The 144,179-nt window shown below is 44.4% G+C and overlaps 1 protein-coding gene across 1 annotated transcript; it reads left to right on the top strand.

The window, feature by feature from the left end:
• The first annotated feature begins 4,561 nt into the window (after positions 1 to 4,561).
• On the top strand, positions 4,562 to 118,155 carry LOC146830708 (extracellular calcium-sensing receptor-like). The gene is made up of 5 exons (XM_085603776.1): positions 4,562 to 4,633; positions 10,370 to 11,200; positions 78,971 to 79,054; positions 79,587 to 79,814; positions 118,105 to 118,155. Exons 1-5 carry the CDS (start codon positions 4,562 to 4,564, stop codon positions 118,153 to 118,155), a joined length of 1,266 nt encoding a protein of 421 aa, XP_085459902.1.
• Positions 118,156 to 144,179: the final 26,024 nt, after the last annotated feature.

Consider the following 144,179-nt stretch of genomic DNA (forward strand, 5'->3'; position numbering starts at 1 on the left):
GGTTCTTATTAAGAAACCAAAGTGTGTGAGAAAGGGTGAGTCTATCTATTATGAACCAGTTCAAGTTATGAAAGTTAGTAGAGGGGCTGCGTTTATTGATGGAAAAGGCTGGTGGAATAAAAGACATTTGGTAAAGGTGTCCACACGCCAAGTTGGGATTATGCAGGACAGGCGTGGAAGAGATGAGGAGGATCTGCATCGGAGTCACTGGTTGGAACCTTCTGGTAGGGGTGTGGAACCTCCTGGTAGGGTCTTTAACTACTCTTCATCGTCTACATCCTGTGCTCCCACGACTGTTATCCAGAATCCTTCTAGGGTTTATCCGCGCTCTTCTCGTGGGCGTACGATTAAAGCACCAGCAAGATTTAATTCATTCATCAGATACTAAAAAAAAAAAAAAAAAAAAAAATGTGTGTTTTCATGTTTTGTTTTGTTCATTTTTATAAGGGGGAAGGTGATGTAGTGGTTACTGGAGCTTGCGCTCGGTACCGACATGGTGTGAAGGGTTATGCATCGCGCGGCTAGCGCCCGATGCATCGTTCACATGATGCAGTCCTCGCGCACCCGACTGTGTTTAGTTCTTTTGTATATGTTTGAATAGGTGTTCTGAGAGACTCGGATGATACGAGTCAGTTGCGGTTAGGATCTACATTGAAAGGGATACTCCGTGTCTTGGGTGGAGTGCAATCAAATAAACTTCTCTGCACAAGTTATCGTGACTCGTCTGGATTACTCACCACTTCACCTAACTAATGAACTAACCAAATATGGCCAACAAACCACGCTGGAAGTGAAATGTCTTATCCTTACCTGTTGTGGTCACTTCGAGGCCACCACACTAAGAGCTTTATTCAGAGCGCTCTGGTGCAGGGAGTGTTAATTCCCTAAGCCTAGTTTTAATGATGCTGAAGGTCCCATTAATTCAAACAGTGTGAAATTAACAGGGATTACAGACTGAACCGTGAGCATCCCTTGTGTAATGAATAACTACCAAAGGTATCTTTACTACCGTGTCCGAATCCTACTGCATTTCCTTAATTTCCTCGCTGCTTTCAGCAGCCGAAGCCACCGAGGGAAACTTGACAGGTCAGTGATGTTTCAACAGAACTTTTAGAAATTCCTAAAACTTGTAATGACACGCTAAGTAGAAATCTGCTCATGGGCTTACTTCCGTTTCACTGCCCACTTCATCTGAGCAATCAGATAGTGTTCAAGAGTCATGAATCTACACTGAGATGTGCACAAAGCGTCTATCATTGTAGAGACCATTCTTCCAGGCCCCAGGTGGGGTGACCGGCTGCTGACCACAGTACTATCTAAGAAGTGTGATGTGAGGCCCTGTTAGAACTTAATTTGTGCCAGTGGTTGCAGGTAATGGCCACTAGCCATAATCTTTTGAGGACCAAGAATTATTTCATTCATATAATTTGACCCAGAGCAAGAAGGAGAAAAGGCAGACAAGGCAGAATGAAGGCATTATGCCTGCCGCAATACAAGTGAAGTGGACAATGTGGATGTAATTGCTTAATATCATTATGCCATATTCCAGCTGGAGCAAGTGTAAACGCTTTCACAATTAGACCCCTAGTGACAATCTAACATAGTGCCAATGACCATAAATATCAGTCATTCACTTAAATTTCCTTCTGAAGGAAATAAAACCTTCCATGGATCCATCTAATGTAGAGCGGATGAACATTTTGTATCAGTGAGTTCATGAGTGTACCATTCATACCATTCAGTGGTAATGATTGTAGAAATAATTGATTTCAATTTTTTCTTCTGTGGGAGCAAAACTGTACCCTAATATTTAGGACATCCCAGAATTCGAATTTCCAAAAAAGTATCTCAGACCGCAAGTAGAGCATGCACGAAAAGGCAACCTCCACAACATCAATGTGGCAGAGTAACAATTATAAGTGACTGGGACCACTCAGTAATTGAGTTCCGGAGCAGAGGAAAGTTCAAAGATTTTATTACAAAAATCTCAAAATTAAGTGGTACTGAATAAATGTTGTGAAGACTCAAATGCAAAGTTATACAGAGTAGTTAAAAAACAGAAATCATTATAAGTCCCAATTGAGCAGCAAAATCAGAAAAGAGTCAAATAGCATCCCTAATAGGAAAGAAAAGTCTTCTTCTGTCTCACCCCCAAATTCATACACAGTTCTTGGATAAAAAATTAGAGAAATAGCAGACTCAGCATGGTATGATCTAAAGAACAACTCTCTTGGAAATTCAGAATAAAATACGTCATTCCTTAAGTACATAAGTGCTATCCCATTTTAAAAAAGAATCCAGCATCTACCATGCTACTACCATCCAGAGATGTTCAAACTATATGACATATTAAAACAGTGACGCTTCACACAAATAAACAAGACTATGCCCATTAATGGAACAACAAAAGGGCCTTGAAAACTACAATGGTTAGAAACACTAGAAATCTCATTGAAAGCACATCAGTAAAAACGGATTACATCAGCTTATATCCTCTGCAGAATTTGTGAGGAGAGAAGATGCGCAATGGACCAGAATGGGAGGGAGTGAATAAAAAACTGTCCTACCTATCGTAAAAGAAGGTTTCAATTCTAATAAGGACTCAGTGGCAAGGATTATGCTTTACTTTCTTCACTTTATTTTACCAGCAGCCATTTAGGAATGCCAAAAAAATCCACAACAAACTACATTTCCCATAAGTCCTCGGAAAATGGAAGACAATTTCAACATTATAGTGTCTAAGCAGGGTGCCAGCCCTCCAGTGCCTTCCCTCAAGGACGTTCTATCCTCCTCGTTCTTCCTGAGAACACAGCCGGTGAATTTCCAACTCACTCCTGTTTACTTGATTCTGTTCCTGCAACGTAAACACAGCCATTGTAACATCTAACCAAGTCTAGCGTCAACAATAACCTCAGAGCACAGTAGAGCACCATCAAAATCAGCAGATATTGCCAAACAATCAATTAAGCCATTAAAGAGCCCAAACGTTTTACTTACATCTCTATGCAGATATATTGGGCGGGAATTCAAACAAAGGTGGGCTAATCATTGCCTCCGAGTCCTTAATAGAATGAAAGCTTTCCTTTACGATAGCTAGGACATTTTTCATTCTATGTCAGGACTGGAGGCTCAGATTAGGCTAGTTTAAAGCTTGTCCACTATCAAGGATGCCAGGCTTGCCACCGGCCTAAAGTAGAATCTCTTAAATGTGGAGTCCGAAGACCAGTCCACGGCATTTAGAAGATCTTCCAGCCACACCCCTAGACATAATGCCTTAGAGGCCATCGCCCCCGTACTGAGTGGACTCCGAAATGGGAAGTATCTAACCCTGCCTCCTGCTTGACCCAGCAGACCCATCTGGCTATAGTCAGGGATTAAGCCTCCGTGTGTGGCTTAGTGAGAGCAATAAATAACTGTCTGTGGGCATAGTTCTTCAGTCATAACTTCATAAACTTTAAGCACACATAACAGACACAGCTTAGGAATATCCGCGAAAGCTGGATACGACAATGATCTAGAATTACACTTTGCCCTTCTTGAAATATGAAAAGTAACACCCTCAGGAGTAAATAGCCTACCTCTCAGGTCCAGAGCTGTCACATCCAAGACCCTGTGGCATGAAATCAAGCATATCAGAGTTGCCAATTTTGCTGACATCTGTTTCTGAGATAGATACCTATGAGAAGGCCATGAATGAAATAGGTTGAGGACCTTGTTCACATCCCAAAGGATGGGGTATCTGGGCTCAGGGGGAGCAGACAGCCTAATACCCGCAAGAGCTTTCACACCAGCAGATGTTCTCCCACTGGGTGACCATCTACCGGAACATGTCCCATCGAAAATCCTGAAAGAGGGGTAGGCGGATTGGAAAATCCCAAGAAAGTTCCATCAGAACTGGAAACCAAGCTTGAGATCTCCAAACTGGGGTAATCACCACCAGATCCGCCTGCTGCCTCCGCATCTGAGTAGAGAGCCTCATAATCATCGCAAGGGGGGAATGCGTAACCCTTCTCTATGCTCCAGTCCTGGAGAAACGCATCAGCATCCCAGGTCTGGCCGCCAGCTGCAGTACCTCTCCAGTTGGTTGTCCAGCCATGAGGCAAAGAGGTCTATCGAGAATGGGCCCCAACGGACCTTAAGCTCCTGAAAAACCATCAGATGTAATTTCCACAGACTGGCATCTTGCCAGTGGCGAGAGTTCCAATCTGCCACCTGATTAGAGGTACCCAGAAGGTGTTCCTCCAATAGGGAGATCTGATTGTCCAAGCAGTGCTCCCAAAGATCTTGGGCTAGATCTGACAAGGCCTTCAAACTCGTACCGCCTAAGTGATTGACATAGCGGACCGCTGCCACATTGTCTACTTTGAGAAGGACACACTGCACCTTGTCCTTGGTCCAGCATTTCACTGCAAAGGACCCTGTCATCAATTTCAGGCAGTTCATTTGAAGCATTCGTTCGTCTGAGGACAATTTTCCTCCTGTGGATACATCTCCACATTGAGCCCCACAGCCTGCGCACCTGGCATCGAACTCGATTACCATATCTGCAGGAGACTCAAAAATGGCGTGGTCATTCCATGCCTCCATATGGGAGATCCACCACTGCAGCTCAGTCTTTGCTTCCCCACACAGGGTAACAACCTGGGAGTACGATAGACAGATCCATGCGCAGATGCATGCACTTTAGGCGCTGCAACGCTCGATAGTGCAGAGGACCCAGAAAGATGGCTTGTACTGAAGAGGAGAGAAGGCCTACCACTCTGCCCAGATGGCGAAGAGAGATCGTGGTCCTGGCTAAAGTTGGCTTGAGCTCATGTCTGATCTTGGAGAGCTTGCAAGAGGGAAGGATTAAGGAAGCTTCAACGGAGTCCACAACGAACTCCTGAAACTGGACCTTCTGAGATGGAATAAGCATAGACTTTGTCTCATTGATCACAAAACCTAGAGCCTCCAGCTGACCAATTGTCAATTGCAGGTGAGATCTCAGACTATGAGGGCACTGATTTATAAGGAGAATGTTGTCCAAATACACAATTAGCCTGAATCCCACCAATCTCAGGTGCTGCACCATAGGTTCCATCAACTTGGTGAAACACCACGGAGCGGACAATAGATCGAGAGGGAGGGAGGTAAATTTGAATATCTAAGAGCTCCATTAAAATTGTGGAAACCGCCTGTGAGGGGAAATTGTCGAGATTGTGAGATAAACATCCTTTAGGTCCAGGTAGGCCATCCAATCGTGACTCTGTAGAAGATCAATAAGGAGATCAATTCTCTTCATTTTGAACTCTCTGAGGTTTATTACAGGTTGATGGCCCCCGCTTTTCCACCAGGAAAATGTTGCTGAGGAATCCCCAGAGATGAAAGGTGGATGACACAATCGCCCTCTTCGCCTAGAGATATAAAATCTCCCATCTATAAGCTCCATCTACCCTTGGGAAAAAATAATTGGACTGTGGTAGGAGGTTTGGACGTGGCAGTCATAGAACTCTATTCGGAAACCTCCTATTGTCTGCAGGACCCAAAAATTTGTGGTCAGGGCTGCCCAGTTGTGTGAGAAGTGTTGCAGCCTGCCCCCAATGCTGATGCTCGCTGAGTTCCGAACACTCACCTTTTTGATTACTGTAGGAGCCATAGCCCCTTCCTCTACCGTCTCGCCGCCTCAGGAATGATCTTGTGGGATAAAAGTTCCCAAACTTGGTCGGGTCCTGCCGCTGTCCTCTGCGGGATTCTGCACCCCTATAGGGAGCCTGTTGTAAGCGCAGCCGGTCGAGCCCCCCCTGCCACATCCGTCTCCGCCCAAAACACAAGATTTAAAGATAGGTTTGATGGAAGACTGAGCCAGGGAGAGAAGAGCGCCAGAAGCTTTGGTGTCTCCTGCCATATCTAGAATTTTTGCTAATGGGCTAACAACATCTGAAAGCTTATCTTGGTAGACGCGCCAAGAACGGTCAATTCCCTTCTTGGATTGCGTACAAATTTAGTCAAAAAGGTGGCCATCTTAGCGTCTATCTCTGGCATCAGTGATACTTTCCCCTCCAATGCTGGCCTAGGGCATTCTGTGCTGAGGGAGCGCCTCACCTCCTTGTCCAGTGGTTTCCACAGCCTAGCGGCAATGTAGGACGCTACCTTAGGGCCACAGGTCCATACCGCTGACCTCGGATGAAACAGGTCACCGGGATTCAGCATACCAATTAAAGCATTATTAAAACAGTATTAAATGTGAGCCACTGCAAGCTTCATACCATGCCAGAATACACAGTTTACCCGCATATAATACACCAAATATAGTGCGAATAAGGGGCATCAGAAAACACTTGTCTTAAGCTGCTGGAGCAGCGAAGAAAGAGGAGGATAGAATGTCCTCGGCGGAAGTCGTTGGAGGGCTCGCACCCTGATTGGACACTATAATGTTGAACTTTTCTTCCACTTCCCGAGGACTTATGGGAAATGTAGTTTGTTATGTTTTTTGGGGGAATTACTAAATGGCTGCTGGTAAAATACAGTGAAGAACGTATAACCTAATCTGAGCCTCTGATCCTGACATAGAATTCAGGAGTGAATGATAGAACTACATAAGAACAACATCCATTTTATCAAAGATGACGTTTTCATTTAAATGTGACACAGCTAATTTGCATTTATAAACACTCTTCTATATATCATATTAAACTTGTTTCAACTGTGATAATGTTAGTTTATCATTTGCATATTGGATCCAGCATAACAATCATTATTCATTATTATTATTTTTCACAAAAATATAAACCCAGAAAAAACTACCTCTGTTTCATTTGTAAATACATTAAATGATGACGTTCTTGATCAAGAGAAATATGCTGATTAAATGTGATGAATTGACTGTATCATGGTGTCTTGCACAATACATTTCAATACATTTAGCTACTGCATAATTTGTTTCTTTGTTTGCCTTTGCTCTCGGATGCTAATTAGTTTAAAGAAAATTGTGGATATGTGTTCTATGTATATTTGGCAGAGGCCTTTTCTTTACTCCAATTGTGAATTTCTTTAGCTGTAGGAGAACATAACATGTTTTTACTTTTGTCTAGTTCTTTGGCAAATAACATAAGGAAACACATCCTATTAACTACATTCCACTTTGGTTTGCTTGGCCCATGCAACTCTAGGAATCATCATGCAGTACCGAAGCGACAGGCTACATTTTCTTAGTGAGGAAGACCAGGCTTTTGTCAGTGGTGTAACACCAAACAAGCACTGCCGCCTTTCAAATTCATGCTATGCTGGCTCATCTCAGATATGTTAAAGTCTCAGGGTGAGTGGGGTGCCTAGAGAAGTGGAGCCCTTTTGTGTACCCTTGCTGCTATCACAGAACGCTGGGATGTTATAGATCTTAGATAGAGACAGGATCAATGATGTCTTGCATTATGTGGGCAGCTAGCCCAGACAGAATGTGGATTTCAATAAGCAAAAGCATGAAGAGCTGCACTGGGCGTTTGTTTTTTGCTTTTCATGTGTCTAACATGAATACATAAAACTCTGAATTTTTTCAAATAAATGAATGAAATGCAGACTGGACATATCGGAAGCAGTGAGCAGGGATTGCTTCTCAGTGTGGTCTTGGGATGGAGCCTGGCTCAGGCTTTTGCTCTCTGGGCATTGCATCAAGAGTGGATAGTGCACATGATGGCTACACAGGGGGCACGTGGCCCTATTACATATAGGGCCCATGTCCTACTCTGCACTGAAGAACACCCTGAACTGGGAGTGCAGGGTGCAGACCAGACACTTTGCACTATTACAGTAAATTTGTTGTTCAGAGTGGAGGTGCAAACTCATACCTGCACTATATTAGCTCCTAGTGAAAGGTGAATATCTTGTAGAACAGTGGTTCCCAAACTTTTCACTCCTGAGACCCCCCATTGAGTCACCACTGGAACCGGGGGACCCCCAAGCAATTTGGATGAAATACATTTCAAACATTAAAACAGTAATTAAAAAAAAAAAACACAGATGTGCACACAAAACAAATACTCAAATTACTAAGAATATTAGTATTTTACATTGAAAGAATTTAAAAAAATGAAAAGTTTTAATGGGAAGGTTGGTGCTGCATCTCCATGACTAACTTTTAAATGGTTGATTTTATTTCGCAGTACAAGGCTCCTGCTCCTGCCAGGGCCAGACTGGAAACCCAAAGCAGCCGTGGCAAATGTTTTCTGACCAGTCCCGATACAGTGCACACCAAGTGCAGTGACTGAGCCTGATCACTATCAATTGGGCTTTGGGAAGCTCTCCCCCCAAGAATATTTAGGAAACAATGGTGCATTCTACAACACATTTATCATTATATACTGAATTGTATTAGTTTTGAAAGAATAGTAAATGATGACCTTACTATGCACCAGGATACGACAATCTTTGTTGGGGTTCTTCAATGATTCCCTTATTATCACCCTCCAACAGTGCCTCTCATCTCTCCATAGCCCCTCTGTCACAATGTATTTCATTTGTTTTTATAGCATCTCTCATACCATTGTAGAATGTCAGAGCACTTTACATCACACACATATAGAGACAATGAATCATACATGTAAACCAGTGTATAGAAAATGTTACATAAGGCAAAGGGGACTACAAGGTGTAGGATTCACATGTCATTCATACTGTTAGGCATTTGTGAAGAGTGCTTGGTCTGGAGAAGCACAAACCCAGGTTTCAGAACACAACACAGTGGTTAGCATTGACTTTAACAAGAAAAATGTATTTCCACCCAAATAAACCTTTTTAGGAGCATCAGGATAATGAAAGACTGGGAAACACTTAAGTTACTAACTTGTACCATGCAGTTTGCAAGCATCTCTTTGATGATAGTTTATGGGACACTGCTAGATTACGGTTGTCACTTATGAACTGCACAGTAACAAAAGCATCTATGTGACAAAAGCAGTAGCCCACTGACCTAGGCACATAAAATACTGTTTTTCAAAATGCATAGTACACGTTTTTTGCATTAGGCATATTAGCCCCTTGTGCTACATTAGATAAGTCAAAGCTGCCTCTGGACAAAACTCTCATCTCTCTCCAGCAGGTACATTAATAATCTTGACACTTTTATTGTTGCTCGAAACTGCTAATTATACAAGGAACTTTGCAGTGCTTTTAAAACTGCTGCCTGAGGACCCCCTAGGAATGTGTCAGGGACCCCTGGGGGTCCGTGGACCACAGTTTGGTGGGTGCTGGGTGTTGCTGCCCCACTCTGAAGATGGATGCCTGGGGGTGGGGCTCTTCTAATCCCTGCAAGGCCCTCTGTGAAGAAACCTTCAGGTGGCTTACTAACTGTCTGCAACATCTATGTGCTTCACAGTTATTGCACTTTCTAACTACTCCTTTGCCTCTGCTCCCACATCTCTAATGTGGTGCACATACAAAGGCAAAGTGATCCCTTGTCCCTTGTCCCTCATTTGCCTGGAGACATGCCCCCAGGTGAATAAGAGAACATTCCCTATGATCGTGCTAGCACAATATGTGTGCTGGCATGATCCATATTATGAACCCCTTCTATAATGCTAAAGTGCTGCGTGGGTGCAAGTGTTCGTTGCACCTCCGGGTAATTTTTAGTAATACAGCCTGCAGGTGGCAGAAGACCCAGGGATGCCTGTGCTACCATCTTACTCTGGCTATCACATTAATCGGTGAGGCCTGTGTCCTGGCATGGCAATTTTCCATTTGCCACCAAGGGCCACCTACATAAAAGTCACTCTCCTTCAGTGTGAACTTGGGCAGCTGTGGCTCCAAACTGACTATAATCTCTCAAGGGACACCTTTCTTTTACTGGTCTGAGCTTAGCTCAACTGGCATTGTACCAACAGATGATGACTACTTCATTGTTAATCATAGTAATAAAAACAATGTTATCAATGGTATACCTGTTTGCCTAATTCTTCATGGAAAAAGGCACTTGTTAGCACCTGCTATATATTATATTGCATATTTGAACATTTATTTCATTCAAGGTCCTGAATGAAAGTGTTTATTTGTAAGGGATAGCATTGTTATATCTCAGCCTTCACTGCCTTATGTGACCACAAACACATTTCTGTAATGGATTACATTTCACAAAATGGAGGGACTCTGGAAAAGACCTAAATCTATGATAAATGTACTGCATGTGAGTACAGGCAGCATCATCGTCCAATTCTGTATTTATTCCTGATATATTTAGAGATTCCTTGCTGCTGATATTTAAATACATGAATTATTTGAAGGTCAAATACACTGATATATGAATTTCTGCAAGCAGCAGTTGATATCTAATCAGCAGTAACTCCGACCCATTGAGCACTTATCTTAAACTTATCTTACTACTTTACTATTTTGTTTTTTTAAGATCAGTTATGGAGCCACCGTACCGCTGTTGAAAGACAAAAACAATTTCCCATCCTTCTTTCGTACAGTGTCTAATGACGAAGTCCAGTCCAGGGTCATAGCCTTGCTGGTGGCTCGCTACAAATGGAACTGGGTGGGAATCCTGGCAGAGGAGAATGACTACGGCCTACAGGGCAGCCAGATCCTGAAAGAAGAGCTTGAGAGAGCGGGCATCTGCACTGCGTTCTACGACACTCTACCTACCGTGTATTCCAGCCGGAAAAGTGAAAGCATCATGAACACCATCCAAACCACCACGGCCAAGGTGATTATCATATTTTCTTCTGATGATAGCCTCTTTCCATTTATAGAGGATTTTTCAAAACAAAGCATTACTAGGAAGATTTGGATTGCTAGTGACGGGTGGTCTGTTTCTCCCATATTTGGCCGACAAGACTTATGGCGAACCATTGAAGGTACCATTGGTTTAGTAGCTTCAAGAGGAGATATGCCTGGCTTCAGAGAACATGTGTATGCCATGCACCCTGACACTGTGGCAAGTGATGTCTTCATCCATGAGTTCTGGGAGGATATCTTTGCGTGCAGGTGGCCAGAAGTGAATCTTGCAACTGATAAGTCAAGCAAGGGAGCCATTGCTTGCACAGGATCAGAAGACCTCCACAATGCATCTAGCTCTTTCTTTGATTTTCTAAATCTTAGAACTACATATGCCACCTACAATGCAGTGTATGCTATTGCTCATGCCCTACAGGACCTGGACACTTGTCAGGATGGAAAAGGACCTTTTCTCAATGGAACATGTGCCAGTCTTACTAAGTTTGAGCCATGGCAGGTAAAGGTCTATAGAATCAACTCTAATAATTTAAGCCTCACAATAAAAGTTCACACTCAAACCATGTTGTGAGCCTACAATATCTCTATAATATTGCACAAAATTAATTTACTTTATTTTAATTTACTGTATTAGAAACACTTGCAATATTCTAGGAAACAGTTATTCTAATGCTTATGTATATGTATGCGATTACTACTGGTGTCATAGTGCACATGCTACAAACATACAATTTTGCCAATGATAATAGGAATTTGTTGATATTGCTTTTCTTTTTTTAAATAATACATAATTGTCAATAGCTCACAAAGGACATGCTCTAACGGGCAATCTATGACCATGAAATTAAGAATTCACTGGCATAATTCCTGGTCAAATCAGATGGTAGAACCTCCTGACGTGATGCTGTATGATTGACCACGGCCTGTTTGTAGCTAAAGAGAAGGTAAGAGCTTGCACTGATGAACAGCCTCTTCGTAGGTCCCAGTGATTTGTCCAGGTTGTAGAGTTACTTGGAACTGATTCTGAAACCATAACCATGCTGATACAGATTATGACTGTGCAGAAAAGTATGATCCAGAGGCCGACAGACTGCTTCTTCCTTTTAACTCTAATACTGACTGTTATTTTGACCTGCAAAATGCTAGTGCTTTGGATACCTTACCAGAAGGGGATATCTCATACCTGTCTTGCTCTGCCATAGAGGAAGTGTCCTCAATTACCACACTGGCGAGCAAAGCTACAGAAGCATTAGAGTTCACCTTTCCCTATGAGGACAAAGTTCAAGATTCTGACAGTAATTTTGCATCCTTCCTCATATGCTGTTGAGCCCTTGCTTCCTTAACAACCTACGTTTGGATCCTGTCCTGGCTGCCTGGGTGAAGCATTACTTGGGAACAAGCAGTCCACAGACAAATTGCCAGACACCAAAGGTCTGTATGATCCAAAGTGTTTGCCCTCACACTTATCGCTAGAGAGTTTTTTGGTTCAGGCTTCATCTTCCAAGATGAACACTAATGCCTTCCTTATGGCCCCTCCAGACACAAGGTCTATGTTCCTGGATGCCATTAGACAAAAGGTTTTAACTTCAAGGAGCCTTATGCTCTAACCAGCAAATTCCACATGTCTACTGAGGGTTATGTCCATGTTTTGTTTTCAATAGCAAAGCTGCCAGTGGTAAGTCTACTGTAACACATGAAGAAGCACTTTTCGTATTTGGTCAGTGACAGCTTTTATGTTTCAAAGCAGATCCTGAAGTATGACGTGGACTTGATGGATAGGGTAGTCCATCTATTCCCACCATACCACCATGGCATACCTAAATGTATTCCACTGACATTTGGGGAGACATTCAAGCCACTCTCATGCACATGGCATTCGATGGAGAGCGTCTTTGTAGTGAGATTGTTGACTCCTCTCTGGAAACTTCAAGAATAGCAGAGCTACAGCGCACTCTCTTGATCTTGCATTTTAGGTCTTCCTGTAAATATATCATTCTTTTTGGGGCAAGGGGCGGTCTAGGGATCATTTTCTCCAGGAGTAGGTTTTAATGTGAGGCAATCTTCTCCATATGGGGGTGTCCTTTGTGGATCTCTTCACCATAGCCCACAATAGGAAGTGTCCTCAGTTTTCTGCCATATACCTCCCTCTGAATGGTTTTGCAATGCCTTCACGTTTAACTTTCCTCAGGGCCTTCTGTATGCATTGCACCAATTCAGCTCCTGTCAAATGTACTGCATAAGATGGAGGAAGATGGAGCACAGCTGATTCTGATTGCCTCAGACTGGGTGCAGAGTATCTAGTTCACTGATCTTTTGGCAGTCAGCCTCCTCTACCTCTACCATACAGTCTGGACCTACTCTCGAAACAGGATGGTCAGGTCTTTCACCACAGTCTCCATGCACTGAGGCTGCACACATGGAGATTAAGTGGTGCTAGTTAGAGTCCCTTTGCCATATGTAATCTTGGTGGCAGGAACCCTGCCACCAAAATAAGTCTTTGCAAGTTTCTAGATCATGTTTGTTCGGTGGTGTGATTCAGAAGACCTCACCCCTCTTAGATCTTACCTTTCAAACATCTTGCAATTTGCTGTGTCCCTTGCTCAGGTGGGGCTGGCAGGGACTACTGCTAGCTGGTAACCTAGATAAATTCACCTGTCTACCTGATCAACCTTCCCAGTTTATAGATCCATTCTGTTTATTCACCCTTTCCAGTTTGGATTACATAATGTGGCATGTTTTCTAAAATGTCTACTTCACTTGTTTGATCTGACTCTCACTTGTTTCTCTCACTCCTTTGATTAGCATCTGTATTTTTTTAATTGCATACCCATTCAAGCCGATGCACAATTGACCCGGTTACCTTCTTACATTGAATACAGTTTTGTTGTGCCAATATCTTCAATGCATTGGGCTTTAGAATTTCAAGCTCTCTCAGTTGGCCCACCTATAACAGTTTTCATCCCGGATATGTTGTTCATTTGCACCTACCCATACTTCATACCCAAGGGGTTTCTGCGTTTCATATGGTCCAGTCCATTACCGTTTCATCTTTCTTTACTCCTCCAAATCCAACCAAGAATAGAATGGACTCGAGTCATGCAGTGTCTGACTCTATCAACCACACTCTTCATGATAGAGTGGATGATCACCTCTTTGTGGACTTCACCTGCGCTAAGAAGAAGACAGTGACCAAATACATTATTCCAAGCTGTGTCATTCTGGGTGGCATTCATATCCATTCCACTAAAGCCATATCTGCCACCAGGGCTTCTTCTACAGGCCTCCGGGATGCAAACATCTACCGGGTAGCAACATAGTCATCACTGCATACGTTTACCAAGTCTCAAGTCTCAGACACACAGAGGTGGGCCCTTTGCCTGAGATATGCTACATAGCTTCCTTGGTTTACTGGCACTGCTTTGAGGAAATGAGGAATTTGCAGGAAGATGTTTCGATCAGAAGAAAGTGTTACTTAGTCCCTTGTTCTGTGTAGTTAGTGCTGTGAATATTCAGATCTCAAGGTATGCAAACATGCTATGTGATGTTTTTTGCTGTCCTTGCTTTGTCGGTTCCTCTCTGCATGCCTCTTGGGGAGCACAGAAAACATCCAGGAACTGACATCAGTTTACCGGATAATGCCTACTATACATAAATGTGGTCATTTTTGGAGACAGAGTGGAGGCTGGTGTTACATGGAACTACAAGACAGCACTGGAGAGCTATTGCTAGATAAAAACCTTTTCTGGACCAACCTCAGACCTGATAGGATAATTCAGAAAGCGAAGAACCTGCAAAAAGATTACGTATCCACCGGAAATATTGTTAACAGTGGTAACAATTCATATTTTTAGGTCGAGCCTAGAGTCAGCGTGCAAGCACTGCTCTAGGGAAGATCTGTGGTAGTTCAGTACGTGAGGGAAACCCCGCCCACTCTCCCGCCCATATTTTTCATTGGCTTGTGTCTTTGTCCTTCGTAAATGCCGCCTTCTGATTGGTTTATAGGCTTGTTAGTCCCTCCATATGACTGCCATGTCGTCATTTTTATCCTCCCATGGTTACTGGCCCCTTTACTTCGAGAATTACATGGTATGTGTTCTTTAGATTGTGAGCACTACTTTCTTTAATGAGGTTCTCTTACTGCCCATGCCTTCTCCCTCACCCGCACACCCATTGCCCATGCCTTCTCCCCCACACTCTCGTTGTCTGTCCCTCATCGCCCCTATCCCCCACACCCCTGTTGTCTGTGCCTTCCCCCCCCCCCGCCCGCACTCCCGTTTGCAATGCAAAAGGTCTTGCGCAAATTCTTGTTTAGGACTTCGCATGATGCCAATACTCGTGTGCCTAGCCCCTAAACATTCCTGGCTACGGCCCTGAAGCCGGGTACCAGGATATGGCGAGCGCTGGGCCCAGAAGGCCTGGTGCGAACATGGAAGGGCGGAAACGCTGTATCTGTGAGGCAACCTGGAGTGAGGAGCAGTGAGGGAATCAATGACAGCCAGTAGGAGAAGTGGTTTTTATAGCAATGGGCAGCAGCTGGCATTCTGCAGATGAAAACACATGATTCGCATTTAGTAGAGATGACAAGACATTAACAACTTCGTGCCAAAACTCCCCAGGCGCAGTGGCGCTTCCAGCAGTTCTGTAGATGTTTGCAGGAACCAGCTGCGGGCTCTGGTCTCACATTTCTTTACTATGAACCTGGAGCCAGCAACACCAGATCAATCCTTAAAACACGGCCACTTCACTACACCGACGGGTCGTAAACACCAGAGAGAAATATGTCTGTTATTGTCGAGCATTTTTGAGTGTTGTACAACAGCACACGTTTAACACCACAGTTTGTTTAGATTATGGAATCGCAGAGAGTGTTATCTCACTCTTTCTGTTAGACAAAATGAATGCTTCTCCTTTAGAAATATGCATGCCTGCAGCGCTTAGAGACTTCAGAGGTGCGGTATAAAGAGCTATAAAAAACGCATCTGATGTTTTTCGTCATGTGGTGCTGAGACAGGAAGGGGGGAGATCTCTCCTACAAGGGAACCCGGGTCTTTCAAACTGAAGACCTTGAGAATGACTGCACGGGGCTTGAATTGAATAGGAACTGATCGAGGCAGTCAGTGGAGCTGCCCTGCGCTTCATGTGATGTCATCACTTTCTGTCGGTTGAGGGGCAGCTGCCCAGTTCAGAGGTTGGGCAGCCGCATACATGCTGTGATGGGTATGTGCCCTCTCTGTGACAATGGTACGTCTTTGATGCTATTCAATTAGTTGGTGAGATGCTGTGGTGCATGGTGCCGACACCGATGCATGCCAAGAACCGTGATGACAATATGAAAAGTGGTCACGTGACGATGCTTCACCAGGGGTAACAGGCTCACAAGTGTGTGCACACCTTTCAGCCAAGTGTGCACGGCCTGGTGATAATAACAAGAGAGTATAAAAAAATGCACCAAAGGAAGCGGAAGTGACGAAGATGCTCGCACGAGGCGCTGAATCACTCTATATAGTATAGAAGAGGGTGAGGCCTCTTTTATTTAAATATACAACAGCTGCTGAAATAATACGGATGAATTAGTCACATTTTCAGTCGATAAATTCCTTCAGTCTGATCTTAATTTTCACCAGTCATTTCGTCCTTCTGTTCTGTTCTCTTAGGACAACATTTCTCTGCCCATACAGGTAAACAAGGGCCCCTTTATCCTCCTGCACTCAGTTTAGAAATGATACTACACAGTTCATGCAATCAGCTCTTATTTAAAGACCAGCAGCCATAAACACACACTGCTTCTGAAAATAATGTAATTTCAAAACGGCTCCTTAAAAAAGCATGGGGCATATTATCAAGCACGGCGTTAAAATTATCACCGCTTGCGGCTTGATAATATGCTGCAGAGAATTCCAATAGAAGCCCACATTGACACCAGAACATGGGCTTCTATGGGAATTCTCTGCAGCATATTATCAAGCCCATTATCGCCGCTTTAGCGGCAGTTTTCTGCTGCTAAAGCAGCGATAATTGTAACTCAGTTTCTTGATAATATGCCCCCATGTACGCATCTTTACTATCACTGCACAAGTTAACTACAATTTTCCATTTTTTTTAAAGGATTGGGCTCTTGCCCTGATTTACAATATACAATAGAGGAAAGCAAAGGATACAAATGTTTTCCTCCTCTTAAAGAAAAGCCTGCAAGATATTAATCAGTGTTGGATATTAACTGATCCTGCTGACCAGTAACATGGGGAGGGTCACGCAGTTTGGTTCACCCTGTATGGCCATACAAGGGGAGCCATGGTGCATAATCATGCAAGGTTGGACTGGCCTATAGGGCAATCAGGCAGTGCCCGACGGACTGGTATAACAGGTCAATGGGTGGGCCAGTTTTTGGCTGTTTGTGGGCCTGTTTTATGATCAGATAGGCTGGTGTTTACTGTTGATTTCCCTGATATTAAAATAAACATTGGCTACAGCAAGGTCAAATCCATACAGCCTTCCATACATTGCAAAACACTTATACAACGTGTCTTTACAAGTTCAAAACGGCCCTAATTTGCAACATGAGCAAATGGGGTCACTTTTATTTTGGTGCCATGCCTATTTTCTGGTTCAGTATGACACTGTAATAATGTTCAAACCCAGGAAAGGGAAACAGAAAGGAACAATTCAGAAAATGAGTAAAATTCGTGCATATGTTAACTGACGTTGGAGAGTAAAAAAGATGTCTTGCAAGGTTCAAGGTTTATGTATATCTAGTAAAGCTAACTAAACTTCATATATAACTTTGGAGTAAGCAGAAGTCCTGATTACGAGTGGTCTGTTAATTCCAATGTGTCCGATAACAGGAGTTATTCACTATTAGTCTAATAAACAAGCAATGCAATAGGTCTCGCATTTGCGAGCGTTTGAGCGATTGGCATTGCAAATGACAATGCCTTTTATTTATGTGTTGGTTTTTAAAACAGACAAATAAAAGGCATTGTCATTTACAATGTCAATAGCTTAAACCCTCGCAAATGCGAGACCTCTTGAATTGTAAATGCTTGTTTCTGTTGTTGTTACAGGTCTGAGCAGGCTTTTTCAGTCTATTCAGTCAGAAATTATTAGTCACACGTGTAGGACGTGGACAAAACGTGCAACGTGCGGGGCTGGCCTACTTGCGCTGAGCCTCCAATCTGGAGGCATACCATTGTGCCTAGTTGCGAGGTCAAACGCTTTAGAATCCAAGCATAGCTATAAACTTGCTAAGAGAGAATTCAATTCCCTATGCAAAGTAGCTTGTGCTGAATACGTGAACAAGACTATTGTATCAGCACATAATAATGCTAAAGTGCTGTTTAAATTAGTTGGGGAGGTCTCGGGAGCAACCTGTCAACCGACGCCCCGGTACTTGATGAAGCACACTGTGAAGTTGTGGCTAAATTGTTTATCGAGAAAGTAGAGAAGATCTATATAGAACTCGAGACGGTATCTATTAATGCTGAAATAAAGAACTTATCCCCCACTCTAGGCTGTAACAAGCCAGTCGGGGCCCTCTGATTCTGTGTTTACTCACAAAATAACAACTTGGCAACCATTAGGCTTTTTGTCTTTTACTGGTATTGAAATAGCCTTAAATCAGGCTCACCCAACGACCCACTCCCAGTCCATATTCTCCAAAAATTAAAATCCACCTCATTGGATATCATTATGGAGCTACTCAATGCTTCATTGAGGGAAGCTGTCTTACCAGCAGAGTGGAAACACACAATGGTTCTTCCCCTTCTGAGAAAACCAAATGCTGACCCGGCCGAACCTTCAAACTTCCGCCCGATTTCCCTACTCCCTGTTTTCTTAAAGATCTTGGATAAACACGTGAATCAACAGCTTACGCAGTTTGTGGAATCTAATAACATCCTGCATGTGTCCCAATCAGGCTTCAGAGCTGGGTACTCCTCAGAGACTACACTGTTGGGAGTCACAGAAACACTACGTGAGCATCTGGATAATGGGGAGACGGTGGCACTCATTCTATTAGACCTGAGTGCCGCCTTTGACACTGTGTCTCATCTAACCATTTTAAAGGCACTCCAGTCCCTGGGGATTGTTGGCTCAGCCCTAGATTGGATTAAAAGCTTCCTCACCGGAAGGACTTTTCATGTTTTCTCCCCATCGGCTAGCTCTAAGACCTATGCATCTCCATATCGAGTACCACAGGGCTCAATCCTCAGCCCTATGTTATTCAATCTCTATGTCAGCCCTTTAGCCACCATTGTGGAAGAAGCTGGGTTGTCTATCTTCTCTTATGCTGATGACACCCAGCTTCTTTTTTCATCCCTACAGGTAGGGCTGCATAAAATAGCCAGTTGGATGCACACTAACTGGCGAAAGTTAAATGGTGGAAAGATGGAGGCCTTGATCATGGGGAAAGATAAAGATCTCTTGGTCCCTCACCATTGGCCACCCGAAATGGGTGAACTTCCCCAACCGGTGCAAACTCCACGCAATCTGGGCATAGTGATTGATGATCAGCTGTCCAAGAGGCAGCAAGTAGCTAAGACCGCATCTATTTGATTTACCATTCTTAAATGGCTCCGTAAGATACTTTGGATGTTGCCTGGGTCCACTCAAAGAACTGTGATCCAAGCCTTAATTATGTTGAGACTGGACTATGGCAACATCCTATATTTAGGAGCTGTTAGACCTGTCAGCCCTAAGGTGGTATTTCCCTGTGTTTTTGCCCTTGCCTCATTTTTTCCCACCCTCTTTTTCGTTGGCCTTAGGTCTCCGAGCGCCTTTCCATTGCTAATCAGTGTTAAGATGCAGGTGCTCTCTTCCTCCAATATGGCTGCCACAGGCCCCTGCTATGGCGGAGTGGCCTTTTTAGTAGCACCCTAGTTGCCAGGAGCTGGCTGGGACCCTACAACATTGTTGCGACACCAGCCCGCCTTTTTGTCCTATAGCTAGAGTGGGGAAGCTCCTGGAACTTGCTGGAACCTTCTAGAAGAAGGGTGGGGTTTACTTTCGCCGCATTAGAGGGTGGTCACCTGACCTAGGGATACTTAAGGAAAGGGGGGAACATTTTTAGTCAGTTGGGGCGACGCAGACCTGGGGGAACCTACGCAGGAGTTTTAGGTGGTAGGGCCTAGTCAGGGACCTATGCCACTGAAAGTGACAGGGCTTAGGTGCTGCCTTTTAAGTTGAGTGAGGGATCCTGAGCTAGCCCACTGATCTGGCCCAGCGGGAGGGGAACCCAGGGGCAACCTACCAAGCCTGACTGAGAACTCCCTTCAGTCACCAACTCAATCTACCTTCCCCCCAAGGAACCAAACTACTAAGGGCGCCAGAACCAACAAGCGCCAAGAGGACCTTAAAACTTACCACAGAAACTTACCACAGAACTGCTGGGGGATCAACCAGGTATCTGCGCTGTGCCACTCCTGCGCTCCCTGACTTAACCTGGACTCCCTCCCTAGATTGTTCTGCCACGGGCGCGTGGCCTGCCACCTCTCCACCTACCTGCCCCGAGCTGGGGCGTCGCTGTGAGAGAAAGGGGGCGCTGGGCGCTGAACGAATCGCTCCCCCCCCAGCTACAAGCCATGCCCTTAATTTCTTCCACCCCCGTCGGGGAACCCCAAAAAGAAATAGCTCACTGCCGTGAGATTGCCCCCTGCCATCACCGGGGCCCGCGGAGAAGCCCGGGGCACCGTCGCTGCCGTCGCAGCTGAGGTAACGCGGCCCCCAGGGCGGAGAAGGCCGCCGGAAAGCAGCGAAGGCCTCGTTAGGCCGAAGTCATCCAGCCCGGGCCGCGCTAGGCCCTGAAGCCAGGCACTCTCATCACCTGACAGGGGCGCCCCCGCCGCTTCCTCATTGGTTCCCGCAAACGCGTCCCCGCAGGCCGCGCTGCTATTGGCGGCTGCGGGCGCGCCCCCGCGAGGCCTGCAGAGCTCCGCCGCTGTCTACTGAAGCCCCTCGGCCCGGACATTGCTGGGAGACCTACGCGGCCGGCGGGAGGGACTCCGGGGAGAGTGAGCCCCCGCCCGGCCGCGGAGCTGCACCAGGGCCCGGTGAGGCCGAAGACCGAGGTAACCCCTGGGGAGGAGGGCGGAAGGCCGGGGAGAAGCCTGAGACCCGCCCCTCCCCCGGGGTTGGTACCTATTTAGCCCGGGGGGCCCCCATCGCCCAAAAAGGAGGGGGAAAGTAAAGCAGCCTTGGGCCCCCCTCGACCTTCGCCCGGTGAAGGGCCCCGCGAGCACCTGAGAGGAGAGGGTGACTCGAGACAGAAGGAGAGCCTGGGGAACCCCTCACCCTACCGAAGGCCGGTGACTTGAGACATAAGGAGAGCCTCGAGTAACGGTCTCCACGGCCCCGATAGGTCCCTTAAGGAGGGGACCCGTCAAGGCCCTCCTGGAACGCCCTGATCGAATGCCATGTGTCAGGCTCCAATTAAGTGCCATGAGTAGCGCTTGGAGTTCGTGCTCAATGTTATGCAAATGTCTAATGCTCAAAGGAATTGCCCAGTTTCGCGCTAGGGAATTGCTATGTGCAGCGCTATGTTTAAATGCCATGTGTTGCAGCGCTATTGATTGGCTATGTGCAGCGCTATGCTTAAGCGCCATGTTTTGAAGTGCTATTGATTGGCTATGTGCAGCGCTATGTGTAAATGCCATGTTTTGCAACGCTATTGATTGGCTATGTGCAGCGCTATGCTTAAGTGCCATGTTTTGGAGCGCTATTGATTTGCTATGTGTAGCGCTATGCTTAAATGCCATGTTTTGAAGCGCTAATGAATTGCTAGGTGCCGCGCGTGGCGTAAACGCTGTGTTTGACGCTCCCCAGGATCACCAGGTGTCGCGCTTTGATTCAATGCCAGGTTTTGGTGTTTTAATGAACTGCCAATCTATTCCTAATGAAATGCTTTTGATCCTAATGTTGATCTAGATAAAACTGATAGGTTTTATTCAACCTATGGTGTGGTGTCAATTATTGCGTGCGTTTCCTGTCTCAGTGGATGTGTGTGCTGTATGGTCACTTTACAGGTGAGCCCTTGGATGCCTACCTGCTCGCGCCACGCTACCCCCATAGGGCCTGGTGACCCCCGGTCCTACAGGAGCCAATAGGAAGGTAGTACGCAAATTGCAAGTGGTCCAAAACTCTGCGGCTAGTTTACTCTGTCATGTATCCAAAACATCCTCCATCACAGGTACTCTCCGTGACCTCCACTGGCTCAGGATTGAGAACCGGACTAAATTTAAGGCCTTATGCTATATGCATAAGATTAAACTAGGCACAGCACTCCACTATCTATGCTCTTTAGTCCAGACATATCTTCCGACACGTCTGCTCTGATCCTCATCTCAAGCCAAATTCTTAGTCCCCAGATTCAAACTATCACGTGTGTGGACGGTCCTTTTCCTATCTGGCCCAGTGTTGTGGAATTCACTACCTTCATCACTTCGTCATGAAGTCAGCCATAAGATTTTCCGCAAAGGCCTTAAGACCTGGCTATTTAATCAGTAAATGCTGTCCTCTCCGTTGCGATTTGTCCTTTGGTGCCGGGAAACCTCCGGGTAGCTGTGCGCCTTACAAATTCAATTTAATAATAATTTAATAAAAGATGAGGGCAACATTATTATAAAAGAAAATAAACAATACTTAAAATCAATTAGCTCAGACACATCCATGGAATCTGTAGATATATTACTTTATATCCTTAATTTGCATGCTCTTTTGTACTCTTGTTGTGAGAAATGCACGCTGTAAAGGCACGTCCATGCAGGGTATAGTCATGCTCTCAGTAGTGGGTAAGAAGACATAATCTTTTCATCACAGGCATTCACACCAGTGCTAATACAGTGAAAACACAAAAATAGATACATATAAACACACACTTGTTTAGGTTCCACACCACTGCTTTTTGTGTCTCATAAAACATCATGTACATTTTAAGTAATGGTTGTTACCCTCAATTATGACTTCAATCACCTTATATGGGGTGGTGGGACACGTCCCTGTAGTCACGCTCTAAGATGTAAATTGGAATCAATCCGCATAGCCCATTTCCGGCTACCGGTATATTTCTCGAGAACACCGAAATCAGACAGGATTAAAAAGAGGGAGCAGTCCTTCTCACCACGCCAATGGTTGCATGTCACTGGTAACCTATCCTTCCACCAAATGTGCCCATGCCGGTAGCTCGTGAGAGTAACGCTGTTGTTTTTAAACCTTGGCCTTCTAATCTCTATTGCTGGTTTTGCGGGGGGATTTTTGTCCTTGCTGGGTGCGTGATGACACGCACAAGTCATTCCGCCCCTCAGAATGCCAGGAATTGTAGATGCCGATTATTGGAAATGGCCCTTTTTGCTGGGTTATCCCCAAACATTTTGCTTCTTCTTCCTGACATGTTTTTGTTCGCTTTAGGACTCTGGGCACTTTAGCACTGCTAATCAGTGCTAAAGTGCATATGCTCTCTGTGTAAATTGTGTTTATGGATTGGTGTTTCCATAATTGGCTTATTTGATTTACTACCAAGTCCCTAGTAGAGTGCACTGTGTGTGCTCAGGGCCTGTACATCAAATGCTACTAGTGGGCCTGCAGCACTGGTTGTGCCACCAACACAAGCAGCTTTTCAAAGGTGTCTCAGACCTGCCACTACAGTGTCTGCATGCAGTTCTAACTGCCATGTGACCTGGCAAGTGCACCCACTTGCCAGGCCCTTCCCTTTTCTTTTCTTACATCTATGTCACCCATAAGGAAGGCCCAAGGTAGCCCCATGGTCAGGGTGCAGTGTATGTAAAAGGTAGGGTATGTACTGCTGTATTTTACAAGTCCTGATAGTGAAATACTGCCAATTTCGTTTTTTACTATTGAAAGACTAACTGTCCAGTAGGAGTTACTTTGTAACATCTTACAAGTATAACTTTCCATTGGGACAAGATAGAGAGATGTTTAGGCTCTCTGAACTCAGAATTTAATAACACATCTTTTTGGGGAGATGGTTTTTAAATTGTGTGTTTAAAAATGGCACTTTTAGAAAGTAGGCATTTTCTTATTTAATCATTCTGTGTGACTCTGATGGTTTGTGTGTTGACTGTCTTCTTTTGGAGTGACAGAGGCTGGGGATCTGCATTCACTGTAGACAGCCACTGTGGCTTGAGGTGTGTCCTGCCTTTGCTGGGTGACTCAGAGCTGAGCATAATAGACCTTGCCTGCGTTTAGAGTGGTAGGACGAGGTTCACCAGAATAGGCAGTGTCTCCTCTGCACAATCCTGTCACCACCTCCTCTAGTGATACTGCCCAACATGTTTATTTTTAAAATATTTGTTTAAATAAAAAATATATTTTAGTGAAAGGATGTTGAGTTTATAGGGAATAAGGGTGGGGAGATTTTTAAATATTATTTAATTAAATTTCTTTTGAAAAAAATGTATTGATGACAGCGAACCTCCTGACATCTCTGCAATTCAAGATCAATAAATCAAAGTTCACCTGACTCCTTCGCAGAGGTTTTCATTAATTTGAACTGTGTGGGAAACGGTGCAATTAAAGGCCTTCCCACTGCCACAGTGGATGGACCACTAACTGCGCAGACAAGCTCGCCCCCTCCGCAACCCCAACAGACAGTGCCTTAGGAGGGACACCTGGTTCACCGCCGACCTCCAAGAATCCAGACACACCTGCAGATGTCTCAAGAAGCTATGGAGAAACAGCAAAACCTCAGAAGACCTTACCACCTACAAGAATGCCATAACGGAACACCACAAACTCATCAGATCCACCAAAAGGACCTTCATCCGAAACAAAATCCACGCCAACGCCAGCTACTCCCAGAAACTCTTCAGCATCATTCAGGAATTCACCAAGCCCCCCAGCAAAGCCACAGACATCACACCCTCCCAGGACCTCTGCAACAAACTCGGCTCCTACTTCCACCTGAAAATAAGATTCCTCTATGACAACTTCAATGAACAGACTCCGGACACCGAACCCATTTCTCCCCCCAGCAACGACAGCCAGCCTACCATCTCCTCCTGGACCCTAGTCACCACCGAAGACGCAGCATCAACCATGAAAGGCATTAACTTAGGAGCCCCCATGGACCCCTGCGCTCCGCACATCTTCCACAGAGCCACCGCCATAGCACCTGAGCTACGACACACCATCAACACCACCTTCGAAGCAGGCACATTCCCCAATGTCAAGCCCATCCTCAAGAACCCCCTCAGCAGATCCGACGGATCTCAAAATCTACTGACCCATCTCTCTCCTCCCTTTCATGGCCAAAGTCACAGAGAAGATCGTCAACGCACAACTAACGAACTTCATCGAAGAGAACTCCATCCTCAACCCCTCCCAATCCAGATTCCGCAGCAACCACAGCACCAAGACCGCCCTCCTCGACCAAGGCCACACCGCAGCCCTGATCCTGCTTGACCTCTCTGCAGCCTTCAACACCGTTTCCCATCGCCATCTGTCCGCCAGACTCCATGATGCTGTCATACAGGGAGCCCCTCTCGACTGGCTCCGCTCCATCTTCTCAGCAGAACCCAAAGAATCAGACACACGCCCTTCCTCTCCAAACCCACAGAGATCAACTGCGGTGTACCCCAACATCTACATGGCACCCCACTCCGCCATCGTCAGAAAGCATGGACTCAGAATAGTATCCTACGCCGATGACACCCAGCTCATCCTCTCCCTCACCAAGCACCCCCACACCACCAGACTCAGCTTCCAGGAAGTAATGAAGGACGTCGCATCCTGGATAAGCAGCAGCTGCCTGTAGCTCAACTTGGAGAAGACAGAAGTCCTCATCCTCGGACCCTCCCCCTCTGTATGGGACAACACCTGGTGGCCCACCAACCTCTGTAGCACCCCCACCGACCACACCCGGAACCTGATACTCAACTCCTCCCTCACCATGACCCGACAGATCAACGCCGTCGCCTCCACCAGCTTCAACACCCTCCGCATCCTTCGCAAGACCTTCAAATGGACCCCCCCCCGAATCCAGAAACACCATTACCCATGCACTCATAACCAGCAGACTGGATAATGGAAACACCCTCTACCGCGGAATCAACAAACCCCTGCTCCACAAGCTCCAGACCATACAGAACACCTCAGCCAGACTCGTCCTTGGCATCCCTCGACATGAACACATCACCCAACACCTACGAGACCTCTACTGGCTCCCTGTCGAGGAGAGAGTAACCTTCAAGATACTCACCCACGTCTACAAATGCCTCCACAACACTGGACTCCAATATTTCAACTAAAGAATCTCCTTCCACATACCCAAGCGAAACATCTGATCCACCGACCTCGCCGAAACCCCGCAGAGCCAGAACAGGTGGAAGAGCATTCTCCTACATCGTGGCAAAGACCTGGAACCAGCTCCCTATCAACATCAGACATGCCCCCACTCTGCACACCTTCAGGAAGAGCCTCAAGACCTGGCTCTTTGGCTAACCCGGAGTTGCACCCCCCCAGCGCATTGAGACCCTCACAGGTGAGTAGCGCGCTTCAGATTTCCCTGATTGATTGATTGATTGATTGACAGTGAGTCTTGGAAATTTGGGTTATAATCCTGATGTTTCAGCCTCTGTCCTGTATCTTGGTGAGAGCAGCTCTGAAACTTCTTGGTATCTTAGTCTCCTGCATCTTCCTGGTCGACTACGCTAGGTGGCATACGCAGGCTGTGCGATGGAATTTGAAGTGGGTCCAGCACCAAGAAAATATAACAGGTGCCATCCAGATTTAGCAAACACAATTTATCCAGTGGCAGTCCCCTCTTCCTTCCCCACCCAGAGCTGATGGTGGTGACAGATGCATCCCTACTGGGTTGGTAAGGCTGTCTTGGAAAGGTTGAGATCAGAGGACTCTGGGCTCCAGCAGAAGCCCAGCTTGATATCAATCTATTGGAGTTGTAGGCCATCATCTGGTGTTGAAAGCCTTTCTGCCATTTATTAAGTGGAGGCTGGTGCAGGTTCTCATGGACAACACCACTGCTAAATGGTAGTGCAACAACCAGAGGGGGGTCCTGGGTCCTGTGCCAGGAGGCTCTGCACCAGTTGGTTGCAGCATCAGGGCATTTCCCGGATTGCGAATCACCTGGCAGGAACCTTGAATGCCAGGGATGACAAACTCTGCCAGGGGCATCTGGCAGATCACAAATGAAGTCTATATCTAGCAGTGGAAATAAATAGAACGGTTCTGTGGGACTCTTTGTGATTCAGTGAATATAACTCTCTCTCTTGACACAAAAAACTCAATTTATTCTCCAAAATAGGTATAGTTTATCATATATAAACCAAACTTTTGAGTATTATTATTGTCAATACAGTGGCATTGCCACTGTATTGACAAAAATTGCCAATCAAAGATTTCCTAGTTTTCGAGGCAGATGCACTGAACATACTGAACATACTGCGTGCATGGTGACGACCGTTTAGGAACATGATAGGCAATTATTGTCTATTCAGCAGCAAGTTGAGATCCAGAGGCCATCTAGTATTGGCTACACCAGCACACAAACAATATACACTGCGTGGAGGTGTTGTGCCAAGCGGCATGTTTGTGTCCTGAAAAGACCCATGTAAATTGTGTGTAGGGTCGAAACTTTGACAATTTTAAAAGGGAATGTCTGTTATTCAATCATTTGGAAACAGTAATCAGCAAATACATTCTGAACTGGTGTTTACTTTGAAGTATCCCGCTTGTACATATGTATCATTGTAAATGTTTTTAGCATGTTCACCGTCTGCACTAAGTTTGATTTATATATAATAAACAATACCTATTTTGGAGACTAAATGGAGTAAATAGTTTTTTGTGTCAAGAGTGAAAGTTATACTGACTGAATAACAAAAGAGTACCACTGAACCGTACTGTTCATTATCAATTTCTACCCTGGTTCCTCTATATTGTTATATATATATATATATCCAGAGGTGGGGCAAGGTATCTTCTGACAGTGGGGAGAGGCCTTTCTACATCTTTTCACCACTGTTGAGAATGTGCACTAGAGTTTCCATGAAGACACTCACTATGAGATACATTACAGCAGAATGGAACCAGGATTCCTGTACAACTAGCCGCTCCTACGTCTTCTGCCCCAATTTCTGTAAAAAGACCATGATCAACTAGGCTCAAGTATTCCTGGTGGCTCTCAATTGGCCCAGCAAAGTAGGGTAACTGGATCTTCTGGGTCTGAGCATATGTCTCTACTTCAATAAAATCTCCAAGCAGCAGGTCAAGGTCCTTCGCCCGAAACCTGCACAATCTACACCTCCATGCATGTAGATTGAGAAGCAGCGGTAAATTACATTTGATCTCCCACTCAAAGTGATGGGCGTCATCCTCGCTGCCACATTTCCATCCAGGAAGTCAACTTACACTGGGTGCTGGGACAAATTGGTGGCCTGGTGTGGAGTTTACAAGAAAGGCCTTTGCAACATAAACTGCCAGATGTTTTCTTGTTCGTTTTGTCTTTGGCCCAGCAATGCTTTTCAGAGCACTATTAAAGGTTATTTTATCAGCCCTTTTAGCTGTTTTATGTCTGCCGGACCAACCATTCATGTTTAAATCAACTTTTGTGATGTTGTTTATTAAAGGATTTACCCAGATGTTCCCTTCCAAACCATTTTTGATGTCATAGTGGGACCATAATTTAGTCTTGATGTTTCTTGTGTACCTCCTTCGAGGTGATCCACAGCTTCTTTTTGCGTTGTCTGACTCTGAAGACAGTCTTCCTCATTGCAGTTACTTCACATCACGTGGTTGAACTTCAGGCACTGTCGGTGCAACTACCTTATACCACCATTTTCTGTATAAACTGGTGCTAAGGACTCAGGTGGTCCTGTTGCCCAAAGGTGTGACTCTCTTTCACATTGGGATACCATCAGCCTGCCTGGGTCCTTCGAAAGAGGAGAGACTTCAACGGCCGGACCCCAAAAGGGATTTAAGCTTTTACATTGATCGATCCATGGTCCATCTTTTTGTTGGGTTCTCCAGGGTGTAGAAAGGGAAGATGGTGTAGAAAAGGACCTGTCGAGGTGAATAGCCCTCTGCATTAAGAGCTGCTATACACTGGCCAAAAAGCTGCCTCCAGAAGATCTGAGACCTCATTCCACCAGGGCCAAGGCTCTATCACTGTGTTGGCAGGCAAGCTGGGACATAGGAGATGCTGCTTTGGTATTTATTGCAAAAAGTGAGGAATCAAGGGTTAGAAGGATCCATCAGAGGAGCGCGTTACTTTCTTATGGTTTTAATGTTTCTGGTGTATAGTCTAATCTCAGATATCTCACCTCCCTCCCACGGTTTTTGGAGTTGTCTCTTTGGAAACGAAAAAAGGTCCCAAGTTATCAATTGGCACACGGTTACCAGCAAGTGTTTCATGCTCCACATTAGAGAGTGCAGAAAGAGCCAAGCAAGTATCTGTGTCACCCTCACTGATCAGTATAATGCACTTTCATTCTTTCTTTTCCTACTTTCCCTTGAAGGCACCTTCTCCTTCCTCATTGGACTAGGGCATACCATGTGACAAGGGGTGTTACTATATTGGAAACACCTGAAGCAACCTCGAGTTGCTTGGCTTTATCGAACTTCATGTCATGGATCCTTACTGAGTGAGAACGCCGTTCCAACTTCCTCTCCTTTCTTTCGAGTATCTACGGTGCAGGGCCGCAGGCACCGCATCACCAAGGACTTTTTAAAATATATTTTTTTTAAATCTTATTTATCACGTTTTTTAAACATAGAAACAAACCATAGCTTCAGCAATAAACGGACATTGCCAGGTACATGAAGTTATCGAAGTGAAATGACATGCATTGAGATCTTGTGCTCGAATCTGCCTTGTACATTATCATCTATATGACTCAGTGGATCGTCTCTCACCCCCTCCATAGCTCTCGGGTCACTCACGGAGCCTCAGGACCCCTCTTACATAGATGTGCAGTGGCTTGTGCAACCAGAGTGTTACCCAGATATATATAATGCTCTCTGTGGGTAAGTTACATACATCATGTTGCTATGTTACACTTCAAAGATACCCCCTGCTCAACCAGCAGGGGAGGCACACAGTTTCACTCACTATGTTCCCGTAGGTATGATACCAGTGGTTCCCAAATGTCTTTGGGGCGAGATGTAGCTGGCAGTAGTTCTGCATAAGTCGTGAGCTGGTCTTTACCATAGACAAAGTCGTTGAGCCAGTCCTTGAATTTGGGGGCCCTCCCTCTACCCCATCTGCGGGCCATCTTGCGCTTGGCCAGCAGCAAGCCCATGGCAGTGAACTTTCTGTGCGTTTTAGGAATACCTGCTGTATACCCTAGCAGCGCAAGTAGGGGGGAATACGGGAGGGGGGTTGCGATCATCTCAGATAGTGCATCTAGTACCTCCCGCCAGTAACCCTGGACCTTGTTGCAACCCCATGCCAGGTGTAAGAAGTCAGCACCCTCCCGGTGACATCTCATGCAGCGGTCGTCCTCTTGCAGCTTGTATTTGCGTAACAATGTGGGTGTATAGTCGGTTCTGTGTAAAAACTTTAAGTATATTATTCTCAGCCTGCTGCTATCCTTGATGTCTGCAGTCTGCACGCAGCAATAATTCCACTGTTCGTCTGTCAAAGTAGACTCCAGGTCCTTATCCCATGCAATTCTGGCCCCTGGTGGTATGTGCGGTCTTTCTAGCAACGCAGCCCAGTATATACAAGACACAGCGTGTGAAGGACCAGACATTTTTACCGTGATGTGTAAAACCTCCAGTGGGGTAGGTTCCTGCAGAAAACTCTGTGTGTTGGCCCAAATTTCATGCTTTAGCCTTATATAAAGGAACATCTCCAGGAGGGTAACGCCTTCCCCGGTCAATAGCTCCTTTTGAGCTTTGAACCTTCCCCCATGATACAGATCACCCCTCGTGTGCAGATTCCTTTTGCGTAACATTTACCGACATACTGCTTCCTGTGTAACGGGGGCGTACGAAAGGTGTGATAGTGGCACAAGAGGGGAGTAGAGTAAGATCTTACCCATTTCTTTAGCCAGGCGCTTCCATGCATTGTTGGTGCAGGAAACTGTATGACGTGACACCCTCTCAGCTGGGACTCACGCCCCAGGCAGGTAGTTTGGGGTGTGGGTGACATATAGCCTTGTTCAATGGCTAGGTGTGGCATGAAGGGTGGCGGGTGAAGCCTATATATTTGTAGTTGGCCTGAGCACTAAGACAGTATAATTCCATGTCCGGTGCTTCAAAACACCCCGGAAAACGGCTTGGTCATAAGTTTCCAACCTATCGGGGGTTTCCTCCCGTCCTAGGCAAGTTTCATAAGTAAGGATCGGAGAGTGTTAAAAAAAAGTGCGCCATGGGTAATAAGGTGTATTAAATAATAGGTAGAGGGGCTTGGGCAGAATATTCATCTTCATTAGGGCCACTCTGCCAGCTAATGAAAGCGGAAGAGTAATCCAGCGTTCTATCCAATTAATGATTGTTTCAATCGCAGCCCCATAGGTTGTTCTAAGCGTCTCTTTAGGATTTCTGGTGATGGTTACCCCCAGATATTTTATTTTGTCATCACACCAACTTAGTGGGTACTCAGGGACAAACCTAGGTGTGTTGGGGGTGAGCGGGAATATCTGAGATTTGCTCCAATTCAACTTTATCCCAGATAAATGGCCAAATCTAATGAATTCCCTCGGGATGGGGTTAAGACTCGTGCTGGGCTCACATAGGTAAAGGGTGATATCGTCGGCATACAGCAATATTAATATTTGGCGGGAGGGATATATTATGGCATACTGTCTATGATGCTGTCTGATTTTGGCAGCTAGGGGCTCGATAGCCAAAGCAAAAAGTAACGGGGATAGAGGGCATCCTTGGCGGGTGCCTCGCTTAATAGGGATTGGATTGGAATATAAACCATTGATCTGGACCACCGCCTCCGGCATAGAATAGAGCAAATGGATCCAAGCTAAAAAAGGACGGGGGAGTCCCATTCGGCCCAATATGGCAAGCATATAATCCCATTCCAGGGAATCGAAGGCTTTTGTGGCATCTAAAAATATCCCAACGGCAGAAATATCAGGGTCGATGTCGTGGAGGAGTGCAAATGTGGTGCGCAAATTGTGTGAGGTGGCCCTGCCCGGGACAAAGCCTGCCTGATCTGGCAGGACTAGCCCCTCCATTAGCAAGGTCAGTCAGTTGGTCATGACTTTGGCGAGTTTCTTCGTGTCACAATTAATTAGAGATAAAGGTCAGTAGGCTTCACATTTATCAGCTGCCTTACCTGGTTTGAGCAGGGATATAATTAGAGCTTACCGCATGGAAAGAGGGAGATGCCCAGAGTCACGTGCTTCTTTAAATACTTGTTTGAGGATGGGGACCAGTTGTTCACTGTAACATTTATAAAATTCGGCCGGTACGCCGTCTTGTCCTGGGGCCTTACTAGAGCTCAATCCCATTATTGCAGCTCGGATCTCATCCGCCTCAATGTCAGCCGATAAAAACTCTCTACGGGAGTCACTGGTCCAGCCCAAGGCTGTATCTTCAAAATACGTAGCTATATCTGGGGGAGAATGCCGCTAGTATGGTAGAGTGTGGCGTAATATTTGGTGAAAGTGTTGAGTATCTCTCGTGAGTCTAAGTGCCTGTAGCCCTCCTCATCTGTGATTTCCAGAATTTGATTGGCAAACCTGGGGACTCTGCTAGCTTCAACCAGGGCCCTGCTGGGGCGTTCGCCCTTGCCATAGGATCTGACAGTGAAGTATTTTGAACAAATTCACATTCTGCTCAGAGTACTTTTTAAGCCCCTCACATTCTGCTCAGAGTACTTTTTAAGCCAAGCTTGTGGTAGTGTGTCAGGCAAAGATGTGGCTCATGTCTCATTTGGGGGCATATCAACAACAACCGGCGATAATTATCTCTAAGCGCACTTAGCGCTAGGATAATTATCGCCGGCTAGCGTGAATTTTTATTGCTGAGATAGCGTGCTATTAGCAACGCTTATCTCAATAGCGATAAAAATCCTCACGCTAACAGGCTAACGTGAGATTATCGCTGGAAACCCAGCGATAATCTCACGTTACCTTGTTGATAGGGACAGGCAAACTTAGCCATGATATCCTTCTTCCAAAGGATATCATGGCTAAGTCTGAAAAATACCAGACGTAAAAAAGCAGCGTTAACCGCGGTTAGCGCTGCTTTTTTTGTCTCTAACAGGGTTAGCGACATTCTTGATAATAGGAGAAATGTCGCTTAGCGACATTTCTCCTATTATTTTACTCTGGAACGCCCCCTTTGCATCTCATTAGAGATGCAAGGGGAAGCGTAGAGTAAAAGGGAGCTAACTTGCGAATTTGCATGTTAGCACCCTGTTGTTGATAGGGCGCTAGTTTTATCTCTGCTTTTTTGGCTTTTAAAGCCAAAAAAGCAGAGATAAAGCCCTTGTTGATATGCCCCTTGATGTCTATTTCTAATCTGTGCAAAGTACGCCTAATGGAACGCAAAATCCCCCCGCTCTTAGCTATGCATAGGCCTCTAATTATAACTTTAAAACTTTACCAGACACATGAGAGGGTGGATACGCTATCTATGTTGCGTGGGATGAAGTCTACAATTTCCTGGTGCAGTTCCTCCAGGAAGGCACTGTCCAGCAGAGCTGTAGGCAGAAGTCTCCAGGACCGGTATGAGGATTTACTGCCTGGCGGCTTCAACATCATAGGAACCGGGGAGTGGTCCGAGAGGGTGCGAGCTAGTTGCGATACCTCCCAAAGCCAAGTGTTTAGCCCAGCTGATAACATCCAATAGTCGAGGCGGGACCAACTATTGTGCACATTCGAGAAAAAAGTACCCTCCCTTTGCGTTGGGTGTAGAGATCTCCATGCATCAAAAAACTGGTGATCAGCCATTATGGCTGACAGGTGCTTGTTAGCATGGGGTGTTAGGATGAATGCGTGTGTGAACGGTCCATCTCTGGATCAAACGCTAGGTTAAAATCTCCTCCCCATATTATAAAAGTAGAGCCCACTTTCATTAGGTGCCCCCATAACTTACTAAAATAATTTGCGTCATCAATGTTGGGCGCGTAGCAACTCACCAAAGTAATCGTGTGTTCCGCTAATTTGCCCCACATTATGCTGAATCTACCCTGAGAGTCTTGTAGAGATCCCAGTGGGCAGAAGCCTAGGCCTGTCTTAACCAAAATAGCAGTGCCTCTTGCATAGGTGGAGAAAGAGGAGAAGCAACTGTGTGCAGCCCATTTCCTGCAAAACCTGGGTAATGCCCCGGGAGCCAGGTGCGTCTCTTGCAGCATTGCCACCTAGACGTGGTGCCTATCTAGGTAGTGTAGGACCTGCCTTCGTTTGCGGGGGTCACGTAGACCACGTACATTCCACTTTAAACAGTTAATGGTGGGTTTACGAGTTGGAGCCTCACCAGTCATATATTTCTTTGTAAGTGCTGAAGTGACAATTGCAGATCAACATTATCTACCTTGGTATATTCCGAGTACAGTGCATGCATTCGCATCTTATCCAGCAATGAATGGTACCATGCAAAACCGACTTGTATAACATTTTGATTAAACAGCCCCCCCACCACACATGCCTGTGGCCCAATCCCACAGGGAATAGATTCCCCTCAGAAACCCAAGAACCAACAGCCCAGACATTGTGAATTGTCCACTATAGTGATATCGCCTCTCAGCCCAGTCCCGGCCCTTGGGAGTAGATAGGGCATAAAGGAGGCGCAGTCTATTAGTCTCTGCATTCTGAATGTGCACTAACAATACCAAGGAAGTAACCATTAATATCTTATACACCGTACAAAACATTCTTAGGGGGAATTCCCTCTGGGGGTATGCTCCAGAGAGGCGGTCAGTGTACTTCGAAGAACGCGAGAGAGCCCGGGAGTAAAGTGCCCCAATAGTCGCTACAGGGCTGAGTCATCCGCTGTGGGGGCTCAACAGTGCAGGTGCAAAGTCAGTGCTCCTGGGACGGCGTATGCCACCCTCCGTCTTTTGGTTTAGCAAGAGGTTTGATCTTACCAGTTCACAGCGGCGTCGCTAATCTTACTAGGCCTGACTCTACATCTCCTCAAGGGCTGGCGAGGATCGACCAGAGCCAAGATCATCAGCCTGTGATGTGGGAGAACACCCCATACAGGCACGCAGGATTTTTTTTTTTTTAAATAAATTTATTTATTTCGTAACGCACAGTAGCACAGGCATACACCATTGCTCGCATACAACCCGGAGGCCGGCTGGTTCAGTTCTTATAGGCATTACACATTGCAGCTTATCCCACATTCCGGGGGCCGGGCATCGCTGTCTTCCTATGCAGTAAGTTGGCAACTCTATTATGGTGTATAGCCCTTCTCGCCGTTCCTATGTGACCTGGTCCTTTTGAGGGACAACAACTTTTTGTACTTAAATTACCACAAAAAACTTAACCCCCAAAAAAAAGAACCACCCCCCTGTCGAAAAGTCCCATCTGTCGCACTCAGGGCCTCCCCCACCTAGAAATCCATGCATCTGTCCCTCTCCCTAGCTCGCACCCCTGTGTACAACCCACACACCCATAGTTGGACGTATCCGGCAGCCTATGTGAACACTATTTCTCGGAACGTAGCCGGGAGCGCACGCACCCCCGTCTGCAAAAAAGGTCGGCTCTCCACCCAATGCATTAGGGCTTGACTCAGTTCGCCCTCACTCCCTCCGCGCCCAGGGATAACACTTCTTCCTCCCCAGCCCCAGACTTCTCCCCCGCCCCGCCCCTCCTGAGGTATTCAGCATAAAGTCCCCAAAAGTTCTTTGGCCTACTTCTTGGGGGAAGCAGTTCGCTATACGTCTCCGACTGCGTACAGCAGTAGAGCACGTTCCGTTTCCACTGCGCCAGCGTGGGCAAAGACCCTGCGTTTGGCAATCAGCATGCCCATGTCTACCAACCTGCGCGCCGCCTTTGGGAGTCCCCTTGAGTGTCCCAGCAGTGCTATCGAAGGGTCCAGAACCAACTCCAATTCCGCTATCTCTCCGATCTGGCGAAATATTGCCTCCCAAAACTTGCCCAGGCCGGGACATTCCCACGGCAAGTGCATAAAGTCTGCCACCGGGTGCGAACACCGCTCGCAGTTATACCCCTTACGCAGGCCGTATCTATGCAGCCTTTCCGGCGTGTAATATGCTCTATTAATGAATTTGAAATGAATAAGTCTATGCTTGCCATGCAGTGATATCCGTCTTATACCCGAACAGCAATAAGTCCACATGGCATTGTCTATCAACGTGCCCAGGTCCCTTTGCCAGGCCATGCGAGCTTTAGTGTATTTTTGGGATCTCTGTGACATAGCTATGCTGTATAGCTTGGACACCATCTTATGCGGGCTTTTGTGCTTAAGTAAATGGGATAATTCCCGGACCTCAGGGGGTTCGGCCATATCCTCACCTAAGTGTCGTCGCCATGCGCCTCTGACACTATGAAATTGAAATCTCTGTAGCTGAGTGCAGTTCTCCAATGTTGACGCCACGTCGTCCCATGTTTCGGCGACACCGTCCGCAAATAAGTTACCCAGCAGGCGGATGCCCAATCCCCGCAGGGAACGGACAACGCTGCCGTCTCCACAAGGGGACAGCCACACCGCCCATTCAAGGGGCATGGCCGGAGAGTATAACAACGCTCCCGCAGTCTGCCCAAGTAGCCAGTTCCAAGCATGCCGAGTGGCATTTAACGAATCTAAGAAGCCAGTCCTGCGATTGGCCGGCTCGAACAGTACCGCGGGCAACGGGAGCGGTGCCGCAAACAACCTTTCGAGTTTTAGGTATGGGGCAGGCCTTCAGGAATTCCTGAGTGCTTTGAGGGCTGCTGAAGATGTGTGTCTTTCCACGGTGCTGGACGCACACTCGCCGGGTAGAGCATGGCATATGAGATGCCAGCTTGTTGGAGTTTCTATTTAACTGGGAGAAATTTCTTCCACGCCTCCTCTACTGCTAAGGGGAAGTCCGGATAGAGCGCAACTTTCACTCCCTCATAGATTAAGTCCTGTTTCTCCCTAATCAATCAATCAGTGACACTTGTAAAGCGCGCTACATACCCGTAGGGTCTCAAGGCGCTGGGGGGGGGGGGGGGGTGCCGCTACTGCTCGAACAGCCAGGTCTTCAGCTTCTTCCTGAAGGAGAGGTGGTCTTGGGTCAGGCGCAGGTCGGACGGGAGGGAGTTCCAGGTCTTGGCGGCCAGGTAGGAGAAGGACCTTCCTCCTGTAGTTGCTCTGCGGATGCGGGGGACGGCGGCAAGGGCGTGGTTGGCTGATCGGAGGTGGCGTTTGGGAGCGTAGAAGTTGACTCGGTTGTTGAGGTAGCGAGCCTCAATGCAGTGTCACGGTCTTTGTAGTTGAAGATGCGTGCCGGGTGGTGGTCTCGCCATGAGTGATCTGTGGGCCCGCTCAACTATCAGTACTTTGGAGTAGGCTTCCACTCCGAAGAGACCCAGAAGCATCCACTCTACATAGCCCGTCCACGGCCAGTGGCCATGTACTCTGGGACACCCACGATGCGCAAGTTGTTTCTGCGCTAGCGCGCTTCTAAATCTTCATTTTCCGGCGCTACAACTTGAAGAAGTTTCTCCATACCTTGTAGTTAAGCGCAGCTATCATTGGTGGTGTCTTCGAGAGTGGATATACGTTGTTCGGCCTCTGATATTTGACCATCATGCTTTTCATGTTTCTGCGCAAGGAAGACCATGCGTAAGTTCATGGAGTCCATCTTGGATTCAATAGAAGTTAGGCTTTGACGTATCGTAAGGAGTATTGCCTTGAAGTCTTCATCTTGTGTTGGGGCCGATGGAGGCTGGTCATCATCTTTTTGCGGTTCTGCATTCTCGCTAGGGACTTGCTTCCGCGCTGGGAATTGCAGTTTCTCTTGTTTTCCATCAGTGTGGCCCATTGTTCTCTTCTCCCCTTAGGGCAGGCTCCTCTTGTTACTTTCAGTATCTGGAGTTAGACCCCAGCAGCAATGGGCTCAAGGTGGTGGGGATTCGCGAGAGGACTTAACAGAATGGCACTACTCCAAGCGCTTGATTCGCAGTAGCGCCCTGCACCTAGGTCGACCTGCGGCGTGGCTCCCTATTCAGGCCTTAGTAGCAGATCCTTGCAGCCAGGCTTCCCGTGGTGTGCAGAAGCTCACTTTTCAACTCTTCATGCAGGGCTACTCGGACCCTACTTTCAGGAGGGTCTGGACTCATGAGTCAGTGCGTGCGTGCACCCGGGGCGCTGTAATGCGGGGTGTAGGGGTCCAGAACTACCCCCCAGCAACACAGGCCTCTGCCACCTCCGCAAGGCAGCAGTGCAGCAGGCCCAGACCCAGGACGACACGCGGCCGCGCACCTTCTAATCCAGCTGATCAAGTCTCCGGGTCGCGCAGCTCGCACCACGCCTCCAGGCCAGGGTCTCTCAGCCGGGGCTCCCTGCAGCAGCTCCAAAAATCAAGCAGCCCTCACCTGTGCACCAAAGTGAAGGGTGTCGCAGGAGCGGGTCAGCGGAGTCCCAGGTTCCACAACGCGATCTCCACCACTCGTCCGGGCCGGCACCCTGTTCCACATGCAGCTGGGCGATTTGGTCACACCGCACCCCTGCCGCAATTCCCCCCGTCAGGCACCAGTGTACGATGAGTGCTGCAATTTGCAGTCTAGGCTCACGTCCACAGAGCAAGGATGGCCGGAGTCACAGGCCCCGCTTCCCAGCTCCGGGCGCCACCATTTTACTTCTCGCCTCGCAGAGTTGGGCTGAGATCAGGATCGAGCCAACATCTGCTCCGAATCAGTTTCCCAGCTGCTGGCTGTATTTACAAATGAATAGCTTGGGCTCTGGAATGTGTAAGTGCCCTGTATGTGCAAGATTATGTAGGGTATTGCCCCTGGGCTGACAGAGTATCCCTGAGGTGCGGCCATCTTGTCCGCCAGCTCTCTAGCGCCCCCCGGTTTTTTATTATTTCTCCCGTCCTGGTGCACAGCAGGGGCCGAGAACACCACAAAGACCGCCAAGGACCGTATGAGTGGTTTCTTTTTATTTTACTGGATTGTACGGTGTCCGGCCCCCACCGCGAGCACCGCAACGCAGGAACAAAGGCCTCAGGAGCGGTTCTTTATTATTTCTCCCATCCTGGTGTACAGCAGGCGCCGGGAACACCACAAAGCCCGTCAAGGATCGCAGAAGCGGTTCCTTGACATATCTACCACGCGATGCCCAATTGTTACCACGAGCAGAGCAACGCCGGCAAGAAGGACCGCAGGAGGGGTTCTTTTATTTATTACCTACACGGGGCCCGGCCTTCGTTGCAACACCTAAAAAGCCGGAGTGGTTCCTTTTTTGCTTGTCATAAAGTTATGGGCTTCTCACCAGGCCACTGTGGCGAACACCGCTAATGTTTTATAGTGCATACCGCAGGAGCGGTTCCTCTTTGTTTTTTGTTCGATTAGGTACAGCCACCTCTGTACTGTATCGCAACAATTCGCGTAATATCCACAGAAGTGATTCCTTTCTTTGCATTATAAATAGTTTTTTTGTGCACTGTCCCAATGAACTTTTAGGACATCTACTCCTTCCCTGGATTGTACCCTGCTAAAGGACTATTTTAGCGAGGATCTTTTTATCTTTTTTTTGTTATAGTCCTTATTCTGCCAAAACTCTTACTGGTATTACTCTCATCCCTTAGATGCCAGGAGGGAAAGATGAGCATTTCCACACAACAATACTGCTGTTTCCACTTCCATCTTCTTCACGTAGAGACCGGGACACAGGTGAGCCAGGACCAACAGCATGTATGGCTTAATTATTGGACCTGCTAGACAGCTGTCTCCAATCCACCACCAATGTCCAGACTTTGTCCAAACATCCGGGGTCACAGGCCACATCAGACGGACTCGTGCAGATAATGCTTTTAAGGCACTCAGCAAAGGATGGGGGACTTTCGGATTCCCAGAGCCTACATATCTCCCGCCTCGCCAACAGTATCACATAGAAGATGAATTTAGTGATGACTGTGTTTATTCGTGCACCACCTTCTTGATAAAGCTAAAAAAATACAAGTGGAGGGCTTACCTTGATTCGTTCGCCAGTTACTTCCCCAAGAAAATTACACACCGATATCCAGTAGGGAACGATCCTCGGGCCCTGCATAAACAAGTGCAGGTCATCTGCTGATGGAATCACTGACAAAATATCGAAAGACACAAAATCGACTTACAAATATATCGATACAAAATTATCGATCACATTATTATCGACATCACATACTTATTTAAAACATTACAAAAATATCGAACACACTATATCGAACTACATAAATATAGATACACAAAATATCGCAAACACAATTATCGAAATCCTGAAATATCGACGCTCATTAATAAACATATACTACATTACAAAATATCGTAAACTAAAATATCGACCACTAAAATATCTCCATTTTACTAATATCGACTATATAAAATTAAATTAAATACTAAAATCACACAACATAAACACCAAATAATGTCTTTTAACTCTACACTAAATTAATATTAAACAAGAATATATTTACTACATTTAAAAATAGATTACAAAACGTAAGTATTTACTAAAATATTATTAACAACCTTCCTACATTAAACAACAATATTATTGAATTATACTTTATCAATTCATGCATACAATACATAATATAATGTTTACAAAAATACATATAGAATAATACACCACTAAACCACTAATTAGCGTTTTCCTTATTAGGAAACTAACTACCAGAATTAAAATTAAAAAAATTTGAACGAACCAATAAAAACACTCCAAATTCAAACTGACCAATAAAACACAAATTACAACATCCAAAGCACTATAAAAAGAAGTTCTACTTCATTCACATTCCAGAACCAAAAAAAATAAATTAAATGAAGAACAAAGTCTACTGGATTGCAACTGCAGATATAAGGAAATCAACATACAGCAAATATTTAAAACTATCACAAGTAAGTTAACTATATTATAGTCATTAAGACTCAAAGCTAATAAATTGTAATTACAATATACATACACTATAAATAAATAAATGTCTTCTTTCTATTTCATGTTTTCACTACAGGAAACTCCAAAAGAAACTAAGAAAATACAGAACAGCACCAAAAAAGTAAGTATTTCACAACCAAAAATCAACTAATAGATTAGAAACCACCCAAATTAAATCCCAAATACAAATCCCCTAACCATTCCCTATAAAAATATAGAACCAAATCTTAAAACAAATGTACTTTTATTTTCCACAGAAAGAAAATACTTGAAGAAAACTCCACAAATAAAGAAGAAAAAGGATTCTACTCAAACACATCAAAACCAACTATGTAAGTATATTGCAACTAAATCTTGGTTTTTTTCTACTGAAATTCAAACAAGAGCATATATAATAACTATAATATATATTTTTCATAGATAAAGCTACATCAAAATGACTGAAGGAGCAGAATTCATAACAAGCCAGAAGGGAAAAATGTTACTATGCTATATGGGATACACTTACACACAGGAAAAAGTGTATGGTTTAAAAGTTAACTGGAAATGCACTAAATACTACTCTAATAAGTGCTATGGGCGTGCTACAACACGACAAACAACAGTACTGTACACTAGAGAACATAACCATCCACCAAACATTACTAAAATAGAAGTCAGATCTGCTTTGGAAACTATAAAGGAAGCTAGCACAAGTTCTCAAAAACCTACAAGTGTAATTTTAAAAGAGCAGCTTCCCAAAATTCCTAAAACTGCCACAACACAAATGCCATCTATAACTTCACTCAAAAGAACTATAGCACGTACTAAAAAAACCACTACTACTTCAACCCCAATTCCTCACACATATACTGAGGTTATTCTAAGTCCAGAACAAAGTATAACTTTAAACAAAGAACCATTTGTCATATTTGATAATAAAAACAATGACAAAAGAATAATAATATTTGGAACAGCCAATAATCTCTGTAAACTACAAGAATCACAAAACTGGATGATGGATGGGACTTTTACCATATGTCCCAAACCCTTTTTCCAACTATATACAATACACGTCCTATATCACAATTGCAATATACCATTAATTTACACATTATTACCAAACAAACATAACTCCACATACACTGAACTATTAAATACAATAAAACAAAAAACAAACAACTTTTCCCCACAAAAAATCATCCTAGATTTTGAACATGCAATGATTATTACTATATTAAAAACACACCCCCATACCTCCATCCAAGGCTGTTACTATCATTTTAATCAGTGCCTATGGAGACACATGCAAAAATCAGCCCTAAGCATTGAATATGCAACTAATTCAGCTTTCGCATATCAAATAAAAAAACTAATAGCACTAGCTTATGTACCTGACACAGACGTAACAGAACATTACAACATTTTAATAGACAGCACCTTCTACAAACAAAATGAAGAAAAACTAAGTCCACTATTGGACTATTTTGAAGATACATGGGTAGGCAGACTACATAGATCTGGCCACAGAAGAAATCCTAAATTCTTAATTCCCTGGTGGAACGTATACAGAAGCACATTAAATGGAGAATCAAAAACTAATAACGCAGTTGAAGGATGGCATAACGCCTTCCTGCAATCAACAGGCAGAACCAAACCAACACTAGAAAGATTTATATCATGCCTACAAAAAGAACAGAGTTATCAAGAGTTCCGAATGGAACAATCCATAACTCAGCTAACTCCAAAAACCTCAAAACAAACTAAACAAATGTATAAATATCTAGAGCAACAAGTAAAATTGTACCCTACTACCAAAGGCCTAGAATACCTAAATATCATAGCTAAAACACTTCTTTAAGAAACCAATACAAATAAATGACTGATTACTCATTTTCAATCATATCAAACACATAAAATATATTTATCTTATCACAAAAATAATTACTGTGTGTAACATATTTATACATATTGTCAAAAATATATTAACACACATTAATAATATTTGTAATAAAATAAAAATAAACAATAATAATAAACAATACCCACCCACAATAAATAATTATAAATTAACTTACCAAGTGTATTCCAAACTCTGAAAAATCCATTGCCTGCTTACACAATCCAAACATAAAAAAAAAAAGTTCCCAAAAAAAAATGGAAAAATACAACTGTCGATTTAATCCATAATCCATGCACCAAATATCCATAGGAAAACCATAAAAACCCCGAAAATAGATAAAAATAGTAAAAAACGCTCCATGAAAACCGAAACATTTAAAGAAGTGTAAAAAACATATTGTTCAATAAAACGAACACACACTTCTTTAAAAAAAAAAACGACTCCATCCGAAATTAAGAACCTAGAAAAGAAACTATAAAAACAAAGCCACATACATTCCCACCCACATAAAACAACACATAAACACTTATTAACAATAGTACTAGATTTAAAACAGTTCTAAATAAACACCTTACACCGAAGTCTCGAAGCATGCCTACACAACGTTAAAAACACGTAAAAACACAACACGCAACTCTAACACATAACATTTCCAAATATAACTAATGTATATACAGCTACACTAAACAGTATCTAACTAGGCTCAAAATAAAATTTTAACCATGTAAAACATATAAAACAAACCTTACCTGTCACGACGCGAAGTAACTCCCAACCGCGAGCTTCCCTTCAACCCAAATGACCCAAAACAACATGACCGGGTTACAAAATAGAGCACCCAAAACATAATAAAACATTTAACTATAACAAAAAAACCCTCATTAAATCAGGTAAAATGTAAATTCACACCCAAATATTTTCTACTATTTAGCTAAAATAGACCTCTTTTTTTCATGTACCTAAAAATAGACTAAAAATTTTCATCATGTGTAAAATTATAAAAATAAATATTTCAAAAATTAAAATATTTATTATTATAATTTCTAAAAAGAAAAAAATACAAAACAATGTATGAAAAATTGTTAGAAATATTTTGCATGAATTATAAAATTTTATTTATGTTAAAAATGTGTTTGTTTTCAAAACATTGTTTAAATTAATATTAATATTTTACATATTACATGTTTGTACAACAAATATGAAAATGTTAAAAATGTGTATATATGAAAAGATTTGCCAAAACTTTGGTATAAATATTTTCAAAACCTATTCCTATTTTACATTTAATTTAAAACACACAATTGTACTACATTATAAATAATGTAAATGTATTAAAAATTTGTACAAAATATAGTAAATGTACATAACATTTTTCTGTCCTATATTCAATATGTTTGAATTGAATTACAATGTAAATAATGATATTTCTGAATGATTCTACTCAAATAAATAAACAATAAAAATTTAGAAAAACTACAATAAAAACTATGTTCTTGTCTTATTAATTCTGGTTCTGTGATTATTTATATTTACCTTCTATTATCAATATTGAACATATGTAAAAAAATAGTTTTTACAAAAATAAAAAAAGTACAAATATTATAAAATTACAGAATACCATTACCCATTATTCCAATACAAAATATTCAATTTTTTTTCCTACTAATCACCTTAAATATATCAATAAACATATCACATTACAACTTTAACTATATTTATTATCCTAAACTATAAATATTTAATTAAGTAGTACAAATCCAATATATAATAATAAAATCCAATTAATATACACTTAATTTTTTTTTTACTATTGCTATATCAATTTAATTTAATTTAATAAAATACCATACATTAAACCTCAAAATATACTATAACCACTGTACTTAACAATAATTACATTAGATGTTCCAAAGTAAAAACCACTAATTCTACACTTCCAATGCTATTTAAATTAATTAAATCAATAATAACAAATATACAAAATTGACATACTATTATCACTACAAAACATAATAAATACTTTAAACACAAAACATAAACTATTACCTATTTCCACTCTAATCTACAATAAATTGTAGTAGATAGATGCTGAACAGTAAACATGAATAATTTCCTATTCCCACTCCACTTTACAATAGAATACAATAGCTCCAGTCTATAATAAATTGGACTATGTGCTGGACACTGACCATAACTAATTTACTATTCCCACTCCAGTCTATAATAAATTAGAGTAGCTGCTGGACACTGACCATAAATAATTTACTATTCCCACTCCAGTCTATAATACATTAGAGTAGGTGCTAGACACTGACCATAAATAATTTACTACTCCCACTCCAGTCTATAATAAATTACAGTAGATGCTGGACAGTGACCATACATTATTTACTATTCCCACTCCACTCTAGAATAAATTACAGTAGGTGCTGGACACTGACCATAAATAATTTACTATTCCCACTCCACTCTATAATAAATTTGAGTAGGTGCTGGACACTGACCATAAATAATTTACTATTCCCACTCCAATCTATAATAAATTAGAGTAGGTGCTGGACACTGACCATAAATAATTTACTATTCCCACTCCAGTCTATAATAAATTGGACTAGGTGCTGGACACTGACCATAAATAATTTACTATTCCCACTCCAGTCCATAACAAATTAGAGTAGGTGCTGGACAGTGACCATAAATTATTTACTATTCCCACTCCAGTCTATAATAAATTAGAGTAGGTGCTGGACACTGACCATAAATAATTTACTATTCCCACTCCAGTCTATAATAAATTAGAGTAGGTGCTGGACACTGACCATAAATAATTTACTATTCCCACTCCACTCTATAATAAATTGAACTAGGTGCTGGACACTGACCATAAATAATTTGCTATTCCCACTACAGTCCATAACAAATTAGAGTAGGTGCTGGACAGTGATCATAAATTATTTACTATTCCCACTCCAATCTATAATAAATTAGAGTAGGTGCTGAACACTGACCATAAATAATTTACTATTCCCACTCCAGTCTATAATAAATTAGAGTAGTTGCTGGACACTGACCATAAATAATTTACTATTCCCACTCCAGTCTATAATAAATTACAGTAGATGCTGGACACTGACCATAAATTATTTACTATTCCCACTCCAGTCTATAATAAATTACAGTAGGTGCTGGAGACTGACAATTAATAATTTACTATTCCCACTCCAGTCTATAATAAATTAGAGTAGATGCCGGACACTGACCATAAATAATTTACTATTCCCACTCCAGTCTATAATAAATTACAGTAGGTGCTGGACACTGACCATAAATAATTTACTATTCCCACTCCAGTCTATAATAAATTGAACTAGGTGCTGGACACTGACCATAAATAATTTACTATTCCCACTCCAGTCCATAACAAATTAGAGTAGGTGCTGGACAGTGACCATAAATTATTTACTATTCCCACTCCAATCTATAATAAATTAGAGTAGGTGCTGGACACTGACCATAAATAATTTACTATTCCCACTCCAGTCCATAACAAATTAGAGTAGGTGCTGGACAGTGACCATAAATTATTTACTATTCCCACTCCAGTCTATAATAAATTACAGTAGGTGCTGGACACTGACCATAAATAATTTACTATTCCCACTCCAGTTTCTAATAAATTAGAGTAGGTGCTGGACACTGACCATAAATAATGTACTATTCCCACTCCAGTCTATAATAAATTACAGTAGATGCTGGACACTGACCATAAATTATTTACTTTTCCCACTCCAGTCTACAATAAATTACAGTAGGTGGTGGACAGTGACCATAAATAATTTACTATTCCCACTCAAGTCTATAATAAATTAGATGAGATGCTGGACAGTGACCATAAATAATGTACTATTCCCACTCCAATCTTCAATAAATTAGAGTAGATGCTGGACACTGACCATAAATAAATTACTATTCCCACTCCCCTTTCTAACAAATTAATCTAACTGCCAAAAACTACATATAAAAAATGTATTAATCCAACAAAAACATATTAAATGTTTGGGTACTTACTGCACACTAAACATACATATTTTTCTTTCACCACTACTATATAAATTGCTATCATAACAACCTCATTACTCAACATTAGCAATACTATACCCCTAAAAATATTTATTAGCAATAACTCCCCACCCTCAACCCACATAAATGCAGTATTTATTTTCAATTATTTTATTTTTATTAAAATTTCTTATTTTTTTGCCTCAAAACTAACTTTACAAACACTACCCATCCTTAACCCTATAAACCCACCATCACACTTCTAAATTAAAATATTATAAGAAATTGATAATATTAAATTGGTAAATTTAGAAATTTGTGCTAATATTTACTGTTTTTGTTAGAAATTTTTTAAAAATTATTAATTTCAAAACACTACCCACCCTTATCCCCTATAAATCCTAAATACCTCCTATTAAAATAATTATCTTCTTACAAATTTTAAATTTTAATTTAAAAAACTATTATAAATGTAAATTTTAATAATAAATATTAAATTTTATATATATTTGTAAAACAATCCACACCCTTATCCCCTATAAACACAAAATCCCACTTATTACATTTATTTTCTTATTAAAATTGTAAAATTTCAATTTTAACACCAAATTAGAAATTTTAAATTTTTTTTTTATATATATTTCTAAAACACTCCACAACCTTATCCCCTATGAACCCTAAATCCCACTTATTACATTATTTATATTATTAAATTTTTTGTACTTCAATTTTGTTCCAAATTTTAATTTTGAAATTATTTCATAATAATTTAAATTTAATTTTTATTTATAAAACACTCCCCACCCTTATCCACTATATACCCAACATCCCAGTAATAAAATTTATTTCCTAATTAAAATTTAAATATAGCAATTTTGTTCACAAATTAAATTCGAATTCCAAAATTATTTCTTAAAATATTTTATTTAAAATACATATTTTTAAAACACTCCCCACCCTTATCCCCTATAAACCCAACATCCCGCTCCTAAAATTATATATCAAAATTAAAAAAATAATATTAATATAAACAAAATTATTATTTTAAATACACTTAAATAAACATTTTCTAACACTTATAAACAATAATTTTTAACTATTAACAAAATCACAGAATACTATACTTTTTCGATATTTTCACAACACGATATTATGTCTTTCGATATACTATACCTCGATATTTTACTACACATAACATTATCGACATTTTTTACATCGATATAAAAAATAGAGATATTTTATCCCATCGATATATTTACTTCGATATTTCTGTATATCGATATTACATTTCCGATATTTTGTCTACTCACCCTGCTGATGTAAACATACACCTTAGATAGACGTATGTGTTCCCTGTAACTCTTGATAACTTGGCTGGAGACCAATATACTCTATGGTGCCGATCACGATCCGGTAAAAAATGTCGCCGTACGACTCGTATCGGGTCTTTTTACCGTACGAATCGTACAAGTGCCGTACGAACTGGCAATCACGATTCGCATGGTAAAAAGTCCATACGAACCGCACTGGGAATCATTCCCCACACGTCCTCGGGTCGGAAAATGTGTCCGACACGTCCTCGGACGATTTACCTTACAAACGTGAAAAGCCAAGTCCGACCGAGGAATCACGATCCATCCCGTGCGTCCGAGCTTACAACCGTATGGAAAAAACACCGTCCGCACCGCACTCCTATAGCAACCATGGAGACATGTGCCTGCATACGCGCCCAACACTCCCCCCAGCCCCCGTACGTCCGACACGTACCCCCCGTGTATGTATACCCCCACCCGTCTAGGTACACCCCAGTACGTTCCAGTCGTACCCCCACCCCAGTACGTGTCATACCCCCGTGTACCTACACCCCAGTACGTTCCAGTCGTACCCTCACCCCAGTACGTGTTATACCCCCGTGTACCTACACCCCAGTACGTTCCAGTCGTACCCCCACCCCAGTACGTGTCATACCCCCGTGTACCTACACCCCAGTACGTTCCAGTCGTACCCCCACCCCAGTACGTGTCATACCCCCGTGTACCTACACCCCAGTACGTTCCAGTCGTACCCCCACCCCAGTACGTGTCGTACCACCGTCTATGTACACCCCAGTACGTTCGAGCCCCACCCCCACCCCAGTACGTGTCATACCCCCCGTGTACCTACACCCCAGTACGTTCCAGTCGTACCCCCACCCCAGTACGTGTCGTACCACCGTCTATGTACACCCCAGTACATTCGAGCCCCACCCCCACCCCAGTACGTGTCATACCCCCGTGTACCTACACCCCAGTACGTTCCAGTCGTACCCCCACCCCAGTACGTGTCATACCCCTGTGTACCTACACCCCAGTACGTTCCAGTCGTACCCCCACCCCAGTACGTGTCATACCCCCGTGTACCTACACCCCAGTACGTTCCAGTCGTACCCCCACCCCAGTACGTGTCATACCCCCGTGTACCTACACCCCAGTACGTTCCAGTCGTACCCCCACCCCAGTACGTGTCATACCCCCGTGTACCTACACCCCAGTACGTTCCAGTCGTACCCCCACCCCAGTACGTGTCATACCCCCGTGTACCTACACCCCAGTACGTTCCAGTCGTACCCCCACCCCAGTACGTGTCGTACCACCGTCTATGTACACCCCAGTACGTTCGAGCCCCACCCCCACCCCAGTACGTGTCATACCCCCGTGTACCTACACCCCAGTACGTTCCAGTCGTACCCCCACCCCAGTACGTGTCGTACCACCGTCTATGTACACCCCAGTACGTTCGAGCCCCACCCCCACCCCAGTACGTGTCATACCCCCGTGTACCTACACCCCAGTACGTTCCAGTCGTACCCCCACCCCAGTACGTGTCATACCCCCGTGTACCTACACCCCAGTACGTTCCAGTCGTACCCCCACCCCAGTACGTGTCATACCCCCGTGTACCTACACCCCAGTACGTTCCAGTCGTACCCCCACCCCAGTACGTGTCATACCCCCGTGTACCTACACCCCAGTACGTTCCAGTCGTACCCCCACCCCAGTACGTGTCGTACCACCGTCTATGTATACCCCAGTACGTTCGAGCCCCACCCCCACCCCAGTACGTGTCATACCCCCGTGTACCTACACCCCAGTACGTTCCAGTCGTACCCCCACCCCAGTACGTGTCATACCCCCGTGTACCTACACCCCAGTACGTTCCAGTCGTACCCCCACCCCAGTACGTGTCATACCCCCGTGTACCTACACCCCAGTACGTTCCAGTCGTACCCCCACCCCAGTACGTGTCGTACCACCGTCTATGTACACCCCAGTACGTTCGAGCCCCACCCCCATCCCAGTACGTGTCATACCCCCCGTGTACCTACACCCCAGTACGTTCCAGTCGTACCCCCACCCCAGTATGTGTCATACCCCCGTGTACCTACACCCCAGTACGTTCCAGTCGTACCCCCACCCCAGTACGTGTCATACCCCCGTGTACCTACACCCCAGTACGTTCCAGTCGTACCCCCACCCCAGTACGTGTCGTACCACCGTCTATGTACACCCCAGTACGTTCGAGCCCCACCCCCACCCCAGTACGTGTCATACCCCCCGTGTACCTACACCCCAGTACGTTCCAGTCGTGCCCCCACCCCAGTACGTGTCGTACCACCGTCTATGTACACCCCAGTACGTTCGAGCCCCACCCCCACCCCAGTACGTGTCATACCCCCGTGTACCTACACCCCAGTACGTTCCAGTCGTACCCCCACCCCAGTACGTGTCATACCCCCGTGTACCTACACCCCAGTACGTTCCAGTCGTACCCCCACCCCAGTACGTGTCGTACCACCGTCTATGTACACCCCAGTACGTTCGAGCCCCACCCCCACCCCAGTACGTGTCATACCCCCCGTGTACCTACACCCCAGTACGTTCCAGTCGTACCCCCACCCCAGTACGTGTCATACCCCCGTGTACCTACACCCCAGTACGTTCCAGTCGTACCCCCACCCCAGTACGTGTCGTACCACCGTCTATGTACACCCCAGTACGTTCCGGTCCTACCCCCAACACAACCTCCTAAGTACGGAGCGCACCCCAGGCCCCAACATCACAACCGCATGTACGAGTCGTACCAACCCACACACAAGGACAGCACCGTACAACCAAATGGCCCATCTACACACCGTACACACGCTCAAAACGCACGTACACAACCAGGACAAAACAAAACAACACAAGAAGACACTATTCGAATGGCACAAAGCCACTAAACATGGCCAACAAACACTACAAATACACCTTCACTGACCTGCAACTGCCAAAGACAAACAGAGGGCCAAAACACCACCACTACTTATAACACACCCACCCAAAATTCAAACACTGCCACACCCACCCATGGACCAATAAAAAGGGCCCACACACACAAACCATGAGCCTTTGCAACAGACTCACTGCTGCCAGACACCACAGAACCATACAACAAGCTACACCACACCTTACACTTGCACACCTTCACACAACCACCCTCACAAACACCCCCTCATCACATTCACACACACACACACACAACCATCCACCCCCCCCAACATCCACACCCCCCCCACCATCCCCACCCACACCCCTCACCATGCCCACTACCAAGAATCCAAAGTTCAGTAACCGAGAGTTGGAGGTCCTTGTTGATCAAATCCTCAGAGTCGAGCCACAGATCTTTGGAACATTGGTCAGAAACACCAGCCAGGCAGCAAAAACAGCCATGTGGCAGACCATCGTCGATGCTGTGAATGCTGTTGCGGACACCAGGAGGACCAGGCAGGAATGCCAGAACAGGTGGTACGATCTGCGGAGGAGGGTCAGAGCCAAGAGGCAGGAGGAACACGACCAGGCCAACGCCACCGGAGGAGGGCCCTCCCGCAGACCCGTACAGTACCATCCCTGGGAGGAGAGGGTGATGGCCATACTGCCGGTGGAGGCAGTCGAAGGATTAGAAGGACTCCGAGACCCGGGTGAGTACACAAACAACGCACCTCACATGGGGGGAACGGCATCCACAACCAAAATCACTAACAGGCACGCAACCACCACAAGCCATCGCATTACTCAACCACACTCCATGAGCACGCACATGCCACTGCTGCCACCATGTCCCATGCACCCAGCTGGACAATGGCAAGTCACAGAAGACAACAACACATGACACGGTAACCCGGATGGCGGGAGGCTGGACCCCAAAAATCACATAGTGCGACTCCGAAGCAGACAACTATGCACTCTGCCCATATGGCCTAGGTCACAGCCAGACAAACAGTGTGTCCCAACACAGGAATGACTTGCCAGCAAATGGCGGACGCCTTGCATCAACACATGGGGGTGAAGGCACTGTTTTGCACATGACAGCAGCTAATGAACAGCCAACATTGTGAAAGAGTGGCAGCACACACCACCACAGCAGCAGCGCACAGACACACATCACACCCAATGGGTGCCTGGAGATCAGAAACAAACTCACATCAACAAGCCAAGGGCCACTCAAAGATCTGCTAACAGTGTGTGCCCAGGAAGCTGGGCTGAGGTGACAGAGGGTGACACACAGAGGGAGGGAGAGGGGGACAGAGAGGGAGGGAGAGGGGGACAGAGAGGGAGGGAGAGGGGGAGAGAGTGGGAGGGAGACACAGGGAGACGGACAGAGGGAGGAGGCTGACACACAGAGGGAGGGAGAGGGGGACAGAGAGGGAGGGAGAGGGGGACAGAGAGGGAGGGAGACACAGGGAGACGGACAGAGGGAGGAGGCTGACACACAGAGGGAGGGAGAGGGGGACAGAGAGGGAGGGAGAGGGGGACAGAGAGGGAGGGAGAGGGGGACAGAGAGGGAGGGAGACACAGGGAGACGGACAGAGGGAGGAGGCTGACACACAGAGGGAGGGAGAGGGTGACAGGGAGGGAGGGAGAGGGGGACAGAGAGGGAGGGAGAGGGGGACAGAGAGGGAGGGAGACACAGGGAGACGGACAGAGGGAGGAGGCTGACACACAGAGGGAGGGAGAGGGTGACAGGGAGGGAGGGAGAGGGGGACAGAGAGGGAGGGAGAGGGGGACAGAGAGGGAGCGAGACACAGGGAGAGCAAATCAGCCGTGTGGTGTGTGGGAATGTCTGCTCGTCAGCAGGTAGACTGCGTGCATGTAGCCAAGGGTGGCCCGTGCCAGAACCCCCCCTCTTCACCATGGCAAAACACAGGGCCATGTCACAAACTGTGCACAAGCACAATGACAGCTACCTGCATCACATAAGTGTGTGGAACAAATCCATATGCACATGTACAGTGCTACACGGAAGGCGCCAATGCATGGCTCGCAACACCGGCCCACTCCACTGCTGACTGCAGTCACACTTGACACAGCAAGTAAGACTGTGCCACACATAGTTAAAGGTGCCAAAGTGGTGCCCAAGGGACACACCCATGCACAAGTGCACTGTGAGTGGAATGCAAGACAGATCCTAATTCCAAGAGGAAATGTGCCAACTTATGAAATGATGAAACATGGATGTTGCATGGACCAAAATTAACATTGTCTCTCTTACACACAGGTCAACGTCGTGGTGCACCCCCCAACACTGGGGGGAACACTCACAGGACCCGGATCTGCAGGAGCCCGATCCCACCGGCAGCGACCACTCTCACCACTCTGTGGACGACCCCGACCGACCTGGCCCCTCTGGTGTCCAACCGCCTGCAGCACCTGCGTCAGGTACAACTGTGCCAACCACCACCCCCACTCCTGCCACATCCCAGGAGACACCCAGGATCCCTGCCCCAACACCACAATGCAGCCAGGCTGGCCAGGAGGGACACGGTGTCCCGGGCACCCAGGAGGAGGCAGGCGACAACGCCAATGCCACCCCTCAGGGGTCCCGGAGACCCGATGTGCCCGCAAGGGCAGGCCAGGCGCAAGTGGGCAGGGGTGGTGGGAGTGGAGGACGGCGGAGGCACGAGCCTGACCAGTTGGCTGGGGATACGGTATTTTCCCATGTCCGTAACATCCTGGACTCATACCGGCAGGACACCACGGGCATGGCCCAGGTTGTGTCCACCCTCAATGAGATCAAGGGGAGCCTCGATGAGATAAAGACCCAGCAGGCCCAGCAACATGCGGAGCTACATGCCTGTCTACTGGTACACCAACGGAGGATGGAGGACAGACAGGCTGAGCAAGTGACGGCATTCCAGGGGATTCACGCTACACTCAGTCGGATGGCCGACAACATGGCCGACCCTCCCTGTGCCAGAAGGCGGAGAACATCACCACCCACAGGGAGGGATCAGGAGGAGGAGGAGGAAACATCCGACGGAGCATCCCAGATGTCGTCACGGCCTGCTGGTGAGGTTCCCCGCAGGAGGCCGGGTCGTCCACGGAAAGGACCGTGAGGGTCGGCGCTACATCACCATCTCCCAGGACACCTGGCCTGGCACCTGGCCCACTGGATCAACAGCATCACAGCATCAAGAGACATTCTCTGCCACATGGCCCTGCTGGTCACTGGCTGACCAATGTTGACAAAGACTGTGGCATGGACTCTGAGGACATCCAATGGAAAGGACACCAACTCCCCTACTGAACTTTGGATTCAAACTACCCGGAAAGACACTCACTTTGTTCCCCCCCCCCCCCCCAATAATAAATCACACTATGAAGAGTAGATGGCTGCTGGTAGCATTATTACCTAACATGTGTCTTGTAAAGTCAAAACATGCCTGAGTCATCTTTTGTCTTCAACCACCCACACCCTGGGGCCTGAGTCTGGCACAGGACACATGGGTCACAGTGTATTAGGCAAGACAGACATGGAGCACCATACACACCCGTGATGGGCCCAACCAGCTGAGGGGGTTACCGAACAACCGTGCTGACAGACACATTGAGTACAGCAACAGTCATGCGCAGAGGTCAGGGATCCAGTCCAGTGTCCTGGGGGGCACCCAGGTATGTGTAGACAGGTGGCAGAAACATGTCCTGCAAGCTTGAGTCCGGTGGATGCAGAGAATGGGGGCCTGGCCAACGTTGGATGCATGGGGATGGCACATGTCACAATACCCACACAGTCATGGACATCATGCCCAATACACAGTCTCAGCCCACACACACAGCTTGCATCTTGCCACTCGACACATTGACACATAGCCACAATCAGGGAATACCATGCCAGACAAGCAGGATGCACCATGGCAACACACCAGCATTGACTGAGAAGAGGCACCTTGGAGGCATAGGGACACCTTTATTAGTCATGTATTCGGGATTGCAGAGGCAACTCGAAGTACACATGAACACATCATGTGGAGTAACATGTGGGTCCAACACTGGCACCCCCCTTCAGCAGCACACATGCGTGTTCGCCATGGAACTGGCACACAAGCGTCGGCTAACAGCTAAATACCCACAGCTGCACACGGAGAGCCTGCCATACACCATAGATCCGCGGATGTCGAAGTCCCACACCATGTCAAGCCAATGCTAACCGAATGTGTCCGAGGGCAGTGTCACACACATTGATGCCATCATCACAATCCCCTATCCCATCACTGATGACTGTCAACCAGGCAGACCATCTATTCAGGTGTACACAGCTGCATGTCGTGTCCCATGGGGATGCGACATGGCTGCAGAGGAACCAAACACCGACAGGGGCAGTGTGCACACATCGTGAACAACTGCCACACCCAATACACCCCAGATGCATCCCTTACCCCATGGAGACTTCCAAACGTGTCCGTGCCTGTAACGCTGAGTCAGCCCACGATGTCATGTCCATGAGGAATAGCAGTGCCACAACAATGCAACCAGCAGACGGCATGCGCAGGTACCTGGGGAAGAGAAACACACAAGAAGTCAGCCACAAAAAGCACAGCCACTTGCATTGGCATTTACTCGACACATGTATGGATGACAACATGCTAGGTCACAATTATGACTGCGGAAGTACAACCATCACTGGCACCATCACTCCAGTGACACACCCACACACACCTCTGACTCACGTGCCATACATGCAGGTGGAGACACACATCACAACGCATGCCACACGGGGACAAATGCGTGCACACTCAGACACTGGTACTCACCACTATGCAAAGAAGTCGCGTATGAGCCGAGTCCGGATGTCCTCTTGCGGCTCCACATCCTCCACATCACTAGCCCCATTGCCAAGCCCTTCGTCCTCCACGGGTGGATGGTCCTCGTCATGTTGATTCAGGATGAGTGGCACAGCTCTTTCAACTGCCATGTTGTGCAGCATGCAGCAGACCATGAAGATCTTGCAGACCTTTGCCGGGGCATATGGGAGTGCGCCGCCGGTCTTGTGGAGGCACCTGAATCGGCTCTTCAGCATGCCAAACGTCCTCTCTATCACTCGCCTTGTCCGGCCATGGGCGGTGTTGTAGCGGAGCTGGGCCGGCGTGATGGGGTTGCGGAGAGGTGTGAGCAGCCAAGGCATGTTGGGATAGCCAGCATCCCCTACATGGAAAGCACATGGTCATCGTTAGAAGTGGTGAAGCGGTTGTGCTGGTAGGCTATACTGAATACAGGACAGACAGAGTGTACCCACCAACAACACATGCCCGTTCATTGCGCAGCTGCATCATCATATCAGGCATCCCGCTACGCCTCATGATGTAGGCATCGTGTGCTGATCCTGGAAAACGAGCACAGACATGTGAAATCACCATGTTGGACAGACACACCACAAGGGCATTGATGGAGTGGTAGTGCTTCCGATTGCGGTACGCCACCTCCCGTGCGTGTGGTGGTACCAAAGCTACATGTGTCCCATCAATGGACCCAATGACATGGGGCATCCCTCCCAGGGCATAGAATCCACGCTTGACCTCAGTCATCTGTTCAGGGGTTGGGAACTTGATGAAGTCATCCAGGTGAATCAACATGGCCTCTAAGAAATCATGCAGCACACCACTGAACGTGCTCTGGGACATGCCACCAACATGAGCTATGGTATTTTGAAAGGTACCCGTGGCAAGAAAATGTAGGGCAGCCATTACCTTCAGCTGGGGTGTCAGTGCCGTGGGATACCTGTGCTGCGGTTGCAGGTGTGGTGCCAGTCTCGCCGTCAACTCCAGAATCCATGGTTGGGTGAAGCGGTAGAGCCGGATGCTGTCATTATCCTGCATGGCAGCCAAGTCTGGAATTCTTCGGGCAAGAGGCGGCGCTCTGCAGTAATTTTGAAGTGACAAGGAAGAGTGAGTGCACTACGACAACAACTCATGTGTACTGAGCACATGTTAATCTGGCAATACACACATGCTACATAGGGAGTCAGGTATGTGCTACATGGCCAGGACACGTATGGATGCAGGGTGACACTCCTTCAAAGACCCAGCTACACACGGAGATTGAGAACCTCCCCATGCCACGCCATGGGAATAGCTGTGTCCCAGTGCAAGTGAACAGCCAGACGCAACACAGGAGTGACATACACCCACACATCAGCAGCAGTAGGATGCCGATTGCAGAGATTGGTAGCGGAATACTGGAGCCACAGGTCACATGACATTACACTAGGCCAGCCCACACACCTTGCCATGAAGGTGCACATGTCATGACTCACCACACATACCTTGTGAGGATGCTGACATGTCCTTGTCACGCTACTCCGTGTCCCATGCATACATGTGCACCTCACATCCGATACCACATGTGGCATGGGGTGCGGAACAGTGTGCAATGACAATCTACACACAGACACATGTTTGTTGCTGCAACGGCTGCAGCTTTTGAGGGCGCTCCCACATCAACCTGATGTGAAGCCCCCACACATACATGACATAGTCACATTGTGCACCGTGGGTAGTGACAAGTCAGGTGTCATAACCCCTGTACCGGGCATCAGGGGACACTTCCGTGTGTTGGTGTCCGTGCCATGCCAGTGACGCTCACCCCAAGTGCGCAGTACGACATGCACACATGTCAAAGGAGTCAAGGGCATGCCTGGCACACATCGCACCATCACACAGTACATCTGTACACATCTCATCATACATCTGGTGCCTTCTCGACTCAGGAGTAATGTTCCACATCACAGGCCTTTCACACCTGTGCCCCACACATGTAGTGATGCACAGACGATGCCTCAATGTCAATTAATGGACAAGTATGTCCATCCATGGACAAGTATGTCCGCCCTATCCCTACCTGTGTGCCGCCTGTCACCACTGTGATGTGTGAATCCCGCTGTACTGCTGCAAAGAGGGCCTGTGTACGTTCCCATATCACTATGGGAGTGCAGCCGTATGTGTACCCATCGTGATGGCGAGCGTACAGGCATGTGTACGGCCCGTACCACTACGAGTACGCATACGCGAACCACACATACTGATAGGGAGCGTACAGGCGTGTGTACGGCCCGTACCACTACGAGTACGCATACGCGAGGCCACACATACTGATAGGGAGCGTACAGGCGTGTGTACGCTCCCTATCAGTATGTGTGGCCTCGCGTATGCGTACTCGTAGTGGTACGGGCCGTACACACGCCTGTACGCTCCCTATCAGTATGTGTGGCCTCGCGTATGCGTACTCGTAGTGGTACGGGCCGTACACACGCGTGTACGCTCCCCATCAGTATGTGTGGCCTCGCGTATGCGTACTCGTAGTGATAGGGAGCGTACAGGCGTGTGTACGGCCCGTACCACTACGAGTACGCATACGCGAACCACACATACTGATAGGGAGCGTACACACGCCTGTACGCTCCCTATCAGTATGTGTGGCCTCGCGTATGCGTACTCGTAGTGGTACGGGCCGTACACACGCCTGTACGCTCCCTATCAGTATGTGTGGCCTCGCGTATGCGTACTCGTAGTGGTACGGGCCGTACACACGCCTGTACGCTCCCCATCAGTATGTGTGGCCTCGCGTATGCGTACTCGTAGTGATAGGGAGCGTACAGGCGTGTGTACGGCCCGTACCACTACGAGTACGCATACGCGAACCACACATACTGATAGGGAGCGTACACACGCCTGTACGCTCCCTATCAGTATGTGTGGCCTCGCGTATGCGTACTCGTAGTGATAGGGAGCGTACAGGCGTGTGTACGGCCCGTACCACTACGAGTACGCATACGTGAGGCCACACATACTGATAGTGAACGTAGTCACGCGTGTACGGGCCGTTGCAATGCATTTGGGGTGCCCTAGGGCCCTGGAACGCACCGTACCTGTGTGTGGAGCTCAGAATTACATAGGGGACACATGAGGGACAAGTATTAAGGCCTACAAGCATGCTGGTTGTCATGGAGACCAAGTTCAAAATTCGAATTTCTTCTGGAAGGTGAACAGCAGAAGTCAGTTGGAATAAAAATACTTTGTTGCAATGTGTTTGTGGAGCTGACATCATGCAGGAGAATGAAACCGATAGAGTACACACAGACTGCTAGGTTTGAAGGGATTGGTGGAAACATAGGATGCAAATGTGAGTGACCAATCACTCTGTACTCCTGTGCATGAGACAGGGCAGAAAGGCACATATAAGGCAGCCAGGTCCCATGAGGGAGTACTTGCCTGCACATCTTTGAATTCGTCGACCCAGCTGCTGCTACTGATTCCCTGGAACCATGTCAAGGGCTGTGGAGAGGTCACAGCCATTCACCCTGGAGGAGAACATGGCATTGCTGGATGTGATCCTCCCACAGTACCCCATGCTGTATGGGCGACCAGGGTATCAGGTGAGTGCATAGGCCACTGGCACAGACTGTCCCTATGTTGTGACTGTGACTTCTGCCATTGTGTCCTGGTGTGACACACATGCCATGTACTGTTGGGGGGGGTCCCAGGGGGGGGATGCCTGATGTCTCCCAGCAGTGCCCTGAGCAGGAGGGGTGTGTGCCTATCACTAACAGCAGTGCCCTGAGACAGGAGGGGTGTGTGCCTATCACTAACAGCAGTGCCCTGAGACAGGAGGGGTGGGTACAGAGTGCTCCCAGCAGTGCCCTGAGACAGGAGGGGTGTGTGCCTATCACTAACAGCAGTGCCCTGAGACAGGAGGGGTGTGTGCCTATCACTAACAGCAGTGCCCTGAGACAGGAGGGGTGTGTGCCTATCACTAACAGCAGTGCCCTGAGACAGGAGGGGTGTGTGCCTATCACTAACAGCAGTGCCCTGAGACAGGAGGGGTGTGTGCCTATCACGAACAGCAGTGCCCTGAGACAGGAGGGGTGGGTACAGAGTGCTCCAAGCAGTGCCCTGAGACAGGAGGGGTGTGTGCCTATCACTAACAGCAGTGCCCTGAGACAGGAGGGGTGTGTGCCTATCACTAACAGCAGTGCCCTGAGACAGGAGGGGTGGGTGCCTATCACGAACAGCAGTGCCCTGAGACAGGAGGGGTGGGTACAGAGTGCTCCCAGCAGTGCCCTGAGACAGGAGGGGTGTGTGCCTATCACTAACAGCAGTGCCCTGAGACAGGAGGGGTGTGTGCCTATCACTAACAGCAGTGCCCTGAGACAGGAGGGGTGTGTGCCTATCACTAACAGCAGTGCCCTGAGACAGGAGGGGTGTGTGCCTATCACTAACAGCAGTGCCCTGAGACAGGAGGGGTGTGTGCCTATCACGAACAGCAGTGCCCTGAGACAGGAGGGGTGGGTACAGAGTGCTCCAAGCAGTGCCCTGAGACAGGAGGGGTGTGTGCCTATCACTAACAGCAGTGCCCTGAGACAGGAGGGGTGTGTGCCTATCACTAACAGCAGTGCCCTGAGACAGGAGGGGTGGGTGCCTATCACGAACAGCAGTGCCCTGAGACAGGAGGGGTGGGTACAGAGTGCTCCCAGCAGTGCCCTGAGACAGGAGGGGTGTGTGCCTATCACTAACAGCAGTGCCCTGAGACAGGAGGGGTGTGTGCCTATCACTAACAGCAGTGCCCTGAGACAGGAGGGGTGTGTGCCTATCACTAACAGCAGTGCCCTGAGACAGGAGGGGTGGGTACAGAGTGCTCCCAGCAGTGCCCTGAGACAGGAGGGGTGTGTGCCTATCACTAACAGCAGTGCCCTGAGACAAGAGGGGTGTGTGCCTATCACGAACAGCAGTGCCCTGAGACAGGAGGGGTGGGTGTGATGCACAGTCTGAGCCTTGATCATTGATTGTGACATTGCCATCATTCCACCTGTGTACCCACTATGGCACGTACTGCTTTTTCCCTCACCAGAGGATCATGTCCCTATGACAAAGGTGCAATGCGTTGGCTGCATGACATGCCTTGTTGTTACCAGCTAATTTGTCATCAAATGTCTCTCTGTGACATGTGGCTGGTGTATTGATGTGGTGTCACTTGTACTTCCTCACAGGTAGGCGCCACTGCCAAGGAGCAGATCTGGCTGACCGCCGTCAGTGCCGTGAGGGGTGTGGATGGTCGGAGGCGGAGCATGTCCCAGGTGAGGAAACGCTGGCAGGATATCCGGTGCTGGACGCGGAGGATTGCACGGGTCCTGCTGGGGGACTCACCTGAGAGCCACAAGAACCGCGGGCGCCGCCGTCTGAGCCACCTCCACAGGCGTGTGCTGCCGGTGGTCTTTCCAGACTTGGATCGGCGCTTACAGGCGAAGCAGCAGCCGGAAGGGGGTAGGTACATGTGTGTGTTGTGTGTCACCGGCATTTGTAAGGGCACAGTAGCATGAATTCACTGCCAGGGTTTAAAGGTGCTGTGCAGATCCATTTTGCCCCAGTATAGCGCTGCGCCCCTGCCACCCTTCCCCTCCTTGCAATGTGTTCCCTGGTCTGTGTGTAGCCACTCCTTCACAAGGTAATGTAGGCTGGCGCTTTGTCCACGAGAACTATGCCTGTAGCATCATGTGTGGGGGTGGTGGGTAACAGGTTTTGGGACCTTGGCTGTGCCCTGTCAAGTTCACTGCATGTGGGTTCCATGTCAGTTGGCACTGATGCTGACTCCAGACATGGGAGTTGGTCTCTCATGTGTCATGCCTTACAGTGCGCATGTCCTATGTAGTGGCCTGTGACATGATGTGCATGAGTGTGCGATACGCATAGTGCAGGGATGGTGGCGTGTGTTGCAGTCATTACCATTCAGGAGCATGGAGTTGCGTGGCCACTACTGTCCTCTGGGGCACCTTTTCATCGGTGTTGTATGTGTCATCATAAACGTGGACACTCTCAGTGTCTACAGCGTAGGTTGTGCTCTGTGCCATTGTCCCCTGGCACCATGTATATAGACGTGCTATTTTGTACAGGTGTCCACTGTGCAGCCTGACCTGAATGTCCTTCTTCATACTCACAGTTGCTAGTGCCTGTGTGTCTTGTTATACTCATCTGAGGATGGGCACTGGTGCCTCATTATTTGTACAGGCGCACCTTGGCTGTTTGGCGTCCAATCTTGCATTTTGCCTGCCCCTGTGTTTATCACCCAGACTATGAGATGTTGGTGCCACTTGTGTCTCAACTATTTGCCTCGTATAGGGGGTGGTTGGGGCGGGCAAAGCCTATATGTCAAATCCAGATTTCTACTTGCTGGGTCTGGGCAGTGTGTGATGTTTGTCTGGACACACACGCAAGGTGCAGTGACCGAGTCATGTTGTGCATGTTTTCTGCATTACCTATGCAGCATGTGTCTCAAGTTCATGGATATGGTCCCTGGTCATCGGTATTTTCGCCAACGCTGTGTGGTGCAGATGCAGTGCTGGATTGTCCCTAGGGCCTGGGTGCTGTGTCAGACTCTGTTTCCTGTCTTTAGCTATTGTCTCATGCTCTCCATGGTATTTCAGTGGCATGGTGGCTCAACCAACTGTGTGTTTCATGCCCTACATCGGTACCTTGTTTAGTAGATGTTAGGGAAATTCCTTTTCAGGCTATGCAATGTTACCTATGTAGATTGGACTCATGTGACAGATGTGTACAGGTGTCTGATTAATTTATGTCTCTCCACCCTGCCCACAGCATCGTCAGGGGACACAGAGGGAGACATGGACACAGACCAGGCGGAGGGACCGAGCACCAGTGCCAGCCGTGACATCGGGGCTGGCACATCGAGTGGGACAGAGGCGGAGGAGAGTGTGGCCGAGGACCTGTCGACTGGCACATCAGAATACGAAGCTGACAGGTCCGAGGAGGATGTCTCCGAGTGGGCGGAGGCTGCACCAGCAGCTGACAGCGGAACAACACCTCGCACCGCCCCCTCAGTTCCCATCAGCCGCCTCCCACTTGCTCGTGTCCCTTCCCAGCGTGCCCGGTCACCGCATGTCTCCTTCATGCCAGGCACCGCACCCCCTGCCCCTGTCTCCACTGCTGCCGCCAATGCTGAGTCTGTGGACATCCAGCGGCAACTGCAGGTTGGTCAGGCTGCGATCCTTAATGTACTCCATGCCCACGGGCAGACACTCAACAACATCGAGGCATACTTGGAGGGCATTCATTCATCGCAGGCTGACCAACGCAACTTGCTGAGGTCCATAGACTCGACACTGACTGCAGCAGTGGGTCTCCTGCAGCGCGACCTCCCCCCACCTACCCCTGCCCCATCCACACTTCCCACTCCCATGCCTGTCCCACGTACACCCAGACGTCGGCATGCACCCACATCAACAGACACAGGCACCACACCAGCAGGGAAGGTCCACCGCACTCCTCCTGACACGCACACACAGGGTGAGGTAGGCACACCCACTGGGTCGGGGGGCAAACGTGTGACACGCAGCCATAGTGGGAGTCCGCATTCCACCCAGTCCACTCCCTCCAAATCCCCTCCCCTCAGCTCTCCTGGCCACATCTCCCCCAAGGACTCCTTCATGGCCGCTCTGTCCCTGAGCCCCACAGTGACACCACCCCGCAAGCGGTCAAGGAAGTCCTCGGTCACAGTGGTTGATTCTCGCCCCCTGTCTACGCCCTCCCCCGGTGGCGCTGCGACCCATCCCTATGACCCCCCCCCCCCTCCTTGGGGCCTGTGGATCCTTCGGGTGCAGGGGACTCCCTGGAGGACCTTGCAAAGGTGTGTAGTGCCATCCTGGCCTCCGCCTTTGGCCCTGCCCCACCCCCTGTGGTGGAGTCCTCCATCCCTGCACCCACAACGCCTCCCCTTTGCCCTGATGTCCCTGCGGTGCCTGGTGCTTCCCCCCCCCTGATGGCCTCACCCCTGTGGAAGACGACGGCATGTAACTGTGCAGGCAAGCTAGGGGACACGCATCCCACTGTGTCCCCCATCCAGCTGAGACTGATTGACTGCCCTATGGGCTTTGTGAATATTTAACTGCCTGCAATCCACGGACACTGTGATCATGCTGAATAAAGCTTTATTTTTTTTCCATTCTGACACTACTGCTATGCTGGTATTGGTGTTGGTGGGGCTGCTACATGGTTTTGGGTGGTGTTTATGTGTTGGGTGTGTGGGAAATGTAGTAGTGGGCCCCTCATTGGGGGGACCCTGGGATCTGTGTGCCATCACAAGGTGTTAGCTAACTTTCTTTGTTCATGTCAGCAGTTACTGCATGGTGCAATTGTCCCAGGGTGTATTCCTCCCTCTGTGTACCCTGATATCTTCCCTGCAGGGTGTTCCCAATGTTTAGCGCAGAGCTGTGTCTACATGAGCTGTGTGTGTGACGGAGCCCTTCTACTTTGGCCATGCATGCAGGGCCATGTCTCCACCTGCAACATTCGTGGCATCCTTGGTGATCACTGTACTTGTGTGTGGAGTCTGTTGACATGAGTTCATGGGGACATGTTCCCTTGTAGGCAGTATGCATGTGGGTACTTCCAGCCTCACACACATGTGTTGCACACCTCCTGTCTCAGGGCACTGCTGGGAGGACTCTGCACCCACCCCTCCTGTCTCAGGGCACTGCTGGGAGTGTTAGGCACCCACCCCTCCTGTCTCAGGGCACTGCTGGGAGGACTCTGCACCCACCCCTCCTGTCTCAGGGCACTGCTGGGAGTGTTAGGCACCCACCCCTCCTGTCTCAGGGCACTGCTGGGAGGACTCTGCACCCACCCCTCCTGTCTCAGGGCACTGCTGGGAGTGTTAGGCACCCACCCCTCCTGTCTCAGGGCACTGCTGGGAGGACTCTGCACCCACCCCTCCTGTCTCAGGGCACTGCTGGGAGGACTCTGCACCCACCCCTCCTGTCTCAGGGCACTGCTGGGAGTGTTAGGCCCCCACCCCTCCTGTCTCAGGGCACTGCTGGGAGTGTTAGGCCCCCACCCCTCCTGTCTCAGGGCACTGCTGGGAGTGTTAGGCACACACCCCTCCTGTCTCAGGGCACTGCTGGGAGTGTTAGGCACCCACCCCTCCTGTCTCAGGGCACTGCTGGGAGGACTCTGCACCCACCCCTCCTGTCTCAGGGCACTGCTGGGAGTGTTAGGCACCCACCCCTCCTGTCTCAGGGCACTGCTGGGAGGACTCAGCACCCACCCCTCCTGTCTCAGGGCACTGCTGGGAGGACTCAGCACCCACCCCTCCTGTCTCAGGGCACCTCTTGGGAGGACTCAGCACCCACCCCTCCTGTCTCAGGGCACTGCTGGGAGGACTCAGCACCCACCCCTCCTGTCTCAGGGCACTGCTGGGAGTGTTAGGCACCCACCCCTCCTGTCTCAGGGCACTGCTGGGAGGACTCTGCACCCACCCCTCCTGTCTCAGGGCACTGCTGGGAGTGTTAGGCACCCACCCCTCCTGTCTCAGGGCACTGCTGGGAGGACTCAGCACCCACCCCTCCTGTCTCAGGGCACTGCTGGGAGGACTCTGCACCCACCCCTCCTGTCTCAGGGCACTGCTGGGAGTGTTAGGCACCCACCCCTCCTGTCTCAGGGCACTGCTGGGAGGACTCAGCACCCACCCCTCCTGTCTCAGGGCACTGCTGGGAGGACTCAGCACCCACCCCTCCTGTCTCAGGGCACTGCTGGGAGGACTCAGCACCCACCCCTCCTGTCTCAGGGCACTGCGGGGAGGACTCTGCACCCACCCCTCCTGTCTCAGGGCACTGCTGGGAGGACTCAGCACCCACCCCTCCTGTCTCAGGGCACTGCTAGGAGGACTCAGCACCCACCCCTCCTGTCTCAGGGCACTGCTGGGAGTGTTAGGCACCCACCCCTCCTGTCTCAGGGCACTGCTGGGAGGACTCTGCACCCACCCCTCCTGTCTCAGGGCACTGCTGGGAGTGTTAGGCACCCACCCCTCCTGTCTCAGGGCACTGCTGGGAGGACTCAGCACCCACCCCTCCTGTCTCAGGGCACTGCTGGGAGGACTCTGCACCCACCCCTCCTGTCTCAGGGCACTGCTGGGAGTGTTAGGCACCCACCCCTCCTGTCTCAGGGCACTGCTGGGAGGACTCAGCACCCACCCCTCCTGTCTCAGGGCACTGCTGGGAGGACTCAGCACCCACCCCTCCTGTCTCAGGGCACTGCTGGGAGGACTCTGCACCCACCCCTCCTGTCTCAGGGCACTGCTGGGAGGACTCTGCACCCACCCCTCCTGTCTCAGGGCACTGCTGGGAGGACTCAGCACCCACCCCTCCTGTCTCAGGGCACTGCTGGGAGTGTTAGGCACCCACCCCTCCTGTCTCAGGGCACTGCTGGGAGGACTCTGCACCCACCCCTCCTGTCTCAGGGCACTGCTGGGAGGACTCTGCACACACACCTCCTATTTCTGGATATGTACGCTTGGAACATACACGGTGGGGGTACGCTCCATGCATACGCGGGTGAGGGTACGGGTCGTACTTACACTGTTGGGGTGGGGGTACGGTACGTACATACGCGGTTGGGGTGGGGGTATGCTCCATGCATACGCGGGTGAGGGTACGGGTCGTACTTACACTGTTGGGGTGGGGGTACGTTCCATGCATACGCGGGTGAGGGTACGGGTCGTACTTACACTGTTGGGGTGGGGGTACGCTCCATGCATACGAGGGTGAGGGTACGGGTCGTACTTACACTGTTGGGGTGGGGGTACGCTCCATGCATACGAGGGTGAGGGTACGGGTCGTACTTACACTGTTGGGGTGGGGGTACGGTACGTACATACGCGGTTGGGGTGGGGGTATGCTCCATGCATACGCGGGTGAGGGTACGGTACGTACATACGCGGTTGGGGTGGGGGTATGCTCCATGCATACGCGGGTGAGGGTACGGTACGTACATACGCGGTTGGGGTGGGGGTACACTCCATGCATACGCGGGTGAGGGTACGGGTCGTACTTACACTGTTGGGGTGGGGGTACGCTCCATGCATACGAGGGTGAGGGTACGGGTCGTACTTACACTGTTGGGGTGGGGGTACGCTCCATGCATACGAGGGTGAGGGTACGGGTCGTACTTACACTGTTGGGGTGGGGGTACGGTACGTACATACGCGGTTGGGGTGGGGGTACGCTCCATGCATACGCGGGTGAGGGTACGGTACGTACATACGCGGTTGGGGTGGGGGTACGCTCCATGCATACGCGGGTGAGGGTACGGGTCGTACTTACACTGTTGGGGTGGGGGTACGGTACGTACATACGCGGTTGGGGTGGGGGTACGCTCCATGCATACGCGGGTGAGGGTACGGGTCGTACTTACACTGTTGGGGTGGGGGTACAGTACGTACATACACGGTTGGGGTGGGGGTACGCTCCATGCATACGCGGGTGAGGGTACGGGTCGTACTTACACTGTTGGGGTGGGGGTACGCTCCATGCATACAAGGGTGAGGGTACGGGTCGTACTTACACTGTTGGGGTGGGGGTACGGTACGTACATACGCGGTTGGGGTGGGGGTACGCTCCATGCATACGCGGGTGAGGGTACGGGTCGTACTTACACTGTTGGGGTGGGGGTACATTCCATGCATAGGGGGGGTGGGGGTAGGGTCCGTACATCTCTATCCCCACGCTATGTGATGCTTGTGCGGGCCGTACCCAGGCCTTTGCCACGTGGGTACGATCCGTCCCGCCATTGTTGGGGTGACGTGGGTGTGGGCGTGGTACGTCTCGTACCCACGCTCTTGAGGCGTGGGTACGGGACGTACCGGTCTGGTTGTGTTGCCGGTTCGCGTGGTGACGGACTTCCGTTGTGGCGGTCGCTGGCTTAGCTGGACACGCCCCCACCCCCTCATAGTGACCAGGGCATGGGTGTCAGGTATGTCCTGGGCATGTGTGGTGTGTGACTTTGGTGGGGGTTTTGTGGCCTGCCCTGGTCCTGCCACCCCCACCCCCCCCCATTTCCCCCCTCCCTTAGTTGTTCTGACCTTCTGCGGCGTCTGCGTCGTAACCTGTAGAGGAGGTGGACTGCTATGAGGGCCGGGATGACCCGTAGGTTCGGGTCCATGTCTGTCCGTCGCGTACGGGTCCTCCTTGTTCGCGTCGTCCTGTGTGTCTGTCGCGTACTGGTGGTCCTTGTTCGCGTCGTCCTGATTTCCCGGCAGTTTTTGGCAGCCGGAAAATATTCACCGTGCGGGATGATGTCGGTGCGAATCGTGATTCTTGGTTCGTGAATGGCAGGCTGCGAGCGTCCCGACGTCAGGTCGGCCCTTTCCCGGATCGCATTGGTAGGTTTATTTTGTTCGGTCGGGCTTTTTTACGAATTGTACGGAAATGGTGTTCCGTGCGAATCGTAATTCCTTGTTTGTACATTTTGACGACCGGGTACACGTCGGACGGAGAATATGCTCCGTCCGACGGTTCGTACCCGGTTTTTACCGGATCGTGATCGGCACCTATGTGTAGTAAACAGATGGTTACGCTTGAGCGAAGCTGGTTTCACCACTGCTCGTAGAATGGAGAAGGAATCATACCAAGCTTGCTTCAGATCTCCTTCCCCAAGCTCTTCAACCCATAAAATGGACATTTCTGAAACAATCTTATCATCCCCCTCCACAAAGGCCCAATACCAAAATGAGACTTCCTTTTTCCATGGGTCAGTTTTCATCACCTGGTCTAGCCTAGAGTCGTCTTTCTCTTCTGCCCACTCTTGTGTGGCCCACCAAGAATGTAATTGGTAGTAGTTAAATCTTGTCAGTTATCCCTTAGCACAATTACTTAACACTTGCCAACTCACTAAGCTTGTTCCCATTTTAAGATCTGCCCAATAGCATAGCCCCCCAGATTTTAAGGGCTGACTTAGTTGATCCATCAAGCAATCGAGGGTACCCGGGATTCCAAAATCGGAGCCCATGGCGAGTAATATGGGACTCTTAAACGTTTCCGAAAATACATGTTCTTAAAGCAGACTTCAGAATCTTCAGCCTCACCTTTTTAAAGTATTTCGGGTCTCCATATTTAAAAAGGAGGTGACACTGGCCTTGACACACATCGGCTGACATTGCCCCAAAAAGTAATCCCATAGGTGACCTATCTGTTTTATTAGCAAACATGTGAAAGTTCTTAAAGTGAAAAAGCATGACAGTGTGAGAGCAGATCCGGTAAGGCCAAACACCCCGCCTCCAACCTCCTCCTCAGTTATCCTAGGTCCCTTTGAAGCCCATATGAAGCTACCTATTTTCCCCTGGAGCTTGGCTATATCCTCCTTCCAAAAAGTTAGAGGAATGGAATTGAAAAGAAAAATAATTTTGGGGAGGACAATCATCTTAATGAGATTCACTCGACCATATATATTTAAAGGTAAGTTGGCCCATCTTATCAACAAACTCCCTATCGCCCGGCTGACCTTTTTCCAATTTATTCTAGGAACATCTTTGAGTTTCTGTGTAATTAAAACACCCAGATAACGCATTTGAGATTTAACCCCCCAACTTCTCTTGTCCTGGTTCCATTCCATGACTTCATTTGTTTCTGCATTCACCTTGTACCCTGAAATCGAACCAAAGCTCTCCGCCTTTGCCATGAGATAAGGGATTGCTCCCTGAGGGTTGGTGGTGTAGAGAATCAGATCATCCGCATACAGAGGCAATTTTGCCACTAACCCAGATGATTTAAAAGGAAGAATTGTGGGATCTGCTCTGATCAAATTTGCCAAAGGCTCAGTATACAGATTAAATAGGAGCGGAGACAGGGAACAACCCTGTCTTGTGCCCCTAGTGATGTCAAACCAATCTGACGATTCTCCATTTACGAACACCCTAGCCCTAGGGAGATAATATAGGTTTTGCATAGCACTCACCATGTTCTGCGGAAAACCAAAGTTTCTTAGGGCTTCCCAGAGATACACCGAATGCACTTGGTCGAAGGCCTTTGCTGCATCTACAGCTGCTACAGTCAAAGGCAAATTCTGGGACTCCGCCATATCTATAACCCCCATCATCAGGTACATAAGCTCATTAAGCTGCCTCCCTGGAATAAAACCTCTTTGGTCTGAGTGTATAACTCCCCTAATGACCTGTGCTACTCTTGAAAGTACTATCCCTGAAAAGATCTTATAATCTGTGTTCAAGAGCGATATTGGTCTGTATGAGTCTACTCTCAACGGATCTTTGTTCGGTTTCAAAATTAAAGTTACCGTGGCCTCTGACCAAGTTCGAAGAGCTGTTTCATCTTCTATATATATTTCATTAAACATATCTTTCAAGTTTGGAGCTACTTTATCTATGATTTGAGTGTAGATCTCAACTGGGAGGCCACCTGGGCCAGCTGCCTTCCGCCTGCCATTTTCCTACATTGTATCCTGATCTCCTCCTCTGTGATCTCTACCTCCAAAACCCTCTTTTGCTCGTTTGTTAATTGCGGAAGCTCCGTCCTCTTTAGCCAGGCCTCTATACATTCTTTCCTAGGTTGTATATCCTTTCTATATAGGCTACTCATATATCTACGGGCTTCTCCACTTATATCCGCATTGGTAATCAACATCACTCCTGACTCTGCATTTATTAAATTCCGTATTGAATTTTTGGCCCTATCAGTTTTAGCCTCCAAGTCATAAGCGAACTACACCTTTCACCATATGAAAAATGCTGACGCTTACTCACTTTCCATGTATTCAATATCCAATTCTCTACTAAGCACAGAAACTCTACCTGATCCCTCCATTGCTGCCTTCTGAAGATCACATTCCCTGGCCTTGATCTCTTTAATTCACTCATCGTCTTCCTGCCTCACCGCACGCCTCTTACCAACCATTATAGAGCTTAATATTGCCCTTAGATAAGCTTTAAAAGCATCCTAGACAATTTGCAATTTTTCAGAGCCCCTATTAGGAAGAAAAAAGTCAACTGCCTTATCCGCCAAGTTAAGTACCACCCTCTCGTCTAATAGGATAGTCCTATCCAGCGTCTACCTTCTCTGTCCCATTTTTTGGTGGTATCTTAGGGACAGGACACTGAAGAATGGTCTGAAAGAACTTCAGGGACATGTTTTACCGCTTCCAGCTCTGCATGTAATTCCTGATACACCAGAAAATAATCGATGCAAGAATGATGCCCATACTTTTTCAGCCATCATATTTTTAAACCTAGCAAATGTTTTATGGGGTCTAACATATTTAATTTTTGATGTTCTATCTAGTTCTTTATTTAGAACTAAGTTAAAGTCCCCTCCACATATAATCGGGCCGTAGTCTCCAACAGGCAAGATTCCAACTTCATTAAGGCTTCTGGATTATCATTGTTTGGAACATAATACGTTGCACACGATACAGGCCTGACTTGAATCACTAAATTAGCCATTAACCATTTACCAGAGAGATCTGATTCATATTTTACAAGCCGTATTCCAGAGTTGTTTCTGATGATTAGAGCCACCCCTCTAGTACAACCTCTCTGGTCTGAACACACTACATCCTGAACCCAACGTAGCTTGCTAAAACATAACCCACACTCTTTCAGTTCCAGATGGGTCTCCTGAAGCAGTATAATTTGCACCTCACTATTCTTGAGGTATTCTATCACCCTGGCCACCTTCTTCCTAGATCTCAAACCATTGAAATTCCAGGATATAAACTGAACTATGTTTGACTTATTCATACTCGAAACTCCACACTCTACCCCCGTTTAGCTCCTTCAGCATAGACTCTTGATTAAACTTCCTAACCTGATAGGACCTAGAAATGGCTATAACCATATTAGAGGATAACAAAACGAGGACCAATTTTTTCTTTTTTTCCCCATGCTCCAACCAACCAGTGCCCCCAATAACCCATCCTCCCTGGGAAACCCCCTTTCCTATCCCTGGGTGATAGAGTCCGCCCTTCGCGAGCCCCCCTCCTGAAGAGAGATAGTTCAATGTGCATTAAAGAAACAATACAAAAGAAAGCCTAAAAACTCATAATGAACTTATTTTTATGCACCTACACTATTTCACCTGATAGGAGACCCATACAGAGTCTTTTAGAACTAAACGTCATCCCTCCATCTGAGCTAAAAAAGTGTCCACCTCTTCTTTGATTACTAATATTATGCATCTTATTTCTCCACATAATTTGCAACATCGCTGGAAACTTCATCTGGATCAGGGCACCTTTACCCAGTAAATCGTTCATCCTTGTGCCCAATTCCCATTGCCTCTGTGCAGTTCTCTTGCCTATGTCCGATCTCACTGATAGCTAAAGTCCCCGTACTTCAGAGATCCTTCCTTCAGGGCACGTCCCAACGCCAACTCTTTAACTGCATAGGTAAGAACATTAATCAGAATTTTCCTAGGAGTCTTCCTAGCAGGATTTAACTTAAAGGGATCCCTGTGCACTTCCTGAATCTCCTTCTCAAGATCCAGGTCCGGCCTGGTATGTAGTATTTTTTCTCTTAGTAGACTACAAATGAAACTTTTAATGTCACCTTTTTCAGTGCCTTCCGGAATACTAAGAACTCTCAAATTGTTACACCTGGACTGAGTTTCAAGCCTCTCCAAGTCTTACTGCAGGGATTTCTTTTGGGATTTCAAGATCTCCATATCCCTGGAATTCTCAGACATAGCTGCAGACAGAACCTTCACCTCCCCTTCCAGAATTGCAGTGCTTTGTGCAATACCATCCAGTTTTTCCTCTAAAACCCAGCATTTTTCTTGGCTACCTATTTGGTTGCCCTAAGAGACCTCGAACTTCGTGATAATGTCCTGCCTCAGGTTCAATATCATTGTTTCCAACTGATTTACAGTACCCCCTCCAACCTGAGGACTACCTTCCCCTTGGCTTAGGTTATCTGCCATAGATGGTCAACTGCTATCTTGAAGCAGTCTCAATCTAGGATTTGGACCGCCGCTTTCTTGTATGGCCAACAAAGAAAAATGGTTTTCAAGAGGGAGCGATACTATCTGCTTTGGCGTGGATTTACACTGCTCCTCTCCCCCTGAGTAGACACAGCAACCTGCTCCATTATTCTAAAATAGGAGCTAAGGGAAGGTGTGGGTTTTGAGAGTGAATGTGCCTCTTTAGGTCTGCAACGCTTAGGTTTCCCCTGCAGCTTTCACCACCTTTTTAACAGTGGAAACATCTACCACCTCCAGCACGTCTGATCCTTTCATTTCCCACTTTTACCTTTCCTCTCCGGGACCGACCGTAATTGGTACCGATTCCTTACTTGTGGTACTCTATCAGCTGGAGTATTAACCTTAGAAGAAGAAAGGACCTGCGGGTAAAGATCTCTTTTCATCGGTCCCAGCTGTACCTGCAATAATTTCAGGGGTTGCACTCCGTTCTCCCCTACGTTTCTCTTGAGTGCACAGGGACCCCCTGTCTGCTCAATCAATTTCTCCGTGTGCTCCTCTGTGTAGTCAGTGCACCTTCTTTCCTCTGATGGCTGCTGTCCCGTGCTGCCTCTTCCACGACCGACCTGGAAGCCGGCCAGTGCTGTTGCAGCGTGGGATCTCTGCCAGAGAGTCGCCGCCCAGCACCAAATCACCCAATGACGCCTCACGTCGGATCCCATCTGAGTTTTTACGGGTTCACTCATGAAAACAGGTAAGCCTCCACCATCAATAACCACCGGCGCATATACAAATGTGCGATATTTTTTCGCATAACTGAACAAATTCTGCATTCTTCGGTTTGCGTCTTTCCTCTCAGTCCGGGAGCTCCCGCGAACGGCGTTAGCCTGCCACCATGTTTCCCCTGCGCCCCTTTTTATCTTGATTTTTTGGTGAGTGCATACAATTTTTTGTGTATTCTAAAACAGTAGAGTAGGTTCTCTCCATCTATTGTGGCCCTCCCCAGCGACCCAAAGACTCCACTGAGGCAGACACTGTCTTCTGTCCTCTCCATCCCCAACAGAGGCCGGTAGGAACGTCATGGGGTCCTCAGCCTGGGGCTATTCCCAAATCAACTCTTCCTGTAGTACAACCTGCCACCTTCCTATTTGACAAACTCCAGTTGGATAGGGGGGTTTCAACCTGCTACCATCACAGTAGTTACTCCCGTTCCGGTCCCATTAGCTGCTCCAGAGAGGTTTAGTGGAGAAAGCGGTAAATACCGCAGTTTTATGAACCAATGCATGCCATCTACACTTCATGTGTAAACCTACATCTTTTCCTGACGACTCAGCCAAGGTAGCGTTTATAATATCTTACCTTATGGGTACCGCTGTCAATTGGTCGATACCATTAATAGAAACAGACGACCCTCTCTTGAACGACTTTCCAGCCCTTAAGGAACAGATGAGGAGACTTTTTATGCAGGCCAGCGACACTGAACTGTTAAACCTTCGACAGGGTAGGAACTCTCTGCTCTCTTATGTGACCGATTTTAATAGGTTAATGGCTGAAACCTGTTGACCTCTTGACAAAAGAACATCCTTGTTCTATTGGGGGCTTAACGATGAAGTAAAAGATGTTTTGTCCCAAATCGTTGACCCTCCTGAGGAATGTACGGAGTTCATCGATCTAGTGATAAAGATGGACCACAGGCTCAGTGCAAAGGCCCGGGGAGAAAGGGAGAGGCGAATCCTGTTGTGTCCTTGTGTATAAAAGTGATAAGATGCATGACAATAGAGCACTCCCAGCAGAACCCATGCAAATTGGAGGGGTCAGAGGGCCTTTGACTCGAGAGGAAAAAGAGAAGAGACGTAACCTTAACCTGTGTCTCTATTGTGGTAAAGAGGGTCATTTTCCACAAGAGTGCCCTATTCCACCCAAAACGTCTGTTTCCAGAAAGAGTGTTGATTATGCCCAACATGATACTCAATGTCTCCAGAGTACCTCGGTAGCACAGGTACCTAGGCACTTTATCAGTAGAGTAACCTTTGTCTTGTCCAATAGTAATCGAGTGGCGCTGTCTGTACTATTGGATTCGTGAGCTACTGGCAATTTCTTGGATAACCCTTTAGCTAATTCCCTGGGTATTGATTGTATGAAAAAGAAAGTGCCTGAACCTGCCAGAGCAATGGATGTGACCTAATATCATCAGGACTCATTACGATGCATAAAGCACCTTTAACTTTGGTGTGTGATAACGGTCATTCTGAGGAGATCCTTTTGACCTTATAGACACTCCAGCTTTTAGAGTAATTCTTGGGGTACCATGGTTACAACTGCATAACCCCAAGATAGATTGGTTGAGGAGGACTGTGACCTTGGATTCTAGTCATTGTGTCCAACACTGTTATCAAGAGGCAATAGAGTAGGTCTCCCCTCTGGTATGTGCTTCCTGTCCTCAAACAAATCAAGATACCTCATATGTATTTACAGTACGCAGATGTGTTTGATAAAACAAGGGCAACTACACTGCCTCTTCATCGCAGTTTCGATTGCCGCATAGATCTGGAGCCTGGGGAGGTGCTGCGGTGCAGCAGGATCTACGCTCTATCAGAACCAGAAACAGCTCATCTAAAAGAATATTTAGATGAGTTGTTAACTTGTGGGTTCATTAGACACTCCTCTCCGATCTCCTCTCCTCTTTTCTTCATACCAAAGAAAGAGGGGGGCCTTCGCGTGTGATTAGACTACAGGTCCCTTAATAAAGTCACAATAAAAAACAAATATCCGTTACCACTCATCCCGGTACTATTAGACCAAGTAAAGAATGCCACCATATTTTCCAAGTTGTACTTACGTGGGGCATATCATCTCATCAGAGTCAAAAAGAGGATGAGTAGAAAACGGCATTCCGAACAAAGTTTGGTTTATTTGAGTACTGTGTAATGCCATTCGGCCTTTTCAATGCCCCTGCGGCTTTTCAATTTTTTATTAATGAAATATTCAGTGATTTCCTGGATCGCTTCCTAATCGTCTATATAGATGATATTCTGGTATTTCCTGGGAGTCCCAGTGAACACGAGGGGCATGTGAAACAAGTGCTATAAAGGCTAAGAGAACACCACCTATTTACCAAACTCAAGAAATGTACATTTCATGCTTCCACGGCAGAGTTCTTGGGTTTTGTAATTTCGGCGCTGGGATATAGATGGATAAAAAGAAAGTAGAGGCCATTCTATCTTGGCCAGTACCGACCTGTGTAAAGGACATACAGTCTCTGTTCGGTTTTGCAAATTTTTACCAACATTTTATCACACATTTTTCAGATGTGGTAACACCCATAACAAGGCTTTTCTCTGGTCTCTGGAAGCACAACATGCTTTTGATATGTTTAAAAGCAAAATTCACCTCTGCCCCTTTATTAATATAACCTGACCCAGCCATTCCCTTTTTTGTTAAAGCAGACACCTCCCAATATGCTGTGGGAGGGGTTTTGTCCCAGAGAGACATGAACGGACAGATGCACCTGATTGCATTCTTTTCAAAGAAATTATTATCAGCGGAACAGAACTATACGATCGCTGAAAGGGAGTTGCTGGCCATGAAGAAAGCCTTTCAGGAGTGGAGGCATTATCTCTGGGGAGCTAAGCACACCATAACCATATATTCCGATCATACAAATCTGGAATTCTTTTGCACAGCTTGGGCGTTGACTCCCAGATAGATGCGATGGGTGTCTATCTTTAGTGAGTTTGAATTTGAGAACGCTTATCGACCAGCCTCACAGCAGGTCTAGGCTGTCTCGATTGTGTGTGTCAGTCCCACATAAAAGAATCAACCCCGACCTTGAGTCACTGATACCCTCTGACAAAATTCTTGGGAGCATTTTATTCGATCAGTTCTGCACCGACTTGGAAAAGACATTAACCGAAATCGATATGTCCCCTTGGTTAGAACAACCCAATTACCACCTGAAGAATGGTTTACTTTATCATGGGGAGCAGTTGTACATACTGAGCTCAAGTATTACAGTGGGTTCCTTCTTATGCCTTAGTGAGTCACCCAGGCGTCCAAAAGACTAAGGAAATGCTTAACAAATGGTTTTGGTGGGAAACCATGGCCATTGATGTAAAAGACTATGTCTCATCTTGTCCGATATGTGCATCACAGAAATTACCCTATACCATGCATGATGGGTTGTTGCAACCTCTTCCTGTCCCCCTTATCCATGGCACACTGTGAGTATGGATTTGATCACAGATCTCCCTAAGGAGGAGGGATTCACCACTATTTTTGTGGTAGTAGACTCCTTTTCTAAGGTAGCGCATTTTGTGCCTCTTCCTAAAATCCCTACCACCAATGAATTGGTGCCAGTCTTCATTCAATACACCATAAGATTGCATGGAGTGCCCTCAGTGCTTGGTTCAGACAGGGGTACCCAATTTGTTTCTACATTTTGGCACAAAGTTTGTTCCGTTCTAAAGATGAATCTACGTCTGTCATCCGCTTATCATCCTAAGACAGATGGACAGACAGAGCGAGTTAATCAAACCATGGAGCAGTAACTTTTTTTTGTGAGCTACTCTAACAAGTATTTGGGTTAAAGCTTTACCTGTGGCGACGTTTGCATACAACAACAGCTTACACTCCGCTTTAGGCATGTCACTTTTCTTTTGTGCTATGGGTTTTCAACCCAGAACTTCAGGGTTCCAGCAGTGGGTTCCCTCTGTATGAACCTAAAAGAGATATGGAAGGCGGCCAAAACCCAATTACGTCTAACCAAAGAAACAATGAAGTTAAGAACAGACGAACATCGTCGCCCTGCTCCTTGCTATGCCCCTGGAAATAAGGTTTAGTTATCCTCAAAAAACCTTCGTTTGGTGGGTCCAATGAAATTGCAACCTCTTTTTGTTGGACCGTTTAATATTGTTCAAGTTATCAATCCAGTGGCATGAAACTAGAACTACTGGATGAATATTGAATCCAACCAGTGTTTCACACTTCCCTTATCAAACCCTTTGTTCCTTCTACTCATCCCTTGATTCCGTCACCTCCTTTGATAGTTAATGATCAGGAAGAGTTCGAAGTGAATGGTATCATGGATTCATGGAAACAGAATGGAAAATTGTTCTATTTGGTGGATTGGAAGGGATACCCATCTGAAGAGAGAACCTGGGAACCTGCCATGCATGTTCATGCACCTCTATAGGTAAAAAAGTTTCATGCTCTTAACCCTGCTAAACCTCGCCCTGTTAGTCAGCCTTTGAGGAGGAGGTAATGTTACCACTCGATTCTGTGTCACCCTCACTGATCAGTATAATGCACTTTCATTCTTTCTTTTTCCACTTTCCCTTTAAGGCACCTTCTTCTTCGTCATTGGAGTAAGGCATACCATGTGACAAGGGGTGTTACTATATTTGAAACACCTGAAGCAACCTCGAGTTGCTTGGCTTTATCGAACTTAATGTCATGTATACTTGCTGAGTGAGAATGCTGTTCCCACTTCCTCTCCTTTCATTCGAGTATCTACTGTGCACAGCCACCGCCGTGGACACCTCATCACCAAGGACCGCAGGAGCAGTTTCTTTTCCGTTTCCTTTCCTGTTCCTCAGTGCACGGCCACGAGCACCGCAAACGCCAAGGACCACAGGAGCGGTTCCTTTTCTATTTCCTTCCTGGTCTTTGGTGCACAGCTGCCGCCATGAGCACCGCATCACCAAGGACCGCAGGAGCGGTTCCTTTTCTGTTTGCTTTCCTGTTTCTCAGTGGACGGCTGCTGGCAAGAGCACCGAAAACGCCAAGGACCGCAGGATCGGTTTCTTTTTATTTTCATGGATTGCACGGTATCCGGCCCCCAAGGCGAGCACGACAACATGGGAAGAAAGACCGCAGGAGCGGTTCTTTATTATTTCTCCCGTCCTGGTGCACGGCAGGCGCCGCGAACAACACAAAGCCCGTCAAGGACTGCAGAAGCGGTTCCTTAGCATATCTCCCCCACGGGGCCTGGTTGTTACCGCAAGCACTGCAACGCAGGCAAGAAGGACTGCAGGAGAGTTTCTTTTATTTATTACCTACATGGGGCCTGGCCTTCGTTGCAACACCTAAAAAGGATCGCAGGAGTGGTTCCTTTTTTGTTTGTCATCAAGTTATCGACTTCTCTTTTTATCTTGATTTTTTGGTGAATGCATACAATTTTTTGTGTACTCTAAAACAGTAGAGTAGGTTCTCTCCATCTGTTGTGTGTATACCTCCTTATTGTTTCCTACTCTAATCTGCTTCTTTTGTGTCTTCCAGACAGTGGCCCTCCCCAGCGACCCCAAGACTCCAACGAGGCAGACAATGTCTCTGTCCCCTCCATCCCCAACAGATAACTCCGGGGTACTCCACCATTTACCCCAAACCTGTGGGGTATACTCACTTCCCTTTCCCCTTGGGATCAATCGCTCATCCTGGAGGATTGGTCTGAAGGTGAGAGGGGGGACTTTCTCCGTTTTCCGCGGTTCCTGGTTTTCAGGTGAGTGGGATTGTGACAGGTGGCATTTATATGGGGCTCCACTCTGGCTTAAGGGTGGAGTCAGAGGGAAATTGGACTGCACCACCTGCCTGGCACCTTGGGAGTTTTCTAAGGTGAGGAATTTGAGGTTAGAGTGTCCTCCAAAAAGAGCGTTACTGGAGGTAAGTAAGCTGTTCTTTGTTTTTCTTCACTGAGGCGCTAAATACACAACCAAAACGTTTTGCAAGTCCTGCTTTCTTCCCTTGTTAACCTCTAAAATAAAAATTCTATGTAATTTGATTACTCTTGGTCACCTAAAACCATTCCTTTTGTAATTGATGGTGTAAAGCCATAAGACCACCATAATTTTATTTCATGTGTTGTAAGTAGGGATCATTGTCCCTCTTCTTTCTTCAGCTTCTCCATTATCTGAAGCGCGTGCACTTCCAGAACCCAGCTGGGGCCGAGGTCTTCTTTAATAAGTATGGCGACCCTCCAGAGCAGTATGACATTGTGAACTGGCAGCTGGACTCCAACGGGGATGCCAGGTACATCACAGTTGGACGCTTTGACGCAAGTGCTACCGACAGTAGTCAACTGTTGATGAATGATGATCTTATTTTCAATGTTACCGAGCAAGGAGAGGTAAGAGATTATTACTTGAAGTTTCAATTCACAACTCACCTTATTTACTTTTCTGCAGGGAGCATTGAGTACAAGACACTGCAAGCCTTACATTGCTTCACTATATTCACCTGAACACGCAAATTTAGGAAATAGTCGGTAGGAGCCAAATAAGCAGTAGCAAACAGTGAAGTCTTAATTTAATGAAAATCACATATGGTGAGTCCTTGCGCTGATTGGTTTGCTCAGTAGCTGACTTAGATCTTTACTGAATAGTGCCATGTAGTGCTTTATGTCGCTTTGCTTGGACTACTTCATTTAGAAATGAAACTACATGGATAGGGATGCTGGATATCCTCTGGAGTTTAGTGAGCTTTATGATGTGTTTTAGTTGCTGTAGCTGATTTCGTGAGGCTGTGGTACATTGTTGTCGTGCTTGGGTTATTTGCAGGGACATTTAAATGATCTTGGGGGCCCTAGGCCAAACGTATTATTGGGACCCCTGTTCGGAACAGCTTTGAATTTATGGTGCAATTTCAGCTTTTTTGCACAAGTGCACTGGTTCAAATTCTAAATGAGTTTATGTTTAATATTCAGGGATAGTGAGGTGTGTTTTCAATAGCAGCAGCTCACTAATATTACTGCAAATAATCTCTGTGACCCCCTCCCATTTCTCATATGTGAGGTCCTGTTGTTTTTTTAAGTTTGAAAAAGACGTTTATTAAAGCAGAAAAATTGCAACAACTGTATACATTCTCTTTGAAAATTCAAGAGTACAAATTAGAAAGGAATAATCAACATACAGTAACAGTCAATGGAATCAACTTGTTGCAAATATGAAAATGTTAGAACATAACTAAAGGGATAGGGAAGAGAGCAAGACTTAAATAAGACTATCAGGTGAAAAACTGAGAGGCATGGAGAGCAAATATAGAGCATATTAAAATATCAAACAATCAATATAACAACTATAATATAAGATCATAAAAAAATATATATAAGCAGAAGTAAGAGAAGTAAAACAATTCATGGTGGTTTGGGCACTTTTTCCAATAGTAACAGGTGATGAGCAAAATTACGAGCAGAAGTATCCAAGAAGATAGTTATCAGTGACCATAAATGTTCTCTTTTAATAAGAACGGATAGGGGCGAGACGTTATGCATGATCTGATCGGTGATTGTAGCTAATACAATACCCCCAAACTTGAAAAGAAAGCTGTGAGGATTGTTTCCTTATTTAGAAATTCGCCAAAAGGCAACTGCAATGAATAAATCCACTATTGTGGTGGTGCAAGTAATGGAGTGCTAATGTTCAGAGAGAGAACCTAGAAAAGTATGTATAGGAGAAAAAGGGAAGTGTGTATTAAAAATAGTATTAATTTGAAACCATACACTGAGACAAAATTGGTGGGTGAAAGAGTATGAAAAAAGCATATGAAATAGATCAGCATGGGTAGCATTACATGACCAACAATGAGAGAGGACATCCGGATTGAATTTATGTAAAATAGTGGGTGTGATCATGAGTCTATTATTTAAGAAGAAAAGAGTTTGAGTTGTGCTGGCTGACCTTGAGGTCTTGCGAAGTTTTAACCACAGTTTGTTCCAAAATGTGACGGACCAAGAGGTTTGAAAGTCATGTTCCCACTGTAATCCAATGTTATTCTTATTTCTGTGATCTGGAAGTTTAGTAAGTGATTTGTAAATTTAAGAGGTACTTGGAAGAGTGCTTAAAATAACGAGAATATTTATATGAGGTAATGGAGGGGAGATAGTTGAAAATAATGAAGATAAGGAGGAAGAAACAATATGGATCAATGTTGTAAATCTAGTAGAATATGACTATTGAAGTTATATGTTAGTTGCGCTTTTAAAAATATAAGAAAAGTATCATTTGGGCAAAGTTGATGAAACCCAAAGTAAACCTTTATCCCACCATCTTGTCCCACAAATAGGTTTGCTATTAATTTTCATAAGATTATTATGTCAAATTGAAGATTGAAGAAACTGTTCATTATGCGAAAGAACTGAAAAAAGTATAGGTTGAAAAAGATTATAAGTAGTGTGATGTGTAGGAGATGATAGCATGATTTATGGTTAAATGAAATAAACTCTTGAAATGAGAAAGGAGAAAGAAAGGATATTTGAATATCCTTCTAAGTGTGAAGGGACCTGACGGTGAAACAAATAAACATTTAGAAAAGTGCTTAAGGAGAAATGCAGTATGATACCATTGGAAATCAGGAAAAATGAAGGTGTTGAGTGTGGGGTAGGTGTAGGGGGGCAGGGTGGTGATGGTTGGGGTGGTGATGAGTGGGATGAAACAAAAAATGAAGTTGATGGTGTCGGGTTACGTCTATTTATTTTTATTTTTATTTTATGTGTCAGAGTATATACAATGGACAAGGGGTGGTCTGATGATAACTGTTTTCAGTTAGTTAAATTTCGATTTCAATGTCTAGTAAGGAGAGTTTGAAGTTGTTTTCCCTTAATGTCAATGGTTTAAATAACATTAAGAAAAGGCGTGCTGTGGAACTTTGGTTAAAGGCTGAAAATCCTTCAGTTATTCTACTACAGGAGACTCATATTCCCTCTTCTAAGTTAGATGTGTTCTCAATGTTCAAATCATGGGCTTCGTTTCGGTGTTTTGCATCATGTGATGAATCCAAGCGAGGGGTGGCGATCTTTTTAAATAAGAATATATATCCTGAAATTATTCATTCTGAAGAGGGAGGCTCAGGACGTTGGTGCTGGGTCTCATGCAGAGTTAAAAGTAGACAGAGACCCTTTACTTTCGTTAGCTGTTATGGACCGTTAAATGACGATTTCAATATGTATGAAGATCTGTTCCAATCTTTATTAATGGTGTCAGGTGATATAGTGATTGGTGGTGATTTTAATGTTTTGATGGATCCCAAATTGGATTCATCGTCTTAATCATCAAAACAACTTAAACCTAAAGTCTCTCAAACCATTTCTAATTATATAAGATTATTGGATCTTTCTGATCATTGGCGTTTAGACAACCCTCTTAAAAGAGAATATACTTGCTGGTCGGCGAGATTTAAGTCCTCATCTCGTATCAATTTTTTCTTAGCTTCACGTAACCTTAGGCTTGGCTATTACAATACGGTGCACAATGTATTCTCTGATCATGCTATGCTCACCAGGGAATTTATTCTTGGGGATATTAGAAGGTCTCCTAAAAGATGGGTTTTTAATAAAGTCTATCTTAATGATGAAAATTGGGTTTCTAAACTAAAAGCTGAGATTAAAGAATTTATAACTCGTAATACCGGCACCGCTCCTCTTAGTATCATTTGGGACGCCTTAAAGGCGTTTATTCGCGGAATTATTATCGGAAAAGACGCCGCCACATCGATTTCGGCTAGGGACAAAAAAAAATTTATTGGAACATCGTATTCAGGTTCTTAGTGTTCAAAGACAGCAAAATTCTTCTAGAATCATCAAAGATCAATTAAATGAAGCCAAACGAGACTTTAGTGCATTCTTATACGAGCAAGGAGAGGCAAGTTTTCGTAGTCAATATCAGAAAGTTTACGAAGAAAGCAATTTCACGGGTAGATTCCTGGCCTGGCAAGCCAAAGAACAAGTAGCCTCCAATTTAATTCGGGGATTAAACTGTCCAGTAAAGCATCAATTCACAATCGACCCAGAGGAGATAGGTAAGATAATGCATTGCCATAATCAAAAAATATATAGTCATCAGCATCAAATTGATCAGCTTAAATTGAACGCTTTTTTGCGGAAGGCTGCGATTCCTTCCCTCTCCCAATTCGAACAATTATATATGTTGGGTGGATTCTCTTTGGAAGAGGTAGAGTTAGTCGTGAAAGATCTCCCTTCGGGGAAAGCCTCTGGTCCAGATGGGCTACCCGCCGAATTTTTTAAAGTCTTTTTTCCTGCCTTTTCCAATTTTTTTCTACAACTTCTTAACTCTGTTAGCAGGATCCCCTATTCCAGATTCGTTTCGCGAGGGCACTGTGGTTAGCTTCCTGAAGAAGGGGAAAGATGCTAGAGATCCCAACTCATATCGTCCAATTACTCTTTTAAATTCGGACTATAAGATAGTCACTAAATTATTGGCAATTCGATTCAACCACATCTCCAAGGATTTGATTCACGAGGATCAAAATGGTTTTATTGCTGGTAGACAGCTGATGACCAATACTCATTATTTGTTGGAAGCCTTGGATTACTTTGAGACACGGAGGATTCCTGCCCTAATTCTTTTATTTGATGCGGAAAAAGCCTTTGATTTGGTGGTTTGGGAGACACTTTTTATTATTTTGCTATATTTTCATATTCCGCCAAATATCATTAATTTTATTCGTAATCTTTACACGGGTGCAAAAGCAAACATTATCATCAATTCACAAACGGTCGGGTCGGTTTCAGTTAATCGGGGAACACGTCAGGGCTGCCCCCTATCACCAATTCTTTTCACTTTTTTCATTGAACCTCTCGCAATTGCAATTCGGAGGTGTTCAGAAATCTCACCTTCTATTCCTTTAACCCCTTCGCTGCCAGGCCTTTTCCCCCTCCTGTGCCAGGCCTTTTTTTGGCTATTTGGGGTAGTGCGCGCTTAGGCCCCTGTAACTTTTTGACCGCATTAGGTAGCCACGCCAAATTTGCGTCCTTTTCTTCCAACATATGGGGATTCTAAAGGTACTCAGGGTTTGTGGATTCCCCTGGAGGGGTCACAGAAAAGAGCCAAAATACAGCAAAATCTTGGGGTTTTTTGGAAAAATTTGAAAAACAGGCTGCAAATGAAAGCATCTGGGTTTTTCCCTGCAAATGTTATCAAAAAAAAGGTTTGTGGGGTTGAAATCACCATTTTCCCAGCTTTTCGGGGATACTTGACTTTTGTCAGAAACCCAACATTTTTTACACAGTTTTGGCATTTTTCTGGGACATAGCCTATTTTTGCAATTTTTTGTGCTTTTGACCTCCTTCCAGTTAGTGGCAGAAATGGGTACAAAAGCAATAGTGGATCCTGGACAGCTATACATTTTCGAAAAGAAGACAACATTCTGAATTCAGCAAGGGGTCATTTGTGTAGATCCATCAAGGTTTTTTTATAGAAACAAACAGTTAAATGTAGGATAAATTGAAATTTAGTTGAAAAAAACAGCCTTTTGTGTCAACGTTTTCACCTGTAACTTCTTCTAATTATGACAGCTCTTTGAAAGCAATATACCGTTGCATCCGCTGGACATTACTGGTTGTGGGGATATATAGGACTTGTAGGTTCACCAAGAGCCCAACAAACCCAGACTAAAAAACTGAACAGCATTTTGTAATGGTTTTTTTTTTTTTGTTCCGGGTATATAGCAATTATTGTTGGAAAATGTATACATGGAAAAATTGGTATGAAAGACACCTATGTATTTCTGAAATGGGAACAAATTACAGAGTTTAGAAACAGTGCATATTTGCACATTTTCGAAATTGGGAATACTCATACTTGCATGACAATTATTGGTCATTTTTCAAAATGACTTTTTTTTTACACAATGTCTTTCATTTGGAAGGGAGAAATGCATCCAAAATCAATAGGTAATAACAGTTGCTTTACAAATCTGAACTACCCTAAGTCTCCCGATAAAAATGGTACCTCACTTGTGTGGGTAGGCATAGTGCCCATGACAGGAAGTGGCTCAAAACCTAAGCTGAACACACCACATTTTCACACTGAAAATTTACACTTTTTTTGCGAAGAGTCTAGCTGTAGTTTTTGAACCCTAGCCCTGCCGGCACCTAGGGAAACCTAGCAAACCTATACATTTTTGAAAACTAGACACCCAGGGGAATCCAGGATGGAATGACTTGACTGCCTCCCACCATGGTCTGTTACCCAGAATCCCTTGCAAACGTAAAAAAATGACAAAAAAAACACATTTTCCCCACATTTCTGGGATGGAAAGTTCTGGAATCTGCGTGGATCCACAAATTTCCACCCACCCCGCGTTCCCCAAAGTCCTACGAGAAAAATGGTACCTCACTTGTGCGGGTTAGCCTAGTGCCCGCGACAGGAAACGGCGCAAAACGCAACGTGGTCACACCTCAATTTTACAGTGAAAAATGACCCCTTTTTGGCAAAGTGACTAGCTGTAGATTTTGAACCCTAGCCCTGCCGGCACCTAGGGAAACCTAGCAAACCTATACATTTTTGAAAACTAGACACCCAGGGGAATCCAGGATGGGGTGACTTGACTTCCTCCCACCATGGTCTGTTACCCAGAATCCCTTGCAAACGTAAAAAATGACAAAAAAAACACATTTTCCCCACATTTCTGGGATGGAAAGTTCTGGAATTTGCGTGGATCCACAAATTTCCACCCACCCCGCGTTCCCCAAAGTCCTACGAGAAAAATGGTACCTCACTTGTGCGGGTCGGCCTAGTGCCCGCGACAGGAAACGGCGCAAAACGCAACGTGGTCACACCTGTATTTTGCAGTGAAAAATGACCCCTTTTTGGCAAAGTGACTAGCTGTAGTTTTTGAACCCTAGCCCTGCCGGCACCTAGGGAAACCTAGCAAACCTATACATTTTTGAAAACTAGACACCCAGGGGAATCCAGGATGGGGTGACTTGACTGCCTCCCACCATGGTCTGTTACCCAGAATCCCTTGCAAACGTAAAAAAATGACAAAAAAAACACATTTTCCCCACATTTCTGGGATGGAAAGTTCTGGAATCTGTGTGGATCCACAAATTTCCACCCACCCCGCGTTCCCCAAAGTCCTACGAGAAAAATGGTACCTTACTTGTGTGGGTCGGCCTAGTGCCCGCGACAGGAAACGGCGCAAAACGCAACGTGGTCACACCTCAATTTTGCAGTGAAAAATGACCCCTTTTTGGCAAAGTGACTAGCTGTAGTTTTTGTAACCCTAGCCCTGCCGGCACTTAGGGAAACCTAGCAAACCTATACATTTTTGAAAACTAGACACCCAGGGGAATCCAGGATGGGGTGACTTGACTGCCTCCCACCATTGGTCAGATACCCAGAATCCCTTGCAAACGTAAAAAAAAATGACAAAAAAAACACATTTTCCCCACATTTCTGGGATGGAAAGTTCTGGAATCTGCGTGGATCCACAAATGTCCACCCACCCCGCGTTCCCCAAAGTCCTACGAGAAAAATGGTACCTCACTTGTGCGGGTCGGCCTAGTGCCCGCGACAGGAAACGGCGCAAAACGCAACGTGGTCACACCTCCATTTTGCAGTGAAAAATGACCCCTTTTTGGCAAAGTGACTAGCTGTAGTTTTTGAACCCTAGCCCTGCCGGCACCTAGGGAAACCTAGCAAACCTATACATTTTTGAAAACTAGACACCCAGGGGAATCCAGGATGGAATGACTTGACTGCCTCCCACCATGGTCTGTTACCCAGAATCCCTTGCAAACGTAAAAAAATGACAAAAAAAACACATTTTCCCCACATTTCTGGGATGGAAAGTTCTGGAATCTGCGTGGATCCACAAATTTCCACCCACCCCGCGTTCCCCAAAGTCCTACGAGAAAAATGGTACCTCACTTGTGCGGGTCAGCCTAGTGCCCGCGACAGGAAACGGCGCAAAACGCAACGTGGTCACACCTCAATTTTGCAGTGAAAAATGACCCCTTTTTGGCAAAGTGACTAGCTGTAGATTTTGAACCCTAGCCCTGCCGGCACCGAGGGAAACCTAGCAAACCTATACATTTTTGAAAACTAGACACCCAGGGGAATCCAGGATGGGGTGACTTGACTGCCTCCCACCATGGTCTGTTACCCAGAATCCCTTGCAAACATAAAAAAATGACAAAAAAAACACATTTTCCCCACATTTCTGGGATGGAAAGTTCTGGAATTTGCGTGGATCCACAAATTTCCACCCACCCCGCGTTCCCCAAAGTCCTACGAGAAAAATGGTACCTCTCTTGTGCGGGTCGGCCTAGTGCCCGCGACAGGAAGATTATATATATATATATATATTATATATATTATATATTAGTTGCGCTTCTAAAAATATAAGAAAAGTATCATTTGGGCAAAGTTGATGAAACCCAAAGTAAACCTTTATCCCACCATCTTGTCCCACAAATAGGTTTGCTATTAATTTTCATAAGATTATTATGTCAAATTGAAGATTGAAGAAACTGTTCATTATGCGAAAGAACTGAAAAAAGTATAGGTTGAAAAAGATTATAAGTAGTGTGATGTGTAGGAGATGATAGCATGATTTATGGTTAAATGAAATAAACTCTTGAAATGAGAAAGGAGAAAGAAAGGATATTTGAATATCCTTCTAAAGTGTGAAGGGACCTGACGGTGAAACAAATAAACATTTAGAAAAGTGCTTAAGGAGAAATGCAGTATGATACCATTGGAAATCAGGAAAAATGAAGGTGTTGAGTGTGGGGTAGGTGTAGGGGGGCAGGGTGGTGATGGTTGGGGTGGTGATGAGTGGGATGAAACAAAAAATGAAGTTGATGGTGTCGGGTTACGTCTATTTATTTTTATTTTTATTTTATGTGTCAGAGTATATACAATGGACAAGGGGTGGTCTGATGATAACTGTTTTCAGTTAGTTAAATTTCGATTTCAATGTCTAGTAAGGAGAGTTTGAAGTTGTTTTCCCTTAATGTCAATGGTTTAAATAACATTAAGAAAAGGCGTGCTGTGGAACTTTGGTTAAAGGCTGAAAATCCTTCAGTTATTCTACTACAGGAGACTCATATTCCCTCTTCTAAGTTAGATGTGTTCTCAATGTTCAAATCATGGGCTTCGTTTCGGTGTTTTGCATCATGTGATGAATCCAAGCGAGGGGTGGCGATCTTTTTAAATAAGAATATATATCCTGAAATTATTCATTCTGAAGAGGGAGGCTCAGGACGTTGGTGCTGGGTCTCATGCAGAGTTAAAAGTAGACAGAGACCCTTTACTTTCGTTAGCTGTTATGGACCGTTAAATGACGATTTCAATATGTATGAAGATCTGTTCCAATCTTTATTAATGGTGTCAGGTGATATAGTGATTGGTGGTGATTTTAATGTTTTGATGGATCCCAAATTGGATTCATCGTCTCAATCAACAAAACAACTTAAACCTAAAGTCTCTCAAACCATTTCTAATTATATAAGATTATTGGATCTTTCTGATCATTGGCGTTTAGACAACCCTCTTAAAAGAGAATATACTTGCTGGTCGGTGAGATTTAAGTCCTCATCTCGTATCAATTTTTTCTTAGCTTCACGTAACCTTAGGCTTGGCTATTACAATACGGTGCACAATGTATTCTCTGATCATGCTATGCTCACCAGGGAATTTATTCTTGGGGATATTAGAAGGTCTCCTAAAAGATGGGTTTTTAATAAAGTCTATCTTAATGATGAAAATTGGGTTTCTAAACTAAAAGCTGAGATTAAAGAATTTATAACTCGTAATACCGGCACCGCTCCTCTTAGTATCATTTGGGACGCCTTAAAGGCGTTTATTCGCGGAATTATTATCGGAAAAGACGCCGCCACATCGATTTCGGCTAGGGCCAAAAAAAAATTATTGGAACATCGTATTCAGGTTCTTAGTGTTCAAAGACAGCAAAATTCTTCTAGAATCATCAAAGATCAATTAAATGAAGCCAAACAAGACTTTAGTGCATTCTTATACGAGCAAGGAGAGGCAAGTTTTCGTAGTCAATATCAGAAAGTTTACGAAGAAAGCAATTTCACGGGTAGATTCCTGGCCTGGCAAGCCAAAGAACAAGTAGCCTCCAATTTAATTCGGGGATTAAACTGTCCAGTAAAGCATCAATTCACAATCGACCCAGAGGAGATAGGTAAGATAATGCATTGCCATAATCAAAAAATATATAGTCATCAGCATCAAATTGATCAGCTTAAATTGAACGCTTTTTTGCGGAAGGCTGCGATTCCTTCCCTCTCCCAATTCGAACAATTATATATGTTGGGTGGATTCTCTTTGGAAGAGGTAGAGTTAGTCGTGAAAGATCTCCCTTCGGGGAAAGCCTCTGGTCCAGATGGGCTACCCGCCGAATTTTTTAAAGTCTTTTTTCCTGCCTTTTCCAATTTTTTTCTACAACTTCTTAACTCTATGTTAGCAGGATCCCCTATTCCAGATTCGTTTCGCGAGGGCACTGTGGTTAGCTTCCTGAAGAAGGGGAAAGATGCTAGAGATCCCAACTCATATCGTCCAATTACTCTTTTAAATTCGGACTATAAGATAGTCACTAAATTATTGGCAATTCGATTCAACCACATCTCCAAGGATTTGATTCACGAGGATCAAAATGGTTTTATTGCTGGTAGACAGCTGATGACCAATACTCATTATTTGTTGGAAGCCTTGGATTACTTTGAGACACGGAGGATTCCTGCCCTAATTCTTTTATTTGATGCGGAAAAAGCCTTTGATTTGGTGGTTTGGGAGACACTTTTTATTATTTTGCTATATTTTCATATTCCGCCAAATATCATTAATTTTATTCGTAATCTTTACACGGGTGCAAAAGCAAACATTATCATCAATTCACAAACGGTCGGGTCGGTTTCAGTTAATCGGGGAACACGTCAGGGCTGCCCCCTATCACCAATTCTTTTCACTTTTTTCATTGAACCCCTCGCAATTGCAATTCGGAGGTGTTCAGAAATCTCACCTTCTATTCCTTTAACCCCTTCGCTGCCAGGCCTTTTCCCCCTCCTGTGCCAGGCCTTTTTTTGGCTATTTGGGGTAGTGCGCGCTTAGGCCCCTGTAACTTTTTGACCGCATTAGGTAGCCACGCCAAATTTGCGTCCTTTTCTTCCAACATCATGGGGATTCTAAAGGTACTCAGGGTTTGTGGATTCCCCTGGAGGGGTCACAGAAAAGAGCCAAAATACAGCAAAATTTTGGGTTTTTTTGGAAAAATTTGAAAAACAGGCTGCAAATGAAAGCATCTGGGTTTTTCCCTGCAAATGTTATCAAAAAAAGGTTTGTGGGGTTGAAATCACCATTTTCCCAGCTTTTCGGGGATACTTGACTTTTGTCAGAAACCCAACATGTTTTACACAGTTTTGGCATTTTTCTGGGACATAGCCTATTTTTGCAATTTTTTGTGCTTTTGACCTCCTTCCAGTTAGTGGCAGAAATGGGTACAAAAGCAATAGTGGATCCTGGACAGCTATACATTTTCGAAAAGAAGACAACATTCTGAATTCAGCAAGGGGTCATTTGTGTAGATCCATCAAGGTTTTTTTATAGAAACAAACAGTTAAATGTAGGATAAATTGAAATTTAGTTGAAAAAAACAGCCTTTTGTGTCAACGTTTTCACCTGTAACTTCTTCTAATTATGACAGCTCTTTGAAAGCAATTGTGCGGGTCGGCCTAGTGCCCGCGACAGGAAACGGCGCAAAACGCAACGTGGTCACACCTCAATTTTGCAGTGAAAAATGACCCTTTTTTGGCAAAGTGACTAGCTGTAGTTTTTGAACCCTAGCCCTGCCGGCACCTAAGGAAACCTAGCAAACCTATACATTTTTGAAAACGAGACACCCAGGGGAATCCAGGATGGGGTGACTTGACTGCCTCCCACCATAGTCTGTTACCCAGAATCCCTTGCAAACGTAAAAAATGACAAAAAAACCACATTTTCCCCACATTTCTGGGATGGAAAGTTCTGGAATTTGCGTGGATCCACAAATTTCCACCCACCCCGCGTTCCCCAAAGTCCTACGAGAAAAATGGTACCTCACTTGTGCGGGTCGGCCTAGTGCCCGCGACAGGAAACGGCGCAAAACGCAACGTGGTCACACCTGTATTTTGCAGTGAAAAATGACCCCCTTTTTGGCAAAGTGACTAGCTGTAGTTTTTGAACCCTAGCCCTGCCGGCACCTAGGGAAACCTAGCAAACCTATACATTTTTGAAAACTAGACACCCAGGGGAATCCAGGATGGGGTGACTTGACTGCCTCCCACCATGGTCTGTTACCCAGAATCCCTTGCAAACGTAAAAAAATGACAAAAAAAACACATTTTACCCACATTTCTGGGATGGAAAGTTCTGGAATCTGTGTGGATCCACAAATTTCCACCCACCCCGCGTTCCCCAAAGTCCTACGAGAAAAATGGTACCTTACTTGTGTGGGTCGGCCTAGTGCCCGCGACAGGAAACGGCGCAAAACGCAACGTGGTCACACCTCAATTTTGCAGTGAAAAATGACCCCTTTTTGGCAAAGTGACTAGCTGTAGTTTTTGAACCCTAGCCCTGCCGGCACTTAGGGAAACCTAGCAAACCTATACATTTTTGAAAACTAGACACCCAGGGGAATCCAGGATGGGGTGAGTTGACTGCCTCCCACCATGGTCAGATACCCAGAATCCCTTGCAAACGTAAAAAAAAATGACAAAAAAAACACATTTTCCCCACATTTCTGGGATGGAAAGTTCTGGAATCTGCGTGGATCCACAAATGTCCACCCACCCCACGTTCCCCAAAGTCCTACGAGAAAAATGGTACCTCACTTGTTCGGGTCGGCCTAGTGCCCGCGACAGGAAACGGCGCAAAACGCAACGTGGTCACACCTCCATTTTGCAGTGAAAAATGACCCCTTTTTGGCAAAGTGACTAGCTGTAGTTTTTGAACCCTAGCCCTGCCGGCACCTAGGGAAACCTAGCAAACCTATACATTTTTGAAAACTAGACACCCAGGGGAATCCAGGATGGGGTGACTTGACTGCCTCCCACCATGGTCTGTTACCCAGAATCCCTTGCAAACGTAAACAAATGACAAAAAAAACACATTTTCCCCACATTTCTGGGATGGAAAGTTCTGGAATCTGCGTGGATCCACAAATTTCTACCCACCCCGCGTTCCCCGAAGTCCTACGAGAAAAATGGTACCTCACTTGTGCGGGTCGGCCTAGTGCCCGCGACAGGAAACGGCGCAAAACGCAACGTGGTCACACCTCAATTTTGCAGTGAAAAATGACCCTTTTTTGGCAAAGTGACTAGCTGTAGTTTTTGAATCCTAGCCCTGCCGGCACCTAAGGAAACCTAGCAAACCTATACATTTTTGAAAACTAGACACCCAGGGGAATCCAGGATGGGGTGACCTGACTGCCTCCCACCATGGTCTGTTACCCAGAATCCCTTGCAAACGTAAAAAATGACAAAAAAAACACATTTTCCCCACATTTCTGGGATGGAAAGTTCTGGAATTTGCGTGGATCCACAAATTTCCACCCACCCCGCGTTCCCCAAAGTCCTACGAGAAAAATGGTACCTCTCTTGTGTGGGTCGGCCTAGTGCCCGCGACAGGAAACGGCGCAAAACGCAACGTGGTCACACCTCAATTTTGCAGTGAAAAATGACCCTTTTTTGGCAAAGTGACTAGCTGTAGTTTTTGAACCCTAGCCCTGCCGGCACCTAGGGAAACCTAGCAAACCTATACATTTTTGAAAACTAGACACCCAGGGGAATCCAGGATGGGGTGACTTGACTGCCTCCCACCATGGTCTGTTACCCAGAATCCCTTGCAAACGTAAAACAATGACAAAAAAAACACATTTTCCCCACATTTCTGGGATGGAAAGTTCTGGAATATGCGTGGATCCACAAATTTCCACCCACCCCGCGTTCCCCAAAGTCCTACGAGAAAAATGGTACCTCACTTGTGCGGGTCGGCCTAGTCCCCGCGACAGGAAACGGCGCAAAACGCAACGTGGTTACACCTCAATTTTGCAATGAAAAATGACCCCTTTTTGGCAAAGTGACTAGCTGTAGTTTTTGAACCCTAGCCCTGCCGGCACCTAGGGAAACCTAGCAAACCTATACATTTTTGAAAACTAGACACCCAGGGGAATCCAGGATGGGGTGACTTGACTGCCTCCCACCATGGTCTGTTACCCAGAATCCCTTGCAAACGTAAAAAAATGACAAAAAAAACACATTTTCCCGACATTTCTGGGATGGAAAGTTCTGGATCTGCGTGGATCCACAAATTTCTACCCACCCCGTGTTCCCCAAAGTCCTATGAGAAAAATGATACCTCACTTGTACGGGTCGGCCTAGTGCCCGCGACAGGAAACGGCGCAAAACGCACGTGGTCACACCTCAATTTTGCAGTGAAAAATGACCCCTTTTTGGCAAAGTGACTAGCTGTAGATTTTTAACCCTAGCCCTGCCGGCACCTAGGGAAACCTACCAAACCTATACATTTTTGAAAACTAGACACCCAGGGGAATCCAGGATGGGGTGACTTGACTGCCACCCACCATGGTCTGTTACCCAGAATCCCTTGCAAACGTAAAAAAATGACAAAAAAAACACATTTTCCCCACATTTCTGGGATGGAAAGTTCTGGAATCTGCGTGGATCCACAAATTTCCACCCACCCCGCGTTCCCCAAAGTCCTACGAGAAAAATGGTACCTCACTTGTGCGGGTCGGCCTAGTGCCCACGACAGGAAACGGCGCAAAACGCAACGTGGTCACACCTCAATTTTGCAGTGAAAAATGACCCTTTTTTGGCAAAGTGACTAGCTGTAGTTTTTGAACCCTAGCCCTGCCGGCACCTAGGGAAACCTAGCAAACCTATACATTTTTGAAAACTAGACACCCAGGGGAATCCAGGATGGGGTGACTTGACTGCCTCCCACCATGGTCAGTTACCCAGAATCCCTTGCAAACGTAAAAGAATGACAAAAAAAAACACATTTTCCCCACATTTCTGGGATGGAAAGTTCTGGAATCTGCGTGGATCCACAAATTTCCACCCACCCCGCGTTCCCCAAAGTCCTACGAGAAAAATGGTACCTCACTTGTGCGGGTCGGCCTAGTGCCCGCGACAGGAAACGGCGCAAAACGCAACGTGGTCACACCTCAATTTTGCAGTGAAAAATTACCCTTTTTTGGTAAAGTGACTAGCTGTAGTTTTTGAACCCTAGCCCTGCCGGCACCTAGGGAAACCTAGCAAACCTATACATTTTTGAAAACTAGACACCCAGGGAAATCCAGGATGGGGTGACTTGACTGCCTCCCACCATGGTCTGTTACCCAGAATCCCTTGCAAACGTAAAAAAATGACAAAAAAAACACATTTTCCCCACATTTCTGGGATGGAAAGTTCTGGAATCTGCGTGGATCCACAAATTTCCACCCACCCCGCGTTCCCCAAAGTCCTACGAGAAAAATGGTACCTCACTTGTGCGGGTCGGCCTAGTGCCCGCGACAGGAAACGGCGCAAAACGCAACGTGGTCACACCTCCATTTTGCAGTGAAAAATGACCCCTTTTTGGCAAAGTGACTAGCTGTAGTTTTTGAACCCTAGCCCTGCCGGCACCTAGGGAATCCTAGCAAACCTATACATCTTTGAAAACTAGACACCCAGGGGAATCCAGGATGGGGTGACTTGACTGCCTCCCACCATGGTCTGTTACCCAGAATCCCTTGCAAACGTAAAAAAATGACAAAAAAAACACATTTTCCCCACATTTCTGGGATGGAAAGTTCTGGAATCTGCGTGGATCCAAAAATTTCCACCCACCCCGCGTTCCCCAAAGTCCTACGAGAAAAATGGTACCTCACTTGTGCGGGTCGGCCTAGTGCCCGCGACAGGAAACGGCGCAAAACGCAACGTGGTCACACCTCAATTTTGCAGTGAAAAATGACCCCTTTTTGGCAAAGTGACTAGCTGTAGTTTTTGAACCCTAGCCCTGCCGGCACCTAGGGAAACCTACCAAACCCACGCATTACTGAAAACTAGACACCTGGCGGCTTCCAGGGAGGTATGGCTTGCGTGGATCCCCCAACGTTCCTTACCCAGAATCCCCTGCAAACCTCAATTTTTGCTGAAAAAATCACTTTTTTCACACATTTTGGGGTGGGAAAGTAGTGGCATCACCGGGCTCACACAAATTTACCACCACCCAGCGTTCCCCCAGGTCTCCCGGTAAAAATGGTGCCTCACTTGTGTGGGAGGCCCAAGTACCCGCGGCAGGCAAGGGCCCAAAACGTAGTGAGGTGACATCAAAATGGCCTATCGCAAAACCACCTGGTTTTGCAAGGGGGGTCACTTAGGTTTTTGGCCCGGTGCTCGGCGGCCATCTAGGGAAACCTACCAAACCCACGCATTTCTGAAAACTAGACACCCGGCGGCTTCCAGGGAGGTATGGCTTGCGTGGATCCCACAACGTTTCCTTACCCAGAATCCCCTGCAAACCTAAATTTTTGCTGAAAAAATCACTTTTTTCACACATTTTGGGGTGGGAAAGTAGTGGCATCACCGGGCTCACACAAATTTACCACCACCCAGCGTTCTCCCAGGTCTCCCGGTAAAAATGGTGCCTCACTTGTGTGGGAGGCCCAAGCACCCGCGGTAGGCAAGGGCCCAAAACGTAGTGAGGCGACATCAAAATGGCCTATCGCAAAACCACCTAGTTTTGCATGGGGGGTCACTTAGGTTTTTGGCCCGGTGCTCGGCGGCCATCTAGGGAAACCTACCAAACCCATGCATTTCTGAAAACTAGACACCCGGCGGCTTCCAGGGAGGTATGGCTTGCATGGATACCCCAACGTTTCCTTACCAAGAATCCCCTGCAAACCTCAATTTTTGCTGAAAAAATCACTTTTTTCACACATTATGGGGTGGAAAAGAAGTGGCATCACCGGGCTCACACAAATTTACCACCACCCAGCGTTCCCCCAGGTCTCCCAGTAAAAATGGTGCCTCACTTGTGTGGGAGGCCCAAGTACCCGCGGCAGGCAAGGGCCCAAAACGTAGTGAGGCGACATCAACATTGCCTATCCCAAATGTCGCCTCACTACGTTTTGGGCCCTTGCCTGCCGCGGGTACTTGGGCCAACCACACAAGTGAGGCACCATTTTTACCGGGAGACCTGGGGGAACGCTGGGTGGTGGTAAATTTGTGTGAGCCCGGTGATGCCACTACTTTCCCACCCCAAAATGTGTGAAAAAAGTGATTTTTTTCAGCAAAAATTGAGGTTTGCAGGGGATTCTGGGTAAGGAAACGTTGGGGGATCCACGCCAGCCATACCTCCCTGGAAGCCGCCGGGTGTCTAGTTTTCAGAAATGCATGGGTTTGGTAGGTTTCCCTCGATGGCCGCCGAGCACCGGGCCAAAAACCTAAGTGACCCCCCTTGCAAAACCAGGTGGTTTTGCGATAGGCCATTTTGATGTCGCCTCACTACGTTTTGGGCCCTTGCCTGCCGCGGGTACTTGGGCCTCCCACACAAGTGAGGCACCATTTTTACCGGGAGACCTGGGGGAACGCTGGGTGGTGGTAAATTTGTGTGAGCCCGGTGATGCCACTACTTTCCCACCCCAAAATGTGTGAAAAAAGGGATTTTTTCAGCAAAAATTGAGGTTTGCAGGGGATTCTGGGTAAGGAAACTTTGGGGGATCCACGCAAGCCATACCTCCCAGGAAGCCCCCGGGTGTCTAGTTTTCAGAAATGTATGGGCTTGGTAGGTTTCCCTAGATGGCCGCCGAGCACGGGCCAAAAAGACAGTTGACCCCCTTGCAAAACCAGAACGTTTTGACATTGTTTCTACAACGTGAGAATTTCGGCACAATATTGCATGGACAATGTGACAGATATTTTGAGGTTTGCAGGACATTGAGGATAAAAAACCTTTTTGGAATTCACAAGAGAGACATCACCATGAACTCCCATAGGTTTACGACAATATCTACAGTTGGTGGGTTATTTTTACATGGAACATACACCTTGGCAGAGAAACTAAAAAGACAAAGAATCCTGCACAGCCACCTATTCCTCAAACGCACACACATACTGGTTGGATTTGGCACGAGGGCGAGTGATGGTTCAGTATATTAAATTTTATTAACAAGAGATTTCACAAAAATGAAATGCACTGTCAATAATTCAATGGAGAAAAAACTGAACCAATGACTCGCAGCTCGTGAGCTGTAAAGCCACGGCAATGCACCAACCGCTTTACAGGCCATTCACACACCTTTCATACGTGATACACACAAGACCATTCGCACCACCAGGCACAAAAACAACACATTACAAAATTCACAAAAGGGACAAGGTACAACCTGCTCCAGAAAGGCAAATATTACTGCACAGCCATCTAATCCTCAAGCACACACACATACTGGTTGGATTTGGCACGAGAGTGAGTGATGGTTCAGAATATACAATTGTATTAGCAAGTGATTTCACAAAAATGAAATGCACTGTTAATAATTGAAAGGGCGAGAAACTGAACCATTGACTCACAGCTCGTGAGCTGTAAAGCCACGACAAGGCACCAACCTCTTTACAGGCCATTCATACACCTTTCATACGCGTGAGACATACAAAACCATTCATACCGCCAGCCGCGGGCCCATCACATAACAAAACTCACACCAGCACACAGCGCCATCCAAGGGCCCATCACTTTCACACGCCCACATTCCTGACACAGCAACTACACAAGCAGATGGATTGCGTGGCGCCATCCAAGGGCCCATCACTTTCACACGCCCACATTCCTGACACAGCAACTACACAAGCAGATGGATTGCGTGGAGTGGCACTCAGCTAGCAGCAGTGTGTGTAGTGACCAGCAGCAAGTCACTACTCACACACAGCCAGCCGAGCGCCAGTCCACGCACACCGCTAGCCGACCACCAGTCCACGCACACCGCTAGCTAAACACCAGTCCACGCACACCACTAGCCAAGCGCCAGTGCAGGCACACCACCAGCCAATCGCCAGTCCACGCACACCGCCAGCCAAGCACCAGTCCACGCACACCGCCAGCCAAGCACCAGTCCACACACACCGCCAGCCAAGCACCAGTCCACGCACACCGCCAGCCAAGCACCAGTCCACGCACACCACCAGCCAAGCACCAGTCCACGCACACCACCAGCCAAGCACCAGTCCACGCACACCACCAGCCAAGCACCAGTCCACGCACACCACCAGCCAAGCACCAGTCCATGCACACCGCCAGCCAAGCACCAGTCCACGCACACCGCCAGCCAAGCACCAGCACACCACCAGCCAAGCACCAGTCCATGCACACCGCCAGCCAAGCACCATTCCACGTACACCGCCAAAGAAGTGCCAGTCCACACACACTGCCAACACATTTAGGATTTTTTTAGACAAACATAAAAACACAAACAAATCACAAATAGATACAAATCTACAAACACAAAATCAGAAACTAAACACATTGCACTAACGCCAACCTTGAAACAGAATCAAATTTTTCAAAGAATACAAACCAATCAGTTAACTTTACCACTCATGAATGCTCCCAAAAATTATTTTGCGTATTGTACGCTCTAAAACAAGCAGGGACACACAGCCCAGGTTTAGATGGACAGTCGGGGCAGTACATACGAATCTCCTTCCGCGTACCTCTTCGCCAAAAGACTCTGCATCTCCTAGTGGGAAAATCTTTTGCCGGTGTGGGAGGGATGAAATCAGGAAAGTGGCGATCTTTCAATCGAACCACATCCTCCACCACTCCAAATCTAGGAACACTTGCCTGTTCCACAACAACAAGGCTAGCTATCACAGAGTGCTGAAACTGAAGAAATGTCAACTTTGACGCAGGAGAACACTCCTTGAACACAAAAAAAGCATTGAACATTGCTAATTCGAAGAAATGGATGGACAACTTCTTATACCAAACATAAGCCTTCCGAATAGCAGAGTAAGGTTCCAACCTCTGATCTACTCTGTCAACACCACCCATGTGCTTATTGTAGTCTAGAATGCACACAGGTTTGCGCACTTCAGCAACCTGATCCCAAACAGCCACAGGTGAAGTACTCTCATCATGGATGGTAGTCAGCATGTACACATCCCTCCTGTCCATAAATTTTACAGCTAGTAGTTCATCACTACGCAAGGAACTGCACTGCCCCCTCTGAAGTTTTTTGCAAACAAGCTCTTTCGGATAAGCTTTACGGTTAGAGCGGATTGTGCCACATGCAAAAGTGTCCACTTTATACAATTCCTTAAATAATTGCACAGCAGTATAGAAGTTATCAAGGTACAAATGGTGGCCTCTGTTAAACAGTCTCCTAGCAAGATCCCACACAATTTTCTCTGCAACTCCAAAAGTGGACGGACAACCTGGGGGGTCAATAGTAGAATCTTTACCAGTGTACACACGAAAATTAAAAACATATCCTGTCCTACTCTCAGACAACATATACAGCTTAATTCCATAGCGTGCCCTCTTGCTAGGAGATCTCAGAAAATCGATCCACAAAGTGATCAAGAACGGGCCGAATCTTAAAAAGACGGTCACAGTCAGGGTGATCTCGTGGCAACGCCATAGAATTATCAACAAAATGCAGCATACGTAGCAAAAGTAAATACCGATTACGAGTCATAACTGCAGGAAATATGGCAGTTGCCAACAAGGGGCTACTAGACCAATATGAAGCCAAGGTTGGCTTCCTTACCACACCCATCAATAAAGTCAAACCCAAAAACTTCTTAATCTCTTCCAGATATGTGGGAGTCCACCGGGTAGCTCTAGACTGGGGCCTAAGTTTGTCGCTGTTGTTCCTCAAAAACTGTTCAGCATACAAATTCGTCTGCTCAACAATCTCACCCAAAAATACATCATCCATAAACAACTGAAAAAACTGTATAGGCAAAAAGTTTTCACAATTCACTGTACACCCTGCATCACCGCTAAAGGCAGGCAACACCGGCTGCACCATGTTTGGATCAACCCAAAGTCCATCACTTCCAGTAGGAAGCCTAGCAGCCTCAGACTGCAATCCAGATGCCTCTTGCACCATCGGCACAGCAGTTTCCTCCTCTAAGACAGGCACTTCATCCGCACTGGGAGTTGCTTCATCCACACCAAGAGTACCTTCATCTGCACTGAGAGTACCTTCATCATCCGATGATTCCATGTTGAGTGAAAACTCACTGCCAGAATCTTCCCCTCCCTCCTCTCCCTCAGACGCACTGTCAGTCTCATAATCATGCTCAGAGGAAGATTCAAGAAGCATACCGACCACCTGTTGAGCAGTCATTCTACGGCTAGCCATATTGCTTACTAATAAAGGTAACTTGTCAAACAAGTCAATAACAACAAATTCTTTGTGAAATAAGTAATAAACAAAAAGCACCTTTATCAAAAACTCAAATATACTCCAAAACAATACCACTCACTTGCCAGAGGCAGCTAAACTACTCACCACCACCAACTCTGTACAGACACAGTATGGATCAACAATATCCCACTAAAAAAGAAAGAGAAAAGCAATTACACATAAGACTATGCAAAACACATCGCAAAGAATTTCATGCTGAAACCACTAACTAAATATGCTGCCATTATGACATCACTTACAAAAAAATTCATTCAGACATTATATTATTACTCATTTGGTGTAAATACAACAACAAAAAATTTCTTACCAACACAATGCAACTACACAAAACTGCAGAACAGCCACCGTCGAAAAGCTTTAGACTAGAATAAAAAGAAGAAAAAAAACGTTATTGTAACATATGCATATAATGCTCTATACCATCACGTACTGCGCAAAATATATTGCTTGAACCTCCCACTTTCAAAAAGAAAAGATCGATGGCCCAATCCTTTACAAGCAAAGCGGCGAGAATCTGGAACTGAGCCTCAGCTCCGGACCACCCCCTCCCTCTTCCCAGTCCTTCAAAACTAACCTCAAAGTTCTCCTCCTGCAAAGACACTTCCAAACTTAATTCACACCCTCTATTGTGTGAAGGAAGTCTTTACATTATAGGAAATTCTGTTCTCCATGCCCGTAGAAGTGCCTACCCAGTGTGTTCCTGTGTTTTGCGTGTCTGCCATTTATTGCACTTTTATGCCTCTACTTGTACTTTGTACTCTTTTGTAAGTTGACACCACTACAGTACACCTGTTTGTGCTAAGACATCAAGCCTTCTAAGGTCTAGTGGGGCCTTCTACGGTCTAGCATGGGAAAGTACAGTGGTGTGGTGGACTGGTCATGAATGCTGAACCCGGTTCCCCATTTCCAAATTCAACAGCTCCGGCTATAGTGCCACATCCCCACTGAACGCCATACTTGCCCACTGAGAGAAACTCGCACTGCCTTCAGCTATAACCTAATTGTGCCCGCTATAAACACTTGGATGTGGCTCAATTCAAATTATGCACTAGATAAGAGTAATACGCTGCCTAAAAAAAAAAAAAACACTCCTAGGGAATGCAAAGCATGTGAAATGTAAGCATAAACAACATGGTTACCTAAACGATCTCTCACTAACTATTCAGAAATCAGCGAGTGGTTTCACCTGAAAAGTTATGGACATGACTAGAGGGCCCTGAAGGGAACCGTTTCACTGTCCATTGCTTACATCCTTACAAAACATAAGCAGTATGGTAGACCACATCCATAAACACAGAACCATGGTGCACATTGTGTTTTCCAATTCACCCATCAACCAGGTATTGCAGTACCTCCAGAAATGGTACACTCTCCCACCCTGGAAACAACAATGCTGTTCAAAGGAAGACGAGAAAACTAAAGTAGCACTACACTGGCAAACTCTGATGCTGGTGTACTTGGATGCAAATAAAATCAATCTGGCCACTTTGCAACCCCTCTGTCTTACTTTATTTTGCCCCCCCCTGGGAACAACAATGCTGTTCAAAGTTAGACGAGAAAACGAAAGTCGCACTGCACTGGCAAACTCTGATGCTGGTGTACTTGGATGCAAATAAAATCAATCTGGCCACTTTGCAACCCCTCTGTCTTACTTTATTTCGCCCCCCCTGGGAACAACAATACTGTTCAAAGGAAGACAAAAAAACGAAAGAAGCACATCACTGGCAAACTCTGATGCTGGTGTACTTGGAAGCAAATAAAATCAATCTGGCCACTTTGCAACCCCTCTGTCTTACTTTCTTTCGCCCCCCCCCCCCCCCTTGGTACAACAATGCTGTTCAAAGTTAGACGAGAAAACGAAAGTCGCACTGCACTGGCAAACTCTGATGCTGGTGTACTTGGATGCAAATAAAATCAATCTGGCCACTTTGCAACCCCTCTGTCTTACTTTATTTCGCCCCCCCCAGGGAACAACAATGCTGTTCAAAGTTAGACGAGAAAACGAAAGTACCACTTCACTGGCAAACTCTGATGCTGGTGTACTTGGATGCTAATAAAATCAATCTGGCCACTTTGCAACCCCTCTGTCTTACTTTATATCGCCCCCCTGGGAACAACAATGCTGCTCAAAGTTAGACGAGAAAACGAAAGTCGCACTGCACTGGCAAACTCTGATTCTGGTGTACTTGGATGCAAATAAAATCAATCTGGCCACTTTGCAACCCCTCTGTCTTACTTTATTTCGCCCCCCCTGGGAACAACAATACTGTTCAAAGGAAGACAAAAAAATGAAAGAAGCACATCACTGGCAAACTCTGATGCTGGTGTACTTGGATGCAAATAAAATCAATCTGGCCACTTTGCAACCCCTCTGTCTCACTTTCTTTCGCCCCCCCTTGGTACAACAATGCTGTTCAAAGTTAGACGAGAAAACGAAAGTCGCACTGCACTGGCAAACTCTGATGCTGGTGTACTTGGATGCAAATAAAATCAATCTGGCCACTTTGCAACCCCTCTGTCTTACTTTATTTCGCCCCCCCCGGGAACAACAATGCTGTTCAAAGTTAGACGAGAAAACGAAAGTACCACTTCACTGGCAAACTCTGATGCTGGTGTACTTGGATGCTAATAAAATCAATCTGGCCACTTTGCAACCCCTCTGTCTTACTTTATTTCGCCCCCCCTGGGAACAACAATGCTGCTCCAAGTTAGACGAGAAAACGAAAGTCGCACTGCACTGGCAAACTCTGATGCTGGTGTACTTGGATGTAAATAAAATCAATCTGGCCACTTTGCAACCCCTCTGTCTTACTTTATTTCGCCCCCCCTGGGAACAACAATACTGTTCAAAGGAAGACAAAAAAACGAAAGAAGCACATCACTGGCAAACTCTGATGCTGGTGTACTTGGAAGCAAATAAAATCAATCTGGCCACTTTGCAACCCCTCTGTCTCACTTTCTTTCGCCCCCCCTTGGTACAACAATGCTGTTCAAAGTTAGACGAGACAACGAAAGTCGCACTGCACTGGCAAACTCTGATGCTGGTGTACTTGGAAGCAAATAAAATCAATCTGGCCACTTTGCAACCCCTCTGTCTCACTTTATTTGGCCCCCCCTGGGAACAACAATGCTCTTCAACGTTACACGAGTAAATTTCACTGGCAAACTCTGTGTATTTTTATAGTAAAACAAAAAAAATCAGGGCACTTTGCAACCCCTCGCACTTATTTAGATTCCCCCCACCCCCCTACGCGACCAGCACCCACCGACCACAAAATAGCCCCCCTCCCCAGCCCCGAAACTGACCTTTACTCTCCGATGCGCAGGAAGCAAATGGCTTCCTGCGCCTCGGAGAGCAAAGGGGAAGCCTCCGATGACGTCAGCGCGCCTCGCGCGCTGACGTCATTGATGACGCGGGCGGGGGGCGGGGGGAGGCAGGGGAAGGTCTTCCCCTGCCTCCCCAGCAAAAATAAAAAAGATCGAGGAATCACGGGGGGAGCGCCAGCGCTTTCCCCAAGGGTGGGTCCCATGACGAGATGGTCTCGTCATGGGCACAGCGCGACTGTGCTCCATGACGAGACCATCTCGTCATGGGCACAGAAGGGGTTAATGTCAATGATTAAACTTTACGCTGACGATATTATGTTACTTATTAAATCCGATTTACAGTCTCAAGTTTCTGCGTTTCAACTTTTTGAGGAATTTGAGTCTTTTGGGGGGTATCGGATTAACAAAAAGAAGACTGACATTTTGGTCTGTGGCAATCATAATCCTGTTTTATATCCGGACTTACGGGGCTGTATTAATAATAAACCTAAGAGATAACTTGGGTTTTTTTTTTATCCTCTGTTAAAGATCTCTATGGATTGAATTTCGATCCCCTTCTTCAGAAAGTTCGTTCAATGCTAACTCGCTGGAATAAATTACCGTTATCCATCTTGGGTAGAGTTGCTCTGATAAAAATGTCTATTTTACCGCTCTTTAATTCTCTGTTTTCAACGATTCCCTGTTTTCTCTCTGGCATATTCTTTTCTAAAATTGAATCTTTATTTTCCTGCTTTTTGTGGGCGCATAAAACGCCCCGTATCGCGATGAGTTCTCTTTATGAGGATTTAGACAATGGAGGCCTTGCACTTCCAAACATCAGAGACTTCTACAGTGCTTACTTTGCTCAGTATCTGACTCGTTTTAAAGTCCCAATTCAAAACCCTAATGTATACATTAGCTTTTTCTTTGATTTAATTTTCTCAGAGAGCCAAATACCTTCCCCCCTTCAAGTACCTAAATCTCCTAAATTGGTTAGGTATAAAATAATTGCATGGTTTTTTAGGAAGCGTACTGCTATGCTTAAAAGATATTCTCTCTCTCTTTTTAATTTCTCCTCTTCGTTATCTACCTTACTTTCTTTTAGTGGGCGGGGTCCAAGCTTTGACTTAATGACATACTGGTCTAAAGCTGGATTTAGTAAAGTGGGTGACTTCTTACAATTTTCAAGGTGGATAACCCCGTCGGATATGCGGCTATTACTTTCAGGAAAAGTTTTTTTGTTAGCCGGGTCTTATAATCAAATTTATCAATCTCTGCTGCAGTATGCTCCCACATCGTTTACTCAGATTTCCTCAATAAATAATGATCTTTTTTTTAATAACACTTTGATCAGGAAGCCTGGAGAGTGGAAACGTCTCTTAGCTCAGTCTAGACAAGGTAACCTGGGTTCTAAAGCCGTTAAAAAATGGTGGGAACAAGAAAATCATGTTTTGTCATTGAGCACATGGCGGACCATTAATCAGCTTAATTTTTCCACATTAAGGGGAGCAAACTGGCGCAGAATGTTATTTTTTGGCAAGTGGCTTTTGTATCGCACCCCGGCGGCAATTGCTAAAATGTATAGTAACCACATACCCAATTGCTTCTGATGCTTGAACTGCGCCCCTGCTAATTGGACACACGTAATAATTGACTGTAGTATGGTGAAAGCATTTTGGGAAGATATTTTTGCTTTTTTACGTTCTTATTGTTATATTCCAATATTTCTCAATGTTAAACTGATGCTTTATGGTTTTGATCCGGGGAACAACCTTTACAACGCAACTTTTACAACGCACTACACTTACAACGCATTTTTTACAACGCAAAATCCATTACAACGCATTCCATTACATAGCATGACACTACAACGCATTTTTAAAAACTACTTTTACAACGCATTCCATTACAACGCATACTACCTTTACAACGCATACCATTACAACGCATAATATTACACTACACTATCCAACACTTACCCTACTGTTGCACCCCCTGGAGTTAGAATAGTAATTTTTACCCCTATACTATCCAACACTTTCCCTACTGTTGCACCCCCTGGAGTTAGAATAGTAATTTTTACCCCTATACTATCCAACACTTACCCTACTGTTGCACCCCCTGGAGTTAGAATAGCAATTTTTACCCCTATACTATCCAACACTTACCCTACTGTTGCACCCCCTGGAGTTAGAATAGTAATTTTTACCCCTATACTATCCAACACTTACCCTACTGTTGCACCCCCTGGAGTTAGAATAGTAATTTTTACCCCTATACTATCCAACACTTACCCTACTGTTGCACCCCCTGGAGTTAGAATAGTAATTTTTACCCCTATACTATCCAACACTTACCCTACTGTTGCACCTCCTGGAGTTAGAATAGTAATTTTTACCCCTATACTATCCAACACTTTCTCTACTGTTGCACCCCCTGGAGTTAGAATAGTAATTTTTACCCCTATACTATCCAACACTTACCCTACTGTTGCACCCCCTGGAGTTAGAAAAGTAATTGTTACCCCTATACTATCTAATACTTACCTTAAATGCAATTTAATATTATGCGTTGTAATGGTATGCGTTGTAAAGGTAGTATGCGTTGTAATGGAATGCGTTGTAAAGGTAGTTTTTAAAAATGCGTTGTAGTGTCATGCTATGTAATGAAATGCGTTGTAATGAATTTTGCGTTGTAAAAAATGCGTTGTAAGTGCATGCGTTGTAAAAGTGTGCGTTGTAACGACATACATCCTTTTGATCCGTATCTTAATTTCTCTGTATCACTTGTTAAATTGCTTTACATTTGCATGGCGGTGGCTAGATCGCTGCTATTACAGAAGTGGCGTATAAATCAGATTCTATCCTTTCATGAATGGCTACTCAAAATGCAAAGAGTAAAAATAAGTGAGCGAAGTTATGCTCTGAGGATTGGGGGGGGAAGAAAATTTGAAAAACTGTGGGGGAATTTATTTTGAATAATTTACTCCTTTCTTGTTCTCTGTTTTTGGAAACTTGTAAGTCATTGTATGTTAATATTAGTTGTTGGAGGCAGGCTTTCCATTACGAGATATTTTCTTTTGGCTTTGCATTCCGTATGTATTCTGAATTTTGATTATGTATGACACCAATCAATTGCAATAAAAAAAATTTTAAAAAAAGGAAATCAGGAAAATTAACACCGCCATGTTATTTATTATGTGTAAGCATAAAAAAGACATGCACGGATTTTTTATGTTTCTATAGAAAGATCACAATAGAGAATAAATCATTTTGCAAAAGTGTGACGGAATAGTAAAAGGATTAGCAGAAATAGTGTAAAACAAAACAGGAGCAAGCATCAATTTAAGATTATCAAATCTGCCCCACTAGGATAAATAAAGAGGGTGCCATTTAGAAGTAGATGTGGATAATGAGGAAAGAACTTGATTCATATTTAAAGTTAGAGTTTGTTTAATGGAAGGAGCAAACCAAATACCTAAATATTTACTTTTTGGAGAATTACAAGCATAAATAGAAAGAGAGAAATCTTGTTTAAAACAAAGAATATTGAGAGGGAGAATTTCACATTTATCATGGTTCAACTTATAAACACAAAGTGAAGGGAAGGTGTCAACTTCCACAAGGAATCATGTTGAAAACCAGTAATTCAAGGATTTAGCAAGAAAAGATTCTAATGCGAGAATAAATAGAAGTGGGGAAGTGGACATCCCAGACAAACCACTCTTCTTAAAGAAAAAGAAGAGGAAATAAGAACCATTAGCAAAAATAAGAGCTGTTGGTGCAGTATATAATAAAGATATTTAGGAAATAAATTTGGGACTGAAACCAAACCAAGAAAGTGTATGAAAAATAAAAGACCAATCCATACAGTCAAAAGCTTATTCCGCATCAAGGGAAATGGCCGCTAATGAGTAGGGGTGTTTGTTAGATTTCCTATATATTAAAGAAAACACTAGTATTATCAGAAATAGATTTACCTTTAATAAAGGCAGATTGTTCTTTGCAAATAAGCGAGGGTAAAAATTGATTTAGTCAAAGAACAAGAATTTTAGCAAATATTTTGTAATCGGAGTTAATTAAAGAAATGAGTCTATAATTCTTACATAAATGGGGGTCTCTTCCATCTTTAGGAATTAGACAAATGAGAGCTTCATGAAAGGTACCACTTGAACCCTTAGAGGAGATACATGAGAAAATAAAAGAATAAAATGTATAAGAAGAGATTTAGAAAAGTAGGAATAAAACTCTACAAGAAAACCATTTGGTCTAGAGGCTTTACCAGTTTTAATTAATTTCAGTGCTTGAGAGATATCTTTCAAAGAAATATTATCCTCCATTGGTGTAGGGTCAATATCCATTGGAAATTGTTTTTGAATAGAAGAAAAGTAATGTTGTAGAGCAGTAGGATCTGGAGTGGAACAAGAGTATAAAGATTTGTATAATGTTTCTTAAATTCCTCTAAAATGTCAGCATCCTTAATGATTGGGGAAGAGTCTAAATGTAAGATATAATGATATGTTCTTTTTTGATTTTGAGATAAGTGGCAAGAAGTTTACCTGTCTTGTTCTCCATAATAGTGCGCACTGCCTCCAAGGATGTAGGAATCGGCCATTTCTGTGGATAATTTTTTATATTAAAATCTTTCCATGACCAGATTGTTGAGGTCTGATCTAAAATTTGTAGTGTTATAGAGATTTTGTAACAATTTGAAACGCTTAAGAATTTCAAGCGCTTTTGGAGAATTAAGGTGTCCTTTACAATGTCCGCCCACCATCGCAACGGAGCCAGGGACCGACCCCCGAAGTTGCGGCGGTCCTGCCATGTGTATTAGGATGCGCCCGCAACACTGGCAGACGCATCCTGGTCCTTTTACATTGCGGGTGGATCTGCTGGCTGCAGACCCGCTCGCAATGTAAAAGGACTGTGCACAGCATTGCCATGCACTACATGGCAGGCACCACGTGGTGCCTGCCACGTAGTGCATTGCAATGAGGGGGTAGCATAGGTACCCTCCATGTGCACCCTCCACCCGCCGCCACCCTGGGGGCCTGTAACGGGCCCCCAACAGCAAGAAACATGTCAACCTTTTTGTGTGGCCAATCAAGTATATAAATAGATGTCAAAAACTGAAAGTGTTATATTTTGAGAATTGTTGTATGTTTGGCCATTGTGTACATTGGATTTTTCTCTTGTAATTGTATACATTTGAAATATTGAGAGATGGGTATGGGTGTGCTGGTATGTGATGGGGAGTGTAATGAATGTATGATTGAATTGAAGAGCTTGACAGAGAGGGGTGTATTGAGGGTCTGTAAAAGAGAAGTCTGTATGAGTGAAAGGATGTTCAAAAAGAGAGTTTGTGGGTAAAGGGAGCTTGGTTGTTTTCAAAACTTTTAAATGGAATGTACTTTGTTGTTGGTGATTTATATATGTGATTTCTAGAATAAATCTTGATTAAATCTAACGGAAAAAGAGGTTTATGGTGGCATTGCTTCTTTCAATACTCCGATTGTAAGGTAGGAATTGTGCATCAGCATTGGTATTTTGTTGATATTGTTGGATGCACTACATGGCAGGCACCACGTGGTGCCTGCCACGTAGTGCATTGCAATGAGGGGGGGTACCAGAGGTACCCTCCATGTGCACCCTCCACCCCCTACACCCTGGGGGCCTGCAACGGGCCCCCAACAGCAAGGACTGCATGTCTTTCTGCCGCCATGGAAAGGTGAATCTCCACCTGCATCATAATATGGATGGCGGTGTCTTGTAGACACCGCCACCATGTTATGCCCGTCGGCGAGTCGACTGGCGGAAAAGCGACGGACGGTCTTTCCGTCCTCCGCGGACCCCCGAGCCATCCTAATATGGCGGGGGGTCATTCAGGCATGGATGGCAGGCTGATCGCCCCCACCAGGCCAGCGGTGACTACCGCCGGCCCGGCGGAGGTGATCTGCCCACCACCCTAATGGGCCCCTTAAGTTTCTCCTTTTTAGCAACGTTAGACATAATAAAATCTCTGGCTGAAGCTTTAAAAGCATCCCATATAACAGGAAAGGAGAAATAAGAGGACATAATACAGGTATAAAACTCAGTAAAACAGGGTCAATTAATAAAGAAGTATTAAGATGCCATCTTTTATTGGTCATATTAATAGGGAGTCATTCTAAATTCAGAATTACTGGAGCAAGGTCAGAAATTAATATAGAACCAATATCTCCATGGTGAATGTGTTGTGATAGTGATTTAGGCACAAATAAATAATCTATGCGAGATTGGGATAGATGTGTAGGAGAGGAACATGTATATTCTCGCAGCTGTGGATTACACAATCTCCAAGAATCAACAAGGGATCTTTGGTCAAGGAGTGTAGTGAAGCTACTGTTGATCCATTGGGGAAGGAACAAACATTACTTTAAAGGTACAAACTATATAAGGATCAACAACTAAATTGCAATCACCACCAAAAATAACATATTGTGTAGGAATAGACATCAGCTTAACAGATATAGCAGGCCAAAAATCATTATAAATTTTTGTAGGTGCATAGATATTAAATAAAGATAAAGGTATGTTATTAACTGTGAGATTTACAAACAACCAACAACATTCGTCATCCGCATCTTGAGAGAGAAGAGTAACATTGAGTTTTTTATGACAGAGAAAAATAACTCTATTTCTTTTGCTCGTATCAGGGGAGGAAAAATCATCTCTTACCCATTGTCGTTTAAGCTTTAGAACTTTGGATGCAATTATATGAGATTCTTGTAGGAACACAATATCTGACTTGAGGTTAGATAACGGGGTAAGTACTCTTTGCTTTTTAATGGGTGAGCCCAAACCTTTAACATTCCAAGAAATAACACGTAACGTCATTTATCAAAAGATAATAAAGAAGTAGGAACAAGTAAAGCATAAATATTATAAACTCTGAAACATACAATATAATAGCAAACTAAGCTCTCAAAATTAGGCAGAAAGTAATAAGAAATGAAGAAATTCTTGGTAAGAAGGGAGAAGAGAACGATTATAGAAAAGAGGGGAAAGGGAAGATAGAGAGACAGTAGAAATACTGGGTAAAGATAATAGATTAAATAAACAAAATAACATACCAAGAACACAAACATGGGTGGAGGGTGTTGAGGCCACAAAAGGGGATGGTACAACTGACTGAAACTCCGGGCAGGCGAGTAGGGAGGACAAAAACATCCAAACGGACGATAAAAGCAATGGGTAAAACAGGAGAAACAACACCTACGAAGGTAACATAAAAAAGGGAAAACATACACGTTATTCAGAACATTGCTTCAAACAATTGCTATTAATGTTTAGCATAAACAAAATATGTCAAGTAGAAGGCAGCCTTGCAATTTCTATCACTTCTTCTTTGAAATTTTCAACAAATCGCTGCAGTGAAATTGGATCTTCATATGCAGTGGTTTTGTTTTTATAAGTCACCTTAAAGAGGCATGGATGAATGAATCCAAATCTAGCATTAAGATTTCGTAATGCTGGATGCATGGGAAGAAAACCTTTCCTTTTATCTGCCGTAGCTTTAGCATAGTCTTGAGAGAAGAACAATGGAGAGCCTTGCCAAGAGATACAGCATTTGAATTTAACTGCCTGGAGGACTTTCAACAAGTCAATATATTTAAAAAAATAAATGATGATGCCTCTAGGTTATGAGTGGGTGATGAAGAACGTGAAATATGACTAAGTCTATGTGGCCATTGTATATTCAATTGGGGAGTTTCAGGTAAATCAAGAATCTGCGGAAGAAAAGTTTGGAAAAAGGCAATAGGATTGGATATAAATATAAAGATTTACATAAAACAATAAAGCACACAATAGCTGACCAAGGTGAAGCACTTCAATTCCACTACTTTCATATATCAACAGACGAGTTCAACAACTCCCAGCATCCACCATTGAAAAATGCCAATTTGGTAAGAAAGTCCAAAAGAAGGTAAGGTGCACTCTGATAGAAGACATAAATACAAAGATTGTTGCGCCTACAATGGTTTTCCAGGTTCTCCACCTGTTTTTGAAATTGAGAGATTTCCCTCTGCATAGAAATAAGTTGTTGAGAAGTTGTTTAGAGAGATTCCACTTGTCGTTCCATTAGAGTTACTTTATTGTCAGTAGTAGGCCAATTATCATCCAGGCTTTAATTGTGTTTATTTGTTTTTTCCACATTTGGCTTAAGAGCTCGTATCGCCTCCAAAAGCAACTCCAAAGATATTGGTGGGGGAGATTTAGCAGGTGAGGGAGGGTCTTTTTTACCTTGCTTGGTTGATGGTGATGATGAGGAAGGAACCAGCTTAGTGGAAGACTTAGTATTTGGAAGAGGAGCATTTGATGCATAAACCCCAGAAGTAGAATGTGAAACATTGTGATCTGAATCCTCCATATTGCACTGTAGTATGGAAATGGGTTAGAAGTTGACAAAACGGGATTTAGCATGCAACAGATGCCTGGAAGCGCTCCCTTTGGCAGTCCTGGTTTGCCACATATACATAAATGACAAGTTGGCAAATAAATTAGGCACAGGTAGAGAACCAGGAAAAAATCAGTCAAAAACACTTAATAGTATGTAGTTGAAAGATAATATTGCAATCCATAGGCATCCATAACTAAAGAAATAGTGAAAGGGATGATATATTAGTGATGACTAATATGTGCAGGCAGATAAACTGAAAGAGTCCACATAATGCTGAAAAGGTTTGTGAAATGGGCATTGAAAACCAATAAGATAAATTGGCTATGAAAAACACAGTCCAAAACAAGTCAATATAGTTTCAGGCAGTGTCTTGCTTCCGCCTATCAGATAATACAGCTCCCACACGGTGGATCAACAATCGGCGAAGTAGGAGACATAACACAATACAAACAACGCCTTTAGAAAAGGGTTTTATTTTATAAAATGCAAGGACTCTCTCTGTTAGAATAAGGCTTGGGATTTTATTTTACACAATGCTCTCTAACAAAAAGGCTTTCCTAGATTCGAAATGTAGAAAATTCAAATATATATAAAGAGATATATATATGTTTATATGCAAGCAATGATATAAACAAGCAGCAGATAATATGAGATAAGACTCAAGCAAATATACTGGGAAGTCCTGCAAGAGATCAGAAAGATATGTATACATCAAATGATTACTTTGGATGTGCTCCTTAACTCACTCACACATCACAAAGAAAACACCTCAAATAATCAAAGCCAATGGCCAAACATCACAATGGCAATAACCAAAACTCAACTCTTCAAATGACCACAGCCACTGGAACCACGCATCACAATGGCACTAGTCAAAACTCAATATTTCACCTGGTGCAAACGCTGCATCTCAGCCTACTCCTGACTGGGGAAGTTAAACAGCCGTGGTTGAGAGCCTCAGCAACCAGGGTTCCACGCCCCGAAGTAGACACGTCCGTCCCCGTTCGGATTCCAAACTCCCGGTTTCTAAGTCAACAACCCTCAGCTTTATAATCTCAAAACACACTAGAAGGTTCAAAGGATACCTCCCACCACGCCAGAGGAATCTTACCAGAACTGGCCAGGTTCCAACAAGTATTCCCTGGCTGGAAGGAGTTCCCACGTTTCCTTCTCCAATCTCACATGTTCCAGCCTTTATCTTGACGAAGCTCACAAAGCCTTCCGGGTACATTAAACAATCTCTCCCAAAAAAATACTTCAACGTGATTAACCCAAACAACTTGCAAGCGCTGCTATGCACGCAGAAAAGCTCAAGCATGGCAAAGTCAGAATTCGGGAGGACATGAGGCCATGTCAAAGCCAATAGTAAGAACTTCATAATTCTACCAATGTACAACACAATGCACATTTGTGCACCACTGCCTTATAGCATCACATACTTCATCTCTCAATGTACAACATAGTGCACATCTGTGCACCACTGCTCATACCACTGCACTTCGAGACCAAAAAGTACATTCCACACCTCTCTCACCCTCTCACCCTCTCATGCTTTTAAATGCACATCACACACATTCTGTTCTTGCCAAGGCTGTCCTACTCCGTGACAGCTCCAACTGAAAGACTGCAAGATTACAAGAAATAAACTTTTAAGAGGAACAGGCATATGCAGGACATCGTACATTCAGGCTAGGATAAAATAACACACTAAATTCAATTAAAATAATGGTAGTCAAAGGTCATCACAGCGTGTCAGAACACAAGAGTGCCTCGAACACTACAGGCAGATAGAAGACTGCAGCGCTGCCAGACGCATGTTAGGCAAAACGCGTGTTATGTAAAATGGTGGGCGCGAATCCTGTCAGGGAGACGCGGCGTTGACAGTGAAAAATGAAGATGCAGTGTTATCCGCTTACCAGGACACGCAGCAGCATATCAGAAGTCTCAGCGAATCATCCTAAAGAAGAAACATGTGGTGCGACGGTGTTAGGATGCCGCGTACGAGTGGAAATGTGTCCTTCCACGGTAACCACTGCAGAGCACCGCTAGCCAGCTGCCATCTTCTTCAACGCCAGACTATGCCCCCCCTTGTGTGGTCCTGTTTTAACCTAGAATAAACTTTTTTATGGATGTTCCATTAGACACACATAATGTTTCTCTGCAAAATGAATATAATAGAATCTCACACATCACCTACATTAAAAATGTAAATAAAGGAAAATGGTATTTAAAACAATCTTTTAAAGAATTATTCAAGGTCATCAGGGCAAGCCTCTGCATAACAGAGCTGGCTCTATCTGGGGACCCCCTGTAACCCAGGGCCCTGGGCCACAGCCCACTTTGCCCATCCCTTAAAACATCTCTGATTATTTGATTGGCATGCCAAATTTTATTTAAGATTTTCCTCTCCCATTATGTGATTACGATAGTCGCTCAGAGCAGTCTGTGGAATGTAAATCGAGAGGGAAATGCCAGGTATTTAATTTGCATGTGTGTTGCGAAAAGTGTTTATGTTCTAACTTGTGTTTTTAGGTACATGTCTTCTTGCGAAAAGCAGCAGGTCTTATGCCCATGCGCTGAAAAGTGCTCATGTATACCAGGAAAGAATCTCTATTGAGGCCACAAGGCACCCTTGCTTTGTGTTTTCTCTAAACTCAAAATTTGCCATAGCCCATTGTCATCTGTTTATAAATAAATTGACTGGGAGCTGAGAACGGATTCGCTGGTTATTTGTCTACTCTTTACACTTCATTTTGGCTATTTTAATATAAGGAACAGTACCTTGGATCCAGGCAATTAGCTCCAATTCCATGGTCTGCTGTCTCGATCTGTTGGTTTGCTATTTGATACCTGATGAAGAAGGTGCAGGACATGTCACACCCAGTGGGGGTGTTCACCAGGAGCCATATACATATAGGATGCACCTTCCCTGTTTGCACCACAGCGCACTTTCAAACAAGTGCGCTATGCGCAAACAGGGCAAGTGCACCCTATTATGTTGAATGCCCCGCCCTCAGGTCCATTGGACCCTTGACCTCTTCCAGAGGGATGTCAACAGGGGGTGCACTGGCAGTGCACCACCCTTTTGTGGCACACTGTCAGTGCACCTCCTGACAGCTTCTTTGCCTTTGCGTCTGAGTCCATAATACAGCAAGGGTGTAGAGGTAAAGAGATGCCCTCATTTGCATTGGGCCATGCCACCACGCAAATGAGGGAACACCCTCTTGAGATAGCACTGGTGCTACATGGGCACCAGCGCTATCTGTATTACTGAAGGGGCTACCTGAGCATCTGCAGCCCCTTCTGTAATGCCAAAGTGCCCAGGGGGCGCAAAAAGTGGGTGCGCATGCCCTTTACGCCCCCGGGCACTTAATATATATATCGGCCCTAGGTCTCCCTTTTAAAAATTCACTTCCTAATGAGACTTGTGAACCAAAGACCTGATGTACTAACACTTGATTTTGTGATTCCGTATTTGCAGATAAGGAATCACAAATCCTGTATAGAAACATACCCACACATTTAATATTGAGTTGTTATTGTCAAATGGTTTTGACACAGTGGCACAAAGTATTAGAGATATATCACAATCAAGTTGCAAACAACTTAGGGGCTGATTCCGAGTCTGGCAGACTTTGACTGCCAGTCTCGCAGAGGCACAGTGGTGGCGGTCCTGCAGCCGTCCTATTCCGAACCGGTCATTTGGACCGCCACCACTGTGCCGGCTGTGCCAGGGAACCGTTGTTCCCTGACAGTGGCACAACGGACAGAGGTATCCCATATGCAAGGCAGAACTGGTGCGGTCTGTTTTGAGTTTCCCCACCGCCTGACTTTTCATGGCAGTGAGCCCACCTTGAAAAGGCTGGCGGTGGGGAAACAAAGGGGGGCCTACATGGCCCCCATACCTCAGCGCCATGGGGATGCATTCAGGGTGGCACAACATGTGCCCCCCTGTTTGCATGCACCCCAAGCTCCAGCATGGCATGGACTTCACATTCAATGCCCTTCTGGAACTCCTTTTGCATTCCCATTGTGGTGCCTGTTTTCAGGGCACCGCCATGGGAACGACAAAAGAAAAGTCCACCAGACACGAGTCGACTGGGGCACATTCATTGACAACCACCATTTATTTCTTTTGCAGGAGACGTGGACAACAGATGCAGTACATAGATTGGGTTTTAAAACTTTAAGTATTGAGGCACATGGTTCTAAGATAGGAAAATAATCATGGGTTTAATAGTGTGGGTTAGAATTTCACTAGTTTGTAAACTCAGGTCATTTAACACATACTCAGATGTTGTCCTGGAATTGATTATAAATTTCTCTTGTGGGAAGTCAGTTATCTTAATAAACATCTATAAAAGGCAAATTCCCACTAACGAGAAGTCTAACATCTAAACAAACTTGGTGACATCTTAGAACTATACTGCAAAAATAACTATGTGATTATCGCAGGTAACGTGAATATATGCTTTGAATTCCTTGGGGTGGGCTATGATCCTACTAAGGAGTAAGATGAGTACTGGGGAGTTCCCCCTTTTGCTTTACCAAATAAAATATCTAGGTTCAAGTTGGCTGTCCAGCTTGTTGCCCTGACTGCGATCTATAGAATTTGGGCATTGAATGCTCATTCTCTATCAGATGCCACAGATAACCCTACTATTAAGAGGTTATTCCTACAAAGCAACATTGATTTTAATATGTTAGACTTACAAAACTGGCACAAAATGGGGGATATGTAAGACTACCTCAGACAGGAGAGTGACCATGATTCTGTTATATTAACTATGAAGGGGGACATCTTTGCTGATCAAGCGGATTCTATTAGGAATGCAGGTAATATAGTTGATATCTCCAACAACATCTATTGTGGAAATATAGCTACCTCACCAATTGGTATATCTGAAATATATAAAGCCCTGATCCCAATCTTTGAGTGATTTAATTCAATTTGTGATTCCAATTCTTGGATACTTGATGCCCACACAATATTTTGACTATCTAAAAAGCTATTTTTCTAGCAAAGTCAAACCATGATATAGAACTCATAAAACAGGTGGATGGTTCAATAGTGATTGGAGAGTTGGCTATTATTTTTTAGTGCTTGCAATTAGTCAAGGTGCAAAAATATACCTGAAGCTAGGGCTGACAATAGATCAACTCTAAGATCATTAAAAAGAAATAGGAAATAAAATCTGGGATGACCTGTTAGAGGCTGCTCAATCTCATGACATCATAAAGTTAGGACTCCTAACTTCTGTGAATACCGAAGTGAGTAAGTGTCTTCTGTGAATACCAAAATGAGTAAGTGCCTTCTGTGAATACGAAAATGGTAGTAAGTTTAGGATTTTGACTTAAGTTAGTTCTGTGAATCGGGCCCTATGAGTCTGAATAAGTCCTGTTGTCGATTATGTTTGGACCTTTGTTATTCTTAGGTCATCATCAGGTCTGAGCAAGAGCACTCTGAATCTGTTGCTCAGGAATGATATCAACTATTATCAGTGCAGAATCAGGTAAGGCATGGCAGAGTTGCCTGTCAAGGACCGCTTAGCCGGTAAAGGACAGCAGAACAGGACTGAGGTCTGGCACCTCAAGGCCAGCGGCCTAAGTTAGAAGCATCAAGGATAATTATATGCAAGGGTGTTTAATGAATAGTTAGGATTGCATGCTGTTCATCTAATTGATTGACAAATGTGTTGCCGGTAACAAATATTAGGCGATGTGCGGATTGCAGGTTGATCAGCAAGGAAGTTTGAAAAAAGCGGTGCCCAAGTATCAATTCCACTTAGTAGAATGGGGTATTGAAGAATAAAGCCTACTGGGAGCAGGATTGAATCCTGGTGTCCCAGACTGCGCAGGATGCTACAACTGGCGATGTGGGTGGGATATCTGCCCCGAAGAAATCAGACAGCACCCACTGAGATTTTGCAATGGTATAACAAACTGCTCATACAAGCCTCATTCACCCAAATTGATGAAAAGCAGTTTGAAGTTGCCGTACGTGGAGTCGAAGCCCTGCTACAGCCCAGACACGGCCCTCAAAGAAGGTGAAGGCCATGCGGAGGAGCACCGTTGGAAATCCTGCCATCACCCGCTGGTAAGGCTGAAAGAAGAGTTACTGAGCTGCGCCATAACACAAAGTCAACAACCGTGCAAAGCAAATGCTAGAGGCAGCAATAACCAGGTACAAAAGTACAAACGTGCTTACCAACACAAGTGAGAAAAGTGCCACAGGACCTCAAATTGGGTGTGAAGACCGAGACCTGGTGAGGGGCCAATGCGTGCACAGTGGCTAGTGGCATCCAGCACAACAAAAGCCATTGAAATTGTGAAATATTTCAATGGCTGCAGATGGGAGTGCAAAATACACAGCAGGTGCGTTCCTGAAACCACCACCGCTATTCGACATGGCGAAGACGCAAAATATTGGCGCCAGTTGGACTGCATGGATTAAGACATTCAATGATTTCATAGATACCCTGGAAGAAGTAGATGGTAAGAAAACCATTAAATCCTTAAAGAACATTGCTGGTGATGGAGTGAAAGTAGTGATGAAGAAAATATCTCGAGCTGATGCAGTATAATACCATCAAATTAAAGAAGCATTTTAAGACAAGTTGATCCAACGCTGAATGTCGACTATGAAAGGTACATTTTCAATCAAGCGAGAAAGTAGGATGGTGAAAAAATTGTGAGTTTGTTGAGAAACGTGACATGCTTATCAAACACAGCAGGTGTAATGAGTTTAATGGTGCAAAAGCCATATGCCTCAGAGTCATCGATGGTTGTTTTTCAGACTCATTCAGAAGACACATGTTAAGAGAGATGCTCAGTCTGGAGAAAGTACTAATGGTTGCAAAGGTCGATGAAATAGTGGATCGACAAGCTGCTGATATGGAAACTGAAAAAGTGAAAAGTGAATCAGCGTTAGTCATGAAAAGCAATCACAAGTACAAAGTAGATTTATGCAAGTCGATGTCTCCAAAAAGGAAAACGTTTTGTTTCCAATGTGGGTTTTCATTTTCCCATGAAGTTAAACGTCCAACCATAGGACTAACCTGCAAAGGTTGCAGGAAAGAAAACCACTTCATAACAGATTGCTATGCAAAAGAGAAACCAACCATGTCACAGCAAGAAGAGAAAATGGACACCAGAAGGTTCCAGGAGCATTCTAGCCACATCCACTTGGCCAAACAGTAACATCAGTTACGACAAGTAGAAACCAAACAAGATCGATCGTCATCAAAAGTATCCTACGAAGGCTCTTCAACGTCATTATCAAGCGACAGTGAAGAAGATGGTATCGGTATCGACCAAAGATTGACATGCACATGTAGGTTTGGTTGCTTGCTGAGACGAACAAAGGACAAAGACAAACCAACAAATGAAACAACAGATTTCATTTGGAGATTGCGCCAAGCTTATAATAAAGGTCAACTGTTGCCCATAACCTTTAGCATAGACAGTGACGCATTGATTAAGTCAAAAGGTTGATGCCAGTCAAAAGGTTTCTGTCTCCTTTGCCATGCCTCAACCCGTCGAACACAAATGTATCTACATGGTCTGCCGCCAAACCGTCGCAGAGTCAAGGGTTGTTCATAGCAACCATGCAACATTTAATAATGACAATGCAAGCGTCAATTCATGTTTCTCAAGGAACTTTATTCAGAGCACGCTCACTCAGTTTTGCCACTGCTACAGACATGGGACTGAAATTGTGAGTCAGTTACCGTCATTGTTTCATGGCCTGGAAAGGCTCAAGAAAATTAAATGGCAACTTCATATTAACGAGGACATTCACCTTGTTTCCCAGCTTCACTGCAGAGTTGCTTTTCACTTGCAAGAAGCCGTTGAAAAAGAACTAGGAATGCTGTTGAGCGCTCCACCGGTCCCACACCCTGGTTCTCGCCCATAGTGGTGGCGCCAAAAAAGGGCAGTAGAGGTTGGTGAGCATCTGTGTTGAAACATAACGAACATGATCATGCAGCTGAATGGAGCCAAAGTCTTCTTCCGTCTTGACCTTACAAAGGATACAATCAACTTGAGCTGGAATAGAAGAGCAAGTACATAACTCATTTTTCGACTCATGTTGGTTTGTTCAGATACAAAAGGCTGAGTTTTGGAGTGTCATCAGCTGCAGAAATATTTCAGGATGTTATACATCAAAAAATTCACCCTTTTGCACATGCTTTTAACTATGGTTATGCATACTGGTATTTGGGACAATGCATAAGGAGCATGACTAGGCTCTTACCCAAGTATGGCAGTTACTTGCGGATGCAGGTATCACTCTGAATGCAGCAAAGTGTGAGTTTCACAAGACCAAACCTAAGTTCTTTGGGCACATATTCTCTGCTGGAGGAAAGTGCAAACACTTTCACCTACTTGCCACCTACAAGATGTCACCATGCTGCCTTGTTTCTTAGGCATGACCAGTTATTGATCAAGGTACATTCATGGATTTGCTACTGTGAGTGCCCCATTGAGAGACTTGACAAAATTAAATGTCCCTTTGTAGTGGTCTCCTGAATGTGATCAGAGATTCAAAAGAATAAAACGTGATTGAGAATGCAACTGAGATGGCCTATATTGACCCCAAGTCACATACCAAAATAACGGTCAATGCGAACACAGTGGGGCTTGGGCAATGCCAGTCAAAGCGAGTCTGACACAGAACGTCTTGCTGTAGTGTGGGCTTGCAGACATTTCCATGTGCTTCTGTATGGAAAACATTTCACTATTGTTACGTATCACAAAGAATTGCTCACTATTTTTGGAAACCTGAAAGCCAAGATGCCCCCTCACATTGAGAGGTGGGGGTTGCAACTACAAGAGTACGACTATGCACAAGCCAGGTAAAGATCAGAACCCTGCTGATTACCTTTTATGAGTCCTCTACATCATCACAGTTCGACATCCAAAACGATTGAGGAGTACATCAATTTGTTGAGAGGTCAAGCACGCCAGCAACTCTATTCGGTGAACAGATTATTGCTGCTACTAACGCTGATAACAACATGCTTATCTTCTAAGGCATTATTTCAACTCAGTCGTGGAAGAGTGCTCGAACTTTTGCTGATGACATTGAATTTAAACATTCTAAAATTTACCGGATGAACTGTCAGTTACCAAGGAAGGTCCTATATTGAGAGGCTCGAGAATTGTCATACCTGAGAGCTTAAGACAGCAAGCCATTCAACTAGCCTGTGAAGGACATCCCGGCATTGTAGCCACCAAACAAGCCTTAAGAGACCGAGGGCCATATGTATCAAAGGGTTTTACCCATTCTGTGTCTATGGGAAAATGTGTTCATACATATGGCCCCGAGTGCTGTTCCCGTGCCTAGACGAGCGGATTGAGAGGGAACTAAAAGAGTGCAATCTTTGCAACTGACTTTTTTCCAAAGTGATGCAGCATCCAATGACAATGTCTGACCTTCCTGCATTGCCTAGGAAAGAGTAGCAGTTGATTTCTCTGGGCCCTTAGGAAATGGACATCATCTCATGGTAGTCATTGATGGGTGTTCATGCTTTTCTTTAGTAGAGGAGTTATCATCAACAACCCCAGATAAGGTCATTAAGCTGCTGGATGATATCCTTGCAGCATGGGATATTCGATCCATTTTCAAATCTGACAATGGTCCGCCGCTCAATACCAAAGAATGCAAGGAGTTTCTAGTCGGACTCAATGTCAAGCATCAGAAGAGCACGCCTCTGTAGACCCTAGCCAATGGTGTTGTTGAACGATTCAGTAATGGAGAGGAATCGAGTTAAACCAGGCCCTGTGTCAAGCCCTCCGTACTTATAGTTCTGCTCCTCGCTCCACAACTGGTGAGAGTCCTGGCACATTGCTATTTGGGAAATCTATTGGAACCAAACTGCCAGAGTGGACAGCTGACAGATCCATGAGTGCTGATAAGGATCGTGACACTTCTCAAAGGTGCAAAAAGAAAACATATGCCAATCAATGTCGACGAGCTCAGGAAACAGTCTTTGATGGAGGTGACTGGGTCCTGGTAAAGCAGAAATGAAGGCGGAAAACAGACACTGCATTTGCTCTTGAGCCATTGAGGGTTGTTACATGCAAAGAACACACGGTGACAAAGCTTCGTCGCAGAGCGTCCATCACACAGGACTTGTCACACTTTAAACGCCTACCTCGGCGTTTGTCAGATCCTGCAATCATGAATGAGGCTATACCACCTAATAGCCCAGATCAATCCTGTGCCATCAGTCCCAATCAGAATGCATCTCAACTACCTCATACCACTCCATCTGCCTGACTAGTGTACCGCATCGACCACTTATTGAAGAACTATGATGTGACTGTTGGTTATACTTTTTATTTATAAAGGTGGAGATGTCAAACCTAATTACTTTTTGGAATGGGTCTAAGGCACAGGTTATATTTCTCCACAGCACCATGAGGGTGGTTTTGTGGGATGCCTGTGGTGTGATAAGAAATGCTCAGAGTGGGAAGGGGTATTGAGGAATTCTAACAAGGTCATGTCTTGGCCATGTGAATATTTCTGCTTCACCCTGTCTTCTGAACCTTGCAAATACCTATAATGCAATACAGACAAATGTTTACAAAACAAAGGTCTTACCAGTAGCACATCAGTTTGCTGCAATCCTATAAACTATATGATTCTGGATTTTTTCTAATCTGGACCGGTTAAGGTGTCTGGCTCTCTTGGATCTTAGAATCAAGTCCTACAGAGTAAGCATCATGGTAGAGGTAGGGACAGCTTTTCCATTATGTTACTGCAGAGAGGAACTCAGTATTCTAGTGCATCAGACGCAGATGTCTTTCTTGTTATAATTCTTCTAAACTGATACTGGTTGCAAAGTATCAATGGGTCGAACATGCCATTAATAGATGATCCTAATTCAGCCTGTAAAATGTTTATACACGCTCCTCATCCACTTTTATTACAGTGTGATGTAGCTCCTCTTCTGTTCTACTGCTTGGTGGCATTAAAGCTCTACAGCATTAAAGTCTACAACCTTGCGCCTAAGTAAATTCCCTTCAGCCTTCCAACTCCCCCCATTGTTGAACCAGCACAGATCAGCCCAACTGAAAGGGATTCCAGCACTTTCTGCTGGCACAATCCCTTGGTCTTCCATGGAGGCGAAAGATGAACTGGGGTTCAAAACCTCTTGAATAAAACTGATGGTTAGGTTTTCAATATGAAAGTTAAGAGCTGCAAGCCCAACATGCCTCGTCTGTCACCTGACTATTCTGGGTTACTGTTGAAGCTTGGGGGCATATGAGGTAGGCAGGGTCGGTATAAGGATGAAGTGTGAAGCGCTCAAGTCAAAACAGTGAATTACCTCATTAATTTACTTAATACGGGTCAGACTCCTATTTTTCAACTAAAACTAAAATAAGTAACTTTTCAGATTTTGTATTTGAAAATTTGTATTCACTCAGAAACAAATGTACATTCAACACAGAGTGTTACCATAGCAAAGGAGGTATAATTTAACTATGGTTTATATACCACTGTGCCAGAATTTCTATCTACACCTGAAAGTGCAATGTAGAAGTAAACAAGTCAGTTGAATATTCTTCCCCACCGCTACAGTATGGAAGAGAGAGATAAAATGAGGAAAGGATGTACAGAGCATTAGCAACCTCCAAGAGTATCTTAACATTATTTATGTCAAAAGAAAACACAGCAGCAACCCCTCCTCTGCTGATAAATGATATCATGCTCTCAGACACACAGTAGATGCCAATCTCATACAATAGCACTCCCACTGTAAATATATTAACCAGTAGAACCATGACCATCTAGGTTGGAGTCACCCTGAACTGTATTGTGCTGTCTCTGGCTGGGCTGGAGGTCATCCCAGTGCTGACGCCTAGCAATTTTACAGGGATCAAAAGTGTCATTGCTTTTGCTAATGTAAATGTAATTATTTACAAAATGTTATATTGAACAACACAAAATGCAGAATGTACGTTTAAAAATGAAGTGTGAGTTAATACTGTAATGTGTGTGCATATGTGTGCTTTCACTTTATGGAAAAGGCGCGATTGTCGCGGTGAACGACGTCTCCGCTATGTCCGGAATTACCGCGAAAACAGAATATAGGGCTGAAAGCTGGTGTTTAAAGATACTTAGTTCAAAAATATGAGTTTAAACATGCTTTGAAAGAAGTATGAATATAGTAATACATGTAGGGCAATTTTCAGAATGTATTTTTTTCTACATATTATTTTAGGATGTGTTGATGGCCATTGAATGTCTACTTTTGGTTTCCGTTTTCGTGCCGTGTCCGCGGCGATTGCGACGTCATCGCGAATATTCCCAAAAACGAAAGAAAAAAATACCCTTTAGAAAAAAACTTCACAAAAGATACAGCCCATGCAACGGTCTCTGGGGAATGCAGAAACAGTTTTATTAACATGTTTCCTGGCTTTGTCAATCTGTGAACACAATTGATTTGACCATTTCCATTTCTGTCTTTGGCATATATTAGAGTACACCAAGACATGTGAGGGAAAAGCGACATCAGTTCTACACAGGTTTCTTCCATTAGGATTTCCAGCCCTACCCTAGTCAATGTGCCTAGGTCGTTGCCACCACAGTGCACAATCATGAGATGAGAAGCTTGGGAATCCACAATGTATTTAACCAAAGACAGTAACTGATGAAGCTTCTCCGGCCAAACCAAGTAATCTGCACATTTGGCAAACCTAAGTCCCTGTCAATACCTCTATTTTTTGCAGCCTCTTTAGCCCAATAGATATAGCTGTGGCCCACAATCCATACTCTAAGCATTTTGAAGTGACGGGGCAATAGTAGCCAGGAGGAGTCTGGAGCTGAATGAAGTCGTTTTCCAAAGAAAAAGCAGTTAAAATTGAAGTTTAAAAAAAACAGAATATATATATTTCTTTGGATGCTGTCAGCATGAAAGTGAAATTAATTATGTAGTGTGTTGAGTGGCTCAGGAATAAGTCTTATTATTGGCCATTGTTTAAAAAAAGAAGTGTAATACAGACATTGATATGCTTTTGAACCTGTGGATTAAACCACACCTGCTGTATCTTATTTGAAAGTAGCTTGTTCCTTCTAGAATGTGCTTTGAACGTGTGACCTACTGATTTCACTGGATTGTTAGGTGTACTGAGCTAAGAGTGTATTGGGGAAAGGGAGTCAAAGAGACAGAACTTTTTTTTTAAAGTTGAGGAGTGATGACACAATTTAAGTAATGGCTACATTTTCCAACTCGGGACTATGTAATAAACTGTTGTGTAGTATTTACATTTGTTTAAAAGAAGCTAGATATAGGTTTGGACTCCAGTTTTCACGATTTCTTCGCAAGCATCACATACATTGTGAACACACAGATATAGGAAACTGTTTTTGGAAGGAGGGGATAGGATTAACAGATACTAACCATTCACAAGTAGAGATATTGCAGTCTAAAATGAAAGACATGATTTCATTTGCTACCTTTTTCATGATCACAGAGTGCAAAGTTGAAGAGATTGCCATTTTATGGTTGCTTTGTATGAGAGTGGTGTAACATTCTTCCTCTTAGTTTTAATAAATGCTTACAGTGTCAAAACTATCCGGAAAGAGCTAAAACTGCAATACAAACTTCAAACTGAATTCACTGGTATGTACATAACTTTCTAATCCTTTATAAAAAAATTCCCTTAGAAATGAAGATATATATGGGAGTTTGATAAAAAAAGAGTATCACAGTGATATGAAAAAAATATAACATTTGAACCGTATGTATTAGAGGGTATGTGTTTAAGACTGAATGTTTTGGGAAGTTAAAGAAAAATTAATTAGTGCCTCTTTATTACATGGTGTGCTTTATTGAAAAAAAATAGTGTAGTATTCTGGAAAGTTGCAATGAGAAACTAAGAATGTTTTAAATGTCTAAATATCATGTGCAAAATAGATACACCTGTGATGTGCATTTTGGGAGTTGTAGAACTTTTAGTAACATTATTAAAGAAGAGAAGTGTAGTCTCAAATGAAAGATGAGAACATGTTGCCTGCCTGTATATGAATTAGAGAGAAGTAATACTTGTAAGGTATATAATGGGGAGTGTTTGTCAATGTGTTTTTTTACTTATATGATTGTTTAGCATATGCTTAGATGGTGAGATATGGCTTTTGTGGTTGCAGTAGCTCTATATACGGTGGGACTTTTGAGTTTAAAAGATGCAGAGAGGTATATGTTTTTGAAAAGAAGACTTTAAGGTCTACATCTATTTAGAAATCGCATACATGTGTACATGGTGATCTGTGTTCAGTGAGGCTGATGACAATTTCATGCATATGGTGAAGTTGGCCCTTTTGCTTTAAACATGGTTTGTTTAAAATTAAGAAGGATTAATAGTGGAGAAGGCCTTGAGAGTTCTTGTGCTAGCTTCATTTGGAGTGCAACCTTTGTTTGGAAAATGCTGAATATATGTTTTAGAGGTGAAGAAGTATTTGAGAAATTATGTATCTATGCCATTCACAAAAGAGTTTGTGCTTTTGCATTTTTTTAAATGTTGTTTTCCGTTTTAGAAACTTAGTGATGCATGTGGATGCTCAGCAACAAAGCACAGTATGCTGCTAGAAAGCCATGTATTACAATTATATACCAAGTGTGAGATCTACTTCAGTCACACATAGCTCAGTAGACAAGAAAATGTATAGTAACACATGTAGTTTGATAGTGACAGAAAGAGATAACCAATGAGTCAGATATATAGTCACAACTGTTATGTATCTAACAGGAATGAAGATACTTTCATAGTCAGTCAGGGAGTAGGCATGCACTCAGGCAATCAGTCAAACACTAGTGAGGCAGTCATCAAATCAGTTATTCAGTATCCATGGAGTTATTCAATTACCTAGACACTACACATGTACTCTTGCAATCAGGCAAGCAGAAATTATGTAGTCATTCAACTATGGAGGCAATACTTCTACATTTATGTAATCACCCAGACAGTAACCATTTACTTATGCAATTAAAAAGGCTGTAACTATGCAGTTATTGTAACACTTGCACAGAAGCTATGCAGTCATCTAAGCATACACTTACAACCCATGCAGTCATTGAAATACTGAGGCACATGCATGAACTCATGCAAACACTCAGGTACTACTCATGCACTCATATAATTACGTAGAGTACTTTTGTAGTACACTTGTTATTCATCCAGTAGCTATGTACTCATTTAAATGTGGAGGGAATACTCTTGCACTAATACAATCACCCCAGTAGCATACTTACTTTCATCCAATCTCTCAAGGTTTAACAATGGAGTCATGCAATCACTGAGACACTAGTCATACACCCATGTAATCAGCCAGACACTACTGAAACACTCATTGAATTATCCGGGCACTACCCATGTATTTAGCTAAACTCCCAGGCACTACTTGTTTGCTGAACCAAAAACACATGGGCACCAGGAAAGTAGTCATGCAATCCCTGAAACACTACTCATCCACTCATCCTATCTGCTAGGTGCTATGCATGTACTTAAACAGTCATGTATCCACTATCCATGCACTCTATACATCATGTATATACTATCTATACACTCCTGCAATCATCCAGTGACTAAAGTTGCACTCATTTAATCATCCAATGAGTATCTATGCATATATTGAATTATTGAGCCGACAGTTATGCACTTATCTAATCATTCAGACACTACTCATGCACCCATGCAAACACCCAGGAAATAGTGATATCCTATAACATGCAACAGTAACTATGCAGATGTGGAACAAACCATGGAGTTCAGATATACTCAGGGAATCATCTAGGCAGTATCTGTATCACTAATTCAATCATCAAGGGAGTATTCATTTTTTCAATCACAAACACATGTTTTTACAAGTTTTCCTGAAAAATATGTAGTCTTTTAGAACCAGCTGGTGAATTATATATGCAAGCTGTGACATACTCTTTGGATGTAAAATGGAAGAATTAGTGAGGTATATGCTTTGATAGACATTAATGCACCGTTTCCCAGAGTTTTAATTTGATGCATTTAAGTAGAACAGTACTGAGATAGTAAATAGACCACTAACACAGTGGTAGAGAGGCATCCAATAGCTCTTATGTTGTGTTTTTGTATTTAAAGTGTTGAGGCACGTTATGTACTTGTGCACTTGGGGCTAAATTTAGAAGAAAGTAATGCAGTGCGGAGCTGCATGCCATTTTAAAAAAATATTCTTTATTGCGCATTTTCTTAAGTACGCATCGCAGTACAGAAAGAATAGACCACATAGTTACTTTCAAAGCACAGGTATGAGTCATATTTACAACTATATGATGGATCCCTATGCTCTCCGCTGTGCTGGTGCAGAACTGGCTGCCATGCACCAACGGAGGTACCCTTGCACCATTGTACAAGGATGCCTGTGAAGTGGGGATGATTGCTTTTGTGCAGAAAGGGACACCTTCCTGTGTAAAAACAATCACAAGAGGTACTTTCCTCTTTGTATGAGTGCTGTAGAATGCAGCATGCATACAAATGGGAAAATATGAGGAGAAAGAAAAGTATTTCTCCTTGTTGCATCTCCATGTACCTCCCCTGGGGAGGTGTAGGCTTCTGATGCATTGCCAGCTTTACAAATTCTTGTAAATTTGGGTATCTGGCAGAAACCATAGGTGTTGCATGGGAACACCCACAGCAACACCCATGGCATGCTTCTTTCATGCAAAGTGCTGCGTGAAATGCGCCTGTATTTATAAGGCCATGAAAAGCTATGCATAGTGGCTTTTCTTTTTTTAAATATAGAGCACCATATTACGGTGCCGGTGTGTCAAAAAAGCCTGGGGCTTGTAAAAATACCTCCTTACCTGGATGTTCATTTTAACATTTACTACAGAAACTGTTCTTTTACCCTGTATAAGCGAGAAGTGAGATATGCTGTAGCTGTGCTGTAGAAGAGGGCGCTAAAATGATAAAAGGTAACTAATAAATAAAGTTTTGTGTTTTGCTCTGGGTTTGTTATATTGAAGTAAGTGCATATATTGAAGTAAGTAATTTTTCTAGGTTCATCTGTAGATTTAAAACTGCAACATAACAAAAACTGTTTTTGTATTATGTGTAAGTCACTAGTTAAGTAATTGGTAGATTGGTTAGGGTAAAAATTAAAAAATGCTTTACAGAAAAATATATACATAACTGCACACAGTTACAATGCCTACTAAAGCTGAATCAAAAAACTACAGTATGTTTGCAGAAATGAGTCACAAAAGGGGCAAAATGCAGAAAAAGTGGTGAAAGAAAAAATAGCTACCGGTAAGAGGACAAAGACATTTCTTAAAAGTATATGCACAAATTTGCAAAAGATTGCAAAATAAAGAAAATGAAATTATACGTATGAGAAACAATAAGAGTGGACAAACTGTACATTGCAAGAACAGGTAAGATTGTAAAGACAGGGACACAAGTTAAGCAGAAGACAGAAGCAGTTTAAGGAAATCAGAGCCAGAATGTTTCGTAGTAGAGTGGTTATAAATATACAAAGAACTATGAAGAAGTATAGAAGAAGGAGAGAGGCAACGAAACAGAAAGAACAAGTTGAGAGAGTAGTTCTATAGTTGGTGGGGTTGGGGTAATCCTTGCTCAACATAATGGTCATCCGAATGCTCAGAGAAACATTGTGGCCCATGCCAGTCGAAGCCAATCTGACACAGAACGTCTTGCTGTAGTGTGGGCTTGCAGACATTTTCATGTGCTTCTATATTGAAAACATTTCACTATTGTTACACATCACAAAGCATTGTTCACTATTTTTGGAGAGGAAGCTTTTCTTTGAAGAGGAAGCTTTTCAGTTTGATTCTAAATAGAATGAAGACTTGACAAAAAGTGTTGTGCATGAAGAGACAAAACCAGAATAAAATATTAGTGAATAGAAGTTACTTTTGTACAGTTTTTAGTGGAGAATGGATGCCTACTTCCAGTATAGAGCCTTTCTTTAATGAAGAAAGCTATCTCCAGGATAACAGATTAGTTAATGCTATTGATGAAAGCGGACAATGATATGAAATAAAGAATGGCAGTCTCACAGCAAAAGAGGTGATAGTACCTAGAAATGTAGAAGAAGTTATTGCAGAAGAGGTACAAGGGGGGCGTAGTCAGGCCCCTGTATACAAATTGAATTGTAGTAGTGTTTATCATATAGACAGCAATCCATTGATATATTAAGGAAATTCCTATGTATATTTCCAGGAGAAGTTTAAAACACAATATAAGTACTTTACAAGGTTTGGACACAGGTACTACAGTTGATAGTTTTGAAGTAGAGATTGCAAAATTTAAGACAGTATTTGCTGAAAAACCAGAGTATATTTGTATATGCTGTCGACGCACTCACTACAAGAATGAAACGTGGTCTGTTGACTTAAATTTAAAAAGTGAAATAGAGAATAATGATAACTGGCAAATGTTTACACTGTACTTATTTGTAGAAGTAAGATTTGACTTGTCCACACAACAAGTTATATGTAAGTACTGCTACAATAAATTAGAGGATAATAAAATGCCTACTAGAGCTGTGCATAACAAGTTAGAACTGGGTCCCATTCCTGAAGCACTTCAAGGTTTATATATGAGTCCATTCTTATCCAAACTATACATCCATTTCAGGCTATAGTACGTATCGAGCCAAAGACAGGCAAGTTACCCCAAACAGAGCTGCAAAAAGGTCTAAAAGGCAGAGTAGTGTACTTGTCATTAGATGTCAAGAAAACCATTGAAACAGTAGAGGTGGATAGAGATTTAGAGGAAGGACTAGTAATTCTTGTAAATGGTGTGCAAGAAGTTATGGCAGGAGTTAGTAGATGTTACCAAAGTTAAAAAAAGCAACTTTATATCTGGTTCAAAACAATATTTACTATAGAAATGTGGAAAGAATGCAAGATATCACACATATGGAGTATCAGGCATTTCCATCAACAGGTCAGATTGAGAAGGTGGATCAGTCAAGGACAGAAATAAATGTAGGCTTCTATGAATGTGTAGACCGGTTAAGCTCAGCTAGTTTGTTTTCTAAATCTAGAGAAGTTCTATGGGTGAGTTTAGAGCTTGCTAATACTCGTAAAAGATCACTGAAGTCTTTTCCTAAAATTCAATATCTTGCCAAATTTGAGCCAAATGAAACAGATGTTCTGAAGAGTAACATGTTGGATACGTAATATCCAAGAAGAAGTCATCACCTGGAAAGGATGTTTAACACAAAGGAAGGTGCACTCAAATAACAAAGTCAAAATTGATATATATTCCAAAGAATTTTTCTTGATCTTCTTATTTATTAAAGAGAATAGACAGCCAACGCGTTTCGTTCCTAAAACACAGGAACTTCTTCAGGGCTGTAATCAATACATAGAACAACATGTATAAACAAAAACATGTATATATACAATACATTTACATCACAACATATAAAAATGACTAAAATTACCACAATAACCACAAATCAAAAAGGGACACAGAAACAACCTAAAATACAACATGTATATACGCACATATCAATATGTTAAAATTCTATAAATATAGGGTTTTTCTAATCTGTATTCTTCTGTCTCAAAGATTGAAAAGCAAAAAATGTGTATACCAACTCTATATATCAAGAAAAATAACAAAAGGAGAAAGGGAAAGACAGAAAAAAACAGGAAAAAAACAGAAAAAGGAAAAAAGCCTCAGAATAACAAAGGCAAGTCTTAATGAAATAGAATATGATAGAAAAAAACAAAGTAATAAAGAAACAAAGAACAGGTACATTTTATATATATAAAAAAATAACAATCTAATCCAAAAGCTATGACTGAATACAGGCAAGAGAGTCAAAGAAAGGAAGGGAGGAGGAGAGGGGGGTTGGGCTCACCAAGGAGTAGGTAACACGAGAATAATCTTATTCCATATTCGTTGAGTCAGGGAATACCCAGATCATAATGACGTATCGCACATTTGGTGTATAATAGCACGTCTGAAACACAAATATAAAAATCCCAATAGTATCATGGGCACACAAGACACCAATTGCATCATGAGTAAAAAGTAACATACATGACCAAAGTATATGAGTAAAAGTCTGAGGTCACCATAAGGTACACTCACCTACAAACTTAAAAGTGAAGGCAAAATCTCTTGTTAATATTAAGTCGCGTGTTGTACACAATATTCACTCATAGTGATAAGGAATCCATTGTTGGACCAAATAATCTAAAAAATAACCAAAAAAATAGTCTCACCACATTTATATATCAATGTAATACATATTAAATACATGAAGTAAAACACAGATCAAAATATCATATTTATCGATTTAAAAGGTGAAAGTAAATGTGCATATTAACACATAACTACACCTAAAGGCATTGCAGATAAGAAACTTTATCAATAAGAGGCAGGAAGTACCCGTTAAACGTTTGAGCAGTGTATGAATATTACATGCTAATTGGCCATGTCAAATTGTCAAAATGAAACAGGTCCTCATACGAGTAAGCCTTAACCATATCCCAAGTAGGAGCCACTACATGAGCTGGTGCCAAACGGGGGGTCCGTATGTAGCGAACACACCCGTGCATATATATTAACAACCTCCACAATATAAGGAGACCGTTACGTGAGAAAAATAGAAAAGAGCAATCCCCATAGCCCTTGATTCAAAGGCAGTCACATTGGCATAGTATGACAGGCATGACGATAACATACGGCGCAAATATCATTAAAAGGCACATCGCAGACCGCATATAACAAGTGAAAGTAATAGAAACCGCTGTTCGTCCGTCATCAAAAGTTTAAAAAGAACAGCGTAAGTATTTGCAAATGAAAACGACAAAGACGGAACCCGACTTGTCCTAATCAAAGGTCAAAAGCGTATAATTCAAAGCCCCCCCCCCGTTACCACAAAATGGACCCGTCTGAACGGACTCACCCTAGTATTCAGAAGATATCCGACGGCATGATAACCGGCAAAAGAGCAACACAGCAAACGGACACATATGTTGAGGTCGGTTTAAATATACTGGCCAAACGTTACCCTGCGTCGTCCTGCAGAAGTGACATAAACATGGTAGAAGGACAAAGCGAATATAGCTAATGACGCCGCCATCTTGGAATATACTTTCTTTGTCACAAGTCCTATAGCAGTCTAACATAGTCCCTCACAATAATAACACATCGATGTCATGTGAGGGAAATAAGAGGCATAATAATCAAAAACTCTAATGTTGATTGTAAAGAAAGAGCATAATGATTGTAATAGCGCAATTAATGCAACAAAAAATATATATCATAGCAAACCATGCGGCCATCTTGGAGTGGTATTTACATAAAGCAAGGAATTATCCGTTGACACAAATATGAACCACAAGAAAAATGTAAGAAGGACCATACATAAGAATAGAAAAGAAGAGAAAAACAGAAAACAAAAGTGGAAAGAAAAAATGAAAAAATGAAGATAGAAAGGGGGCAGAAGAGAGGGACATAAGAGAAAACGAACAAACAACCATATTTCATTTATCAGTATGTGTACTACACATTTGTCTGTAATACATAAACATGAGGTTATGGAAAGTATGCATCGGAGAAATTAACAGATTGTACAATACATACAGAGCCTTATTAGTTTCATTCAGACAATATCTTTTAGATATAAAGCAAACAAATTGCTTCATAGTCAATTAGGGGAACAACACTAACCTAGGAAGTAATGCAATTCCTTATCAGTATTGTGACCTGCGTCAGTCGCCCTCAATCTGCAGATCCACTTTGCCTCCTTTTGTCTGACCAGAAGTTCCCTATTGCCCCCTCTGTTGTTAGTAGGGACATGGTCTATTCCATGAAACCAGAATGTATCATTATTTACATGTGTAAGTCTGTAGTGTTCACTCAAGGGATATCTCTGATCTTTGTTTACAATAGCCCTACGGTGCTCCTGTATTTGAATTTTTAAGGGGCGGATTGTACCCCTACGTAAATGATGTCACAATTACAGCCTATTACGTAAATAACATGAGTGGTATTGCAGTTGATAAAATGCATTATATCATTCTTAACACAAGTATTATAGCAGAAATTAAGAGTTTTATTTTTCCCATGTGGACACATATTACACGTTCCACAGGTGAAAAAACCCTTGGGTTTAGTTGGCAACCACGTTTCCCTTGAATTAGTAACATAGCTGGGACATAGGAAGTTCCGCAATGATCTACCTCTTCTGTATGTTATGGACGGAAAATTAGTATGGCAACTCTTTAGGGATGGTACTTCTCCAAGTAGGCTCCAATTTTTCTTTAAAATGTTAAAGATCTTAGGGCTATTTGCATTGTACTGTGTAATAAACCTAACTGTTATGGGGATTGCTCTTTTCTATTTTTCTCATGTAACGGTCTCCTTATATTGTGGAGGTTGTTAATATATATGCACGGGTGTGTGCGCTACATACGGACCCCCCGTTTGGCACCAACTCATGTAGTGGCTCCTACTTGGGATATGGTTAAGGCTTACTCTTATGAGGACCGGTTTCATTTTGACAATTTGACATGGCCAATTAGCATGTAATATTCATACACTGCTCAAACGTTTAACGGGTACTTCCTGCCTCTTATTGATAAAGTTTCTTATCTGCAATGCCTTTAGGTGTAGTTATGTGTTAATATGCACATTTACTTTCACCTTTTAAATCGATAAATATGATATTTTGATCTGTGTTTTACTTCATGTATTTTAATATGTATTACATTGATATATAAATGTGGTGAGACTATTTTTTTGGTTATTTTTTAGATTATTTGGTCCAACAATGGATTCCTTATCACTATGAGTGAATATTGTGTACAACACCCGACTTAATATTAACAAGAGATTTTGCCTTCACTTTTAAGTTTGTAGGTGAGTGTACCTTATGGTGACCTCAGACTTTTACTCATATACTTTGGTCATGTATGTTACTTTTTACTCATGATGCAATTGGTGTCTTGTGTGCCCATGATACTATTGGGCTTTTTATATTTGTGTTTCAGACGTGCTATTATACACCAAATGTGCGATACGTCATTATGATCTGGGTATTCCCTGACTCAACGAGTATGGAATAAGATTATTCTCGTGTTACCTACTCCTTGGTGAGCCCAACCCCCCTCTCCTCCTCCCTTCCTTTCTTTGACTCTCTTGCCTGTATTCAGTCATAGCTTTTGGATTAGATTGTTATTTTTTGATATATATAAAATGTACCTGTTCTTTGTTTCTTTATTACTTTGCTTTTTTCTATCATATTCTATTTCATTAAGACTTGCCTCTGTTATTCTGAGGCTTTTTTCCTTTTTCTGTTTTTTTCCTGTTTTTTTCTGTCTTTCCCTTTCTCCTTTTGTTATTTTTCTTGATATATAGAGTTGGTATACACATTTTTTGCTTTTCAATCTTTGAGACAGAAGAATACAGATTAGAAAAACCCTATATTTATAGAATTTTAGCATATTGATATGTGCGTATATACATGTTGTATTTTAGGTTGTTTCTGTGTCCCTTTTTGATTTGTGGTTATTGTGGTAATTTTAGTCATTTTTATATGTTGTGATGTAAATGTATTGTGTATATATACATGTTTTTGTTTATACATGTTGTTCTATGTATTGATTACAGCCCTGAAGAAGTTCCTGTGTTTTAGGAACGAAACGCGTTGGCTGTCTATTCTCTTTAATAAATAAGAAGATCAAGAAAAATTCTTTGGAATATATATCAATTTGGACTTTATTTGAGTGCACCTTCCTTTGTGTTAAAAATTTTTGGTTCTGCTCCGCATCTAACAACGACGGATGTTGGAAGTTGTTGCACCACGTACACAAACATAGTGTACTCTATTAAGAAGGAAAACAGTTGGAATTCAAGTGCTTGACCTTGGTCCGTCGTTGGGTTTGCTTTGTTTATGTATGGTTTTGTTGGACTGTTTTGCACTGGTTCCTTTTCTTTAATTCAATTATTACAATGCAGAAATTTCAGGATGGGAGGGAGGAAATGGCCCTCAACCTATTTGGTACCGACAATACGAAATCTACATCACAACTAAATACTCCCACCAGCACTAGCCTCAAAACATTATTTCTTAGATTGGAGCGCCTGAAAAAACAAGAATTATCCCGTTGGTGGGATGGGGTCACGCTCCAACAATATTTAGAGAACAAAAAAGTTCCAAGAGGTCTTAGAATATTAATCTTCCCGACCTTTGAGGATCTCAGCAGTGAGCTTTTAAAGGATTGGGAGGGTAATCTTGAAAGTGCATCGGTTACTATGATGCAGATATTAATCAAACATGCTAAGGAGAAAGGTGAGAAGCTTCAGTCCGAGATAGAGAACTTGGAAAGGGAGATTAATGAGATAGAACAAAAGGATTTAATTGAAAAAAAAATTGCCATCTTGAAAAAGGTTATGGAGGACCATCAACTATACCTAAAGGATAAAAAATTGAAAAAAATAAAGAGAGATGATCGAGACTACAAAGATGGGCGAGTTTATACATTTGCAAGAAAATTTGATAATATACTAGGCACAGAAGACAAAAAAAGAATAAGGGAAAGTAGGGGGGAAAGTGATGACACCCATTCCATCAGTGGTGTCTCCTCTTCCTCCATAGAGAGTACTACATCAGACTTATCTCGTGAGGTCCCTTTAGGAGAAGCAACTTCCTCATTTCAGAAGGAACTTGCGAAATTGCGAATCAGCAGCAGATTGCAACAAAAGAGAGAAATGCCAAAACCCGGCGGGGAGGTCGGAGGGGCAAAGGCAGGTTCAAAGGGAAAAGGGAATACGGTGGGACAGGTCAAGAAATAAATGATACTCATGTTCAAAACTTTTCATGTAATGATGTACAATCTGGTGAAAAAAAATTGGAAATTGTTAATCTGTCTAATAAAATCTTTGACAAGGATGAAGTGGCGGTGTTACGGAGGGGCTTGAACTTTTGTCCAACCCAGAGTGGGGATATAACCAATGTACATATAGATCTATTTAAGTTTGTTAGGATCCTCAAATTAAAAGATCACTTCTCTCACATCTTTCCCCAGAATCCTCAACTTTCTGTTTCTTTAAGACCTATGACCCACACGGTCGCAGATATAAGGGATATCCATTGCCTTATGACACTTGATGATAATGAGGAATGTGATATGCTTTCTTTAATTAATGACTTGGATATACCACAGAACTATACATTAGATAGTGGTTTGAAACCTAAATCCAAATTTACACCAGTCATGAATTATCACCGCAATATAGATGTTTTTTATGAGAAAGTAAGTGAGGATCTGTACAGGATGGAGACCATCAAACAATTCACACCTTGGTTTAATCACAACATTACTGCACAAGAGAGAAAAGCCCTCAATCGTTTAAAACATGATAAGAGTATTGTTATCAGGGAGGCTGATAAGGGCGGTAATGTTGTGATTATGAACCACGATGACTACATGAACGAGATCTACCGCCAGGTTAACAACGATTCCTGTTACAAGAGAGTTGTGGGAAACCCGATTGAAAAATTGACCACCATGATTAACATCAAATTGAATGAATGGAAGGATGTTATGCTACTTACAGAAAATGAATTTTGATATCTTAGAGTGGATTGTCCCAACTTTCCATGCATATACATCCTTCCAAAAATACACAAACCCAATGCCTTTCCACCTGGCCGTCCCATCATTTCGGGGGTAGGTTCACCCACCGAGAGGCTATCAGAATTTGTGGACCTGAGACTGCAAAAATATGTTGTAAACCTCCCGTCATATATCAGGGACAGTAAGGACATACTTGTCAAATTTAAAGATTTTGAATGGTCAGAAGAATTACTCTTCGTAACTTTTGATGTAGAAAGCCTATACACTTGTATTCGCAAGGATCTTGGGCTTTTGGCTATTCAGTCCGTCTTGGATAAAGAGAATGCTGATCAGTTCTCCTTCAATGAGATGATCATGGAGATGATTGATATTATTCTTTGTAATAATTTTTTCCTCTTTGACAGATGCTGGTTCCAGCAAATTCTTGGTACTGCGATGGGCTCCAGGTTTGCTCCCTCGTATGCCTGCCTTTTTATGGGGTGGTTCGAGAGGGAGCATGCCTGGGGCAGAGGTGCCTCCCCCTGGACTGACCATATTGTGTTCTGGGGGAGGTACATCGACGATGTGATCTGCCTCTGGTCGGAGTCTGTGGAAGAGTTGAATGAATATTTAACATATCTGAATGATAATCAATACAATGTTAAATTTACGATGGCATTTGGTAAAGACAGTATCAACTTCCTGGACATAAAAATGTTTGTGAAGGATGGGAGAATACACAGTACCCTTCACAGAAAAGACACAGCTTGTAACGGGATCCTTCATGCTGATAGTGCCCATGCTCGGTCTGTTGTTAACAACATCCCCTATGGGGAAATGATAAGAATACGTAGGAACTGTAGCAATGATGACACTTACCTTGACAACATCTCGGAATCTAGAACTAGATTCCTACAGAGGGGATACACTAGAGAAGTTGTGGATAAAGCCATCGAGAAAGTAAAATGTCGTACTAGAGAAGACACTTTACAACCATCTTACAAAAGGGATACGCCTAATGCAAACCCAGTTAGGTTTATTACACAGTACAATGCAAATAGCCCTAAGATCTTTAACATTTTAAAGAAAAACTGGAGCCTACTTGGAGAAGTACCATCCCTAAAGAGTTGCCTTACTAATTTTCCGTCCATAACATACAGAAGAGGTAGATCATTGCAGAACTTCCTATGTCCCAGCTATGTTACTAATTCAAGGGAAACGTGGTTGCCAACTAAACCCAAGGGTTTTTTCACCTGTGGAACGTGTAATATGTGACCACATGGGAAAAATAAAACTCTTAATTTCTGCTATAATACTTGTGTTAAGTATGATATAATGCATTTTATCAACTGCAATACCACTCATGTTATTTACGTAATAGGCTGTAATTGTGACATCATTTACGTAGGGAGTACAATCCGCCCCTTAAAAATTCGAATACAGGAGCACCGTAGGGCTATTGTAAACAAAGATCGGAGATATCCCTTGAGTGAACACTACAGACTTACACATGTAAATAATGATACATTCTGGTTTCATGGAATAGACCATGTCCCTACTAACAACAGAGGGGGCAATAGGGAACTTCTGGTCAGACAAAAGGAGGCAAAGTGGATCTGCAGATTGAGGGCGACTGACGCAGGTCACAATACTGATAAGGAATTGCATTACTTCCTAGGTTAGTGTTGTTCCCCTAATTGACTATGAAGCAATTTGTTTGCTTTATATCTAAAAGATATTGTCTGAATGGAACTAATAAGGCTCTGTATGTATTGTACAATCTGTTAATTTCTCTGATGCATACTTTCCATAACCTCATGTTTATGTATTACAGACAAATGTGTAGTACACATACTGATAAATGAAATATGGTTGTTTGTTCGTTTTCTCTTATGTCCCTCTCTTCTGCCCCCTTTCTATCTTCATTTTTTCATTTTTTCTTTCCACTTTTGTTTTCTGTTTTTCTCTTCTTTTCTATTTTTATGTATGGTCCTTCTTACATTTTTCTTGTGGTTCATATTTGTGTCAACGGATAATTCCTTGCTTTATGTAAATACCACTCCAAGATGGCCGCATGGTTTGCTATGATATATATTTTTTGTTGCATTAATTGCGCTATTACAATCATTATGCTCTTTCTTTACAATCAACATTAGAGTTTTTGATTATTATGCCTCTTATTTCCCTCACATGACATCAATGTGTTATTATTGTGAGGGACTATGTTAGACTGCTATAGGACTTTTGACAAAGAAAGTATTTTCCAAGATGGCGGCGTCATTAGCTATATTCGCTTTGTCCTTCTACCATGTTCATGTCACTTCTGCAGGACGACGCAGGGTAACGTTTGGCCAGTATATTTAAACCGACCTCAACATGTGTGTCCGTTTGCTGTGTTGCTCTTTTGCCGGTTATCATGCCGTCGGATATCTTCTGAATACTAGGGTGAGTCCGTTCAGACGGGTCAGTTTTTTGGTAATGGAGGGGGCTTTGAATTATACGCTTTTGACCTTTGATTAGGACAAGTCGGGTTCCGTCTTTGTCGTTTTCATTTGCAAATGCTTACGCTGTTCTTTTTAAACTTTTGATGACGGACGAACAGCGGTTTCTATCACTTTCACTTGTTATATGCGGTCTGCGATGTGCCTTTTAATGATATTTGCGCCGTATGTTATCGTCATGCCTGTCATACTATGCCAATGTGACTGCCTTTGAATCAAGGGCTATGGGGATTGCTCTTTTCTATTTTTCTCACGTAACGGTCTCCTTATATTGTGGAGGTTGTTAATATATATGCACGGGTGTGTTCGCTACATACGGACCCCCCGTTTGGCACCAGCTCATGTAGTGGCTCCTACTTGGGATATGGTTAAGGCTTACTCGTATGAGGACCTGTTTCATTTTGACAATTTGACATGGCCAATTAGCATGTAATATTCATACACTGCTCAAACGTTTAACGGGTACTTCCTGCCTCTTATTGATAAAGTTTCTTATCTGCAATGCCTTTAGGTGTAGTTATGTGTTAATATGCACATTTACTTTCACCTTTTAAATCGATAAATATGATATTTTGATCTGTGTTTTACTTCATGTATTTAATATGTATTACATTGATATATAAATGTGGTGAGACTATTTTTTTGGTTATTTTTTAGATTATTTGGTCCAACAATGGATTCCTTATCACTATGAGTGAATATTGTGTACAACACGCGACTTAATATTAACAAGAGATTTTGCCTTCACTTTTAAGTTTGTAGGTGAGTGTACCTTATGGTGACCTCAGACTTTTACTCATATACTTTGGTCATGTATGTTACTTTTTACTCATGATGCAATTGGTGTCTTGTGTGCCCATGATACTATTGGGCTTTTCATATTTGTGTTTCAGACGTGCTATTATACACCAAATGTGCGATACGTCATTATGATGTGGGTATTCCCTGACTCAACGAATATGGAATAAGATTATTCTCGTGTTACCTACTCCTTGGTGAGCCCAACCACCCTCTCCTCCTCCCTTCCTTTCTTTGACTCTCTTGCCTGTATTCAGTCATAGCTTTTGGATTAGATTGTTATTTTTTGATATATATAAAATGTACCTGTTCTTTGTTTCTTTATTACTTTGTTTTTTTCTATCATATTCTATTTCATTAAGACTTGCCTCTGTTATTCTGAGGCTTTTTTCCTTTTTCTGTTTTTTTCCTGTTTTTTTCTGTCTTTCCCTTTCTCCTTTTGTTATTTTTCTTGATATATAGAGTTGGTATACACATTTTTTGCTTTTCAATCTTTGAGACAGAAGAATACATATTAGGAAAACCCTATATTTATAGAATTTTAACATATTGATATGTGCGTATATACATGTTGTATTTTAGGTTGTTTCTGTGTCCCTTTTTGATTTGTGGTTATTGTGGTAATTTTAGTCATTTTTATATGTTGTGATGTAAATGTATTGTATATATACATGTTTTTGTTTATACATGTTGTTCTATGTATTGATTACAGCCCTGAAGAAGTTCCTGTGTTTTAGGAACGAAACGCGTTGGCTGTCTATTCTCTTTAATAAATAAGAAGATCAAGAAAAATTCTTTGGAATATATATCAATTTGGACTTTGTTATTTGAGTGCACCTTCCTTTGTGTTAAAAATTTTTGGTTCTGCTCCGCATCTAACAACGACGGATGTTGGAAGTTGTTGCACCACGTACACAAACATAGTGTACTCTATTAAGAAGGAAAACAGTTGGAATTCAAGTGCTTGACCTTGGTCCGTCGTTGGGTTTGCTTTGATTATACCTGGAAAGGATGTGTCTTTATCGAATACTTCAACATTATACTTTCAGAAGTAATGTCAGTGAAAACATAGATGAAGGTAAATTTGCCTTTGCTGGATGTGAAGGATGTTTGGTGAGACATAACAAGGGAAATTTAGTAAACCGTTGAAAGCTAAGTTGCCAAACTCCCAAAAAAAGAGAGTTTATTTATCCATCCTTGTTACAGTTGTTTTAACCATGGCGAACTGAAAGTGAGCTACTTGGAGAATTTGACCGTTATGAAGACTCTTTCAACCCTGTGAAAGGCAGCATTGAGTGCTCAGTGTTTCCAGTGTACCTTCAAATGTTGATAGATGAGTTTGAACAAGAAGAAACAATTGCTGATAAGATAGCAAGAGAGAGTAGTCGGAGCAGTCAAAGTTCAGCACCGGAGGTCAAGCTCCTCTTCGACAGCCAATCATTGAAAATGAAGCTGCAATAGCTATGAATGAGGTGGAGAATGCAATGCAGCAATTAAGACAGGAAGCTGTGGATCTAGAACTACTAATACAGCAATTGAATGCAGGTTAGAAAGAAATTTTGGAAGAGGTAAAAGGTAATGTATAACATGGTGTAGGAGAGTGGCATCGACTGCATAGTTGCCCCCAACTTTTTGCTGATGTTTTGACTGTTTTTATGACTTTAGCCAGGCTGTGGCCCTGCTATCCAGGACCCCAGCCTATCTGCTTCCTCTGTTAAACGATGTGAGTACCCTAGGTACCAACTAATTGGATGCTGAGGGTGCCCTGCCAGTCCCTTGTAGATGGTACCCTAGGTACCCAGGGCATGGGTCCCTCAGTAGGCCTACCAGGGCTGCAGCACTTATTGTGCCACCCTGGGACAGCCATACAAACTGACACCACCAGACCACTACTGTAGTCTGGGTAAGGTGGTGCTAGCACCCCTTACAGGGATGTAGGTACCCTATATCCCACACCATTACAACACATATACTCTCATAGGTCACCCCTATGGCAGGCCCTGGTAATCCTACAGGGCTGGGTGCTGAGGTATGTGTGAGGGGGGACCCCTACCTGAGTAGGGCCTCTCTGCAACCTTCGTAAAATCGTTACTGGGTTGCTTGTAGTGTAGCCATACCATATACTCTGAACCGCATTATAAGTGAATCGCGTCATCGCAATAACTTGAGAATGGCTACACAGAACCATATCGTGTTTGGTGTCAAACATGTAGGAATCATACCCCCAGTCCAGCCATGGGCATGAGGATACGATTCCCCCTTGCTAGAAGGGCGATATGGGAAAAGCGGTAGAATTTAGACACCAATTTAAAAGTGCACAAGTTACACAAAATGGCTACTGCACGCCACCTACACGACCCTGGCTGGCTGGCTGTTTCTGGGGAAAACCCTAGCCTCGCCAGCTGGACAATAGGGCTCCTGTGGCAGGGAGGGGCTAGCATCTCCCCAGACAGGATAATGTGGATTGGAACAGGGTGGGTGCACCAAATGTCCTTTCAGAGTTGCACGTAGGCAGCTGCAGAGACCTAATTCTGCATACACCGCTTGGAACCGGTTCAGGGGCATCCTGCCCCTCGCCCAGGCGGGAAACACACAAAGGGGAGAGGGTGTAGCCACCCTTTCCCGCCT

Source organism: Triturus cristatus, chromosome 5_1 (genome assembly GCF_964204655.1).
Source record: "Triturus cristatus chromosome 5_1, aTriCri1.1, whole genome shotgun sequence".
Lineage (NCBI taxonomy): Eukaryota > Metazoa > Chordata > Amphibia > Caudata > Salamandridae > Triturus > Triturus cristatus.

Bases quoted from the DNA above. Each gene is read 5' to 3' on its own strand.
- LOC146830708 (XM_085603776.1), top strand. From the start codon at position 4,562: ATGGCGTGGTCATTCCATGCCTCCATATGGGAGATCCACCACTGCAGC. The intron at 11,201-78,970 runs GTAAAGGTCTAT...TGTGTCTTCCAG, and splicing joins CTAAGTTTGAGCCATGGCAG to ACAGTGGCCCTCCCCAGCGA. The intron at 79,055-79,586 runs GTACTCCACCAT...TTCTTTCTTCAG, and splicing joins CCCCAACAGATAACTCCGGG to CTTCTCCATTATCTGAAGCG.